At 42.7% G+C, this 144,179-nt stretch overlaps 5 protein-coding genes, 1 long non-coding RNA gene and 1 pseudogene across 38 annotated transcripts in view; 3 read left to right on the top strand and 4 right to left on the bottom strand.

The window, feature by feature from the left end:
* Positions 1-844: 844 nt before the first annotated feature.
* LOC118387766 (SH3 domain-binding protein 2-like) lies at positions 845-30,413 on the bottom strand. 6 transcript variants are annotated; one of them, XM_052525838.1, is made up of 13 exons: positions 30,037-30,413; positions 15,298-15,437; positions 14,194-14,296; positions 12,095-12,215; positions 11,933-12,000; positions 11,614-11,699; positions 11,460-11,534; positions 4,013-4,655; positions 3,764-3,884; positions 3,454-3,509; positions 3,177-3,252; positions 3,000-3,059; positions 845-1,665 (listed from the first exon to the last, which is right to left on the bottom strand). In XM_052525838.1, exons 2-13 carry the CDS (start codon positions 15,431-15,433, stop codon positions 1,528-1,530), a joined length of 1,683 nt encoding a protein of 560 aa, XP_052381798.1. In that variant the 5' UTR covers positions 15,434-15,437; positions 30,037-30,413; the 3' UTR covers positions 845-1,527. The 6 variants fall into 6 exon arrangements, with proteins under 6 accessions (XP_052381798.1, XP_035632351.1, XP_035632353.1 ...); XM_035776458.2 differs by lacking the exon at positions 30,037-30,413 and adding an exon at positions 21,519-21,690; XM_035776460.2 differs by lacking the exon at positions 30,037-30,413 and adding an exon at positions 21,608-21,687.
* On the top strand, positions 23,345-30,028 carry LOC127931851 (uncharacterized). 22 transcript variants are annotated; one of them, XR_008143281.1, is made up of 5 exons: positions 27,870-28,471; positions 28,661-28,736; positions 28,775-28,850; positions 28,927-29,268; positions 29,535-29,662. It is a non-coding gene; the product is annotated as an uncharacterized LOC127931851 (long non-coding RNA). The 22 variants fall into 22 exon arrangements; XR_008143270.1 differs by lacking the exons at positions 28,661-28,736; positions 28,775-28,850 and adding an exon at positions 23,345-27,863 and having other exon boundaries at positions 27,978-28,623; positions 28,851-29,268; XR_008143271.1 differs by lacking the exons at positions 28,661-28,736; positions 28,775-28,850 and adding an exon at positions 23,345-27,825 and having other exon boundaries at positions 28,054-28,623; positions 28,851-29,268.
* A 7,257-nt stretch (positions 30,414-37,670) lies between the features above and the next one.
* Positions 37,671-43,544, bottom strand: LOC127931610 (piggyBac transposable element-derived protein 4-like; annotated as a pseudogene).
* Positions 43,545-62,114: 18,570 nt separating this feature from the next.
* LOC118387768 (dentin sialophosphoprotein-like) lies at positions 62,115-66,326 on the top strand. The gene is made up of 7 exons (XM_035776462.2): positions 62,115-62,246; positions 63,605-63,718; positions 64,239-64,301; positions 64,432-64,485; positions 64,862-64,963; positions 65,175-65,480; positions 65,593-66,326. The coding sequence occupies exons 2-7, from the start codon at positions 63,620-63,622 to the stop codon at positions 66,031-66,033; spliced, it is 1,065 nt and encodes a 354-aa protein (XP_035632355.1). The 5' UTR covers positions 62,115-62,246; positions 63,605-63,619; the 3' UTR covers positions 66,034-66,326.
* A 9,713-nt stretch (positions 66,327-76,039) lies between these two features.
* On the bottom strand, positions 76,040-77,681 carry LOC118387769 (uncharacterized). The gene is made up of 2 exons (XM_052525840.1): positions 77,513-77,681; positions 76,040-77,250 (listed from the first exon to the last, which is right to left on the bottom strand). Exons 1-2 carry the CDS (start codon positions 77,570-77,572, stop codon positions 76,783-76,785), a joined length of 528 nt encoding a protein of 175 aa, XP_052381800.1. The 5' UTR covers positions 77,573-77,681; the 3' UTR covers positions 76,040-76,782.
* A 15,662-nt stretch (positions 77,682-93,343) lies between these two features.
* LOC118387772 (protein phosphatase 3 catalytic subunit alpha) lies at positions 93,344-124,856 on the top strand. Of its 3 annotated transcripts, none has more exons than XM_035776468.2 (13): positions 93,344-93,984; positions 98,847-99,044; positions 99,115-99,239; positions 101,571-101,682; positions 101,810-101,955; positions 102,122-102,339; positions 102,446-102,540; positions 102,677-102,802; positions 102,908-102,985; positions 116,251-116,335; positions 117,627-117,724; positions 119,594-119,620; positions 123,323-124,856. In XM_035776468.2, the coding sequence occupies exons 1-13, from the start codon at positions 93,924-93,926 to the stop codon at positions 123,487-123,489; spliced, it is 1,536 nt and encodes a 511-aa protein (XP_035632361.1). In that variant the 5' UTR covers positions 93,344-93,923; the 3' UTR covers positions 123,490-124,856. The 3 variants fall into 3 exon arrangements, with proteins under 3 accessions (XP_035632361.1, XP_035632362.1, XP_035632363.1); XM_035776469.2 differs by having other exon boundaries at positions 123,332-124,856; XM_035776470.2 differs by lacking the exon at positions 119,594-119,620.
* Positions 124,857-124,935: 79 nt separating this feature from the next.
* Positions 124,936-144,179, bottom strand: part of dmtn (dematin actin binding protein) — a 19,267-nt gene continuing 23 nt past the window's right edge. The window contains exons 2-17 of one of the 5 annotated variants that reach the window (XM_052525847.1): positions 134,854-134,991; positions 130,430-130,475; positions 129,950-130,027; positions 129,803-129,874; positions 129,483-129,563; positions 129,341-129,385; positions 129,068-129,164; positions 128,940-128,984; positions 128,711-128,845; positions 128,489-128,592; positions 128,132-128,252; positions 128,010-128,050; positions 127,881-127,926; positions 127,356-127,423; positions 127,151-127,231; positions 124,936-125,659 (exon numbers count right to left, since the gene is read on the bottom strand). In XM_052525847.1, the coding sequence (XP_052381807.1) occupies positions 125,546-125,659; positions 127,151-127,231; positions 127,356-127,423; positions 127,881-127,926; positions 128,010-128,050; positions 128,132-128,252; positions 128,489-128,592; positions 128,711-128,845; positions 128,940-128,984; positions 129,068-129,164; positions 129,341-129,385; positions 129,483-129,563; positions 129,803-129,874; positions 129,950-130,027; positions 130,430-130,438 (1,137 nt within the window). In that variant the 5' untranslated portion in view covers positions 130,439-130,475; positions 134,854-134,991 and the 3' untranslated portion in view covers positions 124,936-125,545. Of the gene's footprint in view, positions 125,660-127,150; positions 127,232-127,355; positions 127,424-127,880; positions 127,927-128,009; positions 128,051-128,131; positions 128,253-128,488; positions 128,593-128,710; positions 128,846-128,939; positions 128,985-129,067; positions 129,165-129,340; positions 129,386-129,482; positions 129,564-129,802; positions 129,875-129,949; positions 130,028-130,429; positions 130,476-133,678; positions 133,845-134,853; positions 134,992-143,482; positions 143,501-144,179 lie in introns of those variants that run through there. The other 4 variants (XM_052525848.1, XM_052525846.1, XM_052525849.1 and 1 more) reach the window with 4 other exon arrangements.

Consider the following 144,179-nt stretch of genomic DNA (forward strand, 5'->3'; position numbering starts at 1 on the left):
GATAGAGACACTGTTATATAATTCTCCTCGGGGAAATATTGAATATTAGTCACGATACCATTATAATGATTTACTTAGTGTGCATGTTTTTAACGAACCAGCGTCTCTGCTGCTTGTGTTGCTGCTGTATCAAGGCATTCCTTTGGGAGGCTTTTATCTGAACCAGTGTCTGCTCATCACTATCAGTGAGTGATCTCTGTGTGATTTTGCTGCACGTGCCCTCTGGGCTGGAGAACAACACACACAACAGAAGATTACAACATAGAAATATCTAAATCAAATCTACAGTTAAAAAATAAAAGAGCTACAATAAAATAACAATAACGAGGCTATATACAAGGGGTACCGGTACCAAGTCAATGTGCAGGGGTACAGGTTATTCGAGGTAATTGAGGCAATATGTACATGTAGGTAAGGGTATAGTGATAGGAGCTATGATTTCACCTTAAATACTTTATACTGAACAAAGTATACTTGTAATTACGTGGCTGTTTATTATTGTCTGTGACTCAACATAAATCTATTTTTTCATAATTAAACAAAAACTGTAGTCGACAGTAGGGTCTATGTAATTCTTATTTTCAATGACAGCCTAGGAACAGTGGGTTCACTGCCTTGTTCAGAGGCAGAATTACTTATTTTTTTACTTGTCAGCTTGGGGATTTGATCTTGCAACCTTTTGGTTACTAGTCCAACACTAACCACTAGGCTACCTGCCACCCCATTTACATGGCACAGCACCAAACAGCGCCACCCAATGGAATCGTCACCTGCCCTCTGCTGTTATCCAGTTACACATTAAAAAAACAATATAATCAGAAAGAATTTTACCAAATATTTTTTTTACAATGCATTTAATTTACATATCACAAATGGACAGTTCTGTACAGTGCAATAGGATGTGTGGACAGTTTGATAGCATACTGTCATCATTATCTAAGCGTTTTAAAATATAACTTTTTTTCTGAAGATAATATGATACATTTCATAAACTTTATGGAATAAATAAGTGATTTACACATAATTGGTCCTCAATGCGTAATGCAAAACCAGTGTTAAATATTCCAACATTAATGTGCAGTGAACCCACAAATCTTCACATTTGCTTGTATTCTGAACACTACAACAGTGCTATCCAGTGTAATGACAGACCTTTAGAGTACTAGTCCTGCAGCAGTCCTCACATAATACATCTTTGTTCTGTATATAGAGCTCATTGTCCCCCTCACATATACCATATTTTCTTCACAACTGCAACCATGTGCACTCATTGCACCTCTGCCCAAGCGTTGTTTAGGGCTAGATCCCATGCCATGACGCTCATCAGAATCACTCCAACAAATACTCAGGCTTAGTTACAGATATGCACCAATCTGACTTGCCCTACAGGGGGCAGTGTCATTTAGTTTCTACCACAGCAGGCTTCAACTGTAGTTCATGACAGTTGCAGAACCGTATTAGATGCCCAAAAGGAGAGAGTCCGTTTGAGCGGATGAGGCAATGGCCTCAGGCAGAGTCAGGACAGGGTCATCTGGGCATGATGTAACCATATGGCTGCTGCAGACACAGAGAGTTGTGATTGGGTAGAGGGTGGATATAGTAGTGCTCCACTAGGGCCGACAGGGAGGAAAATGTCATCTCAAACTCCAGGAACACCCGGGAGTCCTAAACCATAAACACATTGAAATTCACATCAAACAAGACAGATATGGTACTGGAATCCTATCATTTATTATTGATTGAGTCAGACAATCGACATGCTAGACAGCCTTAACCAAGATTTGAGTTTTAGTGAGGTCCGGTAGCTTAATTTCTATACAATTAAAAAACTTACAAATGCTATTTGGAGAACAGCAAAAACAAGCAAAAAGTACCCCAGCCATTATCACCTTGGCTGCTGTAGGTTCATTCACCTCAGTCGATCTACAAACACATAGCCTATTAGCCACTGTAATGTTATTCCCCTGAAAGGGAGGAAATATGAGAAATGATTCACACTGACACGTGGCATCAGAGACATTTTTAGAACTGAACTGTTAGCATTTTAATGTTGGCCTATAGGGAAGATAGGCCATGTGGAGATGTTCATATTGAAACATGTCTTTTCAACTTCCTAACTTGTTTGATCAAATTAGTACCGATTGTCTCAGGGGACCCCACATGAGTGCCCGACCCCAAGTTTGGGATCCACTGTACTAACCTCTCTGCTCCTCTCTCTCCGTCTCCTCTGCTTCCTCCTGCATACATTGCAGACTGCCTCAGCCTCACCACTAAGCGCCACATCACTGTCTGTCTCAGTGGCCTACTCTCTATAAACTTATTATGAGAACTTTGTAGGCTAGCGTATTTTTTGCTCCTGCTGAAGTAGGCTCTGTTTAACGTTAGCTTCTTAATTCATCCTTCTAGCTGGCTAAGTAATACTAGCCAGAGCCTTCAACGTTACTGCAATAGAAGTGTGTGCCGGCAGTTAGCCACCTGATTGACTGACATCTATAAGTGACTATTTACCAGTTGTGCACTCATTCTCTGAGATTCATTTTCTGTTTGTTTGGGGGATGTTTGTAGACATGGCAGGAGTCGCGGGATGCTTTTAAAATGCGGATGGTTTTAACATGTTTTTTTTTCTTTCGGTATCTTGCAAACACGCTGTCTGCAGGGTCTTCAGTTGCCTACTTGAGGGTACACCGATCTGGGGTAGTTAGTTTCTCGTCTCAGGCCGTTTGAGAGAGTGGTGAATGTGCTACTAAGAAGGCTTATCCGGGAGGCAAATCCAGGGGGATGCAGGCGAACATAACGAGCCTGGATCAACGTTCTGAGCTTTGATCAACGCTGGGGCCATATTTCGATGTTGACCCGTAATTGATTTTCTTTGTTGTGTACAAAATATATATTTTTATTATCATTTTTTTTTTTCAAATTATAAAAAATGACCGGACCTCTGTGTACTCATGTGTAGTTACGGGCATGGGTAGACAGAAAGTAAAGACAGTGGTTCTGACCTCCTCAAAGAGCCTGTAGTTTCTGGCCTTGCACAGATCCACATCCCACACCACCAGCACCTGATTCAATGAGAACAAATGTACATTGTTTACTAAAGCAGTTTCTTTTTAATATTCATTGTGTGATGTGTGGTGAATCCCTAGATGTTTATGCATCACAGCATGCACATGTTGTACCTTGGATGTCTTTGATCCTGAGTTCCTGAAGCAGTAGAGACCATCCTGCGGTGAACTGGAGCTTTCCATAAATAACCTGCAATTAAAGCACAATAATGATGTATTTCAGTAAGACTGCATTCAGACGTGCTCTGCTCTTCTCCCAAGAGAAAACAGAGACATGATAGTCAGAAAGAGATTCCCCGATCGAACATTAGTGGGCGTTAAAGACTGTTACACAAAAAGGAACAAGGAGGATTTAACAAATGTTCAATACAGAAATGGTTTATTGTCTTACTTTTCAACACTGCTTGTTTCTGTTATGTCCACAAACACAGAATCCGGTAATTGAACCTGAGGTCAGAAACATGTGTCAAAAACAACAAACGACAGACATAAAGGAGGTTAGAATTGTGTCAGCAGGCCAAGACTAATCTGTAGTACACGGAACATGATTGTGCGATGAGATTATGGAATTTGCAGTGAAACAAGGGCATGCACTCACCACCGAGTAAAGACACTAAACTCAACACAAAACATAACAGATGTGTTTCTCTCGTAGCCTGTGTACACAAGAGTGATAGTTGATGGAGAATATGGCCACTTACATTCTCATAGTCTTCATCAGAGTCATTGTCGATGCCCTTGGATGGATCCCTGTTCTTTCTTAAAGAGGCAGGCACCTCGTCCACTGAGGTTCGGAAGCTTTGTCCATCTGGAGAGGATCTTCTGAGAAGAAGTGGGTGTTTTAACCTTCATCTTAAACGGTGCTATATATTTTTGCATGATTACAATATAACAACCTTGAAATCAAACTGTAGTTCAGAGCAAAAAGTAAAGCCTTTGCAGACACTTACTGTGCTGACCCTCTAGGTTGTTTAGGCATGGTTGCCGGACATGGAGATTTCGCTAGGAGGGGTGGCTTGTACTGTCCAGGCGTGTGGTTCAGTGCTGGCGAGGCCTGTGGTGGGAGATCTGGTGTTGACCTAGTGCTGTGGCAGTTGTTTCGAACACTTGGCATGTGACTGGGTGTGTTGCCATGGTAACCAGGTGGTCTAGGATTCAGCCCCATTTGCCTTTCCAGGTTGATGCAGATGGGCAGGGTGGCGGGAGACTTGAGGGTCACTGGAACATGGGGCTTCTTGTCTCTGTGGTCCCCCACAGGTAGGGTGGAGATGGACGTCTTCCCCATCATCATCTGCTTCTGAAGGCTGGCAATGGGAGTGGGAAGAGGGGTCTTAGGGCCCCTCACACTTCTCTCTGGGCTGTCCTTGTTTGGGATGTCCATGTGTCCATGTTGGTTGTGGCCGACCTCACCCAGCTTGGGTCTAGGTAATACCGGGGACATTTTCTTTGGAAGGGGGCTGGAGAGGGTCCTGTTGGGGACAGGGGCAGGGGCAGGTTGGGGGAGACCTTTGCAGAATCCTGATTTTGATTCTTGTCTAAACTGGCATGGGAGTGGAGGAGGATGGTATGATGGTGGTGGAACAGTTAGTCTTCCTTCAACAGTAAAAAAAGAAGATATTCAGTGATAGGTACTAGAAACAGTAGGAAACATGGACTTCCTAAATTGTTGACAACTTTGTTGAGAGTTGAGAGACAATGTTGTTTCAGTGGTAGTTATCGTTTAGCTATAGATACAGTGCCTTCGGAAAGTATTCAGACACCTTGACTTTTTCCATTTTTTGTTTAGTTACAGCCTTCTTCTAAAATTGATTAAATAAATACAAATTCTCATCAATCTACACACAATACCTTATAAAGACAAAGTGAAAACAGGTTTTTCGAAATGTTTGCAAATGTATTAAAAATCAAATGATTTGCATAAGTATACAAACCCTTTGCTATGAGACTCGAAACTGAGCTCAGGTGCATCCTGTTTCCATCAATCATCCTTGAGCTGTTTCTACAACTTGACTGGAGTCCACCTGTGGTAAATTCAATTGTTTGGACATGATTTGGAAAGGCACACATCTGTATATATAAGGTCCCACAGTTGACAGTGCAAGTCAGAGCAACAACCAAGCCATGAGGTCAAAGGAATTGTCTGTAGAGCTCTGAGACAGGATTGTGTGGAGGCACAAATCTGGGGAAGGGTACCAAAGAATGTCTGTAGCGTTGAAGGTCCCCAAGAACACAGTGGCCTCAATCATTCTTAAATGGAAGAAGTTTGGAACCACCAAGACTCTTCCTAGAGCTGGCCACCCGGCCAAACTAAGCAATAGGGGGAGAAGGGCCTTGGTCAGGGAGGTGACCAAGAACTCGATGGTCACTCTGACAGAGTTCCTCTGTGGAGATGGGAGAACCTCCCAGAAGGACAACCATCTCTGCAGCAATCCACCAATCAGGCCTTTATGGTAGAGTGGCCAGACGGAAGCCACTCCTCAATAAAATGCACATGACAGCCTGCTTGGAGTTTGTCAAAAGGCACCTAAAGACTGTCAGACCATGGGAAACAAGATTTTCTGGTCCGATGAAACCAAGATTGAAATATTTGGCCTGAATGCCCAGCGTCAAGTCTGGAGGAAAGTAGCAGGGACTGGGAGACTAGTCAGGATCGAGGGAAAGATGAACAGAGCAAAGTACAGAGATCCTTGATGAAAACCTGCTCCAGAGCGCTCAGGACCTCAGACTGGGGTGAAGGTTCATCTTCCAACAGGATAACGACCCTAAGCACACAACCAAGAAAACGCAGGACAGATTTCAGGACAAATCTCTGAATGTCCTTGAGTGTCCCTGACAGAGCTTGAGAGGATCTGCAGAGAATAATGGGAGAAACACCCCAAATAGCGGTGTGCCAAGCTTGTAGCGTCATACCCAAGAAGACTCGAGGCTGTAATTGCTGCCAAAGGTGCTTCAACAAAGTACTGAGTAAAGGGTCAGAATACTTATGTAAATATCATATTTCAATGTTTTCTTTTTATACATTTGCTATTGTGTTTTATAAAAACTGTTTTTACTTTGTCATTATGGGGTATATGGTGTAGATTGATGAGTGGAAAAAACAATTTAATCAATTTTAGAGTAAGGCTGTAACGTAACAAAATGTGCAAAAAGTCATGGGGTCTGAATACTTTCCGGATGCACTGTATACATGTACACACTACCGGCCAAAAGTTTTAGAACACCTACTCATTCAAGGGTTTTTCATTATTTTTTACTATTTTCTACATTGTAGAATAATAGTGAAGACATCACAACTATGAAATAACACATATGGAATCATGTAGTGACCAAAAAAGTGTTAAACAAATCAAAATATATTTGAGATATGAGATTCCTCAAATAGCCACCCTATGCCTTGATGACAGCTTTGCACACTCTTTGCATTTTCTCAACCAGCTTCATGAGGTAGTCACCTGGAATGGATTTCACTTAACAGGTGTGCCTTCATAAAAGTTAACTTGTGAAATGTCTTTATTTCTTAATGTGTCTGAGCCAGTCAGTTGCGTTGTGACAAGGAGGGGGTACAGAAAAAAAGTCCATATTATGGCAAGAACAGCTCAAATAAGCAAAGAGAAATTACAGTCCATCATTACTTTAACACATGAAGATAAGTCAATCTGGAAAATGTCAAGAACTTGAACGTTTCTTCAAGTGCAGTCGCAAAAACCATCAAGCGCTATGATGAAACTGGCTCTCATGAGGACCGCCACAGGAAAGTGTGACGACCCTCCCACTCTGTCTGCCTTATTCTCTCTTTGTTCTTGTTTCCTTATTAGGATGCCGGTGGGCGGAGTTGGGAGGGTCGTCAGCTACATGGGAAACACCTGGGCCGGGTGTGTCCCAGGATAAATACACCACTTCCCCATTCATAGAGGAGACTCTCTCCATGCAGACACCTTTCTAGATTTTGTTGTGTTTCTTGGTGGTTTCTTGGTGGTTTCTTGGTGGTTTCTTGGTGGTTTCTTGGTGGTTTCTTGGTGGTTTCTTGGTGGTTTTTTGGTGGTTTGCTTTGGCACCTTTCAACACCCTGCATTGTCACATTCATGCATGCAAAACACTCACTTACACTACTGATCACACACACCATTGTATATTATATTTAGTTACTTATTTAATAAATATATATTTTTGTTACTCCTTATCTCCACGTTGTCTCCCTTTTGTTACGGGCTTTGAGCCGGTTCGTGACAAGTGGGGGCTCTGGGATTTTTGAACATATTGATTTGGGAGAACGTGGAGGTACGTGTTTGGTTTGCATATTTTGTTTGTTTGAGTTTGATAGGCCCAGTATTGGTTGCCTTTGTTTGGTTTGTGTGCTGCGTTGAAGAGAGATAATGGTTAGTTTCCAGGCCTTGCCTAGCCTGGAAACTCTTGTTCTACTTTCTGTTGGGACATCAGTCTGAGGTGAGTAATCGGCTGTGTACCTCAGTGGGAGATTTGGGTAGGGTAGTGGAACTTACTACTCGGAGCTATAGCTTTTTTCACCTCATAGGCTTAGCGACGTGTTTCATTTTTGGAATATGTTGGGCATGGTTAAATGTTTGTTATTTTTGTGTGCTGTCTGTGGACTGGAATTTGCCAGCATGCTGGGGAGTTTTTCCTTGCCAGGGGGCTACAGGGCGTAAATTCCCACCATAAATCCGCACGAAGACTAGGGTTGAGTTATTGTAGGAAGCTCCGTATCTCATCTCTCTTCTGTGGTGCTCAGGGTAATTGTCATTTCTCGGGTTGTGGTCTGGTGTGCTCAGCAGAGGGGAAGAGCGAGAATTTTGTTTAACTATGGCGTCTTATGCAGATGAGTTCATTCGCTTTCCATCAGAGGAATTGTTAAATTAGGTACTAAAGAATAGCTGTTGAAGGTCGTTGAACACAAGGTTGAAATTAGTGTTAAACGTCTAAAGAATTCTATTAGGTTAATATTGAAGGCCAATCTGATGGAGAGTGGTATTCTTGAAGATACCACTGGGCCAGCCTCTGCTGAGGACTCGTCTCCCCGTATCGTTACAATGGCCATTCCATCGGTTAGTCCTAGTAGTCTTCTTTTTGAACAGCAGAAAGAACTGCTTCTGTTACAGCTAGAGCATGATCGGGAGCATGATCGTGTAAAGTATGAAAAGGAATTGGCATTTAAAGAAGATATGGAGCGTGCTAAAATCAAGTTGCAACAAGAACGTTTAGAGTTGGTTATTGAAGGAAAGATCTCAGGGGAGAGTTTGTTCTGGGAAGGTGACCCAGATTTACCTAGGGGTAGTTCCTCTTTTGGTCGTGCCCCGGACACACTTGATATTGTTGGGAACTTACGGTTATTGCCACAGTTTAATGAAAAGGTCCCTGAGACATTCTTTTCGTTGTTTGAGCGTGTTGCTGACTCTAGGAATTGGCCTGATTCTGATCGCACTTTAATGTTGCAGTGTGTGCTGACTGGTAAAGCACAGGAAGCATATTCAGCTCTTAGTGTACACGACCATGGCAGTTATGATAAGGTTAAACCGGCTGTGTTACAGATTTATGATTTGGTCCCTGAGGCTTACCGCCAACGATTTAGAACTTTAAAAAGGGATGATAAACAGACTCGTGTTGAGTTTGCGCGATAATTATCTTTACAGTTTAATCGCTGGTGTTCCGTCTCTGCAGTTGTGACTTTCCAAGGGCTGTGTGATCTGATTATGTTGGAGCAATTTAAGGACACAATCCCTGATCGTATTGCCACGTAAATATAAACGAACAAAAAGTAAAGGATGTCGCTGAAGCTGCGGCTTTGGCGGACGAGTATGTGTTGACTCACAAAAGTGTCTTTGCAGAGCCCCGTATTCGGAATGAGTGGGGGTGTTAGGATAGATTTGGGCTTTGCTCACCGAGATACTTCGGTTCACAGGCAGAGTTCTATTCAAATAGGGATGAGCCTGACTCCCATGGTAAAGCTGACTTTGGTAAAGAGTGTCACTACTGTCGAGGTTCAGGTCATTGGAAAAACGAATGTCCACTTCTCAGGTCAAAGGATGCTTACGCTAAATCTAAGCCTACCGCATTAGCTGCGCCTGTTCCACATCAGTTCACTCATGACTCATTGCCTCAGGCCCAGGAGCATGTGAAAGTCCATATTGATCCAGACTATTTACCTTTCATTACGGAAGGTTTTGTGTCTATGTTAGGAAGTAAAGACCTAGTGCCAGTGAAGATCCTGAGAGACACAGGCGCCTCTGAAGAATTTGTGTTGGAGTCTGTGTTACCCTTTTCTGCTCAGACTGATTCGGAGAATAGTGTTCTAATTAGGGGAATAGGTTTGAACACTCTGTCAGTTCCATTGCATAAACTGATGTTGGATTGTGGGCTGGTGAAGTTGTTGTGGGGGTGCATCCTTCGTTGCCTATTGAGGGTATCAATGTTATCCTTGGGAATAACTTGGCTGGTGAGTGTGTATGGCCTGTCGTGTTTCCATCTCATTTGTTGTGATTCCTGATGAGTGTACATAGTTTACCAGAGGTGTGCAATGACTCGTTCTATGAGCCGTGGCGAACTGGTCACTGCGCCGATTAATGATGATGATAATAATACAAAGAAGTATGTCACTGTTTTCCCTGTTATCCCGTTATCTGTAACCGGCTCAGATCTAATCAATGCGCAACGGCATGACCCCACATTGGAAGAGTTGCGTGATCAAATTGTGCCCGTGGAACAGTTGGGAGATGTCGCCCATGGCTATTTTCTCCAAGAGGATGTCCTGATGAGAAAGTGGGTGTCTCATGGTAGTTGTTTTCTGGGGGAGGCAATTAGTCAGGTTGTTGTTCCAGTTAAGCTTTGTGAGTTGGTGTTGGCAACTTCTCACAATGACGTTGCTGGACATATGGGGGTGAGGAAAACCTACAATTGCATATTAAGACATTTCTTTTGGCCTAGATTAAAGAGGGATGTTTCTGATTTTATCAAAACCTGCCACACCTGTCAATTAACTGGAAAACCTAATCAAGCTATTAAGCCGGTACCATTGTTTCCTATTCCTGTACTTCCTCATTCATAGAGGAGACTCTCTCCATGCAGACACCTTTATGTATTTTGTTGTGTTTCTTGGTGGTTTTTTGGTTGTTTGCTTTGGCATCTTTCAACACCCTGCATTATCACGTTCATGCATGCAAAACACTCACACTACTGATTACACACACCACTGTATATTATACTTAGTTATTTAATTAATGTATATTTTGTTACTCCTTATCTCCACATTGTCTTCCTTTTGTTACGGGCTTTGAGCCGGTTTGTGACAGAAGGAAGACCCAAAGTTACCTCTGCTGCAGAGGATAAGTTCATTCGAGTTACCAGCCTCAGAAATTGCAGCCCAAATAAATGCTTCCCAGAGTTCAGGTAAAAGACACATCTCAACATCAACTGTTTAGAGACTGTGTGAATCAGGCCTTCATGTTTGAATTGCTGCAAAGAAACCACTTAAGGACACGAAGAAGAGACTTGCTTGGGCCAAGAAACACAAACAATGGACATTAGATTTTTGGAAATGTGTCCTTTGGTCTGGAGTCCAAATTGGAAATTTTGGGTTCCAACTGCTGTGTCTTTGTGAGACATGGTGTGGGTGAACAGATGATCTCTGCATGTGTATTTCCCACCGTAAAGCATAGAGATGGGGGTGCTTTGCTGGTGACACTGTCTGTGATTTATTTAGAATTCAAGGCACACTTAACCAGCATGGTTACCACAGCATTCTGCAGCGATACGCCATCCCATCTGGTTTGTGCTTAGTGGGAATATCATTTGTTTTTCAACAGGACAATGACCCAACACACCTCCAGGCTGTGTAAGGGCTATTTTACCAAGAAGGAGAGTGATGGAGTGCTGCATCAGATGACCTGGCTTCAACATTCCCCTGACCTCAACCAAATTGAGATGGTTGGGATGAGTCGGATTGCATATTTAAGAAAAAGCAGCCAACAAGTGCTCATCATATGTGGGAACTCCTTCAGACTGTTGGAAAAGCATTCCAGGTGAAGCTGGTTGAGAGAATGCAAAGAGTGTGCAAAGCTGTCATCCAGGCAAGAGGTGGCTCAAATATAAAATATATTTAGATTTGTTTAACACTTTTTGGGTTACTACATGATTCCATATGTGTCACTTCATAGATTTGATGTCTTCACTATTATTCTACAATGCAGAAAATAGTATAAATGAAGAAAAACCCTTGAATGAGTAGGTGTTGTAAAACTTCTGACCAGTAGTGTATGTACGGTCGCAAATGGAGCCAAATGGGACCATTAGTTTGAATTGTGATGACATGCCAGTCCCATCAAGGGCTGTCTATCACAGTTATAGCACCTTTCAGCACCAAACTCAAAGATATTTATTATTTAGTACCTGTATAAGTTGGTGGGCTATCTGGTTTTTCATAGTCATCTTCATCCTCATCTTCTTCATCCTCTAATATATAATCTAGGCAAGAAAACACACACAAAATGGTCAGTGCACAGAATTAATTGTATGAAACAATGTTGTGAGTGCTGTCACTTACTGTCTCCTGGGTCATCATGGGCATGTGTTATGTCCATGGGGCTCTCGATCGATCCATAGAAGCTGTCTGCATCACTTTCAGAGTCACTATGTCAACAGAGAGAGGACCACATCAATCGCCCTCTATTGAATTGATTCACTGACCATGCATTCACTGACTCCCATTCATACTTTTTGTAACACAGCAAGAGGTATCCTACAAGATCAAACCTGCATGCTCAGAAAGTTAATCGGAGCATGCAGCCAAACTGTCTACCATTTATCAGAAAGAGCAAGTGACCGCAGATGGTGTGTTTGTGTGAAGGGATGTGTTGACTTACTTTGGAATATATGACTCCATTCTGTCATTATAGTGATCAATTTCTTTTCGCAGGTTTCGCATCCATTTCTGTTAGTAGACAGAAATAACCGCGATTACATGATCTATGTATTGCTGTAATGTTACTAGGAATGTGAGAGGTTCTGTACATATCACCCCTCACCCTTCTCTCTTCCTCGTTGGCTGCTGAGAAGCAATAGGTCCGGTGCTTCTTACTACTGAAGTGGACGATTTTGAAGGGAAACACATTATTGGAGGTGGTCTCTTCTGCTGCCCTCATCACCCTGCCAACGAGAGAAATAGAAACTGAAACAGCACCTTGGAGAAGACCACATCCATTATATGGATATGCCCTCACCCGCTAGTAACTTCTGCTGATTCATTAAGCTCTGCCCACTATAGTGTTGTCCTGTCAGAACTGGATGTTAAGGCCCATATCTATACACTTTGAAACCACAAACACACGTGCGGACACATCTGCTTCCGTATGACGATGTTTATATCACAGTGGATATGTTCGATGGCTGCACAACACTTCAAGATAGAAAAACAAAATGGGAGAGTCCGTCACTACACAACTTGCATCTCCTCGAGATGGCAGGTGATCCTGCTCTGACATGAGGTGCGCAGGGCGGATCCCTGGAGAAACTCCCCAAGCTCCGTGAATGGTTGAACTTGGTTGAACGTGATAGGTGACTGTTAAGGGATTTTTAAAAATCAATAATGACTAATTATGTATACATTTCAATCAGGACTGACTAATCAGAATACTATTATGTTACTGTATATATATGAATTTTCTTTTTCATTTGGTAGAAATGAATTAACTTATTGTCAGACTGGCTAGAATGCTTATCTACACAGGAAGGCCTTGGTTCAGTCATAAATTGTCTAAATTGGTGAGAGAAGATGCGGGAAGGCTTGAGAACTATACTGCCATTGTACCAGAGTGGAGGAGAGACGGGACGTACTATGGTTTGCACAGATGAACGTGGTACCTTCAGGCATTTGGAAATTGCTCCCAAGGATGAACCAGACTTGTGGAGGTCTACAAATGTTTTTCTGAGATCTTGGCTGATTTCTTTTAACTTTCCCTTGATGTCAAGCAAAGAGGCACTGGGTTTGAAGGTAGGCCTTGAAATACAGCCACAGGTACACCTCCAATTGACTCAAATGATGTCAATTAGCCTATCAGAAGCTTCTAAAGCCATGACATAATTTTCTGGAATTTTCCAAGCTGTTTAAAGGCACAGTCAACTTAGTGTATGTAAACTTCTTACCCACTGGAATTGTGATAAGTGAAATAATTTGTCTGTAAACAATTGTTGGAAAAATTACTTGTGTCATGCACAAAGTAGATGTCCTAACCGACTTGCCAAAACTTGCCAAGACATTTGTGAAGTGGTTGAAAAATGAGTTTTAATGACTCTAACCAAAGTGTATGTAAACTTCCAACTTCAACTGTATATATATAAATTGGGGAGAAAAGGGGGTAAAAAAAATATATATATATTATTTTACCCCTTTTTCTCCCCAATTTTGTGGTATCCAATTGGTAGTTACAGTCCTTCGCATCCGAAACACAACCCAGCCAAGCTGCAATAAAGTTCCCTGTGTATGTTAACTCTCTGTGTGGTTGCTTTATTCCTTTGACTGGGAAAGGTTTTCAATGAGTCACAGACCAGTCAAATAGCTATATTAAAGCTCTATTTATGCAAGGCCAAAGTAGAGAGAAGAGACCCCAGATGTGTAATTACACAGTTACACAGTTCTAACGCTACCCCTATGGCACTGCAGCATGTGCCTTCAGGGGGAAGCAGTAGAAGGAGGAACTCAATGGACCACCACAGGCTAGGATTCCTCAGTGTCCACTTTCACTTTTCAAAATGTCAAACAGATATGGAGAAGAGGTGGTTTAACAGTGCCGTCTCTATTATTGACTTGTCACCTATGTAGGAATTAATATGACGAGTCCCCCCTGTGTTAGGTATTCGTAAGCGAAAACTCCTGACCTTTATAGAGAGGCTCTCATTTAGCAGGAAGTGGCACACCGACACTTAAGAAATGCTTTCACTGTCAGCAGACTTTCTCATCTGATCAGGATTTCTCAGCATAACAACCGATTGCAACTGACAATGGCAGCTGCATTTCAAACATTGATAATCATATGTAGGCCTATGGGAGAATGCCAACATGTTTTTGCAAAAAGTCTATTCAAATTCAGGTGCAAATGACAGCTGCATGACAATAGTGGACACTGACCTGTTGTAGCCATTGAGAGAGAAAGCTCCTTGTGGTGCAGGACTGGTGCTGCTCTTGAAATAATACAAACATCCCCTGTGGATGATTATATAGCGAAGAGGCCCTGTAAGAAAGAAAGATAACGTAAGGGAAAGTCTCACACATACAATAACCTAGGTATAATAGCAAGTATAAAGAGTTTCCTTCTAAAATGCTATGTATCCATTTTCAGACATGTTGGTAAATGTAGCCTTTATTGTTTAAAGAAATGATGAACGAGATTGGTGTGTTCTTTCAATATTTAATCATAGCATGAGGTCGTCCAATGAGAGACATCAAATTGGCCCACCGTCGTCCGGGTTTGGCCGGGGGTAGGCCGTCATTGTAAATAAGAATTTGTTCTTAAACTGACTTGCCTAGTTAAATAAAGGTTAAACAAACAAATAAAACACAACATGTATTTGTGTAAAATCTATCACTTGATGATTTCATTTCAGAGACAAATAATCAAGTTTTTTTGTTGCAAAATGCTATATATCCGCCTCTCTCTCAGATAAATAAGAAGCACTGCTACGCTTTATACAGTCAAATATAGTAAATAACTACAAGAAATGTACAAATGATAAATTTGTGACATCAATATTTGTTTATTTTTAAATCAATTAAATACAGTAATATGAGATCTGTATGTAAAACATTTACACTTGACATTTTGGTCATTTAGCAGACGCTCTTATCCAGAGCGACTTACCACATATCACATATCACATATCAAATACAGGATAAGAACATTCCATTCCAGATATAAAAAAAAATGTATATATAGCGTTAAACATTTAAAATCTATTCATGAAAAATCTGAGAACATCTAATATATTTCTGATGAAAAACAGGTGGATAAAATAGGTGGATATAGCGTTTTGGAAATAAACTCTTCATATGTTGTTCCTAATTTGACGAATCTCCAACCCCGCTCGAGGGGTGATGAACTAAACATTGTGATGAGATGAAAGTATGCAGTGCAACTCATCTCAGTCAGACCTTTGTCAGAATCCCTTGGTGCAGTGCACATTAATGTGCCATGAAAGTTATATATGTAATGTAATGTTATGTAGGGCTACTCACACTTCATAAGGCTGAACTGGCTCCCTCCCTTCTTGTGGAGGTACCCAGAGTGGCACACGCCTCCTGGCATGGTGAGTAGGTTCTGGGCCCCGATGGCCCTCATTGGAACAGGCCAGTAGATCTCTGCTGAAGCCATGTTTCTGAGGAGGACAGGGAGAGATAGAGAAATAACATGCCAAATAACACATTACACATCACAGAGCAGGCGGTGGTCTGAACGTATCTAACTTGACATTTCTGAGATGCAAACGCTAAAACAATATTTCAGCTGCTGCATTTCTCATTGAACCCAAGTCTGACAGTGAATTCTGAAACCTGATTGCATCAAAACAGCAACATCTCAATGAACAAATGGCACAAGGACTTGAGAATTCGGACCATGTCAACAAAATATCAACAGTCAAAAAGAAGTAATACTACTTCCCATCGCAGCTTTGAAACACCTCGGTCCTTGAAAGCATCTTACATCCTGACCCAATAACTTTCTCTCCACTTTGAAAGTTACAGAAGAAACACCATGACAATTCTACATACACTCTCAGGAAGAAAACGGTTCCAGAAGGGTTCTGCGGCTGTCCCCATAGGATAATCATTTTTGGTTCCAGGTAGAACTCTTTTGGGTTCCATGAAGGACCCTCTGTGGAAAGGGTTCTACATGGAACCAAAATGGGTTTTTCAAGTGAACAGAGCCAAACTGCCCTTTTCGGTTCTAGATAGCACCTTTTTAGCACCTTCAAATGAGCAAAGGGGTTCCCTTATGAGCACAGACGAAGAACCTTTTTCACTTCTAGATAACACACTTCTTTCCCTATTAGTTTAGACTTATAAACAAACAAACATCAAACAAACACCCCAGCCAACAGGTCTGCTACCCAACCTAAAACCCCAGTCATAATACCTGGGACCCCAGCAGCAGCTTACATCCTCTCCTGAGGGTCTGAACTGCTGAGCTCTTCCTGAGCATGCGGGCAGTTGAGAGAACACACTAAGGCAGACTCAGAGAGACACACACACACCACACTCTCCTCTAAATCTCTAAAACCCCAATACAGCCAAAAACCTGCAGTCTCGAGCCTTGACCCTAAACCAGACAAGCAAACAGGAAACTGGACGTTTCCTCTGTAATGTGTCTCATGCCCTTTCAGAGCTGTTGATTGCACCCTGTGTGGTATGCTTCCTGCTTGGCAGCCCTGTGTGCCTGCCTTGTCTTTCCTCGGCCTGGCGATGGCTGCCTGCCTTCTGGGAGGGACAACTGCCTCCAGACACAAAGACAAATATACTAACAAGGGAAGAAAAATAGGCAATTTTACAAATTTTTACAAATGACTGCCGAGCACCAACGGAAGGGATTGGGTTTAACATTTAGATCCAAGGGACAGGTGCAGGGGAGTAGTGTCTGACTGTTAGAGGAGAATGGAAAAGAGGAGACCGTAAGCTGCATCTCTCCCCAGAGTAAATCATAGGTCGTTGAACTTTCCAAGAGAAGAAACAGACAGGCGGGGAGGTTCAATAAGGATGCAGGAATATAGCTTAGTCTCCAGGCAGCAGGTAGCCTAGTGGTTAGAGTGTTGGGCCAGTAACCAAAAGGTTGCTAGATGAAATCCCTGAGCTGACATGGTAAAAATGTGTTCTTCTGCCCCTGAACAAAGCAGTTAACCCACTGTTTCTAGGCTGTCATTGTAAATCAGAATTTGTTGTTAGCTGACTTGCCTAGTTAAATATAACCCCAAAATTGTCTGATTAGTGGATTAGGCCGGGGAAGAAAATTATGAATTATTCCTGCAAAATGTGTTTATGCTCCTTTTCTTTAGCGTCTATATTGGCATCTGATGAGGCAAGCAGATTGGAGTGTTTAGGACGCAGCAGGCTGGCTTGGTTATTTCTGACCTATTTGTGGTGCCTGCTCCAAGTGGACTTAAAAGGACAACAGCAGCCTTTATCTGTCCTGTTCTGATGTTTGTGTAGTTGTTGTGTAGTTTCCACTGGAAAGCAATAACCACTGTTCAAAAGGCATACAGGGTGTGGGACCTATGGACGGACTCACCCTGACTGCATGCTCTGACTATTTGTGGTGTTGGATATGCGTGGTTGTAAAGAGGACTAGGAACTTGTACTCTCTTATTTACAATGGAAAAACATCAGTATCCTTAACTGTATCATAACCTTTGACGTACATGTCCCAGCCACAGTGTTACCAAATGCAACTTTATGATTACATCTCTGCTCTTGCAGACGTCTGCCCAGCTGTTGGTGAACGAAAAACGAATTGCAGGTGGATCCATCACAGTCCTATGAAGAATGTCGACGAGCATAGTCTCACAGGTGTACAACACTCACAACTGTTGGACATGTCTTTAAAGGAGAAGTCCACTAAAAAACTATCTGTTGGTATTTGTTTAATTAGTCCACTGTTGATACAGTCCCAGAATGTTGCATGTCAGCAAGTTTTCAAGATATAGAACTTTCAAAATACAGAAAGTGTCACGGTATGATACATTTTGGGAATGTATTAACAGTGGAATAATGAAACAAATAACAAAATATAGTTTTTGAGTGGTATTTTCCTTAAAGGAGTCGGCCTACTCCACAGGCCATATAGGGGAACGTGATGAGTTTCCGACAACACATAGTACTTTCATTTCTTTCAGCCTTCCCTCATGGCATTCCATGCTGTAGCAGCAACCATTTCATTTAGCTTTTGTGGGGAGCTTGGCTTTCTCCCGCATCACTTCCTGTCTCCCAATATGAGCATGTTCTCCACACAGGGAGGCAGTGTGTGTGCCCAGAAAACAAATACTGTAAAAAAGCATCAACATGACAAAACAAGAACCAGCTCCTCTCTTTGGAGATTCAGGACTAAGTTTTAGTTTAGGGGATGTGTTCCTTTTACTTTCCTGAACATGTAAATCACAATCAGAGAGTAAGAAAGTGATCAAGTGAAAGTGCACGTTCCTATATAGGAGTGCCCAGTGCTTCATTTGAGTACCTCTCCGTTTTTGTCCACATGAGCCTGCAACTCTCATCTCGCCAGCATTGCACTTCATCATTTATTTCCTTATAGAATCATAGCCACGCGAAGGGTTCGAAGCTGCAGCACGCCTGATAAATGTAAATACATTTAAATAAAGTTACTGCAGTCTGTTCAGAAATAAATGAAATAATTCAGAATAGCCTACTACACCATGAGGGAGCCTCAAATTTGACCACAGAGGATAAATAGCTTATTTTAAAAATAGCCTAGTGGAGTGTAGCCCAATAACAAGGCATAGCCTACGCTTGAGAAATCTGTCAATGAACAAACAGCATGCAGACAAAACTTGCCTTTCGCAATATTTCAAATAGCCTACAATCGCGGCAAAATAAAGGTTGGAAAACAAATCGCTCCTGCTGAAAAGAAAATACTATAACCTGTCAGCTGTAGGCTACCAAAATATTTGATAAACTTCCAAATATTGTTTTACAAGTAAAACGAGAGAGAGGTGAGTCAGTGAAACTGGAACGCATTTTTAGGACTATCATTTCCTCCTCATATTGTAGCATACAACAGGGGCGCAACATTGTTTTAAGAAGTTAGGGGGCATAATTACTATTATATATTTGTTTTATCCACTCGGATAAACACTCCAAACAGCCTACCCGAATGCTCAGAGGTGTCTGCATGGTCCTAAAGCACAACATTGTTTTGTATCACATTCCATGATAAAACTGGCACATTTTACAATTTGTCCCCAGTGAAAGTTGCGCTCCTGGCATACAATATGTATCTCCACATACCTAGGCCTAGGCTATTGATGGATTCAAGACGAAGTCGTTTTCATTGATCTCAGATTCTCAGTTTGTCAGTGTCAAAGTAGTCTGTCATTTCGATCACTTGTGCGGTATTATGGTGCTTTCAAGCCTGGGAACCCTTTAGAAATCCAGAGTTGGATGACCGTTCAAAGCTAATTTTCCCAGTCGGAGCTTGTTTTTTCCCCGATTTCCCAGTTGTCTTGAATGCACTGAAGTCGGAAGTCGGAGATTTCCCAGCTCCGAGCTCCCAATTGTTTTGAACTCAGCATTAAAAAAAGATTATGCCAAAGTCTCCAGTCATGTAAAAGAAGGTAGAATTGCATGAAATGGGTTTATTTTCACAGACCCCAGGCCACATTTATTTTGCCCCATGTGTGCAACTTCTGTAAGTGCCATTAAGCAAATGTGATAATATTCATGCAATGCTCCCCAGGTCACCCACCTCTCATGCTCACTTTTTGTTTCCCGACACCTTCCAATTTACAAATTAAGCACTGTGAGAATGTGATCTTGTTTCGTGTAAACAGGACTCATTATGACTAGCACACCAATGGTTGGATGTAAACAGTTGAACACACAAAATAACCGTTGCTTCATAAGTCCCAATAAAATAAGCTGTCCAGCAGTTAAATTGATTACATATCAGTGTGTTTGTTGCCTCATAAAGTCATTGTTAGGAGAGGTTGATAGTTGAAACAATCCTAGCCATCCTCTTCCACACCAGTAGGGGTATTTTTCATCAATACCAGGTGCTTGAGATCAACCGGACCTCAATGGCACCTTAATAATACAGTCTTCTTTCTCTTTCACTGCATCACCAAATACTCAGAAACTGAGTAGGTAGGAAAGTAGGTAGGAAAAAAGGTAAGAAATTCGGTAGGAAAGTAGGTAGGAAAGTCAGAAAGATTTACGCCACTTACATGCTATTCCGTTCCCAACACATTCTCACACGGCTCGCTTGCAAGGAGAAACAACCTATTTTGTCTTACTGACACATCCATTGATGGTGCAGGGCACTTCTCGCTACCATGTTCTCTCTGGCAGGTCGCGGAGACAGACGGAAGACAAGGACAGACGGACAGACCGCCAGAGTGTGCTGCTGTACAGATATATAGATTGATACTCCAGACAGACAGAGCCTGGAGGGGCCGTCTGTCTGTGGTCTGAGGAACTGCCTGCCTGCTCAGACGCATCGACTAATTTCCGGAGGGCCTCGTCTCAGAGCCCACACTCCACATTGGCCGACGTGCCTGAGCAGCTACTTCCTGCCCGTAGCTCATCAGCCAACAGTGCCACAGAGCTGAGTGTTGGGGGGACTTTCCACCTCCATGCACCATGGAACAATGAAATGGACACAAACAAAATATCCTGAGTGCCACTATGACCTATAGACAGAACACCATGTGTCCTGTATTCTACAGTGTGTATCCAAATCACACGCATTGGCGAGTAATACACTGTATCAACCATGTGTAATAAGATCAAATAAACATATATTACACACTAATAGCACTAACTACTTTTTGACTTTCTAGTGTCGTTTGAGCCACATCCTGTGTAGTCCCAAGACCAATAGCCAAATAAAAGACATAGCTGGTTGAACAGGTGGTTCGTTTCTGGTATTAGCATGGCCTATTTAGGAGTGATCCATGAGTTTCCAAGGAAATACCTAACAGATTTGAAAGATGTTGCACAAGGAAAAACACTGTGTTCCATAGATCTTTCCACAAAACAGACTATTAATATAACCGGCTGCTAAATTCCGTTTACTTGACCGGAATATGGTGCTTACCCATTGAGACCTGCAGAAGAAGACTGCTCTCTCTTCTGAAGATCCGTGGTTTGCAGTGAACACTAGGCCACTTCCTGCACGCCTTTAATGCCATAAAGTGCGGTGACACCCTCCAAATGTAGAGCTCCAAGGCGACATATGTGCACACTCTGAACACTAAGAGCAGCTTGTCACACCCCCGTGTCTTTAGACCATTGAAGAGAAATATGCGCTGCTCCATATTTGGATACAATGATTCCAAGTAGTACAATGGAGTGACACGCCTACACTTTGATATAATGAAGTTCACTTCGCATGTTTGTTCCACTGTCAGTACACTAAACTTCACAAACAATTATGACCTTTGAAGTCGATAATCTCGTTTGACACAGTATCAAAGCCGTTGTAATAGTACAATCCTTTATGGGCCCATGTTACCTATGGACTTCTTTCATGTTCGAGAAAATATACAGTAAGTGAGTATCCCCCTGAATGCAATCAAAACTACAGACAAGCTGAGCGACAGAATAACAGACCACAGCCAGTTGTAACCCGTACTGTACATGTCCGTAGCCTAACTATTACAATTTCTCCCGTGTTGCTTATAGTAGTCATCTGGGTCAAGGCTGAGCGAGAGCTTGTGAAAGAAAGTGAGACTCACCATGGTGATTCCGGCTAGAACAGAACAGGCTATTAGAGTAATGTGCCGTCATGTCATCGGACAGACCACAGAGGAAGTACTTGGACTACCTTGTCAGTTTGCGTAGAGGATGGGTTCGCTCTCACAACAGATGGGCATTCTAGTGTAGTTTGTGTATCACTGACTGACTGACTGACTGTCTTCTCCCGCTGTCACAGAGGAGGCTGGTGGGAGGAGCTATAGGAGGATGGGCTCATTGTAATGGCTAGAATGGAATCAATGTAATGGTACCAAACACATGGAAACAAAGCTTTTTAACAAAACAGGGGTGGAGAGAACGCTTCGTTATTGTTTCAACTGCTGATTCCCTCTTTAAAATGCTTCTCAAAAGACATCTTCTTAACTGTCATATAGGAAAAGAAAGTAACTTGCATTGCTCTTTAGTAAGGGGTAGCACATGCACACACTGTACGGCGCGATAGAGCTGTGAGAATGGAGAAGTTGGATATAGTCTAAAAGGAATGTTTCTTACTTGTTGCACAATGTCTCATGTCATGCCATCGCCGAGTAAAAACTAATTGCAATGTCTCCAACTCTGCATTTATTTACAGTACTGAATCCACAAAGTACACTTCATAGTGTATAACAATGGGAGATCCACAAAGTACACTATGGTGTATAACAATGGGAGATGACATCATTCTGAGATTTTTTTGTGGTTTGTTCCTAGGTTGTGGCCTTTCTAGGGAGTTTTTCCTAGCCACCGTGCTTCCACACCTGCATTGCTTGTTGTTTGGGGGATTTAGGCTGGGTTTCTATACAGCACTTTGTGATACCAGCTGATGTAAGACGGACTTTATAAATACATTTAATTGATTGATTGATTGTTTTTCATGACTATTATGCTTCCCGGTCTCAATCAGAATATCACATGGAAGCAGGAAAGTATCTGCAGTTCCTTTTGATTACCTCAATAAATTGCTCCCGCATGTCATTTTATTATCGTTAGCGCATTCTATGCTAAAAAATGAATGAGCCAATCACGGCAAAGCATTGCCTGTCCCTTCACAATCCCATGTCAGAAATGCTCCCATGTCTGAAATGCTCCCATGACTGAAATGCTCTGTGTGTGGGCAGTGTAGGCGTACTGTGGCATTTAAAGAGTAGGTTTAAGTTGGTCATGTAGAACGCTGGAACATCATTGGACTGTAGAGAGTGCAGAGGTGGTGGCCCAAAATAACACGCTTCAGCCTCTAAGCAGCTCATTTGCATAAGTATTTCAACCACAGTCTTGAAGTAGTATCTGAGAATAGGAATTCTCAATTTAAGTTGTTAGGTTATGACAGAATAGTTGTGTCTGTTCATCAAATAAACACCCACGATCTCGCTAATGTATTAGGTTAAGCAAGCTTTTTTTCACCTAAATTCTAAGGCTATTGTTTTGTGTTTAAATCTCTTTTCTCCTTCTTGTGAGATTGACTTATATGGCCCAACTTAATTGCGTTTCTTTTTATTGTGAGTTTTTAATTAAAACAATATCTACCCTTCTGCTATTGTTATTCCATGAGCTTTAATTCATTTTGATTGCCCTTCCTGAGGATGATACAAGATGAGCGAAGAGTTTGCTTTTGTGGTGGTCATTCCACTCAGCCACTTTAACTCTGTTAAAGGCTTAGTTTTTAGGAGAGAGTTATGCTGGTGTTATACTGAATTATGCTATTTTTCTACTGAATTAGACCGAATGAAGGTCATTCTGGCAGGTGTTAGGTGGTCCTTTGCATGGGGTGATGATAGTTTCCTTTAACAATCAGTCTTCCAGATAGATGACACGGACACAGGAACCTTGGTATAAAACTCTTTAGTAATACAATGCAATTGCAGACAGAGATTCACATACAGAATACCTCAGTAGTCTAGAGTAAAGATCTGTGTGGCGAAACAGGAGACAACCCTCCTTATACTAGTTGGTGTGGACAACCTACCGTCAATCATTCCATAACTTTGTGGCATTGGATTAGATACAAAGTATGTCAATTGAGAAAAACATGTCTAGATTGTGGTTTCTCACTCTACTATCTCGACCTTGAGCCCGAGTGACTATCAGCAGGTGCAGAGAAATCTCAGCCTGAGAACTAAAGCAGTACAACTCCATTTACCCAGTACTTTTCCATCATTGCGCATTGCAAGTATACAAAGGTTATCACATATATACAGTAATCATGGCATTGGGGTAGCCCCACACCTGACCCCCAGGGTAACCCCCAACATTCCCCCCTTTGAGACTACCTAGTCTCATATAACCATGTACAGAAATCGACGTTAGACATCTGGAACTTTAACCATTCACATATAGGTAGTATAGGAATCATCCTCTAGGTCAGTTGGGCAAGCAAGAGGGTCATGGTTGGGGTCAACACCAGTGGCATCATAGTATTCATCATAGGAGGCAGGTAAAGCCAATACCATTAAACCAGGCATGGTCTTCTTCACTGCCCATTTACCAAGACAACAACAAATCTAAACACAACAAAAGTGTATCAACACAAGAACTACAAATGATAAGATAACCATTAAAATTTGGCCCTTAACATTTCCAAATATCCCAGTGAGCCATTCACCCATCGTGGACAGAACACTCGTCACTAGGGCTGAGAGTATTAGAGAGCTTGGACATGTCAAGCAGGATTTTGGTCCACAGGCCTGATCTGTCTTTGCCATTTCTCTACTCATTGAACCAAACAACTCACTCATGGATTTGGGTTTAGACTAAATTAACACCGCAGTCCCGTTTGGGGACACTTTTCCACCTAAGTCTCGAACAAACTTTACCCAAGTGTTGACAGGGCCGGCTTCACCCACACCAACAAGTAATGTGGATAGAGCCAACACAGTCAACCACCAATGACCACATGCTGTCATCTTCCCTCTCTTAAACCCCCTAAGGGTTTGTTTATTTACAACATAACCTTGCTGATCATGTAAAACAGTTGGTTCTTCAGGGCTTTGGTCTTGCCCTTCATCTTTTTCAAGTCTTTGGTCTCGACTCACATCTGCTTCTGCATCTTGTTTCAGGCTGTCTGGCTCCATCATCTCCTGTGGGCTGAGCACCTTCTGGCAGTGGGACAGGTGAAACAGCCGGAACTTTCTTGAACTCTGACCACCGTTGGTGTTGCCATGGCTACCTTGAATGGCCCCATCCATCTTGGCTGGTCTCATTTTCTCTTGTGGACCCGGATTTTGACTCAGTCTCCAACCTCCACAGGCAGGTAGTCTGGGTCCTCACCTGGTACCTCCTCCTGAGTTTTCCTAGTGTGACAGTGGAGAGATCTGACAATAGTAGTTAGCTCTTTCATGTACTCCAAGTGTTCTACTTCAGCTAGAGTGAGGTCTATTTGTCTGTCAGTCATGGGTCTGTGTGCGGAAACATTCATGCGTCTTCCTGTCAACATTTAGCCATTATTAACACTACTGTGCATTTTCATTAATACTAGTGGTAAACAATCCACCCAAGATTTCTTGGTGGAGTGGTATGCCTTAGCTAACCCTTGTTTAATGGATTGGTTAGCTCTCTCGGTAACCCCATTACTCTGGCGGTGGTAGAGGGACACAAACTTCTGGTCCACTCCCATCATTATGGCTACCTGGCTTCACTACATCACCAGTGAATTGAGTACCATTGTCTGCACATAAAACCTCAGGAACACCAATTCTAGGTATTATCTCCCTCACAGGTAGCTTTGCTACTGTCTTAGCATCACAGTGTGTGGTGGGAAATGCCTCCACCCACCTGGCGAACCTGTCAGTAAGGACTAAACAGTACCTTTTCCTTTCTTTTCTTCCTACAATATCTATGAAATCCATTGCAAGATGGACAAATGGTCCTCTTGGCGTAGGGAAATTACCTGGTTTCAGAGGTGTTCCTTTGGCAATGTTAAATTGTACGTAGCACATCGAAACAGAAACTGTTTCACATGCTGAATAAAATTTGGGCAAAACCAATCCAAAGAAATTGCCTCTATCATATCCTTCCTTGACAAATGGGCCATACCGTGGGCCACTTGGCAAACAGAGGCGATAAGACAAGCTGGCGGACACGGTCTGTCTCCAAATTTTAGAAACGGGGTCAAGTTTTACAACCCTGCTGTTGAGAACAAATGAGAACCAACATCCAAAGCCTGTTTAGATGACAAATCATCAGTGTCTTTCCCAACAGTAGCAGAGAAGAACGTGAGTGGCTATGCCACTTTGAGGCAGCCAATTTAGCAGCCTCATCTGGCATAGTGTTACCCATACTCAAAAAATCTTCCAACCCAATGTGAGCAGCAACCTTCACAATAGCCAAAGCAGAGGGCAGCATCATAGCCTCCAAGAGATCTAAAGCCAAAGTTCTATTACAAATAGGACTTCCACAAGCATTGTGAAAACCCCTACTCCTCCAGACACCACACCAGGAGAGACAAACCACTATTGCATAAGCAGAATCAGAGAAAATTGTAACCCTTTTCCCTTCTCCCATTTTACAGGCAGTGGTTAGCGCCAAAAGTTCAGCCTGTTGAGCTGAGAAAGCATCTGGTAATGGTTGTTGTATGTGTGTGGTTCTATCAATGGTCACAAAACTAAACCCTGCATGTTTCTTCCCTGTAGTTTGATCTATATATGCAGAAGCGTCAATGAAAAGCTCCAAGTCAGCATCAGTCAGGTTAGTGACAGAGAGGTCAGGCCCAGCCTTCATTGGTTTGGGACAAACTGTCTCTGCACTGCCTTTGGTTGAATTTGTCATGGTGCCCCGTGATTTTGTTTGAATCAGGTTCTATGTAATGTGGACTGAGTGACTTATCTGTATGGTACTGTAGAAAAACTCAGTTCTATCCCCGTATACGGGTAGTAGAACCTAACATAGGATGATCTACCCAAAGCAGTTCTATTTTCTCTAACCCCTCTTCTTCTTCAGCTTAACAACGTTTATTCATTTACCACATATGTGTGGTAAATAACCACAGTTGGTTTCAATTGTATTTTAACTTCAGTACGGGGGTCTCCCTGTCTCCTCTCTTGTGGATGTAATGGAAGAGTAAACTCACAACATGTCTTTCCCAATACGCAATTCACAAATGTATCCCTTTCTTGTACTAGTAATCCTACCCCCTACTTTTTCGAACATTCTGTTAAAAATCGCACAACATTTCAGCGTCCTGCTACTCATGCCAGGAATATAGTATATGCATATGATTAGTATGTGTGGATAGAAAACACTCTGACGTTTCTAAAACTGGTTAAATCACGGCTGTGACTATAACAGAGCCTGCGTTTCATCGAAAAGCGGAAGAAAAACGGATCACTGAAAACTGGAAAAAGTATCAATGCGCCACTTGCATGTATTGTTGAATGGAAACCAAATTACCTGGAGCCGAGATTGCAATACCTACAGCTTCCACACGATGTCACCATTCTTGTCAATTGCCTAGGTTTTGTTTCTTGGTCAAACGAACAAGAGACAGCCCATTTCCTCAGGTCTCCGACAGGATGTTTTGGAGTAGAAATTTCTGAACATGATTTGAAGACGTGGAGCTATTGAATATACATCGCCCGTGATCAATTTGATAGATTATTAACGTTTACTAATACCTAAAGTTGCATTACAAAAGTATTTCAAAGTGTTTTGTGAAAGTTTATCGTCGACTTTTTTAATTTAAAAAAATGACGTTGCGTTATAAAACACTGTTTTTTCCTTGATCACACAGTCTTCATAGATCGATATCTAGGCTATATATGGACCGATTTAATCATCCTAGATGTTTATGGGACATCTAGGAGTGCCAACAAAGAAGATCGTCAAAGGTAATGAATGTTTTATATTTTATTTCTGCGTTTTGTGTAGCGCCGACTATGCTAATTATTTTGTTTACGTCCCCTGCGGGTCTTTTGGGGTGTTGCATGCTATCAGATAATTGCTTCTCATGCTTTCGCCGAAAAGCATTTTAAAAATCTGACTTGTTGGCTGGATTCACAACGAGTGTAGCTTTAATTCAGTACCCTGCATGTGTGTTTTAATGAACGTTTGAGTTTTAACGAGTGCTATTAGCATTTAGGTAGCGCATTTGCATTTCCAGATGTCTAGATGGGACGCATGCGTCCCGGGTCGACCCAAGAGGTTAAAGACTTGTTGTCTATACCAGTCTAGATTTATTTCAGTACATAGAAATTCTTGATATTGACGAGCATATTATCTGTTATCAATACACTCAACTCATACAACAATTGTCCCACACCAAATATATAACCCCACCAATTATACATATATCAAAACAATACCAATGTCTTCCCTCAGGTAAGAACACCAGACATAAAACCAGTGTATTCCCTCAGGTAAGAACACCATACATAAAACCAGTGTATTCCCTCAGGAAAGAACACCAGACATAAAACCAGTGTCCTCCCTCAGGTAAGAACACCATACATAAAACCAGTGTCCTCCCTCAGGTAAGAACAGCATACATAAAACCAGTGTATTCCCTCAGGTAAGAACACCATACATAAAACCAGTGTCTTCCCTCAGGTAAGAACACCATACATAAAACCAGTGTCTTCCCTCAGGTAAGAACACCATACATAAAACCAGTGTCCTCCCTCAGGTAAGAACACCATACATAAAACCAGTGTCCTCCCTCAGGTAAGAACACCATACATAAAACCAGTGTCCTCCCTCAGGTAAGAACACCATACATAAAACCAGTGTCCTCAATCAGGTAAGAACACCATACATAAAACCAGTGTCCTCCCTCAGGTAAGAACACCATACATAAAACCAGTGTCCTCCCTCAGGTAAGAACATCATACGTAAAACCAGTGTCTTCCCTCAGGTAAGAACACCATACATAAAACCAGTGTCTTCCCTCAGGTAAGAACACCATACATAAAACCAGTGTCCTCCCTCAGGTAAGAACACCATACATAAAACCAGTGTCTTCCCTCAGGTAAGAACACCATACATAAAACCAGTGTCTTCCCTCAGGTAAGAACACCATACATAAAACCAGTGTCCTCCCTCAGGTAAGAACACCATACATAAAACCAGTGTCCTCCCTCAGGTAAGAACATCATACGTAAAACCAGTGTCTTCCCTCAGGTAAGAACACCATACATAAAACCAGTGTTTTCCTCAGGTAAGAACACCATACATAAAACCAGTGTCCTCCCTCAGGTAAGAACACCATACATAAAACCAGTGTCCTCACCCAGGTAAGAACATCATACGTAAAACCAGTGTCTTCCCTCAGGTAAGAACACCATACATAAAACCAGTGTCTTCCCTCAGGTAAGAACACCAGACATAAAACCAGTGTCCTCCCTCAGGTAAGAACACCATACATAAAACCAGTGTCTTCCCTCAGGTAAGAACACCATACATAAAACCAGTGTCCTCCCTCAGGTAAGAACACCATACATAAAACTAGTGTCTTCCCTCAGGTAAGAACACCACACATAAAACAAGTGTCCTCCCTCAGGTAAGAACACCATACATAAAACCAGTGTCCTCCCTCAGGTAAGAACACCATACATAAAACCAGTGTCCTCACCCAGGTAAGAACACCATACATAAAACTAGTGTCCTCCCTCAGGTAAGAACACCATACATAAAACCAGTGTCTTCCCTCAGGTAAGAACACCATACATAAAACCAGTGTCCTCCCTCAGGTAAGAACACCATACATAAAACCAGTGTCCTCCCTCAGGTAAGAACACCATACATAAAACCAGTGTCCTCACCCAGGTAAGAACACCATACATAAAACTAGTGTCCTCCCTCAGGTAAGAACACCATACATAAAACCAGTGTCCTCCCTCAGGTAAGAACACCATACATAAAACCAGTGTCCTCCCTCAGGTAAGAACACCATACATAAAACTACTGTCCTCCCTCAGGTAAGAACACCATACATAAAACCAGTGTCCTCCCTCAGGTAAGAACACCATACATAAAACCAGTGTCCTCCCTCAGGTAAGAACACCATACATAAAACCAGTGTCCTCCCCCAGGTAAGAACACCATACATAAAACTAGTGTCCTCCCTCAGGTAAGAACACCATACATAAAACCAGTGTCCTCACCCAGGTAAGAACACCATACATAAAACTAGTGTCCTCCCTCAGGTAAGAACACCATACATAAAACCAGTGTCCTCCCTCAGGTAAGAACACCATACATAAAACCAGTGTCCTCCCTCAGGTAAGAACATCATGTGCATAAAACACTTTCAATCACTTGTCAACCAGTACCTCAGCACGGACTAATAATCTATAACCAAGTTCCTCACACAAGGTTCCATTAGACCCTCAGGAATTTCTGACTATTACACCTGGGGTTCTGGGACATTTATCATATTCATCTTATTATGGGCTTCTACATAAATGTAGGCATCGACTGTTCCTGTAATTATCAACCCCATGAGTGAGGTGCCACTTACGTACTGAAATGAGTCATCAACCACACGGTGCTATTTCTCATTTCAGACTTTTGGTTTAACAGGCGTCTGCTTACCTTATAATTTGATGCGCTGCACAGCGGGACGAAGATCATCCAGACGCAGTGGTCACTCACTCCTGGCGAGCTTGCCAAATGTTGGGTGGTCCTTTGCATGGGGTGATGATAGTTTCCTTTAACAATCAGTCTTCCAGATAGATGACACAGACACAGGAACCTTGGTATGAAACTCTTTAGTCATACAATGCAATTGCAGACAGAGATTCACATACAGAATACCTCAGTAGTCTAGAGTAAAGATCTGTGTGGCGAAACAGGAGACAACCCTCCTTATACGAGTTGGTGTGGACAACCTACCGTCAATCATTCCTTAAGATTGTTGCATTGGATTAGATACAAAGTATGTCAAATGAGAAAAACATGTCTAGACTGTGGTTTCTCACTCTACTATCTCGACCTTGAGCCCGAGTGACTATCAGCAGGTGCAGACAATTCTAGAGTAGTACCTCTCCATTTACCCAGTACTTTTCCATCATTGCACATAGCAAGCATACAAAGGTTAACACATACAGTTGAAGTCAGAAGTTTACATACACCTTAGCCAAATATATTTAAACTCAGTTTCACAATTCCTGACATTTAATCCAATACAAATTCCCAGTTTTGTGTCAGTTAGGATCACCACTTTATTTTAAGAACGTGAAATATCAGAATAATAGTCGAGAGAATTGCTTATTTCAGCTATTATTTCTTTCATCACATTCCCAGTGGGTCAGAAATTAACATACACACAATTCGTATTTGGTTGCATTGCCTTTAAATTGCTTAACTTGGGTCAAATGTTTCAGATAGCCTTCCACAAGCTTCCCACAATAAGTTGGGTGAATTTTGGATCCATTCCTCCTGACAGAGCTGGTGTAACTGAGTCTGGTTTGTAGGCCTCCTTGCTCGCACACGCTTTTTCAGTTCTGCCCACATATTTTCTATAGAATTGAGGTCAGGGCTTTTGATGGCCACTCCAATACATTGACTTTGTTGTCCTTAAGGCCATTTTGCCACAACTTTGGAAGTATGCTTGGGGTCATTATCCATTTGGAAGACCCATTTGCGACCAATCTTTAACTTCCTGACTGATGTCTTGAGATGTTGCTTCAATATATCCACATAATTGTCCCTCCTCATGATGCCATCTATTTTGTGAAGTGCACCAGTCCCTCCTGCAGCAAAGCACCCCCACAACATGATGCTGCCACCCCCGTGATTCACGGTTGGGATGGTGTTCTTCGGCTTGCAAGCCTCCCCATTTTTCCTCCAAATATAACGTTGTTCTGGGATTGATTTGCACTTTTCGCACCAAAGTATGTTCATCAGAACGCGTCAGAATGCGTCTCCTTCCTGAGCGGTATGACGGCTGCGTGGTCCCATGGTGTTTATACTTGCGTACTATTGTTTGTACAGATGAAAGTGGTACCTTCAGGTGTTTGGAAATTGCTCCCAGACTTGCTCCCGTAATTTTTTTGATTTTCCCATGATGTCAAGCAAAGTGGCACTGAGTTTGAAGGTAGGCCTTGAAATACATCCACAGGTACCCCTCCAATTGACTCAGATGATGTCAATTAGCCAGTCAGAAGCTTCTAAAGCCATGATGTAATTTTCTGGGATTGTACAAGTTGTTTAAAGGCACAGTCATTTAGTGTATGCACACTTCTGACCCGCTGGAATTGGGAGACAATGAAATATAAGTGAAATAATCTGTCTGTAAACAATTGTTGGAAAAATTACTTGTGTCATGCACAAAGTAGATGTCTTAACCGACTTGCCAAAATTATTGCTTGTTAACAAGACATTTGTGAAGTGGTTGAAAAATGAGTTTTAATGACTCCAACCAAAGTGTATGTAAACTTCCAACTTCAATTGCTTTATACAGTAATCATGGCACAGACAGACATAATTCCACCTCGGCAGTTGAGACATCCACCCTTTACACTTCTTCTAATACATACTGTGACCCTGAGCCCAAGCATGCTGGTGTCTTTAGGGTAATTTACCCTGTGGTTAGTTTGTGCATGCAAACATACAGACGCTTGCACATTGTGCAAACAAAGGTCAAATTCAATCTTTCAAGATGTACAAGTTTTTCTTATGCATTGCTAATGGTAGTAACACAAAGGATTCATTATGAACAAGTCACAAACTTAACCACTGCAGGATGTGAAGTGCCACTGGGCCATCTCTCTGCTATGTACTGTACGTTATACCAACCTCTATGGTTAAGTGAGAGCCTGAGAAACTAAACACAAGTGTAGTTACTGGCAAACCTGTGATGACTAATTCATGACCAGAGCATATGCTAACTGTTCAAGATGCTCTGTACTACAGTATTCAGTCTGCTGTACTTCCAATTGTCTAGAAATGCATAGATAGCCACTTCTGCCTTAAACAGTAGACTCTGTGTTCTGTTTCAACTGCAGTAGCTGTCTTCCCTCAACAACAATCACTAGACGATTGGCTAGTCCTTTTTCAGCTCTACAGTAGTTCAGTCTCAAAGATGTTCAACACATTTACGACCAACATTTCTCACGTATCTGTCTAAGAATAGCACCGGCGGAAATTGCTCTTTGACCCTCTTTCTTCTCGTTGCATTGCAACTTTTTTTTCTGCATTTCTAATTGAAATGACTGAAGTTAAAACATGGTCAACTTATCAAGCTTTACAGAAAGCGGAGCTATATTTACATTCCGTTAATAGAGGTAAGGAAGAAGAAGGTGTGTGGTATGGGGAGGGGATGTGATGCTTCCCTAACAGTGGGAAAACTGAATCCAGCACTTAAAGAAAAAGAAAATTAGGGATATATGTATAATTATTTAACTACAGGAACCGTAGCTGTAAGTAGAAGTACTGTCTATTAGTTTACTGCAATCAGTGTAGGGGTTGAAATGATAAATATCTTTAAAAAATATGGGGATTGGAAATGATGCAAACAATTAAACGGAACAAATGGAATGGTGGTAACTTCGATCAGCCCCCGCATCTCACAGAGCCGAGACTTTACTCAGTCTCTCAGAGCTACTGTATGGCTGACACAGCACCGTCCTCAGTTAGCATTTGGTGTGAAAGTAACAAAGAGTGGGGAAATGCAACTGCAGCTACCATGAAAAAGCCACACTGAAATTTGCATTATACAAAACAACAAAATAACCAGACTGTCATTTTTTTTTTAAGAGTCTATTCTCTCCAACAGCAATGTATAACCTGCTTAGCAATTAGTATCTATGAGTCCTGTTGGTGTGCGCTGGTCTGGCACATATCATGCCTAGCCACCGATGGGGCTATGAGATCAGTCTGGAATATGATTACCTCTGAGGCAGTCAGGCAGATAAGAGGGCTACAAGGGCAATGGTGAAGGTTATAGGACACTGAGCCCACAACATGGACAAACACTGCTCTCTAGTGGGCCTAAACAACCCCAAGGCACACACGAGTGAGCACTGTCCTCTGGTGGTCCTACATCCCTACGGCACCCGGCCTTATTAGTAAACAGTCTACTGTGCACATTGTAGGCAACAGGGAAGAACATTGACATCTGGTGGTACAAGACCAGTAACTGCTAAAAAAATCCATGTCTAAGTTTGCAATCAGCATGCATGTACTGTATACTGTAGGTTAGGAAGCTACTGTGACCCTGACCCGTCCCCACATAGATACAGACCACGTCCAATGTTCTAGCATCCTTTTGCTTGGTGATACTGTATTATGAATATAATTGTTATGGTTCTTTGGGGACATTGTAGGACATAACCTTCAGAACAAAAAAAATACATTGACGAGGGTATGGCCAGGGGCTTGCAACTGCATTTGATTTAGTTTTTGGCCTGCGATAAAGGATCACCAGGACCCTCACTCTACAGTCTACAAGAAAACAAGATGGAGCGTATTGAATAGGGAAGGAAGCTATATTGTAGCTTTCCTCCCACTCTCAACTTTAATCAACACTCTGAAACAGATGTTTTATGAGATCCGCAAAACTTGTCAGGAAATGAAGAAAAAAAACCACTGTTACAAACCAGAGCCCATTGAAAGTAGTCACTTTGTGAAACAAGTATAGCATCAAATAAAATCTAAAACCCCTTTAAATCGCAAAGAAAGGACAGAGGTTCCTATACTTAAACTTTAACATGCTAAGTTGACTTTTATTGCTGGAACAGCACACCAGAAAACATATCTGTGAATTGCATATTGTATTTATTAGGATATTCGCTCTCCGAAGTCTTGCAATGCTCTGGGTCATGACTTTAGGATGACACGATATTATTAGAATCAAATCATTTACCTGTAGAACAGTCAGGTACATGTGACAATAGGCAATGAAGACTCAATCCATAAGACGAATAAAAGACGCACATATACATCAATTAAACATTACCGCTTTAACATTGGTACGGTTTATTCAAAATCATATCAGTAGTCATGGTCACATGTAATATTCCCTCTGTAAACATTTCCATGGATATATTCACAGATCAAACCTCCAGAGACTCTGTATGAGGTACTATATGACTACACAGGTCAGAAAGCTGAAATCAAGTCCAATCTAATCACTTGTTTACATACAAATGAAATATCTCTGCCAACTCCACCATTTTAGCATTTCAACTTTCAAAATGTTATGGTTAGCAGTTGACTTTTGGACGTTTGAAGGGACCATTTGAAAACAAGTTTGGTGGGGAGGAAAACAGTTGGGTGAGAGTCACGTCCTCTGGCACAGTAGGGTATACAGAAAGACAGATATAGCTGAGTACGTGGCAAGGGCTGAAAGCATTTTCAACTTCTGGGATCTATTCAAACATGACATTTAGCTGTCGCTATTTAGGGACTCACTCAGTTAACCTCCATAATGTACAGTGGCCTACTATCAAAAGCCATTAGGCAGTGGGTAAGATGAACGCAAAGATAAAGATAAGCACCTGCTTATGGGGAAGTATCACACAAATACACTACTGTTCACTGCAGTCCACGGTAAAGGGCAAAACAAAAAGGAAGTCAAAAAGGAAGTCCTGAAATAGACAGAATTGCTGTCCAGGACAAGACTCAAAACAACATGTTTCGAAAAGCAAAATACTGACAGGCATCAACATTTCCCACCACATTTTTCTGCCATTCCTAGGTTGGGACAGGTCACTGTTATGGGCGTTCTCCCGGGTTGCCCATATAAGGGCATTTCCTTGTTCTTCCTTCCCAGGGTGAGGGCCTCTGTGCTGGGCTTGGCTGCTCTCAGGCTCTGCCCCCTCTGGGACTCACCCCTGTAATTGCCCCTGTGGCGGCAGAAGCACATAGCACCGGCGCTAGGACACACACACACACACACACACACACACACACACACACACACACACACACACACACACACACACACACACACACACACACACACACACACACACACACACACACACACACGACACACACACCAGAACCACATGGAACTGCTTTCCTGGACCTCCTTTCTGCCTCTCAAACCGGGGACAAATACTGAACATAGTCAGTGTATGCCAAATACTGTATTCAATGTGTGCTTGATTTAGCTTGGAGTTTGCTCTTCGGGCAGATCCATTGGTTTTATTCAGCATTATGTATTTGACCCTGGTCTGCTGCCCATATTGCAACACTGGAAGGGAGAGGACAACAGGGACCACAGTGTGGGCGTTCTGAAGTAACCAAATGATTTGAATCATTGTGTTACAGTTACAGTAAGCTTTTGCCAGTCAGCACAGACAGCCCAGCAGCAGTTCAGGGTCAGGGACACCACATACAAGTTACAGTGTAATTGATAAGTGGTTCACATGCAGTCTCATCTGCAGTCTCATCAGGGTTGTGGTGAAGGGACCGAGGTCATGCATCTCACCACTCCCACATTGGTCAATCACCCTCCAGTGACAATATAGATCCAGACCACAGGTTGAGGGAGAGGAGAACGCAACAAAGTAAAAACAGTAGCCTTAGCTAGACGGCCACATCCTGTAGATAGGTTACTTGACTTCCTTGTTTGCATTTCAACAGACTTGCTTGTCCCTGTCTTCTCATTTGTGTTTGAGATGCTTAAGACCAAACCGCCTTGTCAATGTCAACCTAATGATAGAAACTGTTAGTAGTTGATGTTATTCTTTAATAACGCAGATCCCAAAGCAAATCAGGGGGAGGAAAATTGGTTTATTCAAAGCAGACGAATCATGCTTGGAAGTAGATGGTAGATGTTCATGCTCCCCTGTCCTCAGTGATTCTCTCTCAGTGATTCTCTCCTGTGAACAAATGGACCGGATGTAGTTTATAACCCAGCCCTAGCCTGTGGTTGACCAATTAGAATTCCTTGCAATAAAACTGGGCCAATGGCCAAATAACAAGTATACTATTTCAGACTCAATATTTAGGCAAATTCCTCCCATGTCTCTGCATTAATCCCTTATTACAGAAAAAAAACACTATTTCCCTTGATCGTTTAATGACCTATTATTATTGACCTCTTGTCCTATATCTCTGCATTGTGTATTTATCTTCAAAATATTCTTATAAAACCTTTTGATTTGATTTCAAAATCAAATCAAATCAAATGTTATTTGTCACATACACATGGTAAGCAGATGTTAATGCGAGTGTTGAGAAATGCTTGTGCTTCTAGTTCTGACAATGCAGTAATAACCAACAAGTAATCTATCTAACAATTCCAAAACTACTACCTTATACACACAAGTGTAAAGGGATAAAGAATATGTACATAAAGATATATGAATGAGTGATGGTACAGAGCGGCATAGGCAAGATGCAGTAGATGGTATCGAGTACAGTATATACATATGAGATGAGTATGTAAACAAAGTGGCATAGTTTAAAGTGGCTAGTGATACATGTATTACATAAAGATGCAGTAGATGATATAGAGTACAGTATGTACGTATGCAGATGAGATAAATAATGTAGGGTATGTAAACATTATATTAAGTAGCATTGTTTAAAGTGGCTAGTGATATATTTTACATCAATTCACACGACACCCATTCATTTGGACTTGTTCTTTATGTCTTCCTGTCAAAACACATCTTGGTATATAAACATTTAAATAGACTAAAAGCAATCCCAGCCATGGAGTCTCTCTCTATAAAAGGATGTAGTAGTAGTAGTAGTCCTGTGGCAGTTGTTGGCCAGAGACAGCAGTGGCCACATGGCATACCACACACATAAATATACATGTTCTTCAGCCATGAGGAATGATTATTAAAGATACATGCAAACCCTCCCAAATGTGTCCCATCTGTTCAGTATTAAGGGAAGAGCTTTGAGAGAATGTGGGGGTAGCTTATTGTGGACATGCAAAAGGTACAGCACAGTAGCTGTGTATGTTTTTTTTCTAATCAGCAGAGTCCTTAGGAGAAAAAAACACTTCAGCCTCTAGTGATGTTGACCTTTTATGTAATACACACACACATGCATGCATGCACACACAAACACATAAACAACATAATGTATGCACTACTTTCACAAAAACCTCAAATACTTTTTTGAGACAGCAAAATTGCTTTATAGTTCATCTTCTTACATCCCAGGCCTTGAACACATTAGAGTTTCTCCTCTGTCTCAGTAAACATTTTCAGAGTCAGCAGCAGAGTGAAGCCCTTAGCGGAGTCAGCTACAGTAGGTCTCTATGGAGTTGGCTACCAATGGAGATCACAGGAGGTTTGATGTCACCTTAATTGCGGGAGGACGGGCTTATGGCTAATGGCTGGAGCGGAATAGGTGGAATGGTATCAAATACATCGAACACATGGTTTCCATGTGTTTGATGCCATTCCATTCGCTCCGTTCCAGACGTTATTATGAGCCGTCCTCCCCTCAGCATTCCCTGATGAACAACCCTCTGAAGCCCAATCCCCAACCCATTCATCCAGACTCCGTCTGAGCTTCACGGACCACTGTGATTCCACCACTGCACAGTGCACACACACTGGCCCTAATCCTACAACCACTGGAGACTATGGTGATTCACCCAGGCCTCTACACATATACTTTTTTCATTGGTATCACTGGTGCTCCCAACTTTTAAAAGTTAGGAGCACCAAACAGTATTTAGCACTAGAAAAAGAGATTGAATACATTTCATTTAGCTACAGGCTACATTAGGCCTTTATTATTCCTACTTTTGGAGGCATTTGTGGCACAAATCCCATTCAAGTCATGGTACCTATATTAGCATTTTTCCTGCTTCATGTTCAAATCATCTATAAGTGACTTTGTTGAGCTTCACAATCAATTTTAGTTATTTTCAAATTATTTGGACATGATGCGCGAACATTGCTAATATCGGTACCATGACTTGAATGGGATTTGTTTCACAAATGCTAAAACATTAGCATTTAGGAACAGTGCCAGGGAAATAAAACCAAAGCACTGATTGCTGTCATACTTTGTCCATAGACTGCTTCCAGGGTAAAGAAACCATTTTGTAATTTGAGTGAGCTATCCCTTTAATATCTTTATCTGTAACACAATGATGAGAGAGCTGATGCTCCAAGAGTTGCTGAATTTCCTCAGGTAAATATTAACAGGTGAGGTGAAATTATACAATGTTTGGACTATGCTTGCGATGTGCGCTGCTCAAATGGAGCCTTATAACAGTGTTACGGATACAGTTATCCTGTGTCTGTGTGTATCCTGTGTGTGTGTTTCTTTTCTCTCCTTCTCCCCTCACAGGTGAAAATCATCACTCCCCAATCAATCAATCAGAATACACACCTCCTCCTATTTCCTGACCTATCACAGTTCCTTCCCCATGGTTTAAAAACCCCATCATTTGTTTGTTCTAAAGCTCAGCTCAGCTCAGCTCAGCTCAGCTCAATCAATCAATCAATCAATCTCTCTCTCTCTCTCTCTCTCTCTCTCTGTAATGCCATGTCTGTAGGTCTCTGTGTTTCACTCTCGCTTTGTGTCTTAACCTCTCTTTTGTTTAAAGCACTTCATAGCACTTTGTCATCACCTGTGAGTATTATTTTTGGTTATGGTATTTGTTTGTTGCTGGTGGGAAAAGGGGGAAACCAAGACAAGTCGCCCATGGGCATACACTACCCGTAGGTGAACTTTGTTAAATACACTAGTTAGAACTGGGCGGACCACCCACTGTATTTTTGGTTAGTTAGTTAGCTGTTGTTAAAGTAGGCTAGTCTAGCTTAGGGGTGTGTTTTTGTATACTTATTGTTTCTTTCCTTGGGTCCAGCTCAGCCCCTTTTCCTGCTCCCCCCATTACCGTGTGTTTATAAATAAACCTAGAGTTTGACGGTAGATTTCTGTTGTCGTGGTTATTTCGTTCACACTTTTACTTTGTCACAATAATAATTTGCATGAGTTATGTTACGGGTCTCATTACCATCCCCCCTAGACCGTCGGGCCAAAAGGGATTCGTAACAAACAGATAAGCTCACATGATACAAATATAGCTTTGCAACAGATGAGCTCAGATTATACATATGTAGCCTTACAACAGATGAGCTCAGATGATACAAATGTAGCCTTGCAACAGATGAGCTCAGATGATACATATGTAGCCTTACAACAGATGAGCTCAGGTGATACAAATATAGCCTTGCAACAGATGAGCTCAGATGATACAAATATAGCATTACAACAGATGAGCTCAGATGATACAAATGTAGCCTTACAACAGATGAGCTCAGATGATACAAATATAGCCTTACTACAGATGAGCTCAGATGATACAAATATAGCCTGACAACCGATGAGCTCAGATGATACAAATGGAGCCTTACAACAGATGAGCTCACATGATACAAATATAGCCTTACAACAGATGAGCTCAGATGATACAAATGTAGCCTTACTACAGATGAACTCAGATGATACAAATATAGCCTTACTACAGATGAGCTCAGATGATACAAATATAGCCTTACAACAGATGACACAAAACAACAATACAAAAGTAACGACTTTGCTCGCTAGATCCCAAGCCTGTTAGCAACGTACGCTCGGCAGACAGGCGCCCCTCCAAAGCACCAGGCCGCTTTTAGTCAGGCGGCAGCCATGGTCTTCCTGCCAGTGAGCCGTTTTTACTCACACACCAAGCCGCAATTTAGAGCCCTATATGTATACATTGCAGCCACTGGTCGAGGCTAACATTGCTTTGTTTCCACAAAATGTTTATGAATGAATGTTTCCATCTCATGTTTATGAATGATCATATTATCATAGACATATGTGATGGATTTTTTGAGAAATAGAGGTACTTCTATGTACATAACCAATACATTAACATCCAGGTGTGTGCTTGGTCATTCGGTTCCTCTCAAAACATCTGAATAGTCTGATGATAACCAGATTATATCTGTTTACAATTTATTTGGCACTCTCTAGGACCCCAAGGATTTTATGAGCACGTAACCAGTTGTGCTATTGCGTATGTTTTGTTGCTTTATATGTAACTTATTTTGTACATAATGTTTCTGCCACCATGTCTTATGACCGAAAATAGCTTCTAGATATCAGGACAGCGATTACTCACCCCGTACTGGAGGAATACTTTTTCTTCAACGAGTCGGATGGGAAGGATTTACTTCAGACGCCCGACAAGGCTCTCATCCCCGCCATTCGCAGGAGAAAGAGACGGAGGTATCGGGAAACGAAGGTCCGGGTGCCTTGTAAGGATCCGATGCCGAGAGGGTAATCTACCTTTTCCATCAGTCCTATTAGCAAACGTACAATGAATCAATAATAAAATAGACGAACTACGAATATGTATATCCTACCTTTGTAAACAACAGCTGGTACACAAAATCTAAGGAAGTCTCAAGGTTTTGCCTGCCTGAGGTAGAGTATCTCATGATAAGCTGTAGACCACACAATTTATCAAGAGAGTTTTCGTCTGTATTCTTTGTAGCTGTCTATATAACAACATAAACCAATGCTAGGAGTGACCGCACTCAATGAGCTGTATACGGCCGTAAGCAAACCGAAAAATGCTCATCCAGATGCGTCACTCCCAGTGGCAGTGGACTCCCTTGTGTAGTAGGGGTAAAAAATGACCCGCCTTCACTAAACTCCTAAAATAAAGCAGCTTAATTGAATTTTAAACCCCAAATCTATTTTTCATGAAGAAATAACCTGTCATTCATCACACACTTTGTGAATATCTGGGTTTTCCCTCTTCAAAATGCAGAAAGACTGCATTTAATCAGTGGACACCACTCATTTTTATTACAACACACCTGTCATAATTGTTTTCTTTTCTATAGTAGATGTTTATTGCTAAAGGTACTGCATAGGTGTACACATACATTTCTTTAGCAAGAGATAGCATTTGTATAGCCTAAGAAAGTAGCACAAATGTGCAGAAAGTATTTGTATTTTTTATTACATTTAAAAATAAAAAAAATTACCCCTTTTTCTCCCCAATTTCGTGGTATCCAATTGTTTAGTAGCTACTATCTTGTCTCATCGCTACAATTCCAGTACGGGCTCGGTAGAGACGAATGTTGAAAGTCATGCGTCCTCCGGTACACAACCCAACCAAGCCGCACTGCTTCTTAACACAGCGCGCATCCAACCCGGAAGCCAGCCGCACCAATGTGTCGGAGGAAACACTGTGCACCTGGCAACCTTGGTTAGCGTGCACTGCGCCCGGCCCGCCACAGGAGTCGCTGGTGTGCGATGAGACAAGGATATCCCTTACCGGCCAAACCCTCCCTAACCCGGACAACGCTAGGCCAATTGTGCGTCACCCCACGGACCTCCCGGTCGCGGCCGGTTACGACAGAGCCTGGGCGCGAACCCAGAGTCTCTGGTGGCACAGCTGAGAAAGTATTTTTGAATGCTTTCTATTAGAGGGAAACAGTAACAGTCTTGTAAACAGTATTTTTTTTGGCAACATAGTGATATATTCTTATATACTGTACAATGAGGAATTCAACTACAAAATACCATTGCCCCCACCCACAAGGTGTATAAACAACAACAATAAATAAGAATAAAATAAGATAATAGATACAAAACAAAAATGTGAAGAACATAAATCAATCAACTCTAATTAGCACATGTAGGACAGTATGCAAGTGCGTGTGTGTGTGCATGGACTTTGCAGATATATTTCTAAGCACATATTAGTTGTTTTACAGTTCTTCTTTGGGGGAAAGAATTGGCATCTCCTCCTCTTGCCTGCCCCAGCTGCAGCCTCAGGTGGATCAGGACAAGATTCAGCCCCCCGAACAGCTTTCACAAGCGCTGCAGAGGCTGCTGTGCGGGGGAGGCGCTCCCTTCTTTGAATGTGTGGGGTTACAAGTGCCTTTCCCAGCTGCTTCAGGAACACCCTCCTCTTGTTCCACTTATCAGGCATCCAGGTAGGGTTGATCTTGTTCCATATCATGAAGGCATTGTATGAGGACACATCAATGATGTTATGGAAGATGACCAGGTTGTCCACGCCTCCTTTGTTGTGGTTGTAGTTCAGGATGATGGCTGGCTTCCTGTTCTCACGATCACTGATCTCATCTGTTTTGGGCAGTGTGCTCAGGAAGACCACATTCTTGTTCCTCTTTGGGAGGTAAGAAACTAGAGTGGTGGTGGGGGTGAAGGCAAACTTTTATGAGAAGGCCTCTCTCCCCCTTGTTGTGAGGAGTGCAGGAGGGAGCTCATCAGGCTTGTTCTTTCTAACTGTGCCAACCATGGTGATCTTCCCCTTCAGGAGCTGCTGGCTGAGTTCATAAGAGGTGAAGAAATTGTCACACGTGACATTGTGCCCCCTTAGTCCATCTGTCACATTAAGCACAACCCTCATCCCCTGGTTCATCTCCGGGCCTCCACTGGTCGGCTTCCCTGTGTAGACTTGCATCTTTCAATTATAGCTGGATTGTGAGTCACAGGCCATCCATATCTTGATGCCATACTTTGCTGGCTTGCTGGGCATATACTGCCAGGAAAGGATAGCGACCTTTTGACAAGAGATTACTACCAGTAATTAGTATCAGTGTCACTGAAAACAATCACATAAATCAATGATATTACAGCAATACATAATACAATGAACAGTGAAAATCACTGACATTGCAGGTGTGAACCAGTTGCTCATCCACTGTTGCCTCAGGCCCAGGGTTGTAGAGGTATGGTAGATGCTCCACCCACTTCTCCCACACCTCTCTTATGGCCGCCAGTTTGTCTCTCACACGTCTTGCAGGTCTTGACTCAGGGTTATCAAATCGTAGAATTCTTGAGAAAGTGTGAAAGACTTTCAGTGGCATCATGGCATGGAAACTTGCCTTTCCACTCTCTGCATCCCAGAGACCACATGTAACCTCACCTCGGGACCAATACACACCCGCTAAGATTAGCAGCCCTATGTAGGCACGCAGGTCAATCTCATACATCCTTTTCTAGTTGTCTCCATATTTACGGAAACCCTCCAAATTTGTCATCTCCAGGATGATTTTTTCGATGGCTGGTGTGATGAACATGTAGAATGTTGAGGCGATGTCCTGGGCAACTGCATGTCTTGTGGGCCCTGGGGTCATCCTTATGACATGTTGACTGCATGTCTTGTGGCCCTGGGGTCATCCTTATGACATGTTGTGCTGCCATCCTGCCCTGGCTGTCATATGGTGACAAGGACCATGTTATTTAGCTGTTCTTTGATAAAAATGTCTCTCTTTCAGCTTTGGGGATTTCTTCTTCATCTGAAGATGATGCATCGTGCTCTGGGTTGTATTCTTCCCCATCTTCTTCTTCAGATACATCCTCCTCTTCTGAATCATTGTTCTCTTGCTCCTCCTTGACATCTGAAAAAATCGGATCTACGACCCATTGGGCACTGAAACGCGCACTCATGGCTTCAGCAAAGAGAGAACTGAGGGGACTGTCATCTGCAGCACCTTTATAGCCTCTAACTGCATTCCCCATTAGTAAACAATGCTTTCAAGAAATGTTGATTTTTGTCTGAAATGTTGTTTATTTTGGCTGAAATTGTTTTTATTTTGTCTGTGAACTTGAGTCATGTGTGGGGTCGTGGAGGGGAGATGCTGCATATGCACAAGAAAGTTTTAGTTTTGTCTGAGTTCAATCAGTAGCACACATAACCTGAGTGTGTTTGTGTGTGTGTGTGTGTGTGTGTGTGTGTGTGTGTGTGTGTGTGTGTGTGTGTGTGTGTGTGTGTGTGTGTGTGTGTGTGTGTGTGTGTGTGTGTGTGTGTGTGTGTGTGTGTGTGTGTGTGTGTGTGTGCGTTTTTGTGGTGTGTAAATGATTTTATAACTGTTGGATCTTTGTACCCTGGTGGTGTACAGCTTTCATAGAAATATGAACAAAGGCAATGTTTCACTTTTTCTAATGTTGGGGTCACTCTAGGAAAAGTCATGAAATTTCAGGTTGAAAAAATATAATTTAGGGGGTTTTCTCTGCTGTTAAACATAGTGTGGCGGGTCATTTTTGACAACACAAGGGTTAATACAGGGAAACTCAAATCCGTTTTACCACATTTTTACCAGCATGTTAAATGTGCAACCAGAGGGAAAAAACTCTAGACCACCTGTACTCCACACACATAGATGCGTACAAAGCTCTCCAGGTTCCAGGATTCTTCAGATAGCATTGAGGAGTACACCACATCAGTCACTGGCTTCATCAATAAGTGCATCGATGACGTCCACTCCACAGTGACCGTACGTACATACCCCAACCAGAAGCCATGGATTACAGGCAACTTCCGCACTGAGCTAAAGGATAGAGCTGCCGCTTTCAAGGAGCGGGATTCGGAAGCTTATAAGAAATGCCCTTATGCCCTCTGACGAGCCATCAAACAGGCAAAACGTCAATACAGAACTAAGATTGAATCGTACTACACTGGCTCCAACACTCGTCGGATGTGGCAGGGCTTGCAAACTATTACAGACTACAAAGGGAAGCACAGTGACACGAGCCTACCAGACGAGCTAAATTACTTCTATGCTCGCTTCGGGTCAAGTAACACTGAAGCATACATGAGAGCATCAGCTGTTCCAGACAACTGTGTGACCACACTCTCCGTCTCCAATGTGATTAATACCTTTAAACAGGTCACTATTCACAAGGCCGCAGGGCCAGACGGATTACTAGGACGTGTACTCCGAGCATGCGCTGACCAACTGACAAGTGTCTTCACTGATATTTTCAACCTGTCCCTGACTCAGTCTGTAATACCAACATGTTTCAAGCAGACAGCCATAGTCCCTGTGCCCAAGGACACTAAGGTAGCCTGCCTAAATGACTTCTGACCCTTAGCACTTACGTCTGTAGCCATGAAGTGTTTTGAAAGGCTGGTCATGGCTCACATCAACACCATTATCCCAGAAACCCTAGACCCACTCCAATTTGCATACCGCCCAAACAGATCCACAGATGATGAAATCTCTATTGCACTCCACACTGCCCATTCCCACCTGGACAAAAGGAACACCTATGTGAGAATACTGTTCATTGACTACAGCTCAGCATTCAACACCATAGTACCCTCAAAGCTCATCACTAAGCCAAGGAACCTGAGACTAAACACCTCCCTCTGCAACTGGATCCTGGACTTCCTGATGGGCCACCCCCAGGTGGTGAGGGTAGGTAGCAACGCATCTGCCACGCTGATCCTCAACACTGGAGCTCCCCAGGGGTGTGTGCTCAGTCTCCTCCTGTACTTCCTGTTCACCCACGACTGCATGACCAGGCACGTCTCCAACACCATCATTAAGTTTGCAGACGACACAACAGTGGTAGGCCTGATCACCGACAACGATGAGACAGCCTATAGGGAGGAGGTCAGAGACCTGGCAGTGTGGTGCCAGAATAACAACCTATCCCTCAACATAACCAAGACTAAGGAGATGATTGTGGACTACAGGAAAAGGAGCACCGAGCACACCCCCATTGTCATTGACGGGGCTGTAGTGGAGCAGGTTGAGAGCTTCAAATTCCTTGGTGTCCACATCAACAACCAACTAGAATGGTCTAAATACACCAAGACAGTCATGAAAAAGACACGACAAAGCCTATTCCCCCTCAGGAAACTAAAAAGATTTGGCATGGGTCCTGAGATCCTTAAAAGGTTCTACAGCTGCAATATCGAGAGCATCCTGACCGGTTGCATCACTGCCTGGTACGGCAATTGCTCAGCCTCTGACAGCAAGACACTTCAGAAGGTAGTGCGTACGGCCCTGTACATCACTGGGGCAAAGCTGCCTGCCATCCAGGACCTCTACACCAGGCGGTGTCAGAGGAAGGCCCTAAAAATTGTCAAAGACCCCAGCCACACCAGTCAAATACTGTTCTCTCTACTACCGCATGGCAAGCGGTACCGGAGTGCCAAGTCTAGGACAAAAAGGCTTCTCAACAGTTTTTACCCCCAAACCATAAGACTCCTGAACAGGTGAACAAATGGTTACCCGGACTATTTGCATTGTGTGCCCCCCCCAACCCCTCTTTTACACTGCTGCTACTCTCTGTTTATCATATATGCATAGTCACTTTAACTATACATTCATGTACATACTACCTCAATTGGCCCGACCAACCAGTGCTCCCGCACATTGACTAACCGGGCTATCTGCATTGTGTCCCTCCACCTGCCAACCCCTCTTTTTACGCTACTGCTACTCTCTGTTCATCATATATGCACAGTCACTTTAACCATACCTACATGTACATATTACCCCAATAAGCCTGACTAACCGGTGTCTGTATATAGCCTTGCTACTCTTATTTTCAAATGTCTTTTTACTGTTGTTTTATTTATTTATTTACTTACCTACACACACACACACACACACTTTTTTTTCGCACTATTGGTTAGAGCCTGTAAGTAAGCATTTCACTGTAAGGTCTACACCTGAATTATTCGACACGTGACCAATCACATTTGATTTGATTTGACAACCACCCATAAAGGCCACTCGAGTGCATCAGTGTTCAGAGATGGCATTTGATGCATCCACTCCGATACCAAGATTGCCCTTTACTTCAGCATCCTGTTTTGAGCACTCTGTGTTCCTTGTGTGTAGGCCTAGGTCTGTGTTGGTCAGTGGAAGTGGCCCCTGAGTGTCTCCTTACGGTCTGTTTAGGCTGCAGCTCATGCATGGACACACAACAGCTAGACGCCCTACTCTGGACCCAGGCCTGTCCCTGTCCCTGTTTACTCTCATAAAACCCCATGCTGCCTGTGTGGGAGTCAATTTAATCCTGTTTACATCTCCTTCCTCAATTCCTTGAAAAAATACTAGATTTCCAACTAAACTGCTGCGAGCCCACTTTTATATATAGGCTAATTTGTTTTTAGACAGTCTGAGACCAAGAGGCCCTTTGACAGACAGAAACACACATATTTAAAAAAAATAAAAAAATGTTTTATAAGGGAGGGTTTTTCCATACAGACACATACCGTGCGGCCACTGCAGCGGTGTCAAGAAGACAGTTGAATTCTGCCACAGGAGTCGAGAGTTGTCCCGCTATGACACAGTGTTGCTATTTCTAACTGTCATTAATAAAGAGATGCTCCAGTCAGTCACGACTTGTCGTAGTGTAGTGTACAGCTCTATACACAACAGCACGGAGTCTGCTGGGTCTGTTTTCCATGTTTAAGACTGTGTTAATTAGTCACATGTAAAGAGACAGCTGACTAATGACCCTGTGAGACCGCATTGTGACATTTCAAAGTGACTAAATGAAGCAAGCGGCCCACTCAGTCAGTCAGTCAGTCAATAACTCACACTGTCAATGGCACATGTCTGAGCCTGCCGACAATGCAAACCCTTGCAGACAGATTAGACGCTGTTGATGATACATTAACGTTGCTCTGATTTAAAACATTTAGGCTTAATTTGTGTATGCATGTACACCAGAACCCCTATCTACTGACATGATGTGACACACTGCTGTCAAAATAACACAACAGCTGCCAAGTTTCACTGGATATCTTCCCATTTTTACATGCACTTGTAGAACGATGTGAAATGGCTTTGCACTAGCGGTGTTCAGTCGGGTCCGTCACCTACTCTGAGACACTGAAGTAGTTGTTTCCCTTGCTTCCCAAGGGCCACGTCTTTCGTGGATTGACAGTTAACGATGCTTCATAAATGACAGATGTCCTGGTTGGAGAGGGACGAAAGCGACACTGTTACACATTTACACGAAAGACCCCAAACATATTTTGAGATGCAGTTATTAATCATGCTGTGGTAGTCATCTGTAATATATATATATATATATATATATATATATATATATATATATATATATATATATATATACATATGCAATATTTCAAATAACAATAAAAAACATCTTAATTTTCAATCATATACTGAAGACTTCCTGCTTCGGTTCGTCAGTTGTTCCACTGGCGGAGAGTTGTATAATCCAGACCTGCTAGTAATGTCTATTACTGGCCAGTGTTTCTCAGGATGCAGGCCTATCTGGTGGTCACAGAGCTAGCCAGGATCTCCTATTCTGATCAGTTTTCCCCTAATGAAAATCCACATTTACTGCTTAATGGAATGCTTTTTATTGCATGGTCACATAAACCGTGTTCATTAAAAACGTATGAATTAGTTGGAGTAAAATAGTAGAACATGTTGTATGGATAAATGTATTAGCTACTGCTTAGAAATGTGCAACTGTTCATGTCACAGCAGTGAACGTAACTTTATTCAAATTGGATTTGTTACGTGCGCCAAATACAACAGGTGTAGACTTCATTGTGAAATGCTTACTTTACGAGCCCTTTCCCAACAATGCAGAGTTAAAAACTATGAAAACATGTTAATAAAAATAGAAAATAGAAACACAATAAATGACAATAACACGGCTCTATACAAGGAGTACCAGTAACGAGTCAATGTGCAGGGGTACGAGGTAGTGGAGGTATTCAGACCACTTGACTTTTTACACATTTTGTTACGTTAGAGCCTTATTCTAAAATGGAATAAATATATATATTTTTTCTCAGCAATCTAAACACAATACCCCATAATGACAAAGTAAAAACAGTTTTTTTGAAATGTTTGCACATTTATTAAGAATAAAAAACATAAATAGCCTATTTACATAAGTATACAGACCCTTTGCTATGAGACTCGAAATTGAACTCAGGTGCATTCTGTTTCCATTGATCATCCTTGAGATGTTTCTACAACGTGATTGGAGATTAAGAAAGGCACACACCTGTCTATATAAGGTCCCACAGTTGACAGTGCATGTCAGAGCAAAAACCAGGCCATGAGGTTGAAGGAATTGTCCGTAGAGCTCTGAGACAGGATTGTGTCGAGGCATAGATCTGGGGAAGGGTACCAAAACAGCACAGTAGGTCTCCAAGGACACAGTGGCCTCTATTGTTGTTAAATAGATGAAGTTTGGGACCACCAAGACTCCTGTAACTGGCCACCCGGCCAAACTGAGCAATCGGGGGAGAAGGGCCTTGGTCAGGGAGATGACCAAGAACCCAATGTTAACTCTGACAGAGCTCCAGAGTTCCTCTGTGCAGATGGGAGAACCTTCCAGAAGGACAACCAGGCCAGAAGGAAGCCACTCCTCGGTAAAAGGCACATGACAGCCCACTTGGAGTTTGCCAAAAGGCACCTAAAGCCTCTCTGACCATGAGAAACAAGATTCTCTGGTCTGATGAAACCAAGATTCAACTCTCTGGCCTGAATGCCAAGCGTCACGTCTGGTGGAAACCTGACACCATCCCTACAGTGAAGCATGGTGGTGGCAGCATTATGCTGTGGGGATGTATTTCAGCGGCAAGGACTGGGAGACTGGTCAAGATCGAGGCAAAGATGAACAGAGCAAAGTACAGAGAGAGCCTTGATGAAAACCTGCTCCAGAGCATTCAGGGCCTCAGACTGGGGCAAAGGTTCACCTTCCAACAGGACAACGACCCTAAGCACACAGCGGCTTCGGGACAAGTCTCTGAATGTCCTTGAGTGGCCCAGCCAGGGCCCAGACTTGAACCAGATCAAACACCTCTGGAGAGACCTGAAAATAGCTGTGCAGCGACACTCCCCATCCAATCTGACAGAGCTTGAGAGGATCTGCAGAGAAGAATGGGTGAAAATCCCCAAATACATACCCAAAAAGATTCAAGGCTGTAATCATTGCAAAGGTGCTTCAACAAGTACTGAGTAAAGGGTCTGAATACTTATGTAAATGTCATGTTTCAGGCTTTTATTTCTAATAAATTAGCAAAAATGTAAAACTGTTTTTGCTTTGTCTTTATGGGGTATTGTGTGTAGATTGATGAGGAACAAAAACAATTTAATCAATTTGAGAATAAGGCTGTAATGTAACAAAATGTGTAAAAAGTCAAGGGGTTTGAATACTTTCCGAATGCACTGTATGTGGAGAGTGTGTGTGAGTGTGTGTGTGTTGGTAGAGTCCAAAGAGTCAGTGCAATAAATGGTAAATGTCATAGTCTGGTTAGCCATTTGATTAACTATTCACTCCTATGGCTTGGGGGCAGAAGCTGTTCAGGTGCCTTTTGGTCCCAGACTTGGCATTCCGTTAATGCTTGACGTGCGGTAGCAGAGTGAACAGTCTATGGTTTGGGTGGCTAGGGTCTTTGAGAATTTTCCAGGCATTCCTCTTGCACCGCCTGTAGCGCCTTGCGAACAAGGGCGGTGTAGTTGCCATACCAAGCGGTGATGCAAATAGCTTTCAATGGTGCAGCTGTATAACTTTTCGAGGATCTGATGGGCAGTACCAAATCTTTTTAACCTCCTAAGGGGGAAGAGGCGCTGCCATGCCTTCTTTACAACTCTGCTGCTGTGAGAGGGCCATGTTAAGTCCTTAGTGTTATGGACACCGAGGAACTTGAAGTTCTATTCCCACTTCACTACAGCCTGTCTATGGATGGGGGCGTGCTAGCCCCTCCTTTTCCTGTAGACCATGATCAGCTGACGTTGAGGTAGAGATTGTTGTTCTGTCACCATACTGCGAGGTCTCGGACCTCCTCCCTGTAGGCTCCAGTTGGAGGGGGAGGTGTTCAGTCACAGGGCAGTTCCAGGGTCCCGAGCTTGGTGATGAGCTTTGAGGGGACAATGGTGTTGAATGCTGAGCTATAGTCAATGAACAGCATTCTCACATACAGTAGGTATTCCTCTTCTCCAGGTGGGATAGAGCAGTGCAGAGTGCAATAGAGATTGCATCATCTGTGGCTCTGTTGGGGCAATATGCGAATTGGAGTGGGTACATGGTGTCTGTGATGATGGTGTTTGATGTGTGCCATGGCCAGCCTTTCAAAACATTTCATTGTTACAGATGTGACCTTGTGACCTTGGAGTTCTTAGGAACAGGGACAATGGTGGTCTACTTGAAGCATGTTGGGATTACAGACTGGGACAAGGAGATGCTGAAAATGTCTGTGAAGACGCATGCCAGCTGGTCTGTGCATGCTCTGAGAATGCACCCTGGTATAGCTCTGACTGTGCTGATACATACTTTGTTGAGGGAAAATGTACTTGATATGATTGTGATGTGTTGTTGTCTCACCTAGATATCTTAAGAAGAAAGCACTAATTGCAAGTCTGGATAAGTGTGTCTGCTAAATGACTGAAATGTAAACATTTTAAAATGTATTCTGTCTGGCCCAGCGGCCATGCCAATGTTAGCCTGTTTTAAAATCTTACTCATATCTGTCACGAAGTGCGAGATCATACTTTAGTCTAGGACAGCAGGGGCTCTCATGCCTGGCTCACTGTTGTTTGCCTCGAAGCGAGCATATTAGGCATTCAGCTCGTCTGGGAGGTTTATGTCACAGGGCAACCCACGGCTGGGTTTCAATTTATAATCTGAAAATCCTGCCACATCCGATGAGTGTCCAAGCCTGTGTAGTAAGATTCTATCTTAGTCCTATATTGACCTTTTCCATGTTTGATGGCTCGTCGGAAGTCGTAGCGGGTTTTAGACTACGCCTATTTCAGTGTCCCATTCCTTGACAGCGGTAGCTATAGCTCTTAGCCCGGTGTGGATACTGCCTGTAATCCATTGCTTTAGGTCATGGTACGTGCGTACGGTCAATGTCGGGATGATGTCGTCGATGCAATATTGATGAAACCCATGAGTGATGTGGTAATCTCTTCAATGTTATCGGATGAATCCCTGAACATATTCCAGTCTGTGCTTGCGTCCGCTTCGTCGGACAACTTCCGTATCGAGCACACCCTGGTTGAGCTCTTTCTTGTAAACAGAAAGCAGGGGGATGGAGCCATGGTCTGATTCGCCGAAACGTGAGGGAGGGCCTTGTATGAATTTCTGCGAGTGGAGTGCAAGTGGTCCAGAGGGTTAACACCGCTTGTGGAGATGTGTTGGTAAAAAGCATTTCAGTCTCCCTATGTTAAATTCTCAGGCAACTGGAAAAGCTTCCTCTGGGGGAGCGTTTTCTTGTTTGTTTATGGCTCTGTATACCTTGTTGAGTGCATGCTTAGTGCCATTCTCATTTTGTGGTGGAACGTAGACAGCATTGATGAGTACAGATGAAAACGCTCTTAGTAAATAAAAAGGTCTGCAATTTATCATGAGGTGTTCTGGTTGAGGTGAGCAAAAGCTTGAGACTTCCTTCACAATTGAAACAGCTCACCAATTGTTGTTTACAAAGAGGCACACCCCTCCTTTGGTTTTACCTGTCTGGTTGCAACAAAGCATGACGAAAACCTTGAGTATTATGTCCATATTGCCCGTCAGCCAAGTTTCTGAAAAGCGTAGAATATTAAAGTTTTTCACGTTTCGTTGGTAGAAAATTCACGAACAGAGTTCATCCATCTTGTTCTCAAGTGACTGGACATTTTCCAATAGAACGGAGGGGAGTGCCGAATGATTTTCCCTGACAACGAGTCCAGCCCTCCTCCTGCGTCTTTGCTTGCGGAGCCCGAACAATGGATTAGGGTCACGTGTTTAACAAGGGAACAGCTGAGTCGCAGATGAAGTAGGAGCAGAAATCAAGGTTGAAGTCGAGGTTAGTAGCTGTCGATTCATAAGGACTTGGCGGGTCATAGGTGACAACGGTGGGAGCTTTCTGTACAAAAATAAGTAAGGACAAACACAAAAAAAAGTCACAAAATAGCAAAGTCGGGTTCGAGCACGTATGATGTCGACCATCTCTGTCGGCGCCATCTTATTCTGAGAACCAAACATTTATTGGAAGCGTATAAGACATCTGAAAAGCTATCTGGACAACAAGTTGTTAAAATAATTGTATTGTTGTTCTAAAAGTAATGATCAATAATTAAAGTGCATGACAGTAAAGACTTTGAATGACCTTTTTCCTGGTAAGGTTTCCTCCCAGCAGCCCCAGTCCCTTACAGTAAACCAAAATAATATAACCCCACAGAGGTGGAGTTCCCCAGCAGCAGTGGTGACCAACATCTTGTCTGTCTGTCTGTCTGTCTGTCTGCAGACAGTCTTGTGGCTGAGAGTCTGACTATGTGTCTCAGTCATAATGGTACATGTGAGGGATGTATTGGTCATGAGGGATTTGGTGTACAGAACTAGGCAACATTTACCCAAACAAACAAACCGACCTTACTGTTGCAGAATCACTGTGATGCTGCTTAGACAAACATCGGTCTCTTTACAGTTGGAATCTTGCTGAAGCAAAAAACTCTCTGGCAATTGGCAAAGACAAGTGAGGTAACTGAATGATGATATTCACATGATGGCGCTTTCTCTCCTCTCCACAGCACGGGTCCACTAAGGCCACAAAGCATCTTACCACTAGTGTCTGCCTGGCACCTGGCCCTCCTGGGAGGCAGAAATACCCGATGGATGTCTTCTACAATTACGCCTTACTTGAATGTGGAGACATGACAGTAGTGTCTTCCCGAATGTTTTTTCATCACAAAAATATGATCGTTTTTTTTATTGCGTGATCAAATACGTTTGTTAGAGTACACAGAACCTCCACAAACAATGTGTAAAAACAAGATTACATAACAGGCACATTTTACTACAATTTTACCACTCTTTCCCTCTACATAGTTTTTTTGTCCAAGTGAACAATGTCGGAGCAAACTTTACAACTTGTTTTACCAGGGAGCTTGTTAAATATTATTGGAATACCCCAACATAGTATCACACCCATTAACCCAATACCCAACCACTGTATTCTCTCTACAAGAAAACACTGAGTACATAGTAGAGTGGTTCCTAAAACCCATAATGACATACCGTATGCCATACATGCATTTGTATAGCATTAACATGTTTGGGTAACAAGTCAGTCTCTAACCTGAAACCAGGTGACATTGAGATCATGAAGGCAGCAGGTATATGGCCTGTGTTGTCGACACTTACAGCTGACTCATCACAATCTCTCCCAGTGTTATAAGTGAGGCATGACCTTAGATAATTGCGCTTGTTTTTCCTGCACCCACACATTTCTTATTATGTTAGTGGCAAAATAAATGAGTTTGTTTTAATGACAGTGTTGACTTAAAATTGGAGTGCTTTCAGCTCCACATGAGCTGGATTATCAGTTGGACTTGAGCCTGGTTTGATCTAATCCTTCACCCGTCAGTCTTAACAAACCATACTGCACTCAAACTGTCATCGTGTACTGTAAGACCATGAAACGTGTCTCTAAACCGCCCGAGAAGTGAAAAAATACACGGTAGCAGCGTGTAGGTGTTATTACTATAGTATACATGTTTTATCTTGTCAAATATAATAATATATGCCATTGAGCAGACGCTTTTATCTAAAGTGACTTACAGTCATGTGTGCATGCATTTTACGTACAGTGGCCCCAGAAATCAAACTCACAATCCTGTTGTTGCAAGCACCATGCTCTACCAACTGAGCCATACAGGACTAATAACTGCTGTGCTTAGCAAGATGTCACAATTCTGATTTAGTCATGTTCTTTTCACCCATCAACTTCTTTTGAATGAGTTGTGACAACGTTTCTTTCTCGTAGCACCTTATACACCATGCTATGTAGCGACGAATCTTAGCATGTAACGCTATGTTCCCATTTCCACGTGTTTCGTGGCCATATGAATGTAATCTCACAGTGCCCATGTGGTTTGAGGAAAGTGTAGAGTTGCCGTGCTAGTGCATAGCCAACTGTAGTAGAACTGTGTCCAAATGAATAGCTATACAACTGGGCCTCACCCTGAATGAGCTAGAATAATATGAATTATATACCCAGACTAAAGTAAACAATAGACCTAATCCATAGCCTGAGAAACAGCCCAAACTAAACATATTACACGTGTTTTTCTCACTTGTGTATAACCATTGTGGACATGAGAACAAACTTATTCATCACCCAAATCAAATTTTACAAACGTATTCATCAACTTCAATTAGAACAAGAATGTCTCAACAAGATTTTTCGGGATCCACCCTGAGCTCCGTCCCAGACAGGAAATGTAAGGTCCTATTGCAGTCTATTTTCATACTGCATGGTGGTTAGTACTGTAAAAGAGTGGGTGAGATTTATTTCTCTCTGCTGGTAAGGTGGCAACAATATTCTTAAGAGTTGTTGCACAAAGGAGACAATACAACTACTGTAACAATAACACGGACAGTTGAAGGTCAAATAAGTGTCTTTCTAATTGAAATATAAAGTCCGCAAATACATCCAAGCAATTGGCTGGTAAGGTGGGCTGTTGGTGGTGTGTCTGTCTGCAGATCAGTGGACCCATGGAATTACATCCTGGGTTCCAGGAAGTGAAGCATGCAGTAGAGGTCAAATAAGAGACAGGAAGAATGGCAGTCCAGTCACTGTGGAAACTGGGGGTGGAAACCATGAATATTGCATACACCTCAGCCAGCACCTATGTGGGATCAGAGAAAACAATGACCTAAGATCGACTACTTCAGACGAGTACAGTACTTGGGTGACCTTCACAATAACAGACCTCGCACTGGGAGGAGATTTCAGTTCAACATCTAGTTTTGATTTACATTTGGTTGGATTTGTCAACTAACGTGAATTCAACATGAAATCAACTAAATAATTCACCTTGTCACCTCCACATTGGATTAAGGTTAAAAGTTGGGTGAAAAAAAGACTAAATTCCCTTAGGTTGATGACTTTTTAAAAACCAATCAGTATTCCACGTGGAATTTTTTGTTGTTGGAATGACCTGGAAACAACATTGATTCAGCCAGTTTTTGCTGTTGTTTTTTCATGAAAATATTGTTATTTTTCTGTGAAGATTTACAGATTTCCTTGCAGAGGCCGAAGAACAACAAGATTCAACATTCTAGACACTTTCAGGTTCTAGGGTGTCTAGGCTATTAACACAATTTCTATTGTTTTTCTCCAATACAAAATCATTCATTTTATTGTTTTTCAAAGTACTTTTCAGTAGCTGTATGTCCTGTTCCGAGTATAAAAATACCATTTATATAGACAAATGTCTGAAAGTATTTGTTTTGTGGTGTCGGTTCTGTCCCATACAACGTCAAATTGGCCCACATAGTTTCCTCAAGGCAAGAAGCACGGCTCCTCTGTTTTACAGGGTTTCCACATGATTAATTGTATTATTCTTATTGTGCTTTCGGTTTATATTTCAACAGTAAAACCATTGGGTGTTTTACATTGTGACAACATCTGAGAGGGACACCAAACATATAAAGCTGGATTCCCATATACCGCACAATATATTTCTCTGGTTATTTACTTAAATAATTGTACACGGACTTTGTAGAATAATCCCAGCAATCCATATGCTATACAACAGTTATGTGCCAATGTATGTGACAGGGCTTGTCCTCGAATCAGTACAGAGCGGGTATGCTGCTCGTACTTGTTTCATTCAACTTCTTTATCCCAGACGTACTTTGACATGAAATGGTTTGGGATACACACTATATATGCAAAAGTATGTGGACGCCCCTTCAAATGAGTGGATTTGGCACAGAGCCCTGACCTCAACCCCATCGAACACCTTTGGGATGAATTGGAACGCTGACTACGAGCCAGGCCTAATCCCCCAACATCAGTGCCCGACCTCAATAACGCTCTTGTTTGTGGCTGAATGGAAGCAAGTCCCTGCAACAATGTTCCTGCATCAATGTTCCAACGTCTTGGGGAAAGCCTTCCCAGAAGAGTGGAGGCTGTTATAGCAGCAAAGAGGTGACCAACTCCATATTAATGCACATGCTTTTGGAATGGGATATTCGTCGAGCAGGTGTCCACATATTATAGTCTAGGTTTTGGCAAATTGCTCAATCTCAGACAAATTGCTTTTGACTTCATTCATACTGTCCCACTTGCAAAAATAAACTGAGAACCGACTTAGTGTATAAATCTAAAGAGATGGTCCACGTCTGTTTATTTCTCCATGTCCTGTTCATTTTGAGTAGGGCTCTTGATTTTGTCATATAAAGAAACGTCCCTTTTTCAGGACCCTGTCATTCAAAGATAATTTGTAAAAATCCAAATAACTTCACAGATTTTCATTGTAAAGGGTTTAACACTGTTTCCCATACTTCAATGAACCATAAACAATTAATGAACATGCACCTGTGGAACAGTCGTTAAGACATTAACTACTTTCAGACGGTAGGCAATTAAGGTCACAGTTATGAAAACTTAGGACACTAAAGAGGCCTTTCTACTGACTGAAAAACACCAAAAGAAAGCTGCCCAGGGTCCCTGCTCATCTGTGTGAACGTGCCTTAGGCATGCTGCAAGGAGGCATGAGGACTGCAGATGTGGCCAATAAATTGCGATGTCCGTACTGTGAGACAGCGCTACAGGGAGACAGGACGGACAGCTGATCGTCCTCGCAGTGGCAGACCACGTGTAACAACACCTGCACAGGATCGGTACATCCTGCCCGAGTTACACCAGGAAAGCACCATCCCTCCATCAGTGCTCACACTGTCTGCAATATGCTGAGAGAGGCTGGACTGGAGGCTTGTAGGCCTGTTGTAAGGCAGGTCCTCACCAGACCTGACCGGCAACAATCTCGCCTATACGCAGAAACCCACCGTCGTTGATCCAGACATGACTGGCAAAAAGTGTTCTTTTCTGACGAGTCGCGGTTTTGTCTCACCAGGGGTGATGGTCGGATTCGCGTTTATCGTCAAAGGAATGATCGTTACACCGAGGCCTGTACTCTGGAGCGGGATCGATTTGGAGGTGGAGGGTCAGTCATGGTCTGGGGCGGTGTGTCACAGCATCATCGGACTGAGCTTGTCGTCCTCCCGCATGTGGTACCCTTCTTGTAGGCTCATCCTAACATGACCCTCCATCATGACATTGCCACCAGCCATACTGCTCATTCTGTGTGTGATTTCCTGCAAGACAGGAATGTCAGTATTCTGCCATGGCCAGCGCAGAGCCCGGATCTCAATCCCATTGAACCTGAAAATTAACGCAGTTGACAGTGAGAGGAGGTTTCTTTTTTTGCTGAGTTTAGCTTGCAGTATGTTACATTTTTGACCATTTATAAAATAGATGATTTATTGACTTTCTCTTGGTGCAGTCCCACAGACTAGTTCGTCACAACTGCAGTAACATGTCAAGTAACGTCACGACTTCCGCCGAAATCGGCCCCTCTCCTTGTTCAAGCGGTGTTCGGCGGTCGACGTCACCGATCTTCTAGCCATCACTGATCCATTTTTCATTTTCCATTGGTTTTGTCTTGTCTTCCATCACACCTGGTTCCAATCCCATCAATTACATGTTGTGTATTTAACCCTCTGTTTCCCCTCATGTCCTTGTCGGTGATTGTTTGATTGTAATGTTTATGCAAGTTATGTGTTGGTGTGCGACGGGTTTTGTACCCACTTTGATTATTTGATGTATTTTGGTTTTTGGAGTTTCATTAACTTTTATTAAACGACTTCGTTTATACCAAGTTCGTTCTCCTGCGCCTGACTTCCCTGCCACCAACACGCACCCATTACAAGTAATATGATCTCCTGTCTTTCAGTATGTCACACTGACTGTACATGTATGAATTTGTGAAAACTCCACCACCCAAACACTTATGTAAACCTATGGGGGTTTATGGAGACATTATGAAGACATTATGCGGTTAACACAGGCTGATGTATAGTAACACACACACACTGTTAATGACTGCATTGAAAATGGGGTTGTCTGGGAGAGTTCTTGTCGTAGTGGATATTCAACTCCCTTCCACCACTTGGCCACCTGTACCGGGTTCAGTAGCATTCTATTTGGATAGTCCATCTGTAGATGCTCTACAGACTATCATTTTCAATTTACTTACCCTAACCTTAATCATTATCCTAACCCAAACCTTAACCCTTATCCTAACCCTAAACGTAATCTTTACCCTAACCCTACAGTAGCCCTAACACTAACCTTAGCAAGCAGTTGCTTATCAACAGATTCTCGATAGTCCATCTGTAGATGCTCTACATACTATCTGGACTATCCAGATCTAGTCGGACCCTTGGTTCTTTCACTGTATGATAGTTAAGATAATACCACATTTACAGGCTTTGGGTCAACAGCAGGAAATTCCTCACTGTGAATCAGCCTGATAGAGACCACATCTGATCGCAGCTTACTATTAACACTCTTGTATATTTTTTTATGATAACAAAAGTTGATGGCTTAATTAAATATTCCAGTTAAACACTACACAATCTGCAATGACTTTAAATAATATTTCCAAACTAAATGACCACAGAGCGGGATGGCCCGGGCCTAAGATGCATTTAACGACATAGCTGCATGTCATTGAACACGGGTTCCACTTTAATGAATGACATCAGCTTCATAAACTAATCCTGTGCATTATGGCTCACTTTCCCTGATTTCAGCTTTGCTTTAAGGCAGCCAAACCTGCCAGCTCTGCATTGACCAGACTAGGATTACAGTAAGGTCCTCAACATGCTCTATGGAGATCGTAAAAGTGGTTCTCCTAATTCTACTGCAGACTTTCCACAATGCAAAGTATATCAAGAATACGGGCCCTGTGATCAAGTGATGTGATATCCACATTGATAATGAATTGTGTGTTTCATGCCTGGTCTGGGACTGGTCCAAACACACTTTCTTTCTTTCTTTATTTTCTTTCTTTCTTTTTTTATTTTCTTTCTTTCTTTCTTTCTTTCTTTCTTTCTTTCTTTCTTTCTTTCTTTCTTTCTTTCTTTCTTTCTTTCTTTCTTTCTTTCTTTCTTTCTTTCTTTCTCTCTCTCTCTCTCTCTCTCTCTCTCTCTCTCTCTCTCTCTCTCTCTCTCTCTCACACACACACACACACACACACACACACACACACACACACACACACACACACACAGCTTTTTCTATACTGTGTAGTAAATCAGATAATGATTGGCCTCGGGTGTCACGTAATGGGAAGTTCTAAAATGTTCATGTCGTTATTTGTGGTGTTGGTTGGGATCACTTCATTTGAATGGCATTGTTTGTTGATACGAACGTTGAAGTACACGCTCCAGGGACTGTAGGTGTTGGGGTAATGATTGACTGGGAGAAAGTGTCTCATCTTGGGGTGGTGTTAGAGGTGTCTTGGTGTTCAGCTCCTAGTGAACCACTGGTTGATTTGACAGCTCGGGAATATCAGACATCTCAGTGAGAATTCCAGACACAACCTGAAGAAGTTGGAACTGTTGTGACTTGACATCAAACCAGATGAAAACGTAGCAAATGCAACATGTTTCAACTTGACGCGTCCACTCTCAAGCTTTCCAGACATCTGTCTGGGAGTTTCACTGTACATGTCTGATGTTGTGTCTTGTCTTCCTTTTTACAACATTTAGTTATACACGAATACACCCTAAATCATTCCACTGAACACCAAAGCCACTGGAGGCTATTTTATTATGATCATACCGTAGGAAATCAAGCTATAATGGATTACATTCAAAGTACTAAAGCAGACTCAACATGTAGCAATGCATACTCCAGTGAGTACGTCAGACACCTGTCAAACACGAACACAGGAATCCTGACAAGTTAATTGCAGGGTTAGGAGAGATAGTTTGACAAAGAAACCAGTCAGGGGTGCTACCTTAGTCTCGTACCTACTACTTTAGTGGGTCATATTTCAATGCTCTCTAACTTTTATGAGAAGTAATCATATTCTAGAATTCAGAGAATGCATACTGTGGGTGTCTGGAAGTTCTCTTCCTCAATGTGCACACGGATTATTCCATATCCTTCCACTCTCCATACAATGTATATTTTCTATAAAATATAAAGCAACATGTAAAGTGTTGGTGCCATGCTGGGCCTGGCTCCACAATCATGTGAAATCTATAGATTAGGGCCTCGTGAATTTATTTCAGTTGACTGATTTCCTTATATGAACTGTAACTGTAACTCAGTAAAATCTTTGAAATTGTTGCATGTTGTGTTTATATTTTTGTTCAGTATATATTATTTTCTTTACAACCTTTCATTTATCAGATTAAAATGGGTATACCAGTAGTTATAGTCTAGCTTCACAGATAATGGCACTGAGTCGCAGAGTCACCCAGTAAAAATAAGACGATTGGTCAAAATGAGTCCAAACTTACCTTCCCAAGAAACATGCTGAGTGGGGTGTAGAATCGTGATGTTAACGCTGGCTAATGATGTCTTGCATTGAGGCCAATGGAGATGGGAGAATATGTCTTCTCTCTACACTGTTAACTGTACATGAATGTATTGATTCACTTAACACTTCCACCTCCACTTTGACTTTGGCTCTTCTTTGACCGTGGCTTAAGGACGAAGTGATGTTAGTGTGTATTACCTTACAGACCCACATGAATGTTTTTGTACTTCAACCCTGGTTCAGATGCTGAAACATCCTTAACTAGTAATAAAGCCCGTATCTCCACATTTAGTGTTTTCTAACGTCATGTGACTGTAAGCACTGTCATGTAATTTGATCTCAATTTCACAGGGCTTGTGTCCTCAGTTTATTTCTGTAACAATACAGGATATGTGTTTTTTTTCCCTTCCTCTGCCTTGTCGATTGGTGAATGTTTGCATTGAGTGGCCACACTAACCACAGGAAGAGTGGGAGAGGATAGGTGGGACAGAAGTGGTAAACCTCATGACATCACAAGGCACAAGCCCTGCTTCCATTGGCTGGAGCTGGAGGCAGCTGGGTTTATAAGCCAACCAGCAGCCTCTGTTCAGCAGCATCCATCCACATCCAAACTGAACTGTGCTGTTCCTCCTCTGGCATCCAAGAGAATACTGAGCAGCTCTCCACTCATCCTGACTGACTAGTGTAGTGCTATCCTGTGGATTCTCTGACGAACACATCCAGGTAAAAACAACATGGCTTATCACTGATATTGGTGCTCAGGTGCATAGATGTTATTGATTATTTTTGGGAAACCGAAGGAGGTATCACATAGACAATGTAACTATAGCGGAGTAAATTCTGACATTGACATGTTATGCTTTGTGCGCATTATGAAATGAAGTTTAGCCCTTCTACATGCATAATCCTCTCCCGTAAAAAGCTCAAAGAAAATTGTGGGGAATGTTATTACATTTTGTGCAAAGATTGAAAAAGCTAGTTAATTTTAGCACTTAGATAGTAAAATAATACCCTTTCAATGCCTAAATGCTTTGTACATTTGGGGCTTTTTATGTAAATGAGAATAAATGCATTATGTTTAGTGGCAAATTCATAATTGACCAGGAAAGAGAGCTTGGTGATCTGTTGTAATAATAAATATTTCTGGTAACCTGATAGAGTCAGCTCAATCATAAACTAGGTTGTATAGTGTCGGAATGATGAACGTGACAGCAGGAAGAGGAAGCTCTGGGCTCAGCTCTCAAACCCACAGCTAATTTATTGTCAACTAGTTGACTCCTATGTTCCAAGACTAAACCACAGCATTTAAGTGCTGCTGTGAGAACAAATAATAATAGCAGCAAAACTGAAAGTCTGGATTAGTTACTTCTGAAGTCAGATGTCATCTACACACAACATCTTCTGGGCATCCCTAGTAGTATCTCTCGCCTCCGTCACACTTCCATCTGTCGACACCACAAATTTAAGGGCTCTTCATTCTGGAACCCAAAGATCAAATGACAAAGTAGAGTTGGCTTCCAAAATAAAGCTGCGGGGCGTTCATCATGTTCCCCGCCTCCCTGGACCGACTGTGGTCTTCCAGACTTCCACTTTTAACTTAGGGAATTATACACTATGCAGAGATCATTATAGGTATAGCTAAAACACTGCCTACTTGATGTAATGTTGTTCTAGCTGAGAGTAGCTCAGCTGGAAAACAAGGGAGACGTTCATGCATGGGGGTAGGATAGCTAGGCTAGGCTGGATGTCATTAGCTGGGAGCGAAGCCCACGTTGTCTGCCAACGGTTAGGCACTGACTTTAACATGAGTGCACTTCCGCCAGAGTTCCTCCACTTAACCATGGTGGAGACTCATCATGGCCCATGGTTAATTCTCCCTGTATACTAATCAAGTCTTTAATGGTTTAACCATTACAAAGCAGGACTTCACAGGCAATTTGCAGTCTAACTGCCTCCCATCCAGGCATTTCTGCTGTAATTGAAAAGAATGGATCACATTTTCAGTTTAAAAGGGAGTACAGCTTTCAACACAGTTTGTATCTTCAGTTCACATCATTTTGCTGGATTCTCTCTCGTTTCAGATACACATTGTGACAATGAAGGCTGCAATTGTTTTCGCCCTGCTCTTTGCAACGGTCCTCTGTCGCCCGGTGAAACGCTCATCCAGCAGCAGTTCAGAGAGCTCAGAGGAAGTGGTGAGTGTTCCTCCCATATGAGAACGGACAGACAGAGACGTGTGCTTGGTATCAACTTAAATGTATGTTCATGGGCCTCCCGAGTGGTGCAGCGGTCTAAGGTGTGTTGCAGTGCTTGAGGTGTCTCTACAGACCCGGGTTCAATCCCAGGCTGTGTCACAACTGGCCATAACTGGGAGTCCCATAGGGACCGTGCACAATTGGCCCAGCTTCGTCCGGATTAGGGGAAGGTTTGGCGGGGGGGGGGGTGCTTTACTTGGCTCATCACACTCTAGCGACTCCTTGTGGCAGGCCGGACACCTGCAGGCGGACTTCGGTGGTCAGTTGGTGCAGCTGGCTTCTGGGTTAAGCGGACGGGTGTTAAGAAGCGCGGTTTGGCGGGTTATGTTTCGGAGGACGCATGGCTCGACCTTCCCTCTCCCAAGCCCGTTGGAGAGTTGCAGCGATGAGACAGGGGAGAAATTGGGGAGAAAAAGGGGGTAAAAATAGTGAATAAATAAATGAATATTCATGTTGGCAGGTTAAACCAGCTCCGGTGCTTCGGAAAGCCCTAGTAGATCTCACCCAGGTTGCATCTGTACAGGTAAGAGCATGTTCACCTTCTTTCAGGGTACATTACTTTATAATATGTATGTGGATTGAAATGTATACATTTGTCCTGTAGGGAAAACTGCAATAAATATGACAGTTGTTATTTAACTCTTTTCTTGTAGAATGTGGGTGCTGGTACAGCATCAGACGAGAGCTCCGACGAAGATGAAACAGAAGTAAAACATCATTCTGTTGTACCATAATTAAGCAATAAGGCCCAAGGAGGTGTTGTATATGGCCAATAAACCATGGACACAACCCTTAGCCGTGGTATATTGGCCGTATACCACAAACCCGAGGTGCCTTATTGCTATTATAAACTGGTTAACAACGTAATTAGAGCAGTAAAAATAAATGTTTTGTCATACCCATGGTATACGGTCTGATATACCACAGCTGTCAGCCAATCAGCATTCAGGGTTCGACCCAACCAGTTTATAATGTAGCTTAAGACGCTAAATCCCTCTTACACCTGATATAGTTGTATCTATCTGTACTTTTGATGGATGTTGTTGATGACATGCTGATGGGTCCTGTTTTTCTATTTTCCAGGGAGCTGATCCTACATCAGACCCAACAGTGGACAGCACATCATCGACAGACAGTGCAGACAGTGACGAAAGCAAGGACAGCACAGGCAGCACAGACAGTGATGTAATACACCAAGTATAAAACTATTCATATGTAGGATATATTGAGTCACATTGTCACGTGTAGTTACGGCTCCAGTAAGTCTAAAGGACAACACAGACTGTAGTTTATAGTTCAATGAAGACGTCTAGGTAACCTTGACAGACAGGAGCGTTCACAAAGCTCTTATTTTAACTTCAAATCTTATAAAGGTGTTGTTGTGATGTGTTTTCAGGACACAGAGGAGTCAGAGTCCGGGGAGGCAGACACCACCGCTGCCCCTCCCACCGCGGAGCCCACTGTTGAGCCCACCCTGGCTCCCACAGAGGCCCCCATCTACGACGACGGACGCGGGGACAGCATGGGCTACCCCGGTGACTACAAGAAGTCCATCTATGTAGATACCAACAACATCGAGAAGGGACCCTCCCCATACAAATATTATGGAAAGATGGACGAGGGCATGTATGCTGGCAAGAAGGTGTCCGTCTATGACACCGGGCTCGGAAACGAGATTGAGAAGACGCTGACCGTGTTCAAGGTACATTTGTCTCTCCTCTGTTAGAATTCTCCATCTAAAACTCACAGGCATTATTTCCTTCCATTTAATTGTAAGAATTGTCTCTAAACATCCTTCCATCACCTCTCTCTAGGCCCTGCAGGTGCATGATTTGATGGAAGAGGACACCAGCACCCCCGAGGTGGAGAGCCAGGGTTTGGATGTCTCCAGCGGCACAGCCGAGGAGCCCAGCCTGCGCCAAGTGCATGTCGATGAAGCCAGCCAGGACACTGGTCCCTCTGAGAGCCCCGAGAGCCAAGGAGCTGAGAGCCTGGAGGAGGAAGAGGCAGAGAGTGCCAGCGCTAGCGCCAGTGATGTGACTAGTGAGAGCACCAGTAGCGCTAGCAGCGACGGCACCAGCGAGAGCACTAGCGCCAGTGATGAGACTGACAGCAGCAACAGCAGTGAGGAGGCTACAGCCACGCCCGGGGCGGCAGACAGCGACGAGAGCCAGGAGAGTGACAGCAACTCGGCTGAGGAGGCGGCCACAGAGGCTACCATAGATACCGACGCTCCCGTTGTCATAGTTGCCTAGTAAAGGCCTGTCTCTCTCATCCTGCTGCTGTCGACAGTGAAGAATGCTACCAGGACCAGGACGGTGCTCTATGACCTTACATTAGGAGGTCAGAACAGAGAGAATAACAAACAGACGGCCCTTAAGGTCTAATACAGTACGTCAATAATACCTGATAAGAGCAATACTAGCCAACACATCAGGACATACAGAACAGTCCATTTTTTCAATTGCACAATTATTTACACTACATGTTGTTTGTCCCATTTTTACTGTATGTATAATGTATCGTTTCTAAATAATTTCCTTTTTTTTCATAAAACACATGGTGGGTCTGTTATTTCACATTTGTATACTTTGTTGTATCTACTGAGCCATTGATCTCTGTGTATAGTACTATAGTACTACATTACGAGCTAAATTACAGACTCGGCATTCACAGTTGTGTTCACCAGAGAAAGAGACTAGACACACAGTATTCTTTATGATATGAGGGCCCTCCTAAACCACACTCCATCACACACCATCATTCAGTTCATTCTGAGCTGAAATATGAACAAAAGGCCCTGTCACGGTCAACGTCTCATTCCGTACCCGAATGTCTCATCTGATGAGCTGTTGCCTCAGTCAGGAGGAAGACAAGAGTTCATAAGAAGCTATGAACTCTTAGCAGTGTAGCACAGCAGATAACCACACGAGAGTGGAATGGATAACACCACCGTCAAATCAAATCACATCAAATTTGATTTGTCACATACACATAGTTAGCAGATGTTAATGCGAGTGTAGCGAAATGCTTGTGCTTCTAGTTCCGACCATGCAGTAATATCTAACAAGTAATGTAACCTAACAATTTCACAACAACTACCTTATACACACACAAGTGTAAAGGAATTAATAAGAATATGTACATAAAAATATATATATGAGCGATGGCCGAACGGCATAGGCAAGATGCAGTAGATGATATAGAGTACAGTATATACATATGATATGAGTAATGTAGGGTATGTAGTAAACATTGTATAAAGTGGCACTGTTTAAAGTGGCTAGTGATACATTTATTACATCAATGTTTCATTATTAAAGTGACTAGAGATGAGTCAGTATGTTGGCAGCAGCCACTCAATGTTAGTGGTGGCTGTTTAACAGTCTGATGGCCTTGAGATAGAAGTTGTTTTTCAGTCTCTCGGTCCCAGCTTTGATGCACCTGTACTGACCTCGCCTTCTGGATGATAGCGGGGTGAACAGGCAGTGACTTGGGTGGTTGTTGTCCTTGATGATCTTTTTGGCCTTCCTGTGACATCAGGTGGTGTAGGTGTCCTGGAGGGCAGGTAGTTTGCCCCCGGTGATGCGTGGTGCAGACCTCACTACCCTCTGGAGAGCCTTATGGTTGTGGGCGGAGCAGTTGCCCTACCAGGCGGTGATACTCAGATTGTTCATCTGTGAAAGTTTGTGAGTGTTTTTGATGACAAGCCAAATTTCTTAAGCCTCCTGAGGTTGAAGAGGCGCTGCTGATGTTGTAGAGGTGTTTTGTTGACATTGAGTGTGAGGTTATTTTCCTGACACCACACTCCGAGGGCCCTCACCTCCTCCCTGTAGACCGTCTCGTCGTTGTTGGTAATCAAGCCTCTGACCACTGTAGTGTCGTCTGCAAACTTAATGATTGAGTTGGAGGCGTGCATGGCCACGCAGTCATGGGTGAACAGAGAATACAGGAGAGGGCTGAGAATGCACCCTTGTGGGGACCCAGTGTTGAGAATCAGCGGGTGGAGATGTTGTTACCTACCCACACCACCTGGGAGTGGCCCGTCAGGAAGTCCAGGACCCAGTTGCACAAGGCGGGGTTGAGACCCAGGGTCTCGAGCTTAATGACGAGTTTGACTGGGATAAGGATTGTTTGAATATGTCCGTAAACACACTAGCCAGCTGGTCTGCACATTATCTGAGGACGCGGCTGGGCGATGCCGTTTGGGCCGGCAGTCTTGCGAGGGTTAACACGTTTAAATGTTTTACTCAGGTTGGCTGCAGTGTAGGAGAGCCCACAGGTTTTGGTAGTGGGCCATGTCAGTGGCACTGTGTTGTCCTCAAAGTGAGCAAAGAAGTTGTTTAGTATCTTGACTAATAAAAACACTGTGAAACCAAAAAGTAAAACATTTATTTTGTAGAAATTACATTGTCCGAACATAACACTTTTACTCATAATTCATATACAGTGGGGAGAACAAGTCTTTGATACACTGTCGATTTTGCAGGTTTTCCTACTTACAAAGCATGTAGAGGTCTGTAATTTTTATCATAGGTACACTTCAACTGTGAGAGACGGAATGTAAAACAAAAATCTAGAAAATCACATTGTATGATTTTTAAGTAATTAATTTGCATTTTATTGCATGACATAAGTATTTGATACATCAGAAAAGCAGAACTTAATTTTTGGTACAGAAACCTCTGTTTGCAATTACAGAGATCATACGTTTCCTGTAGTTCTTGACCAGGTTTGCACACACTGCAGCAGGGATTTTGGCCCACTCCTCCATACAGACCTTCTCCAGATCCTTCAGGTTTCGGGGCTGTCGCTGGGCAATACGGACTTTCAGCTCCCTCCAAAGATTTTCTATTGGGTTCGGGTCTGGAGACTGGCTAGGCCACTCCAGGACCTTGAGATGCTTCTTACGGAGCCACTCCTTAGGTGACCTGGCTGTGTGTTTCGGGTCGTTGTCGTGCTGGAAGACCCAGCCACGACCCATCTTCAATGCTCTTACTGAGGGAAGGAGGTTGTTGGACAAGATCTCGTGATACATGGCCCCATCCATCCTCCCCGCAATACGGTGCAGTCGTCCTGTCCCCTTTGCAGAAAAGCATCCCCGAAGAATGATGTTTCCACCTCCATGCTTCACGGTTGGGATGGTGTTCTTGGGATTGTACTCATCCTTCTTCTTCCTCCAAACACGGCGAGTGGAGTTTAGACCAAAAAGCTCTATTTTTGTCTCATCAGACCACATTACCTTCTCCCATTCCTCATCTGGATCATCCAGATGGTCATTGGCAAACTTCAGACGGGCCTGGACATGCGCTGGCTTGAGCAGGGGGACCTTGCGTGCTCTGCAGGATTTTAATCCATGACGGCGTAGTGTGTTACTAATGGTTTTCTTTGAGACTGTGGTCCCAGCTCTCTTCAGGTCATTGACCAGGTCCTGCCGTGTAGTTCTGGGCTGATCCCTCACCTTCCTCAGGGTCATTGATGCCCCACAAGGTGAGATCTTGCATGGAGCCCCAGACCGAGAGTGATTGACCGTCATCTTGAACTTCTTCCATTTTCTAATAATTGCGCCAACAGTTGTTGCCTTCTCACCAAGCTGCTTGCTTATTGTCTTGTAGCCCATCCCAGCCTTGTGCAGGTCTACAATTTAGCCCTGATGTCCTTACACAGCTCTCTGTTCTTGGCCATTGTGGAGAGGTTGGAGTCTGTTTGATTGAGTGTGTGGACAGGTGTCTTTTATACAGGTAACGAGTTCAAACAGGTGCAGTTAATACAGGTAATGAGTGGAGAACAGGAGGGCTTCTTAAAGAAAAACGAACAGGTCTGTGAGAGCCGGAATTCTTACTGGTTGGTAGGTGATCAAATACTTATGTCATGCAATAAAATGCAAATGAATTACTTAAAAATCATACAATGTGATTTTCTGGATCTTTGTTTTAGATTCCGTCTCTCACAGTTGAAGTGTACCAGTGTATTTGCCTCAAATATGTCATACCATATCTATGTAGGACAGCTGGTCTCCAACAAGTGGATTGTGAGCTAGCAATAGCTTACAGCCCACCTATGAGTATTCCACCGATCAATTCTGAAAGTACATGCATTTTTTTATGTGTTCCATCACAAACTGTCATAAACATAAAGCTCCCTGCTACTAAACAATCAAAGCCACTTTGACATTATCCCATTGCTGGTTTGCCACTATTGCCTTCAAAAGCCAAACGTAAAACAATACACATTGCCTTGTCTCTTGCCCTTCGGCACACTTCTCACACCTAGGAACCTCCCTCAAACACACTGCTGCCACGTGCCCTTATGCCTGACACCTGTAACAACGTAATATATTCGGCACAAAAGCTTGTATGGGATAACTTACACAGTATATCCTAACATCACATTGTAGGGCAAACACTCAACAACAAAACTCAAGAGAACAGACATCGACTCTTCTGTTCCACCACTCACGCCACCCTGTCTCCGACGAGCATCACAAACACTGTAAATCTTCCCCTTCAGTTGGTCAACTTTCACATGTTCTGCTAGACCAGCAATCACTCAAATCAAATGTATTTATAAAGCCCTTCTTACATCAGCTGATATCTCAAAGTCTGTACAGAAACCAAGCCTATAACCCCAAACAGCAAGCAATGCAAATGTAAAAGCACGATGGCGAGGAAAAACTCCCTAGAAATGCCAAAACTTAGGAATTAACCTAGAGAGGAACCAGGCTGTGAGGGGTGGCCAGTCCTCTTCTGGCCGTGCCGGGTGGAGAATATAACAGAACATGGCCAAGATTTTTAAATGTTCATAGATGACCAGCAGGGTCAAATAATAATAATCACAGTGGTTGTCGAGAGTGCAACAGGTCAGTACCTCAGGAGTAAATGTCAGTTGATTTTTCATAGGCGATCATTCAGAGTCTCTAGAGAGTTGAAAACAGCAGGTCTGGGACAGGTAGCACGTCCGGTGAACAGGTCCGGGTTCCATAGCCGCAGGCAGAACAGTTGAAACTGGAGCAGCAGCACGGCCAGGTGGACTGGGAACAGCAAGGAGTCATCAGACCAGGTAGTCCTGAGGCATGGTCCTAGGGCTCAGGTCCTCCTCTGAGAGAGAGAGAAAGAAAGAAAATACTTAAATTCACACAAGACACCGGATAAGACAGGAGAAATACTCCATATATAACAGACTGACCCTAGCACCCCAACATACAAACTACTGCAGCATAAATACTGGAGATTAAGACAGGAGGGGTCGGGAGACACTGTGGCACCATCCGACAATACCCCCAGACAGGGCCAAACAGGCAGGATATAACCCCACCCACTTTGCCAAAGCACAGTCCCCACACCACTAGAGGGATGACTTCAACCACCAACTTACCATCCTGAGACGAGGCCGAGTATAGCCCACAAAGATCTCCGCCACGGCACAACCAAAGGGGGTGCGCCAACCCAGACAGGAAGATCACGTCAGTGACTCAACCCACTCAAGTGACGTACCCCACCTAGGGACGGCATGGAAAAGCACCAGTAAGCCAGTGACTCAGCCCCTGTAATAGGGTTAGAGGCAGCGAATCCCAGTGGAGAAAGGGGAACTGGCCAAGCAGAGACAGCAAGGGCGGTTCTTTGCTCCAGTGCCTTTCCATTCACCTTCACACTACTGGGCCAGAATACACTCAATCACAGGACTCACTGAAGAGATGAGTCTTCAATAAAGACATAAAGGTTGAGACCGAGTCTGCATCTCTCACATTGTTAGGCAGACAATTCCATAAAAATTGAGCTCTATAGGAGAAAGCCCTGCCTCCAGCTGTTTGCTTCGAGATTCTAGGGACAGTTAGGAGGCCTGCGTCTTGTGACTGTAGCGTACGTGTAGGTAGGTACGGCAGGACCAAATCGGAAAGATAGGTAGGAGCAAGCCCATGTAATGCTTTCTAGGTTAACAGTAACACCTTGAAATCAGACCTTGCCTTAACAGGAAGCCAGTGTATAGAGGCTAGCACTGGAGTAATATGATCAAATTTTGGGGTTCTAGCCAAGATTCTAGCAGCCGTGTTTAGCACTAACTGTCACGACTTCCACCGAAGGTGGTTCCTCTCCTTGTTCGGGTGTTGCTCGGCGGTCGGCTAGGCCGGCCTACTAGCCATCACCGATCCATTTTCCTTTTTCCTTTTGTTTTGTCTTTGGTTCATTCACACCTGGTTTTCATTTGCTTACATTTCTGTGTGTTTCTTTACCTAAATTTCCATGATTAGGTTTGTGCGGGACTATTTTCATGTTGCTTGTGGAGGCTTTCCTCAGTTTATTCACGTGTGTTTATTATAGTGAGGAGCATTCGTTTTTTTCTCCTTCCATGAGTAACTGTGAGTTCCCATTGTCTTGGGCGTTTTTTTGGTGATTGTACCTGTACAGTTCCCGAAGCGGATCCGGTGTTTTGCCTTCCACTCCAGAGACTGTAACGTTCTTTGCTTCACGAGAACCATGGCTCACTCGAGATACACCAACGGAGTCGGTGCAGCCAGCTGGTTTCTTCACGTATCGCGCAGACAGAAACAAGCATCTTTCTGGTAAGAAGAGGGGCGAGGGGGTATGCCTTATGATTAACGAGATGTGGTGTGATCATAACAACATACAGGAACTCAAGTCCTTCTGTTCACCTGACTTAGAATTCCTCACAATCAAATGTCGACCGCATTATCTACCAAGGGAATTCTCTTCGATTATAATCACAGCCGTATATATTCCTCCCCAAGCAGACACATCGATGGCCCTGAACGAACTTTATTTGACTCTTTGTAAACTGGAAACCACATATCCTGAGGCTGCATTCATTGTAGTTGGGGATTTTAACAAGGCTAATCTGAAAACAAGACTCCCTAAATTCTAACGGCATATCGATTGCGCAACCAGGGCTGGTAAAACCCTGGATCATTGTTATTCTAACTTCCGCGACACATATAAGGCCCTCCCCCGCCCTCCTTTCAGAAAATCTGACCACGACTCCATTTTGTTGCTTCCAGCCTACAGACAGAAACTAAAACAAGAATCTCCCGCGCTCAGGTCTGTTCAACGCTGGTCCGACCAATCTGATTCCACGCTTCAAGACGTGGATTGGGATATGTTCCGCATTGCGTCCCACAACAACATTGACGAATACGCTGATGAGCGAGTTCATTAGAAAGTGCATCTGTGATGTCGTACCCACAGCAACTATTAAAACATTCCCAAACCAGAAACCGTGGATTGATGGCAGCATTCGCTCGAAACTAAAAGCGCAAACCACTGCTTTTAACCAGAGCAAGGTGATCGGAAACATGACCGAATACAAACAGTGTAGCTATTCCGTCCGCAAGGCACTCAAACAAGCTAAGCGTCAGGATAGACACAAATTAGAGTTGCAATTCAACGGCTCAGACACAAGATGTATGTGGCAGGGTCTACAGTCAATCATGGATTACAAAAAGAAAACCAGCCCCGTCACGGACCAGGATGTCTTGCTCCCAGACAGACTAAATAACTTCTTTGCTCGCTTTGAGGACAATACAGTGCCACTGACACGGCCCGCTACCAAAACCTGCGGACTCTCCTTCACTGCAGCCGATGTGAGTAAAATATTTAAACATGTTAACCCTCGCAAGGCTGCAGGCCCAGACGGCATCCCCAGCCGCGTCCTCAGAGCATGCGCAGACCAGCTGGCTGGTGTGTTTACGGACATATTCAATCAATCCCTATCCCAGTCTGCCGTTCCCACATGCTTCAAGAGGGACACCATTGTTCCTGTTCCCAAGAAAGCTAAGGTAACTGAGCTAAACGACTACCGTAGCACTCACCTCTGTCATCAAGTTTGCAGACGACACTACAGTGGTAGGCTTGATTACCAACAACGACGACACGGCCTACAGGGAGGAGGTGAGGGCCTTCGGAGTGTGGTGTCAGGAAAGTAAACTCACACTCAAAGTCAACTAAACTAAGGAGATGATTGTGGACTTCATGAAACATCAGAGGGAGCACCCCCCTATCCACATCGACAGGACAGTAGTGGCGAGGGTAGTAAGTTTTAAGTTCCTCGGCGTACACATCACGGACAAACTGAATTGGTCCACCCACACAGACAGCATTGTGAAGAAGGTGCAGCAACGCCTCATCAACCTCAGGAGGCTGAAGAAATTTGGCTTGTCACCAAAAGCACTCACAAACTTCTACAGATGCACAATCGAGAGCATCCTGTCGGGCTGTATCACCGCCTGGTACGGCAACTGCTCCGCCCACAATCGTAAGGCTCTCCAGAGGGTAGTGAGGTCTGCACAACGCATCACCGGGGGAAAACTACTTGCCCTCCAGGACACCTACACCACCCGATGTCACAGGAAGGCCATAAAGATCATCAAGGACAACAACCACCCGAGCCACTGCTTGTTCACCCCGCTATCATCCAGAAGGCGAGGTCAGTACAGGTGCATCAAAGCAGGGACCGAGAGACTGAAAAACAGCTTCTATCTCAAGGCCATCAGACTGTTAAACAGCCACCATTAACAGTGGCTGCTGTCACGTACTGACTCAACTCCAGCTCATTTTAATAATGGAAATTGATGGAAAAAATGTATCACTAGCCGCTTTAAACAATGCCACTTAATATAATGTTTACATACCCTACATTACTCATCTCATATGTATATGTATATACTGTACTCTATCATCTACTGCATCTTGCCATCTTTATGTAATACATATATCACCAAGAGGTAAAATATATAGTGAAAACAATAGTGGTCCTAAAATGGAAACTTGAGGACAAACCATCCACAGAGACAAACTGATATCTTTCCGACAGATAAGATCTAAACCAGGCCAGAACTTGTCCGTGTAGACCAATTTGTGTTTCCAATCTCTCCAAAAGAATGTGGTGATCGATGGTATCAAAAGCAGCACTAAGGTCTAGGAGCACGAGGACAGATGCAGAGCCTCCGTCTGACGCCATTAAAAGGTAATTTACCACCTTCACAAGTGCAGTCTCGGTGCTATGATGGGGTCTAAAACAATCATTCCTTTCAATGGCGCCCTTTTCTTGAGAGCAAAACAGTTCACATCTCTTGTCCCCATTCGTTTGATGTGGAGTGCCTGTCTGCTCCCTCTGACCAGCAGAAACACAAACAATAATCACAAGACCACTTCTGGTTACCTTCTGTTAAGGCTGGGAGCTGCTGGTGAAGAAGTCATGTGCAGGAGAGCAGAGAGTTGTGAAACAAGCGCACACTTTATTTGGCAGGCAAAGTGTACAGAGTGAGAAATCACAACCTGATATATAGTTTTAAACAAACAAACCATCTACGCGAACAACATACACGGAACAAACCAGCTATACGCAAAACACCACGTAACACAAAACAATTTCACACAAAGACATGGAGGGGAACAGAGGAATAAATACATGCAGTGTGATTAGGGAATACAAACCAGGTGTGAAGCAAACAAGTCAAAACAAATGGAATGATGAAAATGAAGCGGCTATGTCTAGAAGACCGGTGACGTCAACCGCAGAACACCGCCCCCGAACAAGTCTTGACACCTTCACCGATTCTACAGCACCCAACTCTGTTTTCACCCACCCTGAAACCACAAATGGATCAGCCAAAAGGCAAGGGTCCACTTTTTCAAAAAATGTCACTCCTACCGTCACAGACTCATCTTTATCCTGACCCTCGGTACAAGCCTCGGGCTCCAAGAACTTCACCACTCCTACCACCTCCGATAATTCGCCCTCACTTCCATTTCTCCTCCTGTCTTCGATCCGGCGTACAGCTCACTCTGCTAACACTTTCTACCATTCTTCTTTAACAAACCAGCTCCCTTTTATCCGCCATTCTTAACAGATTCAATCTCACCCTCTACGACCTCCTCTGCCTCTGTTTTTCCCTCCATTCCTCCTCTGTATTCGAAGTATACCTCTCCTTATGATAATATTGTACTTCCCCTAACATGCATCTCGTTCTTGCCCTCTCAAGGGACGCCATTCCCCTCGCTACCTGGGGAACCCTGATAGCAAAGTTAAATCGTCTCCTGGTTTAATATTTGTTGATTAACTTCGGAGACCTGTAAAAAGAACTGTGCGTCTATGATCTCGTGAGAGTAGCCTGGCTCAAAATGTTCCTCTGCCCAGAGTACCTTAGGCCCGTTCTTTTCTGGGTCTCCCAATATCCCAACTCAACACATTCATCTCTTGCTAGTTGCGAATTTATAGGGGAATTATACAACAACAAAAAAACTAAAAAACATTTAATGTAATTTTTTATTTTTTTGGTACTAAAAAATGATCTTCTGTTGTGATTTAAGAATTGGTATGGACTCAGAACATCCACAGACGAGGACGAGAATCGCTACACATTCGTTGTTTCTCTATAAGTAATTGTAATAGTGAGAGTACATGTTTTTTTAAAGAAATCCCAAACCAGGAAAAAACTAATAGAGAAAACAGAATTCAGGAAAATACCAAATAACATTTTAGGGGGGGCCCCTTAGAGTTGTTTATTAACCATCATTTTACCAAGTATATTGAGAGAAAACATGTTGTACAGCAAGGACCTAGGGAAGACTTGCAAGGATGAAGGAAAAGATAAGAATGTGCCTATTTGAAAGTTAAAAGAATGCTCTCATGCTGGAATAGGTTAGAGACCCCTGATGTGGAAAATCCACCACAATTGTGTATGTCATAGTAGTCATATAAGTCAAGACATATTCAAATACACTACTGACATAAGGCAAAACATACAAAATCTTACCAGATACTCATTAGATTTTTGTATAAAAAAAATATTCTTATGCCATACAAGATTCTTATTTGTTTTTCATTACTATTTTCCATTTGGGAATGTACCTATAATACTATTCTGAAGCTGACAACAAAAGCTATAAATCCATTCAAAACTGTAAATACATTTAAGTACATTTTCCATACAACAAATAATGATAAACTGGAAAAATGTAGCTTGAATTCTGACTAGTATTTATAAACATTTAAAAACGGTCTCCTCTGCTCTCTGTGACTGGAGGGGGAGTTGCTGGAGCAGGAGTTGGCGGAGCTGGAGTTAGAATGTCCTCAGTGACACATGCAGTAACGTCCCCTGGTGAAGGTGTCGTTTCATTGATGACTGGCCCATTTGTGGACATTTCTATCACCGGTGGGATAGTTGACCTGGCAGCAGTGGGTGGGTTCACTGTGGCTGGAGCAATTGGTCCAGGTGTCGTCCTCTCAGGGAAGATCTCCTCTGAACTTGATGCATCAGATTCTGAGGACTGGTTGGATTCTGAAGATTCTGAGGAAGACTCCATTGACACTGAAGAATCAAAGAACTTTGGTGATCCCGGGCCTCTTCCCTTGCTGTGTCTGAAGACATCCTCAGAAGAGTGACCCCGCTCGTACCATTTCAACCATTCCAATGGATTTGATGCTTTATGGCCATTATGGTGTCCAGGCCTGCCAAACTGTGGAGTGAACAAAACACAAGACAACAGCACCTGAAAAATACTGTAACGATAGCCACTACCAGGGGAGCAACTTTGGTTTTAGAAGTGGGGGGGACATAATTTTTTATAATTTTTTTAAAATCCAGTCGGATAAACACTCAAAACAGCCTACCCGACAGGGGGGACAATTAGCAATTTCCCAGTGAAAGTTGCGCCTCTGGCCACAACTACTACTAATTATGGAAAAGGAAGGAAAATACCAAAATGTTCACCCACTTACCGGTCTTGTGAATGCTGTTGTGATAAACACAACAAAAAGTGCAGTCCTCAGTAGCTCCATCTTTTACAATTATTTTCTGATTTAAAAAAAAATCAGAAATCAAATATAGATTACTCTGAGTAGAGGTCCTGTATGAGCCTACTGTGGAGGAGAACATAAAATGGACAGACATCCAAAGCTGGAGTTAATATAGCCAGTGTCAATGAGTAAACCAAGGGTTGGGCAGCCATCTAATCCTTGGAATGTTGCAGGAGGATGACTTGGCCGGATATTTCCCACTACAGTAGAATAGGCTTTCTGACTGTGTGTAACACCCATCTGCCATTTCATCACTGAAAATGTGCCTCTCTGAACTCCAAAACTGAAATAACTCCAGTGTAAACAAAATAGTAAATCATCTAGGCAGCCCCTCCTTTGTTGAAGAGATCCATTGTGTTGAAACATCTGAAAATGATTCTAGCTGCTACGATATCTGTCACTAGAAGGATTTATATATTTGCCAGAAGCAACACTGTGGTTTTATTTGACATAGTTTGAACTATTTGATTCGTCAGGTTCTAGCCTCACTAGCTCAAACTAGTGACGATAATCATTTAAACCACAAGCTTAGCCAACAATATATCATGGAAATTCCCTGAAACCAACTAATTTATGATTCAAAATGTGTAGACATGCCTTGCGGCAGGTAGCCTAGCGGGTAGTGCATTGGGCTGGTAACTGAAAGGTTGGTGGTTCAATTACACGAGCCGATAAGGAAAAACCTCTGTTGATGTGCCTTTGAGCAAGGCACTTAATCCTAATTTTCTCCAGGGGCATCATACTACTATGGCTGACCCTGTAAAACCACAGATTTCCCTGGATCCTGGTATGTGGCAATATGTTACTCATTGACACTGGCTATATTAGCACCAGCTTTGGATGTCTGTTCATTTTATGTTCTCCTCCACAGTAGGTTCATACAGGACCTCTACTCAGAGTAAACGATATTTAGATTTTTTTTTTTTATCAGAAAATAATTGTAAAAGATGGAGCTACTGAGGCCTGCACTTCTTGTTGTGTTTATCACAACAGCATTCACAAAACCTGTAAGGGTTTTCGTCTTCCTCCTCTGATGAAGAGGGGTAGTAGGAAGGATCGGAGGACCAATGTGCAGCGTGGTAAGTGTCCATTTTAATATAAAAAACTGAACACTACAAAAATACAAAATAACAACGTGAATGCACAAACGAAAATCGAAACAGTCCCGTATGGTGCAAACACAGACACAGAAAACAATCACCCACAACTCAAAAGAGATACCAGGCTACCTAAGTATGGTTCTCAATCAGGGACAACGATTGACAGTTGCCTCTGATTGAGAACCATACCAGGCCAAACACAGAAATCCCAAAACATAGAAAAAGGAACATAGACAGCCCACCCAACTCACGCCCTGACCATACTAAAACAAAGACTTAACAAATGAGCTAAGGTCAGAACGTGACAAAACCGGTAAGGTGGTGAACATTTTGATATTTTCCTTCCTTTTCCATAATTAGTAGTAGTAGTGGCCAGGGGCGCAACTTTCACCGGGAAATTGTTAATTGTCCCCCCTGTCGGGTAGGCTGTTTTGAGTGTTTATCCACTGGATTAAAAAATATAAGAATAATTATGTCCCCCCCACTTCTAAAACCAAAGTTGCTCATTGGGTTGATCCAATATGGGTTGGGGCTAGGAAAACATAATACAGGGTTATGCTGTGGATGTTAAATACATTTTAAAATTGAAGATAATGTTTGGTGGCTCCTCAGACCCTCTCACTACACACACAAAATCAACCACTCAAATGATGCTGATATACACTGAGTGTACAAAACATTAGGACCAACATCCTAATATTGAGTTGGACCCCCTTTTGCCCTCAGAACAGACTCAATTCGTTGGGTCATGGACCTCTACAAGGTTTCGAAAGCGTACCACATAGAAGCTGACCCATGTTGACGCCGATGCTTCCCACAGTTGTGTCAAGTTGGTTGTATGTCCTTAGGGTGGTGGACCATTCTTGATACACACAGGAAACTGTTGAGTGTCAAAAACCCAGCAGCATTGCAGTCATTGACACACTCAAACTAGTGTGTCTGGCACCTACTAACATATCCGGTTCAAAGGCACATTCACCCTCTGAATGGCACACATACATACACAAGCCATGTCTCAAGGCTTAAAAATCCTTCTTTAACCCGTCTCCTCCCCTTCATCTAGACGTATTCAAGTGGATTTAACAGGTGACATCAATAAAAGATTCACCTGGTCAGCCTATGTCATGTAAAGAGCAGGTGTTCTTAATGTTTTGTATACTCAGTGTATCTTGATACCTTGCCTTAGAGATCTTACAACACAACAAAAACAGTTGAGTATCAACAGCTAGTGTAAACTAAACAGCGCCCACTAAAACAGATAACACTACAAAGTAGATACATTTCCTGGGACATTCCCTGTGATTGTTTCACTGAACCATCATCATCATCATCATCATCCTTTAGGAAAGTTTCTTCCCAGAACCAAGGTTGATGACAAATGGGGGAATTTTGGTGCCACTGAGTCAGAGAATAGGGATAATGTGTTTGCATGTCTAATGGAAATTCCCTGTTAGAAACAACTCATTGTTAATTACTGTCGAAGTGTAAACCTACTGGGCAAAAACTGGTTGAACCAACGTTGTTTCTGTGGAAAACTGATTGGATTTGAAAACGTAAAGGAATTTAGCTTCCCCCTCACCCAATTTAACCTAAATCCAATGACAGTGACATTTTTGGTTGATTTCACGTTAGTTGAAAACTCAGATCTTAAATCAAAACTAGACGTTGAACTGACATTCCTTGTCAGTACCCTGTCAACCATTTTGAAAAATGTACTATATTGAGACTGATGACAATGACAAAAAGTCAATTAAGTCCAGTCATAGCTGCTGTAATCTCATGCAAGGAGCTGTCAAAAAGGTAGCTGTCAGCATCAGTGGTGTATAGGTGAGGACAGAGTCAAGCGCAGGAAACAGAACTGAGTAAAAATAACGTACTTTACTCTGGGAAAATAAACAGTACAATAAATTCACATTGGGATAACAAACACTAACACACAAGACTAACAAATAACAGGAACAATCACACACAAAATATAATGACAACCAGAGGGTTAAATAGAGAAATAATAATAACGTAATGGGAACCAGGTGTGTACAATCAAGACATGACAAATGGGAAAAGAAATGTGGATCAGTGGCAGCTAGAAAACCGGTGACGAAGACCTCCAAACGCCGCCCGAACAAGGAGAGGCACAAACTTCGGCGGAAGTCGTGACAGTAGCATGAAGTACCAATGAAGAATCATGGTTTGTTAAGCAATTTCCTTTTATAACGTCAGAAATATTGACTAACAAGTTCAATCTTGCCCAACCTGTTGCATCCAGGGTGGTTCCTCCATGTCATCCTCGACCATGAGATGGTGGGGTTATGGCGTTGAAGCCAAGGGAGGCAGAGGATGATCTTGTGAGCTGGTGATGAAGGCAGTGTTCTCCTGCTGGATGGACTCCACAGTGAGGGTGAGTGGTTTGGTGATGTGCGTGATGGTCCCGGAACCTAGTGACCGATTATCGAGGGCTTGAACTGGAAAAGGAGAGGAGAGCGGGGATGAGGTGATGTTAAGAGAGGAAGCAAGGGTCTGGTCAATGAAGTTCCCCGCGACACCGGAATACACTAACGCTGTAGAAACAATACATGAGGGACAGTCAACTAGTGTGATTGACACCAAAAAGGGTTTGGCGGAAGGTGATGAAGAGGGGATACTCACTCCTGCCATAGTAGTTGGAAGATCACGTGATCTTCCCTCTGCTCTCGTGGATCCCGAGTTGGGATGTACCGGACACTGCTGGAGCTGGAACCCTCCTTGACCACAATAGAGACAGAGCCCCAGCTGTCTTCATCTGCATCGCTCCGCCACGGAGAGGCGTGTGACCCCTACCTACATGGGTTCAGGATCTGATCCGAAGTGTTCACTGGGGGAGGGGGGTAAGTGAGGAGAGCACCGACACTACTGAAGTAGGTTATCGCGAGGAGTGTGTCCACGGAGTGGTTGTCATCTCGACAGGACAGTGCCGGCTGGGCCTCCTCGCACAGTCCTCTTCAGAATAGCGTATGAAGCTCTGGCTCATTCCATGCAGTGAATGCTGATACTATCCGGAAGGTGAGCGCGTACTCGGCAGCCGTCTGGTCTTCCTGCCAAAGTTGGAGTAGGCACTCACGTCCCTCTCTGCCCTCCGGTGGAGGATCGAAGACAGCCATGAACCCCCTCATTCAGATAAAGCTCCTCCTCTCTAGGAAGCCACGGCATTTAGATGGGGTGCCGTCATATTTATCCGGGGTCGTGGTGTTGATGAAGTAGGTATCCATTCTCGTCGACCGACTGGGAGATGTTCTGATTTCCTGCTGCTTCCATTTGTAGAGGCAGTTTTCTATAACGTAGACGCTGGGAGTCGAGAAGCAGGTGCAGGTGGTAAGATTAATACAACAAAGAACATGGAACAATACAACATAGGAGTAGTGTCTTGACATGAACACAGAAACAATACTGACTAGGGAATGAACCTAAGGGGGTGCCAGATAAAGTAATGGAGTCCTGGTGTGCCTCGTGATGAAGCACAGGTGCGAGTAATGATTGATGCCAGGTGCGCTTAATGATGCTGGGCACACCTGTATTTGGGGAGATTCTCCCATTATTTTCTGCAGATCCTTTATCAGGTTGGATGGGGAGCGCTGATGCACAGCTATTTTCAGGTCTCTCCAGAGATGTTAGATCGGGTTCATGTCCAGGCTCTGGCTGGGCCACTCAAGGACATTCAGGGTCGTGGTCGTGTTGGAAGGTGAACCTTCACCCCAGTCTGAGGCCCTGAGTGCATCAAGGTTTCTGTACTTTGCTCCGTTCATCTTTGCTTCCATCTTCCATCTCCCAGTCTGCTGAAAAACATCCCCACAGCATGATGCTGCCACCATGTTTCACCGTAGGCATGGTACCAGGTTTCCTCCAGATGTGATGCTTGACATTCAGGCCAAAGAGTTCAATCTTGGTTTCATCAGCCAAGAGAATCTTGTTTCTCATGGTCTGAGAGTCTTTAGGTGCCTTTTGGCAAACTCCAAGTGGGCTGTCTGAGGAGTGGCTTCCATCTGGCCACTCTACCATAAATGCCTGATTGGTGTAGTGCTGCAGAGATGGTTGTCCTTCTGAAAGTTTCTCCTGTCTCCACAGAGGAACTCTAGAGCTCTGTCAGAGTGATCATCCGGATCTTGATCACCTCCCTGACCAAGACTCTTCTCCCCTGATTTCTCAGTTTGGCCGGGCGGCCAGCTCTAGGAAGACTCTTGGTGGTTCCAAACTTCTTCCATTTAAGAATGTTGGAGGCCACTGTGTTCTTGGGGACCTTCAATTCTGCAGAGATGTTTTTGGTGCCTTGACACAATCCTATCTCCGAGCTCTACAGAAAATTCCTTCAACCTCATGGTTTGGGCTTTTCTCTGACATGCACTGTCAACTGTGAGACCTTATAAAGACAGTTGTGTGCCTTTCCAAATCATTTTCAATCAATTGAATTTACAACAGGTGGACTCCAATCATGTTGTAAAAACATCTCAGGAATGATCAATGGAAACAGGATGCACCTGAGCTCAATTTTGAGTTTCACAGCCAAGTGTCTGAATACTTATGGAAATAAGGTATCCGTTTTTTATTTTTAATACATTTGCAAAAAATGTTTTTAAAAATCTGTTTTCTCTTCGTCATTATGGGGTATTGCGTGTAGAATACAAGGATTTTTATAGTAAGGCTGTAACATAACAAAATGTGGAAAATGTGAATGAGTCTGAATACTTTCCGAAGGCATTGTACAGTACATGTAGGTAGAAGTAAAGTGACTATGCATAGATAATAAACAGAGATGCAAAAAGTCCTGGTAGCCATTTGATTAGCTGTTCAGAAGTCTTATAGCTTGGGATTAGAAGCTGTTAAGAAGTCTTTTGGACCTAGACTTGGCACTCCAGTACCGCTTGCCGTGTGGTAGCAGAGAGAACAGTCTATGACTAGGGTGGCTGGAGCCTTTGGCAATTTTTATGGTCTTCCTCTGACACTGCCTGGTATAGAGGGCCTGGATGCCAGGAAGCTTGGCCCCAGTGATGTACTGGGCCGTACGCACTACCCTTTATTTTGCCTTGCGGTCGGAGGCCGAGCAGTTTCCATACCAGTCGGTGATGGAACCATGCTCTCGATGGTGCAGTTGTAGAACTTTTTATGGATCTGAGGACCATTCCAAAACTTTTCAGTCTCCTGGGGGGGAACAATCGTTGTCGTGTCTTCTTCACAACTGTCTTGGTGTGGTTGGACCATGATAGTTTATTGGTGACACCAAGGAACTCTCAACCTTCTCCACTGTGTGCTCGGTGCTCCTTTTCCTGTAGTCCATAATCATCTCCTTTGTCTTGATCATGTTGAGGCAGGGGCTGTTGTCCTGGCACCACACTGACAGGTCTCTGACCTCCTCTGGCTGTCTCATCGTTGTCGGTGATCGGGCCTACCACTGTTGTGTCGTCGGAAAACTTAATGATGGTGCTGGAGTCGTGCCTGGCCGTGCAGTAATTGGTGAACAGGGAGTACAGGAGGGGACTGAGCACGGACCCCTTGTTGAGGGTTAGCGTGGCAGATGTGTTGTTACCTACCCTTACCACCTGGAAGTGTCCCATCAGGAAGTCCAGGATCCAGTTGCAGAGGGAGGTGTTTAGTCCCAGGGTTCTTAGCTTAGTGATGAGCATTAAGGTCACTATGGTGTTGAACGCTGAGCTGTAGTCAATTAATAGCATTCCCACACAGGTGCTCCTTTTGTCCAGGTGGGAAAGGGCAGTGTGGAGTGCAATAGAGATTACGTCATCTGTGGGTCTAGTGTTTCTAGAGATAATGGTGTTGATTTGAGCCATGACCAGCCTTTCAAAGCACATCATGGCTACAGATGTGAGTGCTACGGGTTGGTAGTCATTTAGGCATGCTATCTTAGTGTTCTTGGGCAGAGAGACTATGGTGGTCTGCTTGAAACATGTTGGCATTACAGACTCAGTCAGGGACTCGATGAAGTGTAAGTGAAAACACGTGCCAGTTGGTCAGCGCATGCTCGGAGTACACTCCTTGGTAATCCGTCTGGCCCTGTGGCCTTGTGAATGTTGATCAATATCAGAAGCACACATTCTTTACAATCACAGACACTCATCCCAAAATTGACTGGTTATTCCACTCCCCTTGTTTCTCCACCTATGTTGAGAGAAAGTAATCTAATATATCAGAACTGATGTTCATGTGACGTACCATTTTGATAAATGTGTTACATTATTTTAATCACGCACTTACTGGGGCAGCAAGACAGAAGCTCACAAGTAGCTCACAAGTCATTATAATTATTATTACCTGTAGGAAGGATAATCAGAATTGTATAGATCAGAATTACCTGACAGAATTACCTGACATGCCATTTACAATGAATAAAGTGAATCTACAAAATGTTCAAAGAGTATGAATCCAGTTAGATGACTGTGTATCCTACAATTCCAATTTGACATCTTAGTGGGCTTATATAAATGGTTCACCTATTCTGAGCTATCCAATCAGATCACTGCCCTGTTATTTGTTTAATTAGTTTCACCACAAAAACAAAGTCCCACCATAACTTAATTCAATATGAATCACTGATCAGTTATTATGAAATGAAAGATGTCTCCCCTTGATTGTTTAAAAAAAAAAAAAAGCTTTTTTGGGGGTGGGGGGGGGTGTTCCAATACTGCTGGACAGGAAATAACACACAGTATTGATGTATTTTCTGAGGTGAGCATATTATAGAAAGGGTGAAGCAATGCTGTGATGGTAAAGTCTAGACTTGATTCTGGTGGGTTCAATTGTAATTTGGGATTGTGGAAAAAATAAATGAGCTTGGTTTGAAGTCCAATTCACTTTCATAATGTTTAGGTAGTTGTCACATTTACTCCCACTCCCCCTGTCTCCTGGGGTGGCAGGGTAGCCTAGTGGTTAGAGTGTTGGTTAGAGTTTATTAACCGGAAGGTTGCATGTTCAAACCCCCGAGCTGACATCTATTGTTCTGCCCCTGAACAGGCAGTTAACCCACTGCTCCTAGGCCGTCATTGAAAATAAGAATTTGTTCTTGCCTAGTTAAATGAAGGTAAAAATAAATCTCCTGTGCTCGATGTTGTACCATTGTTATGCACACCTGTGCCTCATGACACTCACCTGGACTCCATCACCTTCCTGTAGCTCCCTTCAGTACCTGATTACCTCCCCTATATCTGTCACTCCCCTTGGTTCTTTCCTCAGGGGTTATTGACTCTGGTTCATGTCTGCACCCCCCTTTTTGTGTGTGTCTGCGTCTTGTTTTCGGCGAGAAATTATTAAATTTGCACTCCCTATACTTGCTTCCTGACTCAGTGTACATGTTACAGTAGTGGCTTTAGGTGTTTCATTATAAATGTTGACAATTGGATTGGTTCATATGGATCATGTTGGTGAATTTCATAGTGATTTCTATTTTTCATTATAAACTGGTTGGTTTGAGCCCAGAATGCTGATTGGCTGACAGCTGTGGGATATCAGACCATACACCACGGGTGTGACAAAACATGTATTTTTATTGCTCTAATTAATTATTGGTAACCAGTTTATAATAGCAATAAGGTAGCTCACGGGTTTGATATTTGGCCAGTATACCACAGCTAATTGCTGTATCCAGTCACTCCGTGTTGCATCGAGCATAAGAACAGGCCTTAGCTGTGGTATATTGGCCATATACCCCACCCCCTCTGGCATTATTGATTTTATATTGTACAAGTATACTATTCTGCTTTTATCGAACCCCTAATCATACCCCTCAAAGGCCTCATAATCCTTGACCAAGCGTTTTATGCTAAAAGGATGTAGCTAATCCTATAGAGTAGACACCATTGGATTCCCAGTAGAGCAGTGTTTCCCAATCAGGGGTACAAGGACACAGGGGCTCCTTGAGAAGACTCATGAGACCACAGGGGTATTCTGGGCAGAGCAATATGTACTTGGTGCAGTAACCAAAAAAGGTTGGGAACCACTGATATAGAGGAATAACTGTAGCCCACATTAACTCCAGTCTGTATGTCATTGTCCTTCTCACATAACAAACTTTTCAGTGTATGTCTTACTGCTCTGGCAAGTCTAATGGATCCTGAATAATAGCTAAGCACTTGAGTATTGCTATCTGGGCTCTAACTCCTCTAGCTCCACAATGAAATAGGGTGCAGGCCAGGCAGCAGGCTGTTAGCCAGCCTGCCAGCATAGTGGAGTCTGCCACTAGTACAGTCAGTGTAGTCAGCTCAGCTATCACCATTGAGACCGTGTCTGTGCCTCGACCTAGGTTGGGCAAAACTAAACATGGCGTTGTGTTCGCCTTAGCAATCGCACTAGGATAAAGACCACCTCCATTCCTGTCATTATTGAAAGAGATACCTCACATCTCAAAATAGGGCTACTTAATGTTAGATCCCTTACTTCAAAGGCAATTATAGTCAATGAACTAATCACTGATCATAATCTTGATGTGATTGGCCTGACTGAAACATGGCTTAAGCCTGATGAATTTACTGTGTTAAATGAGGCCTCACCTCCTGGCTACACTAATCAAATCAAATCAAATCGAATCCAATTTTATTTGTCACATACACATGGTTAGCAGATGTTAATGCGAGTGTAGCGAAATGCTTGTGCTTCTAGTTCCGACAATGCAGTGATAACCAACAAGTAATCTAACTAACAATTCCAAAACTACTGTCTTATACACAGTGTAAGGGGATAAAGAATATGTACATAAGGATATATGAATGAGTGATGGTACAGAGCAGCATACAGTAGATGGTATCGAGTACAGTATATACATATGAGATGAGTATGTAGACAAAGTAAACAAAGTGGCATAGTTAAAGTGGCTAGTGATACATGTATTACATAAGCATGCAGTCGATGATGTAGAGTACAGTATATACGTATGCATATGACATGAATAATGTAGGGTAAGTAACATTTACATTTACATTACATTTAAGGATATACGTATGCATATGACATGAATAATGTAGGGTAAGTAACATTATATAAGGTAGCATTGTTTAAAGTGGCTAGTGATATATTTACATCATTTCCCATCAATTCCCATTATTAAAGTGGCTGGAGTTGGGTCAGTGTCAATGACAGTGTGTTGGCAGCAGCCACTCAATGTTAGTGGTGGCTGTTTAACAGTCTGATGGCCTTGAGATAGAAGCTGTTTTTCAGTCTCTCGGTCCCAGCTTTGATGCACCTGTACTGACCTCGCCTTCTGGATGATAGCGGGGTGAACAGGCAGTGGTTCCTTCCTGTAACATCGGGTGGTGTAGGTGTCCTGGAGGGCAGGTAGTTTGCCCCCGGTGATGCATTGTGCAGACCTCACTACCCTCTGGAGAGCCTTACGGTTGAGGGCGGAGCAGTTGCCGTACCAGGCGGTGATACAGCCCGCCAGGATGCTCTCGATTGTGCATCTGTAGAAGGTTGTGAGTGACTATATCCCCCGTGCATCCCGCAAAGGCGGAGGTGTTGCTAACATTTACGATAGCAAATTTCAATTTACAAAAAAAATAATGACGTTTTCGTCTTTTGAGCTTCTAGTCATGAAATCTATGCAGCCTACTCAATCACTTTTTATAGCTACTGTTTACAGGCCTCCTGGGCCATATACAGCGTTTCTCACCGAGTTCCCTGAATTCCTATCGGACCTTGTAGTCATAGCAGATAATATTCTAATCTTTGGTGACTTTAATATTCACATGGAAAAGTCCACAGACCCACTCCAAAAGGCTTTCGGAGCCATCATCGACTCAGTGGGTTTTGTCCAACATGTCTCTGGACCCACTCACTGTCACAGTCATATGCTGGACCTAGTTTTGTCCCATGGAATAAATGTTGTGGATCTTAATGTTTTTCCTCATAATCCTGGACTATCGGACCACCATTTTATTACGTTTGCAATTGCAACAAATAATCTGCTCAGACCCCAACCAAGGAACATCAAAAGTTGTGCTATAAATTCACAGACAACACAAAGATTCCTTGATGTCCTTCCAGATTCCCTCTGTCTACCCAAGGACGCCAGAGGACAAAAATCAGTTAACCACCTAACTGAGGAACTCAATTTAACCTTGCGCAATACCCTAGATGCAGTTGCACCCCTAAAAACTAAAAACATTTCTCATAAGAAACTAGCTCCCTGGTACACAGAAAATACCCGAGCTCTGAAGCAAGCTTCCAGAAAATTGGGACGGAAATGGCGCCACACCAAACTGGAAGTCTTCCGACTAGCTTGGAAAGACAGTACCGTGCAGTACCGATGAGCCCTTACTGCTGCTCCATCATCCTATTTTTCTAACTTAATTGAGGAAAATAAGAACAATCCGAAATTCCTTTTTGATACTGTCGCAAAGCTAACTAAAAAGCACCATTCCCCAAGAGAGGATGACTTTCACTTTAGCAGTGATAAATTCATGAACTTATTTGAGGAAAAGATTATGATTATTAGAAAGAAAATTACGGACTCCTCTTTAAATCTGCGTATTCCTTCAAAGCTCAGTTGTCCTGAGTCTGCACAACTCTGCCAGGACCTAGGATCAAGAGACACGCTCAAGTGTTTTAGTACTATATCTCTTGACACAATGATGAAAATAATCATGGCCTCTAAACCTTCAAGCTGCATACTGGACCCTATTCCAACTAAACTACTGAAAGAGCTGCTTCCTGTGCTTGGCCCTCCTATGTTGAACATAATAAACGGCTCTCTATCCACCGGATGTGTACCAAACTCACTAAAAGTGGCAGTAATAAAGCCTCTCTTGAAAAAGCCAAACCTTGACCCAGAAAATATAAAAAACTATCAGCCTATATCGAATCTTCCATTCCTCTCAAACAATTTTGAGAAGGCTGTGCAACTCACTGCCTTCCTGAAGACAAACAATGTATACGAAATGCTTCAGTCTGGTTTTAGACCCCATCATAGCTCTGAGACGGCACTTGTGAAGGTGGTAAATTACATTATAATGGCATCGGACCGATGCTCTGCATCTGTCCTCGTGCTCCTAGACCTTAGTGCTGCTTTTGATACCATCGATCACCACATTCTTTTGGAGAGATTGGAAACCCAAATTGGTCTACACGGACAAGTTCTGGCCTGGTTTAGATCTTATCTGTCGGAAAGATATCAATTTGTCTCTGTGAATGGTTTGTCCTCTGACAAATCAACTGTAAATTTCGGTGTTCCTCAAGGTTCCGTTTTAGGACCACTATTGTTTTCACTATATATTTTACCTCTTGGGGATGTTATTCGATAACATAATGTTAACTTTCACTGCTATGCGGATGACACACAGCTGTACATTTCAATGAAACATGGTGAAGCCCCAAAATTGCCCTTGCTAGAAGCATGTGTTTCAGACATAAGGAAGTGGAAGGCTGCAAACTTTCTACTTTTAAACTCGGACAAAACAGAGATGCTTGTTCTTGGTCCCAAGAAACAAAGAGATCTTCTGTTGAATCTGACAATTAATCTTAATGGTTGTACAGTCGTCTCAAATAAAACTGTGAAGGACCTCAACGTTACTCTGGACCCTGATCTCTCTTTTGAAGAACATATCAAGACCATTTCAAGGACAGCTTTTTTCCATCTACGTGTCATTGCAAAAATCAGAAACTTTCTGTCCAAAAATGATGCAGAAAAATTCATCCATGCTTTTGTCACTTCTAGGTTAGACTACTGCAATGCTCTACTTTTCGGCTACCCGGATAAAGCACTAAATAAACTTCAGTTAGTGCTAAATACGGCTGCTAGAATCTTGACGAGAACCAAAAGATTTGATCATATTACTCCAGTGCTAGCCTCTCTACACTGGCTTCCTGTCAAAGCAAGGGCTGAGTTCAAGGTTTTACTGCTAACCTACAAAGCACTACATGGGCTTGCTCCTACCTATCTCTCTGATTTGGTCCTGCCGTACATACCTACACGTACGCTACGGTCACAAGACGCAGGCCTCCTAATTGTCCCTAGAATTTCTAAGCAAACAGCTGGAGGCAGGGCTTTCTCCTATAGAGCTCCACTTTTATGGAACGGTCTGCCTACCCATGTCAGAGACGCAAACTCGGTCTCAACCTTTAAGTCTTTTCTGAAGACTCATCTCTTCAGTGGGTCATATGATTGAGTGTAGTCTGGCCCAGGAGCGGGAAGGTGAACGGAAAGGCTCTGGAGTAACGAACCGCCCTTGCTGTCTCTGCCTGGCCGGTTCCCCTCTTTCCACTGGGATTCTCTGCCTCTAACCCTATTACAGGGGCTGAGTCACTGGCTTACTGGGGCTCTCTCATGCCGTCCTTGGAAGGGGTGCGTCACCTGAGTGGGTTGATTCACTGATGTGGTCATCCTGTCTGGGTTGGCGCCCCCCTTGGGTTGTGCCGTGGCGGAGATCTTTGTGGGCTATACTCAGCCTTGTCTCAGGATGGTAAGTTGGTGGTTGAAGATATCCCTCTAGTGGTGTGGGGGCTGTGCTTTGGCAATGTGGGTGGGGTTATAGGGTTATATCCTTCCTGTTTGACCCTGTCCGGGGGTGTCCTCGGATGGGGCCACAGTGTCTCCTGACCCCTCCTGTTTCAGCCTCCAGTATTTATGCTGCAGTAGTTTATGTGTCGGGGGGCTACGGTCAGTTTGTTATATCTGGAGTACTTCTCCTGTCCTATTCGGTGTCCTGTGTGAATCTAAGTGTGCGTTCTCTAATTCTCTCCTTCTCTCTTCCTTTCTCTCTCTCGGAGGACCTGAGCCCTAGGACCATGCCCCAGGACTACCTGACATGATGACTCCTTGCTGTCCCCAGTCCACCTGGCCGTGCTGCTGCTCCAGTTTCAACTGTTCTGCCTTATTATTACTCGACCATGCTGGTCATTTATGAACATTTGAACATCTTGGCCATGTTCTGTTATAATCTCCACCCGGCACAGCCAGAAGAGGACTGGCCACCCCACATAGCCTGGTTCCTCTCTAGGTTTCTTCCTAGGTTTAGGCCTTTCTAGGGAGTTTTTCCTAGCCACCGTGCTTCTACACCTGCATTGCTTGCTGTTTGGGGTTTTAGGCTGGGTTTCTGTACAGCACTTTGAGATATCAGCTGATGTACGAAGGGCTATATAAATACATTTGATTTGATTTTGATTTGATACCAGGGGACACAAGTGTATAAAATACATTTTCTGTTTATAATACTATAATATAGGTGGATCAACAAGAACCTGAAAAGAGTGGAAATGTTGAGGTAAGAGAACATTACCATGTCTTCTTCACACTTTAAAGCATGTCTGTACTTACACGGCCATAGTGACGTTGTATTATCTTTTAGGAGGAGGTGGTGTTGGGAAAAGTCTCGCTCGTGATTTATTTCTTCTCTCCCAGAGTCCAAGCCTTATTGGAGCTCCATTGGTCCAACCCACTGGCACTACAGCTACCACCCGGACCATCACCAATCAACCCCTACAACCCTTACTACACATACCCCAACTACTACAACCCTCAGAACGTGTTCAACATGTATAACTACGGCTTGAACCCTACTATAAACAACCCTCTCAGTGCCTGCACTTCATTGTGACCAGTCTGCCCAAGCTAACCCGCTGAGGGGAGAGGAATAGGCCTACTCATCATCATGTGTACATAGCCCACCTATAATTTAGCCCAAACAACTACCTCTTTCCCTACTGTATTTTATTTATTTATTTATTTAGCTCCTTTGCACCCCATTATTTTTATTTCTACTTTGCACATTCTTCCACTGCAAATCTACCATTCCAGTGTTTTACTTGCTATATTGTATTTACTTTGCCACCATGGCCTTTTTTTTGCCTTCACCTCCCTTATCTCACCTCATTTGCTCACATCGTATATAGACTTGTTTATACTGTATTATTGACTGTATGTTTGTTTTACTCCATGTGTAACTCTGTCGTTGTATGTGTCGAACTGCTTTGCTTTATCTTGGCCAGGTCGCAATTGTAAATGAGAACTTGTTCTCAACTTGCCTACCTGGTTAAATAAAGGTGAAATAAATAAATAAATAAATAAATGTGGAGGTCTCATGAGCTGTGCAGTAATTTGAGCCATTTCTCAATAAAATAAAGACTTCAATCAACATCAGACATATCGTTTTTTTTTCGTTGTAGGGGCAAGGTGGATTTCAATTGTTTTTTAAATAGTCAAAAACTGAAAGGAGAAAGCAATTTCTTGCATGAGTCAGGTTAACGTCATTGTAATGAAGCCTCCATCACTAGTGGCTAGCGACATCTAGTGTCCGATGAGTATATTGACTAAACTGTTCTGAGAGGTGAATTGTCTGTTGAACCAGAAGTGAAGAAAAGCAGCGAAGGGACGGTGACACAGCAGGTTAGGTATGTAGGTGCGGTATGTCCAATAGCATGTCCCCCACTATGCATAAAAACGAGTTTACACATGCAAAATGTCCAAACAGCCTTAACAGCGTGCACGAAGGTACATTTTCAAGACACTTGAACAATAATATGTTGGTATTGAAAGAAAACCAGTGTGTGTGTGGCCTACAAGCAGACAGCTGTGTCCTGTGTCCCATAAGTGTATGTCCCATAGTGTGTGTCCCATAAGTGTGTGTCCCATAGGTGTGTGCCGGCATGACAATAATACTACACTACCCACAACACCATGCGTTAGACAGACACAGCCATGTTGTAGGAAATCCGTTTGTGGTGGATTACAGTAATCCGACAGCAGAGTCTGGACGATACATTTGATCACGACCAAAACCCAAACCGAGAGGCCTGGACCAAATGAGGTACAGCCAAGAACAAACAGATGAAATTAAGACATGAACTGATGCGCGGTGTGTAAACCTGAGCAAAGTGACAGTGAGATTGGCTGGAAATCGTTTCCTGGACCGGAGCGGTCGATTCATCTGACAGAAATTGACAGCAGCTGGCTCGCTAACGTTACCTCCGCAGCGCAGGGCAGAGAGACAAGGCAGGAAAAAAGCTTTAATTTAGTGGTTAAGGTGATCTTCCCCTTTCCCTCCCCCTCACATCTATAGCTAGCTAACTAACTTACGCTCCTGCCTAGTTGATCTGCACTGCCCTCGTCTACAAGCCCGCTGCCGTAGAGGAAGGCTGCGGATCCAGAGGTGCTGTTCCAGCTAGCTAGCTAGCAGCACGGCTAGCTCATTTTACCAGCTAGCCTGCTAGCTACGCCGAGGAATTCACACCATTAGCTAGCTGTTTCCTGCTGGGGAAGACACACCGAGATGTCGGTGACGAAAGACCAAACGCCAACCAAACTGTCCACCACCGAGCGGCCCATTAAAGGTATACAGTCGTATCTCTATTAATTCAGCAAGTGGTTGCAGAGAATTTAACGTTAGCTAGCTAGTTACACGATTATTACAGCTAGTTAGTTAACTAGCAATCAAGCTAACTAGCTAGTTAGGTCATTGTTGTTCACTGTTTGGCGCAAGTGGGATAATATGGCATCTGTTTATTTCCTAGCATCCCTTGCTAGCTTGTTAGCCTGCAGTACTAGTAGGAGGACATGACATGTCATGATAGAATGTCAAGCAGCTAGCTAGTAAATATTTGACACCGTCAATCTTGGACTAACAAACTAGGTAGTCAACTGTTTTTGAGCCTCCTCATTGATTCTATTTTTGTTGAATCTGACTGAACTGAAATAAATGTGTGTGTGTCTGTTTGATGTATGTCTGGTTCAGTAGACCTGTGTGTGTGTGTGTGTGTGTGTGTGTGTGTGTGTGTGTGTGTGAGAGAGAGAAAAAGAGAGGGTGTGTGTGGGTCTACACACACACACACACGGTTCCTGCGGCATATGCTGAATGACTGTCAGTGGATTGAGTGCCATAGAGCGGGTCTTTTTGATTTACAGCCAGGGTGGCCTATTAGGAGGGGGGGGGGGATTTGCCTTGCTACCAAATTGCAACATTTGCTTTTGAAGAATCTGCTTCTATTTGTAATGGACTTGAATGGTACAGCATGCAGATGGCAGGCCTAACAGTGCATAGCTACTGCTCTGTCTCAACTGTAACAGGTAGCAGGTACTGCGTGTAGCCTGATCTAACCCAGATCTATATTATGAAAATAACAACAGGACTCATGGACTTTGGGTTTGGCCACAGGGATTGACGAGGAGTAAGTAGTGACCTCTGGCTTTATGACAATGTACTTTGTTGTGGACCCAAAAAGAGTGTGAGTGAGTGATAGGCTCAGTGGGTAAGTGGTGCTTAGGAGCATGAAAATGATGTCATTATACCTGCATCTCTCTGACGCTGCCAGGCTAACCATCATCCTACAGAAAGCACTAGGCTATATACGATCACATTGCTAGCCCTCACACACTCATACATAGGTCTATAGCATGACTCTGACATGACCACTGGCTGTGACTGACGAAGATGCTCCCCCCTCCCTCCACCGCTCAGACTGTTCTACCTCCATTCTTGCTTCTTGCTCCCTTATCTTTTGATTTTGTTGTATTTCATCTTATTAATTGAAATGTTTTTCTTGTATATGTTAGTGTACTCTAATTCAGCTTGTAGCTGGCATAGTACACATTCAATTACATTTAAAAAATAATCTTTAAATTATATACACACACGATGTAACTTGTGTAAATCCAAATCTGCTTAATCTGATGTTACCTGTAGTTTTAAATGTATTTTTTATAGCATTTAAAATCAAATAGAAAGTTGGAAGAACACATCTCTCATGCTAATATTTTGATTAGTGGGGGACCGTTTTTTTGTCAAAAATAATGCGGCCTATGCCTTTAAATGTTTCTAGTGCGACAGCGAGCATGCTTTTTAAAAGAATTGGCTGCGATCAATAATCCGTTTTTGGTCAGAGGTGTGTGTGTGTGTGTGGGTGTGTGGGTGCCTGTGTGAGTGGATTGTCAATGCTCTGTGAGGGTTGACGTTTTGACCTTTTGGCTTATTTACCGATGGTAACCTGATCAGGCCAGCCAGCTGCATCACTCTGCCTGTGTAACGACTATGTCACACATGCATGTATGGATATGGGCCCTGATGCAGGTCCCAGGGAAGAACTCTATGGATATGGGCCCGGGACTAGAGTGTGTTTAGTGTGGAGTCACTCTGGATAAGATGAACCAGTATTCAGTGTATGGGTTTGATATGATGAACTAGTTTAGTGTGACATGATTGGCTCAGTCTGTCTGTGTGACCTGCTTCTGTTTTGAAGTTTTACACTAACTAGATCACTCGGCCGAGAAAGCCAATCGAGATATAGCGAGACCGAAGAGAATAAATATTTTTGCTATTTTCATAGCGGGAATTATGGATGCAATACCTGGCGCCACGCCGACGATAACATAAAAGACCGGGTTCTAATGAATAAATGAGTGGTAGATTAATAATGTGGCTAGGACTTAACATTTAATATAGCCTGGAGACAGACAGAAGAGAGAGAGACACAGATAGAGATGGTTATTTGCCAGTCAAACCTGCTCTTCCTGATAGAAGTAACTAGTCCTAATGCAAATGTGACGCTCTATTCTTACCCACTCACTCAGCCATGCAGTACACCCATAAAGGCTCTCTGTCTTTCTTTAGAGCCAACACCTCTTTGTGAAAGGATGGGCACCCTGAGGTCTCCAGAGGGTGTGTCCTGGGGTTCAATTGACCAATAGATACATTAGGGGGTGGGTCCTGGGGTTCAATTGAACAATAGATGCTAGAGGGTGTTTTAATGCACCAATTATTTACAGCGGTTAGTGTTAGTAGTAGACCGATTATGATTTTTCAATGCCTAAAATGATTATTGGAGGACCAAAAAAAGCCGATACCGACTACTCGAGCCAGACAGCCCAAGCGGTTGCATATACCCTGACTCTGCTTGCACTGAACGCAAGAGAAGTGACACAATTTCCCTAGTTAATATTGCCTGCTAACATGAATTTCTTTTAACTAAATATACAGGTTTAAAAAATATATACTTCTGTCTATTGATTTTAAGAAAGGCACTGATGTTTATGGTTAGGTACATTTGTGCAAAGATTGTGCTTTTATCAGCAATGCACTTTTGTTAAATCATAACCTGTTTGGTGAAGTTGAAGTAGGCTGTGATTCGATGATAAATTAACAGGCACCGCATTGATTACAGTTAAAGTCGGAAGTTTACATACACTTAGGTTGGGGTCATTAAAACTTGTTTTTCAACCACTCCACAAATTTCTTGTTAACGAACTGTCGTTTTGGTAAGTCGGTTAGGACATCTAATTTTTCCAACAATTGTTTACAGACAGTTTATTTCACTTATAATTCACAGTATCACAATTCCAGTGGGTCAGAAGTTTACATACACTTAGTTGACTGTGCCTTTAAACAGCTTGGAAAATTCCAGAAAATGTCATGGCTTTAGAAGCTTCTAATAGGCTAATTGACATCATTTGAGTCAATTGGAGGTGTACCTGTGGATGTATTTCAAGGCCTACCTTCAAATGCAGTGCCTCTTTGCTTGACATCATGGGAAAATCAAAAGACATCAGTCAAGACCTCATAAACAAAATTGTAGGCCTCCACAAGTGTGGTTCATCCTTGGGAGCAATTTCCAAACGCCTGAAGGTACCACGTTCATCTGTACAAACAATAGTACGCAAGTATAAACACCATGGAACCACGCAGCCGTCATACCGCTCAGGAAGGAGACGCGTTCTGTCTCCTAGAGATGAATGTACTTTGGTGCGAAAAGTGCAAATCAATCCCAGAACAACAGCAAAGGACCTTGTGAAGATGCTGGAGGAAACAGGTACACAAGTATCTATATCCACAGTAAAATGAGTCCTATATCGACATAACCTGAAAGTCCGCTCAGCGTGGAAGAAGCCACTGCTCCAAAACCACCATAAAAAAGCCAGACTACAGTTTGTAACTGCACATGGGGACAAAGATCATACTTGAGAAATGTCCTCTGGTCTGATGAAACAAAAATAGAACTGTGGGGCCATAATGACCATTGATATGTTTGGAGGAAAGGGGGGGGGTTTGCAAGCCGAAGAATACCATCCCAACCGTGAAGCACAGGGGTGGCAGCATCATGTTGTGGGGGTGCTTTGCTGCAGGAGGGACTGGTGCACTTCACAAAATAGATGGCATCACGAGGGAGGACAATTATGTGGATATTTTGAAGCAACATCTCAAGACATCAGTCAGGAAGTTAAAGCTTGGTCGCAAATGGGTCTTCCAAATGGACAATGACCCCAAACATACTTCCAAAGTTGTGGCAAAATGGCTTAAGGACAACAAAGTCAAGGTATTGGAGTGGCCATCACAAAGCCTCGACCTCATCCTATAGAAAATTTGTGGGCAGAACTGAAAAGGCGTGTGCGAGCAAGGAGGCCTACAAACCTGACTCAGTTACACCAGCTCTGTCAGGAGGAATGGGCCACAATTCACCCAACTTATTGTGGGAAGCTTGTGGAAGGCTACCCAAAACGTTTGACCCAAGTTAAACAATTTAAAGGCAATGCTACCAAATACTAATTGAGTGTATGTAAACTTCTGACCCACTGGGAATGTGATGAAATCTGAAATAAATCAGACATTTCACATTCTTAAAATAAAGTGGGGATCCAAACTGACCTAAGACAGGCAATTTTTACTGTGATTAAATGTCAGGAATTGTGAAAAACTGAGTTTAAATGTGTTTGGCTAAGGTGTATGTAAACTGTCAACTTCAACTGTGTATGCAATACAGGACAAGCTAGTTAACGATACATGGTTGATGATATTACTAGGTTAACTAGTGAATATGTGAAGATTGATTGTTTTTTGTAAGAAGTTTAATGCGAGCAACTTACCTTGGCTCCTTGCAGCCACAAGATCCTTTTGACTCTGCACTCGCGTTACAGATGGTCAGCCTGCCATTGCAATGTAATCGGCCATAATCGGCATCCAAAAAGTTCGATTTACCAATTTGTTATGAAAACTTGAAATCGGCCCTAATTAATCGGCCATGCCAATTAACCTCTAGTTAGTAGTGTGTATTCCGTTAATCCAGGCTGCATCACATCCGGCCGTGATTGGGACTCCCATAGGGCAGCGCACATTGGCCGGGTGTGGCCGGGGTAAATAAGAATTTGTTCTTAACTGACTTGCCTAGTTAAATAAAAAATTACAAATGTTGTTTTTATTGTGTTGTAGCGGTGCCCTACCCCCCTGGTTCCAGGCTGACTGTAAAGGACCTGTATGTAGATGGGAAGCCCAGTGTTGAGGTACTGAAGAGCCATCTGGTTAAGGAGGGCCGCCTTGAGGAGGAAGCAGCTCTACGCATCATCACTGATGGAGCCAACATCCTGCGACAAGAGAAATGCATGCTGGAGGTGGAAGCACCTATTACAGGTAACCTCTGACCTCTAATTAACCCCTAACATATTCCGACAGACAGACCTCTAACGTGTGTGTGTTGCAGTGTGTGGGGATGTCCATGGCCAGTTCTTTGACCTGATGAAGCTGTTTGAGGTGGGTGGCTCGCCCAGCAGCACCCGCTACCTGTTCCTGGGGGACTATGTCGATCGAGGGTACTTCAGCATCGAGGTCAGTGTGTGTTTCAGCATCTGCTGTTTCATCTGACATTTGGAGTCATGGCCTGTTACACAGCCTTGAGTCGCAGGGCTTAGGAGCACATCTTTAAATAGACAGGAAGCACACTACCCAGTACCACCGCCCTCCCCCACACAGACGAACAGAAACGTACACTACCCTCCCTAACCCAACACACACTGTTGGCTTTAAAAATATTGTGGGAAGGCTGTGAATAGCATGTATTCTAATGAATTAAAGAGATTCTCCGGTACTTTTGTAGTTGTGAAAGTAGAGCTGTAGAGCCAGTAGTTGTGAAAGTAGCGCTGTAGAGCCAGTAGTTGTGAAAGTAGCGCTGTGGAGACAGTAGTTGTGAAAGTAGCGCCGTGGAGACAGTAGTTGTGAAAGTAGCGCTGTAGAGACAGCAGTTGTGAAAGTAGCGCTGTAGAGACAGCAGTTGTGAAAGTAGCGCTGTAGAGACAGCAGTTGTGAAAGTAGCGCTGTAGAGACAGCAGTTGTGAAAGTAGCGCTGTAGAGACAGCAGTTGTGAAAGTAGCGCTGTAGAGACAGCAGTTGTGAAAGTAGCGCCGTAGAGACAGTAGTTGTGAAAGTAGCGCTGTAGAGACAGCAGTTGTGAAAGTAGCGCTGTAGAGACAGCAGTTGTGAAAGTAGCGCTGTAGAGACAGCAGTTGTGAAAGTAGCGCTGTAGAGACAGCAGTTGTGAAAGTAGCGCTGTAGAGACAGCAGTTGTGAAAGTAGCGCTGTAGAGACAGCAGTTGTGAAAGTAGCGCTGTAGAGACAGCAGTTTTGAAAGTAGCGCTGTGGAGACAGCAGTTGTGAAAGTAGCGCTGTGGAGACAGCAGTTGTGAAAGTAGCGCTGTGGAGACAGCAGTTGTGAAAGTAGCGCTGTGGAGACAGCAGTTGTGAAAGTAGCGCTGTGGAGACAGCAGTTGTGAAAGTAGCGCTGTGGAGACAGCAGTTGTGAAAGTAGCGCTGTGGAGACAGCAGTTGTGAAAGTAGCGCTGTGGAGACAGCAGTTGTGAAAGTAGCGCTGTGGAGACAGCAGTTGTGAAAGTAGCGCTGTGGAGACAGCAGTTGTGAAAGTAGCGCTGTGGAGACAGCAGTTGTGAAAGTAGCGCTGTGGAGACAGCAGTTGTGAAAGTAGCGCTGTGGAGACAGCAGTTGTGAAAGTAGCGCTGTGGAGACAGCAGTTGTGAAAGTAGCGCTTTAGAGCTAAAATTCCGTACTACGTTACATAGTGTATGTGAAGATATGTGCCTCACGTCATTGCTCTCTTTCTTTCTGCTGTGTGTGCGTCTTGCTAGCCCTTAATCAAATGGCAAGGAACTGAATCTCATTGTCTTGAACTTGATTTGCTAGGTGGTTGGTGCATGGGAGGAAATGTGAGAGAAGTTGGCCTTTATTCTAGCTGTGGTGATCGTAGCTAACGCTAGCATCATGATAGGAATCGTAGCTAACGCTAGCATCATGATAGGAATCGTAGCTAATGCTAGCATCATGATAGGAATCGTAGCTAACGCTAGCATCATGATAGGAATCTTAGCTAACACTAGCCACATGATAAGAATCGTAGCTAACGCTAGCATCATGATAGGAATCGTAGCCAACGCTAGCGTCATGATAGGAATCGTAACAAACGCTAGCGCCATGATAGGAATCGTAGCCAACGTTAGGGTCATGATAGGAATCGTAGCCAGCGCTAGCGTCATGATAGGAATCGTAAAAACGCTAGCGTCATGATAGGAATCGTAGCCAGCTTTGGGGTCATGATAGGAATCGTTGCCAACGTTCGCACCATGATAGGAATCGTAGCCAACGTTAGCGTCATGGTAGGAATCGTAGCCAACGTTAGCGTCATGGTAGGAATCGTAGCCAACGTTAGCGTCATGGTAGGAATCGTAGCCAACGTTAGCGTCGTGGTAGGAATCGTAGCCAACGTTAGCGCCATGGTAGGAATCGTAGCCAACGTTAGTGTCATGGTAGGAATCGTAGCCAACGTTAGCGTCTTGGTAGGAATCGTAGCCAACGTTAGCGTCTTGGTAGGAATCGTAGCCAACGTTAGCGTCGTGGTAGGAATCGTAGCCAACGTTAGCGTCGTGGTAGGAATCGTAGCCAACGTTAGCGTCGTGGTAGGAATCGTAGCCAACGTTAGCGTCGTGGTAGGAATCGTAGCCAACGTTAGCGTCGTGGTAGGAATCGTAGCCAACGTTAGCGTCTTGGTAGGAATCGTAGCTAGCTATCGTTAGCATCTTAGCTATGATTCTTATTATGATACTAACGTTAGCATCATGAGAGGGATCTCACATACACTCTTTCTATCTTCAGTGCGTGTTGTTCCTGTGGACTCTGAAGATCAACCACCCCACCACTCTGTTCCTACTCAGAGGAAACCATGAGTGCCGACATCTCACAGAGTACTTCACCTTTAAACAAGAGTGTGAGTGGTCCTTGTGTATTTAGTGTGAGTGGCCCTTGTGTATTTAGTGTGTGCACCTGTGGGTGTGCCTATGTGTGGGTGGGTGCATGGGTGTAATAGCAATAATGTCCTCTTTGTTGTGTTCTAGGTAAGATAAAGTACTCTGAGCGTGTGTATGATGCGTGTATGGAGGCGTTTGACTGCCTTCCCTTGGCTGCGCTCCTCAACCAGCAGTTCCTATGTGTCCACGGAGGCCTGAGCCCTGAAATCACCTGCCTGGATGACATACGCAAGGTATGACCCCTGACCTCTATCCCCTGACCTGCTCTGGGTTAACTTAATCATTTGAATTGGTTTAGCTGGCTATGTTAAGTGTTTTGACTGGTCTAATGAGTTATTTAACTGTTTTTTAATTGGGAAACCCTGTAGATCAACTTTGTTTAACTCTTGTGTTGACCAGCTGGATCGGTTTAAGGAGCCCCCTGCATTCGGACCCATGTGTGACCTGTTGTGGTCAGACCCTGGAGAAGACTACGGCTCTGAGAAGACCCAGGAACACTTTGCTCATAACTCTGTTAGAGGCTGCTCCTACTTCTACAGTTACCCAGCAGTATGTGACTTTCTGATGAACAATAATCTGCTGTCAGTAATAAGAGCACATGAAGCCCAAGACGCTGGGTGAGTATTATCCATAATATGACGCATTAATAATAATAATATTAGTAGTAGTATAATACTGTTTCGTGATTATAACAGTGTATTTCCTGTTTAATGTGCATTTCAGGTATAGAATGTACAGGAAAAGCCAGACGACAGGTTTTCCTTCTCTGATCACGATCTTCTCTGCTCCGAATTACCTGGACGTGTACAACAACAAAGGTAAAGAATGACCAAGGCCACACTTCATTTCAAACCATGACAACAGGGAAGAAACCATGACGACAGGATAGAAACCATGGCAACACAGGGTAGATAGATTATGTATATATGTGTGTGTGTGTGTGTGGCCTTGTAGCGGCGGTGCTGAAGTATGAGAACAACGTGATGAACATCCGTCAGTTCAACTGCTCCCCCCACCCCTACTGGCTGCCCAACTTCATGGACGTCTTCACCTGGTCTCTGCCCTTTGTAGGCGAGAAAGGTGAGTGTGTGTGATAACTATTGGGCTCCGTGTTACCTTTGCAAAACTGACCTGTGAGATAACGTTGTGTGTTCGTGTGGTAACCCTGTGTATGTGTTCCTACAGTGACAGAGATGCTGGTTAACGTGCTCAACATCTGCTCTGACGACGAGCTCATGTCTGAAGGAGACGACACCTGCGAGGGTAAAAACAAAAACATGCCCTGTTAAGAACTCTTTTTATTTTTAAAAATATTTTTTATATATATATATTGACTTTCAATGTAAGCAAATGATGAGAAGAGGCTGAAATAGCAGCATTTTGTTTCTTCAAGGAGGAACTGAAACTTAAGAAAGTGAAGTTGTTTTTGACTGAAGTGCGTTATTGCTCATCACAGAGCAATGGTAGATGTGAAGGTAAATAGACAGATCTAAAGGGTTGTTAGAACAAAGATCTGTATATAATGACTAGGGATGGGGGTTTGAAATCATTTCACTATTGGAATAGTATCATGCATTTTTTTTGCCGGATATTCGAAATACATGTGACTCTTCTAACCTGAGCACTGCTGCGTGAGGGATAAAGGCTGCCGCGCTATTGCTGCAGCTGCAGATGGGCCAGTTTGTCATTTATGAGATGGGAACGAGCAGACGGGGGAAGAGAGAGCAACTCTACTACAGCCTAGACTATCTCACTTGTAGCAGCCACAATGTTATTTATGATCCCATATAACAGTGCCTGTCTTGACTGGAGTAGCCTAGCTAGAGAAGCTAGCTCCGCTAGTCAGCTAGTTGAGGCCACATGCTGCACTTTCTCCCAAACCCCCATTCAGATAAAACAACAGCATACCTGTTGGTTGCCTACCTGTTGGTTGCCCTACTCCTTCTCATTTCTGTAACTTTTAATTCTGTCATTTCATCCATTTTGCATTGCTTTAGTAAACTCTCACTCCACTTGCTACACGCTGAGCCTCTTTGCCACCTTGATTGGCCAACAAAAACAGCAAGTTACACATATGAAGGCTACCGGTCATCTGTCAGTATTTGTATGGGGCGCACCGTGCACATTGTAAAATCTAAATTGAAAAGTTTTATGAAATTAATCATTTGAAAATCATGGCATATTCTTGTATGCAACTATGACACATGAATATTACATTTTTTAAATTAGAAAAAGCCTTTTCAGTTATAAAATAGGCCTATTATTGTTTTCTCGCTAAAATGTATTCGAATACTAGCATCCGTTCAAATATTCAAAGAACTGTACACATCCCTAAAATTGACGCGATGCTCATCTGCTGCCCTTGAGTCCTTGTCTCAAAGGCAGGAAGGCAGGCGACAAGCTTAGGTGCAAGATAAGCCCATAGAAACGCATTGGGGTATTTATGGACAGATTTTGGCAAAAGTGAAACCTCTTGCGTCGCCTCTTCCTCTGGTTAAAAGCATCAATTATAAGTTTGAGACTGAAGGTCTGCTTTTAAAGAGCAACTGCCCCTAAAAACCAACTTCTCATTTAGAAAATAGCCTATGTGGCGTTAATATTAGTCAGAATATGAGTCAGAAATATTTATTCTACTCTCAAAATGTACTATTAAGTGTAAATAAGAACATTTTAGTCTTAAAGTCCATCTCATCCAAAACAGAGTGTTGTGAGATTTGTGAACGAGACAGTGTTGTGTGATTTGTGGACGAGACAGTGTTGTGTGATTTGTGGACGAGACAGTATCACAACGTGAATGAAAGTGGGGTTTGTTTCAAATCAAGCCATATGCCCGCAGCTGACTGCACACAAGTAATTATCAATCCGGAGTGCAGCTGCACGCCACCGTATCATAATGCCTGTGGTAAATTTAGCCAAGGGACCATCGGTAAATTATGATTTATAAACCTCAAACAACTATATCTTTTTTGGAAAATCATGTACACATTTTGAAAGCATTTAATGATAACTAAAAGGTGTGCCAGCATGAAAATATGGACTAATTTACATTGTCATCTTTTGACAAACACAAACTATCCCCGGAGATAATGCCTTCAGACAGTATTCATACCCCTTGACTTATTTCACATTTTGTTGTTTGACAGCCTAAATTCCATTTTTTTTCTGTTTAAAAAAAAATAAAAAATCTCACCCATTTTACACAATCGCCATACACAGTTGAAGTCGGAAATGTACGTACACTTAAATCATTGAAACTCGTTTTTCAACCACTCCACAAATTTCTTGTTGACAAACTATAGTTTTGGCAAGTCGGTTAGGACATTTACTTTGTGCATGACACAAGTAATTATTTCACTTATAATTCATTGTATCACAATTCGAGTGGGTCAGAAGTATACAATACACTAAGTTCAACTGTTTTTCCAAGTAGATATAAGTCAAAACTGTAACTCGGCCACTCAGGAACATTCACTTTCTTCTTGGTAAGCAACTCCAGTGCAGATATGGGCTTGTGCTTTAGGTTGTTGTCCTGCTGAAAGGTGAATTCATCTCCCAGTGTCTGGTGGAAAGCAGACTGAAACAGGGTTTCAGTATTTGTATTTATTATGGATTTGCATTAGCCAAGGCAGCAGCTACTAGTCCTGGGGTACAGCAATATTAAGGCAGTCATATACAATTGAAAAAACATTACAATACATTACGCAACATATTTCACAACACATTAAGTGTAAGCCCTCAGGCCACTCTACTACCTCATATCTACAACACAAAATCCACGTGTGCGTGTGTCTTCACAGTCCCTGCTGTTCCGTAAGGTGTATTTTTGTTTTTTTAAATCAGATTTTACTGCTCGCATGAGTTATTTGATGTGGAATAGAGTTCCATTTAGTCATGGCTCTATGTAGGACTGTGCGCCTCTGGTAGCATGTCTTGTGGTGTATGCATGGGTGGCCATGCTAGTAGTTTAAATAGACAGCTTGGTGAATTCAACATGTCAATACCTCTCTCAAATACAAGTAATGATGAAGTCAATCTCTCCTCTACTTTGAGCCAAGAGAGATTGACGTGCATATCATTAATGTTAGCTCTCTGTGTACATTTAAGGGCCAGCCCTGCTGCCCTTGGCCAGTTGTAATTTTCCTAAATCCCTCTTTGTGGCACCTGACCACACAACTGGAAATTAATCCAGGTGCGACAAAACTAGGGCCTGTAAGACCTGCCTTGTAGATAGCGTTGTTAGGAAGGCAGAGCAGTGCTTTATTGTGGGAAGACCTCTCCCCATCTTAACTACTGTTGCATCAATGTGTTTTGATCATGAGTTTACATTCCAGGGTTATTCCAAGCAGTTTAGTCTCCTCAGCTTGCTCAATTTCCACATTATTCATTGCAAGTGAATGATTTGTCCCAAATGATTTGTCCCAAATACAATGCTTCTTTTTTTGAAATATTTAGGACTTATTTTTTACCACCCATTCTGAAACTGACTGCATCTCTAAGTGTTGCAGGGGTTTCACTTGCTGTGGTAGCTGATGTGTCTAGTGTTGAGTCATTAGGATACAAAGACACACATGCTTTACTCAGAGCCAGTGGCAGGTCATTAGTAAAGATTGAAAAAAGTAAGACACCGAGACAGCTGCCCAGGGGAATGCCTGACTCTACCTGGATTATGTTGGAGAGGCTTCCATTAAAGAACACACTCTGTGGTCTGTTAGACAATTCACAATATAACAGGGGGTGTAAAGCCAAAAACACAAGTTTTTCCAGCAGCAGATTATGATCGATAATGTCAAAAGCTGCACTAAAGTCTATCAAAACAGCTTGAACAATGTTTTTATTATCAATTTCTCTCAGCCAATCATCAGTCACTTATATAAGTGTTGAATGCCCTTACCTGCTTCCCTTCAGGCCTGTAGGCACACACATTCCAGTGGGCTTAGATTGAAGAGATTGCAAATAAAATTGTATCAAATTTTTTGTCACATGCTCTGAATGCAACAGGTGACCTTACAGTGAAATGCTAAATAGGACTGGCAATATCGTCCGCTATCATCCTCAGCCATTTTCTATCTGAGTTGTCAGACCCTGGTGGCTTGTTATTTTTTTCACCTCTTCCACACTTACTTTACGGAATTTAAAATTACAATGCTTATCTTTCATACTTTGGTCAGTTATGCATGGGTGTGTAGGTTCCGAATATGTTATTGGCATGACATGCCTAAGTTTCCTAACCTTGCCAATGAAAAAATAATTTAAGTAGTTTGCAATATTAGTGGGTTTTGTGATGAATAAGCCATCTGATTCAATGAATGATGGAGCAGAGTTTGCCTTTTTGGCCTAAATTTAATTGAAGGTGCTCCACAGATTTTTTACTATCATTCTTTATATCATTTATCTTTGTTTCATAGTACAGTCTTCTTCTTTTTGTTCAGTTTTGTCACATGATTTCTCAATGTACAGTGTGTTTGCCAATCGGCTGTGCAGCCAGATCTATTTGTCATTCCCTCTGCCTCATCCATCTCAACCCTACAATTTTTCAATTCCACATCAATCCACACTGATTCAAATGTTTTTACATTAATTCTCTTAATAGGTGTATGCTTATTTAGTAACTGGAATAAGCAATTTCATAAATGTGTGAAGTGCAGCGTCTGGTTGCTCCTCATTATCCAGGCTGCATCACAATCGGCCGTGATTGGGAGTCCCATAGGGCGGCGCACAATTGGCCCAGCGTCATCCTGGCTTGGCCAGTGTAGGCCGTCATTGTAAATAAGACGAACTTGCCTGGTTAAATAAATAAAATTACAACACCACATTTTCAACATAGGAATCACTAGAAAACAATTTGTAAAACGTCTTGTATCTTATACACACTATATTAGGCCCAAGTTTTGGAACTTTGGTTTTCCTGGGTATGGCTGCTATGTTATGATCACTACATCTGTTGGATTTGGATACTGCTTTAGAGCAGATTTCTGCAGCATTAGTAAAGATATGATCAATACATGTTTAGGATTTAATTCCTGTGCTGTTTGTAACTACCCTGGTAGGTTGACTGAACCATGTTGCATGCACTGGTTACAGTTTGAAGCTTTTTCTTGAGTGGGCAGCTTGATGAAAGCCAGTCAATATGTAGGTCACCCAGAAAAATACCTCTCTGTTGATAGCACATACATTATCAAACATTTCACACATTATCCAGATACTGACTGTGTGCACTTGGTGGTCTATAGCAGCTTCCCACGAGAATGGGCTTTAGGGGAGGCAAATGAATCATCTGTAGCCATATTACATCAACAGCATTTCCTCTCTAAGCTTTACAGGAATATGACTGTGAACATACACGGCAACACGTCCACCATTTGGCATTCCTGTCTCTTCTGAAGATGTTGAAGCCATGTATTGCTACCACTGTATCATCAAAAGGCATTATCTCAGTGACTTTCAGAGAAAGTTAGTATATGAATGTTATCGGTTACTCGCAAGTTCTTTTTAGCACTTTTTGGTGTTTCTTTTTTTATTGCTTTACATGACAAGCTTATTAGAGGTAGACATGGCAGTGATATTTATGTTTGAGCTGATGATGCAGGGAGAGCTGCACACAGTGGACTTCCTTCTAAGGTAAACCGGCTCAGTGCTAGCAGTGTAACTCAGGTTCATAGGCCCATGATTACTGCATACAAAAGATGTAGGATTGGCAGGGGCATTCAGAGGAGTTAGAGGGACAAAAATGAGGTTACTTACATTATGACTGCCAACGCCCCTGGGACAATGTACATTTGCAGCAGCACTACGACAACTCGGCGACTCAAGGGTAGGGATTATCTGAGCTGGGCTTGGGTCACTGATAAATCATTTTCTCAAAGCAGCCTTAAAATGCATGGACAGGGTTAGGGCTGGGCGATATGGCCAAAATATCATATTGAGCTATTTCAACGAAAAAAAAAGATATTACGATTTGCCTGTATTTTATGTTTTTAAATAGCCTAGGGATCATCGGTAAATTACATGTCCACACTGCCACGAAGGGATGCACGATATGGGCAAACAATCTAGGCCATATTTTTCAGCAAATGTTGCAATTGCAATTTGACTTGCAATTTAGAGGAAAGCACTTGTGTGACCTGTTGTAATCATCTAATTATATAGGTAGAATATAATAGTGTGCACTTTTAATACAGTGTTTGACATGATAACAAATTAAAATGCAAGGGAGTTATTGTGGCAGGGGAGGATCCAAAGTGTTGATAAGTGTTTCCTCGGGGATGCTATAATCTTTGGCTACAATGTTTTCTCTTAGCTAGTTCATGTAGCTAACATATTAATTCTTTGCATATTCCTCTTTGATTTAGAAGGTACTGTTGCACAAACAACATGCTGATTTAGGTCTATATCACTGGTATTATCAGGCTGTATAGCTAATTATGTTTGCTCTGACTCAGTACATTTATTAGCTAGCCAGCCAGCCAGCCAGCTAAAACGATTTAGGCCCAACTTGCTAAGAAAATACAAACTAGCTGTTTGCAGATGTAACAGACACAAACTACTAGTGAATTATGGATTTATACTAAGTTGCAAAGTGAAAACAGCATTGTCATCAACAATGACCTCATCTGGCTTAACTGGAGCCTCCAGAGATGAAACCTCTCTCATCGTCACTCAACGCCTAGGTTTACCTCCACTGTACTCACATCCTTCCATACCATTGTCTGTACATTATGCCCTGAATCTATGCTGCCACGCCCAGAAATCTGCTCCTTTTATTCTGTCCCAACGCACTAGACGACCAGTTCTTATAGCCTTTAGCTGTACCTTTATCTTACTCCTCCTCTGTTCCTCTGGTGATGTAGAGGTTAACCCAGGCATGTAGCCCCCAGTTCCACTCCTATTCCCCAGGCGCTATCATTTGTTGACTTCTGTAACCGTAAAAGCCTTGGTTTCATGCATGTTAACATCAGAAGCCTCCTCCCTAAGTTTGTATTATTCACTGCTTCAGCACACTCCGCCAACCCTGATGTCCTAGCCATGTCTGAGCCCTGGCTTAGGAAGTCCACCAAAAATTCAGAAATGTCCATCTCCAACCACAACATTTTCCGCCAAGATGGAACTGCCAAAGGGGGTGGAGTTGCAATCTACTGCAGAGAGAGCCTGCAGAGTTCTGTCATGCTATCCAGGTCTGTGCCCAAACAGTTCGAGCTTCTACTTTTAAAAATCTACCTTTCCAGAAATAAGTCTCTCACTGTTGCCACTTGTTATAGACCCCCCTCAGCCCCCAGCTGTGCCCTGGACACCATATGTGAATTAATTGCCCCCAATTTATCTTCATTGTTTGTACTGTTAGGTGACCTAAACTGGGATATGCTTAACACCCCGGCCGTCCTACAATCTAAGCTAGATGCCCTCAATCGCACACAAATTATCAAGGAACCTACCAGGTACAACCCTAAATCCCTAAACATGGGCACCCTCATAGATATCATCCTGACCAACTTGCCTTCTAAATACACCTCTGCTGTCTTCAACCAGGATCTCAGTGATCACTGCCTCATTGCCTGCGTCCATAATGGATCCGCTGTCAAATGACCACCCCTCATCACTGTCAAACGCTCCCTAAAACACTTCAGTGAGCAGGCCTTTCTAATCGACCTGGCCCGGGTATCCTGGAACGATATTGACCTCATTCCGTCAGTAGAGGATGCCTGGTTATCCTTTAAAAGTGCTTTCCTCACCATCTTAAATAAGCATTCCCCTTTCAAAAATTGTAGAACTAGGAACAGATATAGCCCTTGGTTCACTCCAGACTTAACTGTCCTTGACCAGCACAAAAATATCCTGTGGCATACTTCATTAGCATCGAATAGCCCCCGCGATATGCAACTTTTCAGGGAAGTTAGGAACCAATATACACAGGTAGTTAGGAAGCAAAGGATATCTTTTTCAAACGGACATTTGCATCCTGTAGCACAAACTCCAAAAGGTTCTGGGGCACTGTAAAGTCCATGGAGAATAAGAGCACCTCCTCCCAGCTGCCCACTTCACTGAGGCTTGGAAACACTGTCACCACTAATAAATCTACGATAATCGAGAATTGCAATAAGCATTTTTCTCTGGTTGTCCATGCTTACCACCTGGCTACCCCTACCCCGGTCAACAGCTCTGCACCCCCCACAGCAACTTGCCCAAGCCTCCCCATTTCTCCTTCACCCAAATCCATATAGCTGATGTTCTGAAAGAGCTGCTAAATCTGGACCCCTACAAATCAGCTGGGCTAGACAATCTGGACCCTCTCTAAAATTGAGGCAATTGTTGCAACCCCTATTACTAGCCTGTTCAACCTCTGTTTCGTATCGTCTGAGATCCCTAAAGATTGGAAAGCTGCCGCGGTTATCCCCCTCTTCAAAGGGGGAGACACTCAAGATCCAAACTGTTACAGACCTATAATATATCCTACCTTGCCTTACTAAAGTCTTCGAAAGCCAAGTTAACAAACAGATCACCGACCATTTTGAATCCCACTGTACCTTCTCCGCTATGCAATCTGGTTTCCGAGCTGGTAATGGGTACACCTCAGCCACGCTCAAGGTCCTAAACGATATAACCCCCATCGATAAAAGACCGTTCTGTGCAGCCATTTTCATCGATCTGTCAATCACCACATTCTTATTGGCACACTCGGCAGCCTTGGTTTCTAAAATGACTGCAACTAGAGTTCAGTGTGTCAAATCGGAGGGCCTGTTGTCCAAACCTCTGGCAGTTTCTATGTGGGTGCCACAGGGTTCAATTCTCAGGTTGACTCTTTTCTCTGTATACATCAATGATGTTGCTTTTGCTGCTGGTGATTCTCAGATCCACCTCTAGGCAGATGACACCATTCTGTATACTTCTGGCCCTTCTATGGACACTGTGTTAACAAACCTCCAGACGAGCTTCAATGCCATACAACACTCCTTCTGTGGCCTCCAACTGCTCTTAAATTCAAGTAAAACTAAATGCATGCTTTTCAATCGATTGCTGCCCGCACCCGCCCGCCCATCTACCATCACTACTCTGGATGGTTCTGTCTTAGAATATGTGGACAACTACAACTACCTATGTGTCTGGTTAGACTGTAAACTCTCCTTCCAGACTCACATTAAGCATCTCCGATCCAAAATTAAATCTAGATTTGGCTTCCTATTTCGCAACAAAGCATCCTTCACTCATGCTGCCAAACACCCTCGTAAAACTGACTATCCTACCGATCCTTGACTTCGGCGATGTAATTTGCAAAATAGCCTCCAACAATCTACTCAGCAAACTGGATGTAGTCTATCACAGTGCCATCCATTTTGTCACCAAATCCCCATATACTACCCATCACTGTGACCTCTATGCTCTTGTTGGCTGGCCCTCGCTTCATATTCGTCACAAAACCCACTGGCTCCAGGTCATCTATAAGTCCTTGCTAGGTAAAGCCCCGCCTTATCTCAGCTCACTGGTCACCATAGCAGCACCCACCCGTAGCACGCGCTCCAGCAGGTATATTTCACTGGTTATCCCCAAAGCCAACTCCTCCTTTGGCCGCCCTTTCATTTACATTTAAGTCATTTAGCTTTCCTTCCAGTTCTCTGACTGGAACAAATTGCACAAATAACTGAAGCTGGAGTCTTATCTCCCTCACTAACTTTAAGCATCAGCTGTCAGAGCAGCTTACCGAACATTGCACCTGTCACAGCCTATCGGGAAATAGCCCACCCAACTACCTCATCCCCATATTGTTATTTTTTTTCTTCTTCTCCTTTGCACCCCAGTATCTCTACTTGCACATTCATCTTCTGCACATCTATCACTCCAGTGTTAATGCAACATTTTCATTATTTCGCCACTATGGCCTATTTATTGCCTTTACCTCCCTATTCTTACTACATTTGCACACTCTATATATAGGTTTTTCTATTGTGTTATTGACTGTACGTTTGTTTATCCCATGTGTAACTCTGTGTCGCAGTTGTAAATGAGAACTTGTTCTCAACTGGCCTACCTGGTTAAATAAAGGCACAATTAAAAAAGCATTGTTAAATGTGCTGTATTGACCATGCAGACTGAAAACAAGTGTCTCATGTTCGACGAACAACACATGTGCTCCTTTAGTGAGAGGGGGCAGGGCTATGTCTGTATTGAAAGCGGCAAGGGGAGAGAGAAGGCTCAAATGGCAAAGTAAAATATAAAAATGGATGTTACACACGGCGTATCACATTTAACAAACCAAACATTCAAATACTGTTATAGAAGGTAAAGTAAAAACCCAAACCGGTCCGTGCATCAATACCGGTATATCGTAAAATATGGTATACAGCCCAGCCCTAGACAGGGTCCAGGAGCCAAGATGATTTGGATGGACTCCGTCATTCCTATAGAGCATCTTCGGTTTCCAAAAGGTATCTATGAAAGTTATGACAACAGAACTCCAGTGTTATTTTAGCCAAGTGTGTAATGCCAGCTGAATCTGTGCTTAGCTACATTGTGTTACTTTTTTTTTTTATCCTCAAAAACTCCCCAGTCCTTATTGATTACAAGCATACCCAACATGATGCAGCCACCACTATGCTTGAAAATATGGAGCGTGGTACTCAGTAATGTGTTTTGGATTTGCCGCAAAAATTACACTTTGTATTCAGGACAAAAAGTCTAATGCTTTGACACATTTTTTTGCAGTATTACTTTAGTGCCTTGTTGTAAACGATGTTGCAAGCTTTCCTTTCCTTTTTTTGACTATCAATGAGGTTAGTGTTGTGGAGTAACTACTATGTTGTTGATCCATCCTCTGTTTTCTCCTATCGCAGCCAGTAAACTGTTTTAAATTCACTATTGGCCTCATGGTGAAATCCCTGAGCGGATTCCTTCCTCTCCGGCAACAGAGTTAGGAAGGACGCCTGTATCTTTGTAGTGACTACAGTTGAAGTCGGAAGTTTACATACACCTTAGCTAAATACATTTAAGCTCCGTTTTTGACCATTCCTGACATTTAATCCTTGTAAGAATTCCCTGTCTTAGGTCAGTTTGGATCACCACGCTATTTTAAGAATGTGAAATGTCAGAATAATAGTTGAGAATTATTTATTTCAGCTTTTATTTCTTTCATCACATTCCCAGTGGGTCAGAAGTTAACACATTTAATTAGTATTTTGTACCATTGCCTTTTAAATTGCTTAACATGGGTCAAACGTGTTGGGTAGACTTCCATAAGCTTCCCACAATAAGTTGGGTAAATTTTGGCCCATTCCTCCTGACAGAGCTGGTGTAACTGAGTCAGGTTTTTAGGCCTCCTTGCTCGCAAACTCTTTTTCAGTTCTGCCCACAAATGTCCTATAGGATTGAGGCCAGGGCTTTGTGATGGCCACTCCAATACCTTGACTGTGTTGTCCTTAAGCCATTTTGCAACCAATTTGGATGTATGCTTGGGGTCATTGTCCATTTGGAAGACCCGTTTGCGACTAAGCTTTAACTTCCTGACTGATGTCTTGAGATGTTGCTTCAATATATCCACATAATTTTCCTTCCTGATGAAGCCATCTATTTTGTGAAGTGGACCAGTCCCTCCTGCCAAAAAGCACCCCCACAACATGATGCTGCCACCCCTGTGCTTCACGGTTGGGATGGTGTTCTTCGGCTTGCAAGCCTCCCCCTTTTTTGTCCAAACAAACGATGGTCATTATGGCCAAGTAGTTCCATATTTGTTTCATCAGACCAGAGGACATTTCTCCAAGAAGTACGATCTTTGTGCCCATATGCAGTTGCAAACCGTAGTCTGGCTTTTTGATGGCAGTTTTGGAGCAGTGGCTTCTCCCTTGCTGAGCGGCCTTTCAGGTTATGTCGATATAGGACTCGTTTTACTGTGGATATATATACTTCTGTACCTGTTTCCTCCAGCATCTTCACAAGGTACTTTTGCTGTTGTTCTGGGATTGATTTGTACTTTTCACACCAAAGTGCATTCATCTCTAGGAGACAGAACCCGTCCCCTTCCTGAGCAATATGACGGCTGCGTGGTCCATGGTGTTTATACTTGCGTACTATTGTTTGTACAGATGAACGTGGTACCTTCAGGCATTTGGAAATTGCTCCCAAGGATGAACCAGACTTGTTGAGGTCGAAAAAAAAGTTATTGGCTAATTTCTTCTGTTTTTCCCGTGATGTCAAGCAAAGAGGCACTGAGTTTGAAGGTACATCCACAGGTACACCTCCAATTGACTCAAATGATTTCCAATTAGCCTATCAGAAGCTTCTAAAGCAATGACATAGTTTTCTTGATTTTTCCAAGCTGTTTAAAGTCACAGTCAACTTGATGTATGTGAACTTCTGACCCACTGGAATTGTGATACAGTAAGTTATAAGTGAAATAATATTTCTGTAAACAATTGTTGGAAAAATTATTGTCATGCACAAAGTAGATGTCCTAACCGACTTGCCAAAACTACAGTTCGTTAACAAGAAATTTGTGGAGTGATTGAAAAACAAGTTTTAATGACTCCAACCTAAGTGTATATAAACTTCTCACTTCAACTGTAGGTGTATTGATCCAAAGTGTAATAACTTCACCATGCTCAAAGTGATATTCACTGTCTACTTTTTCTTATTTTTACCCATCTACGAATAGGTGCCCTTCTTTGCAAGGCATTGGCAAACCTCCCTGGTCTTTGTGGTTGAATCTGTGTTTGAAATTCACTGCTCGATTGAGGGACCTTACAGATAATTCTATGTGTGGGGTACAGAGATGAGGTAGTAATTCAAAAATCATGTTAAACACTATTATTGCACACAGAATGAGTCTATGTAACATATTCCGTAACTTGTTTATCACATTTTGTATTCCTGAACTTATTTAACAAAGGGGTTGAATACTTATTGACTCAAGACATTTTAGCAATTTTGAAAAACAATTCTACCTTGACATCATGGGGTATTGTGTGTAGGCCAGTGACAAAAATGGAATCCAAGTCAAACCACAACCTGGGGCGGCAGGGCAGCCTAGTGGTTAGAGCGTTGGCCTAGTAACCGGAAGGTTGCAAGTTCAAATCCCTGAGCTGACAAGGTACAAATCTGTTGTTCTGCCCCTGAACAGGCAGTTAACCCACTGTTCCTAGGCCATCATTGAAAGTAAGAATTTGTTCTTAACTGACTTGCATAGTTAAATGAAGGTAAAATAAAAAAATAAATAAAAAAACGTGGCCAAATCACACTTCAGTCTTTAATATCTGTTCTTGCACAATACCTTATCAAAGCTTCTATTGATGCCACATGCCAGCTGAGTATCAGCTGAGCTGTGTGCGTGTTTGTGCGGGTGTTCGACTTTAAAGGAGAGTCAAGACGGACTGATCTACTGATCTAGCATAAATAACTACTCAATAATATTTATAGATCACAATTTACCCATGAGTTTTGATGCACTGCCAGTGTGTGTCGTGATGTGCGTGACTATGATGGGTAGTTTTAGTTTCACCAGTCCCTTAACCCCCCGTCTCTCCCCATTCTGCTCTCTGTCTCTCTCTCAGCTGGAACTTCTGCTGTGAGGAAGGAGGTGATTAGGAATAAGATCCGCGCGATCGGGAAGATGGCCCGCGTCTTTTCTGTACTCCGGTAAGTGTGTGTTTGTCTCTATATGGTTTTATTGATGACGTAATCAACCTCTGTAAAGTTTTTTTTAAATTTGATTTTTACCTTTTATTTAACCAGGAAGGGCTCATTGAGATTTGAAATCTCTTTTTCAAGAGCTTCCGGGCCAAGATTGGCAGCACCAAGTCATTACACAATTACAGACAGACGACATGAAACACTACAAGTAATCTAGTAAAAACCATAGAATTCACAAGAGTATAACAAAATCACAAAACAGCCAATTAATAACATTGACAGGTCAGGGAATCAGTCTCAGGATCATTCATCAGTGATTTAAAAATACCAATCGGGACAAGTTCTTCCAGTTTAAAAGTATTTTCTAGGGCGTTCCAAGACGAGGGCGCAGAGTACATAAAAGCCCTTTTACTAAATTCAGTTGGGACATTTGGAACAGTTAGCAGGATAAAGTCCTGCGAACGAAGAGAGTACCCACCACATTTCTGAACAACAGAAATAGCCAAATAAAATGGTAGTAAAACCAAAATGGCTTTGTAAATAAAAGTATACCAGTGACAGCCTACGAGTGACTAGAGAAGGCCACCAACCCTGGTGCAGTGGTGCATAAGAGTTTTTCAGTTTAAATTAAATCTCAAAGTGCCATGGTAAAGGGTGTCAATTGATCTCAAACACTGAGCGGTGGCATTCATATATAAAATATCCCCATAGTCTAGTAAAGGCATGAATGTAGCTGATACTAGCCCCCTGGCTTCAAAAGAAAAACAGGCTTTATTCCTAAAATAAAATCCCAACTTCAATTTTAAAAGAGGCCGTCATCAATTAAAATTCCAAAATATTTATGAGGTTACAGTCTCAATCTCCTTGCCCTGACCGGTAGTAATGGGTGAAAAGTTCAGAGATTTATTTCTTGCTTTAGAAAACACCATTAGTTTAGTTTTGTCAGTATTGAGGATGAGCTTCAATTGACACAAGATATGTTGAACCGTATAAAAAGCAGTTTGCATGTTCTGGAAAGCTTTTGTGAGAGACGAGGCACAACAATAAATAACAGTATCATCAGCATAAAAGTGAAGTTGCACATTTTTGCCTTAATTATTTTATATAAATGGTGAATAAGAGAGAACCAGGTACAGAGCCCTGGGGCACACCATTACAGACTGTATTGATAAAATACCTGCATACAGATTATATCTGGCCTTGGTTAGGTTCAGCTTTCAATCCAATCTTTCTACGGTGCCTCCCTTGTAACAACCATGCTTTTGAATTTGAAAATGGAATTTGTGTGTGTTGACAGAGAGGAGAATGAGAGTGTGTTACAGCTGAAGGGGCTGACCCCGACTGGGGCCTTGCCTGTAGGAGTTCTGTCTGGAGGACGGCAGACCCTGGAGAGTGGTACGTATACACACCTAAACCTACACACAAACATACACCTACACTCATACACTCTAACCTGAATTACTATGGCATCATGCTTTCTCTTTTGCCTGCACTCAAACCCACCAACAGACAAAATCTTCATCACCCCCCCTCTCTCGTTCTCTCTGACTCACACACTTATACACCCACACTACTAAATCACTCTCTCCCTTTCTCTCCCAGAACGCACACCACCTCTCACTCACACACACCAATCCCTAACCCACATTCTCCGTTAACCGACAAAAAATATATTTCAACCTCGATCAAGCTCTTAAACCAAAAACATTCCTGCACTCCTTCTGCACTAACCACTGTGACTGGGTGTATGTGTGACTGTCACTGTAAATCCTAGTACTCCTGTGTCGGGGTTGAGAGGGCAGGGGGAGGTTGGGGATGTGGTTGAATGATCATTGACTGACTGACTGGATTGATAACAAGTCACTGACTATAGATGTTTAACACTCTCTAAATGCATTGATAACATACACTGCATGGCCAGTATGTGGACACCTGCTCATCGAACATCTCATTCCATAATCATGGGCATTAATATGGAGTTGGTCCCCTTTTGTCGCTATAACAGCCTCCACTCTTCTGGGAAGGCTTTCCACTAGATGTTGAAACATTGCTATGGGGACTTTCTTCCATTCAGCCACAAGCGTTAGTGAGGTCGGACACTGATTGGGCGATTAGGGTTGGCTCGCTGTTTGTGTTCCAAATCATCAAAAAAGGTGTTTGATGGGGTTGAGGTCGGGGCTCTGTGCAGCCCAGTCAAGTTCTTCCACACCGATCTCGACAAACCATTTCTGTATGGACCTCGCTTTGTACCCGGGGGCATTGTCACGCTGAACAGGAAAGGGCCTTCCACAAACTGTTGCCAAAAAGTTGGAAGCACTGAATCGTATAGAATGTCATATCCTGTAGCGTTGAGATTTCCTGTCACTGGAAGGGGCCTAGCCCAAACCATGGAAAAACAGCCCCAGACTATTATTCCTCCTCCACCAACCTTTACAGTTGGCACTATGTATTGGGGCAGGTAGCGTTCTCCTGGCATCCCCTAAATCCAGATTCGTCGATCGGACTTCCAGATGGTGAAGCGTGATTCATCACTCCAGAAAGCGTGTTTCACTGCTCAAGAGTCCAATGGCGGCAAGGTTTACACCACTCCAGCCGATACTTGGCATTGTGCATGGTGATCTTAGGCTTGTGTGCAGCTGCTCGGCCAAGGAACCCATTTCATGAAACTCCCGACGAACAGTTGTTGTGCTGAGGCCGTTTGGAACTTGGTAGTGTGTTTCAACCGATGACAAGACCATTTTTACACGCTTCAGCATTCGGTGGTCACGTTCTGTGCGTTTGTGTCACCTTCCACTTTGCGTCTGAGCCATTGTTGCTCCTAGACGTTTCCACTTCACAATAACAGCACTTACAGTTGACCAGGGCACAAATTTGACAAACTGACTTGTTGGAAAGGTGGCATTCTATGACGGTGCCATGTTGAAAGTCACTAAGCTCTTCAGTACGGGCAATTCTACTGCCAATGTTTGTCTATGGGGATTGCATAGCTGTGTGCTCGATTTTATACACCTGTCAGCAAGGGGTGTGCCTGAAATAGCCGAATCTACTCATTTGAGGGTGTGTCCATATACCTTTGACCATGTAGTGTAACTCACTATAGATTATGTTTAACACTGAATGCATTGAAAACATAATTCACTGACTATATATGATGTTTAACACTCTCTGAATGCATTGATTACTCACTGATCTGGTTCTGTTGGTAATGTTTACACTCTCTCTCTGTATGTTTTGGGCATGGCTCTACTACTCACGCTTACACAGCTACCGTAGAGGCAGAAGAGGCACGAGGTACGCAAGTCATTTGTCATCTCTCTTTCTCTCTTTCTCTCTCTCCCCTCCTCAAAGTTTGAGCTTATTGTTGTTTATGTACATATTACCAACTCTACCTTCAACCCATCAGAGACTAAGGGGGGTTCTACTAAGATATATGGAATTGGTTAAGTGATTTGAAATTTTAAGACCCGTTGAAGTAACCCCCAAAAATATGTAAAACGTTTTTTTATTAATTATTATTTTGGGCCTTACTGCTATTAGCCCATACAAAAACATTGAATAACAGATAGTTCCAACAAAAAGATCAAGTTTGTTTTGAAGCGTCTCCCCTATATCGGAGCGATATTAGAAAGATCAGGAAGTGTTTTGTTTTCTTAAATGTAATGTTTACATGTATTTAACCCCAAATTATTGCCATTAAATAGTCTCTATATATACTGTACTTCCATTAATTTTTGTCAACTGGTACCAGGGACCTACAGACGAATCTTGTGAGGCCAGTGGGCATCCCGGGCAAAACAACCGACATGTACATGTTTGTAAGAGTCATCTTTGCACAGAGGGGTCATATTAGTTTGTCGACCAAACAGTTCGGACCTTACAGACAGAAGTTGGCAGATCAGCTGTACCAACTTCAGCCGAGTCTGACACTTGTGGAGGTCGTAGAGCAAAATAGAGAACGCCATCGTGAGAGTCTCATCTTTCCATAATAGTTTGTAGGCCATTCGGACTAGAGAAGACCAATTTTCGGGATGTCTCATGGTCTGACAAACACTGCTCTAGCTCTGTCACCTTTCACCTCAGATGCGGAAGTGCGACATAGGCAGATGCGGTGGATTGAGTTGCATCCATTTAAAAAGAATTAACGTCTCTAGCTTATTTATTATGCTAATTTGATTTCCCCGGGGGCGCGGACATCAACCTTAGGGGGTTTAAGGTATTTTTTTAACAGGGTTAAGTGCAGTTTTGTGGACAAAATGTTGCCCATTAGTCAGTATTGATCTACATAACCACCATGTAAACAGTGTTTCTCATTTTTTTTGTTAGCTTAACTAGCAACACAAAATATCAAGCTATTGACCTTAAAGTATCAGACTGTTTATGCCAGTTTGCTCCCCTCCACTCCTTCTTTCTCTACCCTCCACTCCCTCGTTCTCTCCCCTGCACTCCCTATTTTTCTCTTCCACCTGGTCTCAATCTCTCTCGTTTGTTTGCCCATGCTGCCTTGATGTTCTTGAAGTAAGTGTCTTACCTCTAACCACCAAGTCTAACAACTAAACCTCTCTCGTCTGAGAAAAAAAGAAGAAACCCACACACTGCTCTTTCTAGTATCACAGTGATACTAGCAAGAGCAGTGTGCAGGTTTCTTCTTTTTTCTCATGTTACCATGCACCTGCAACAAAGAGCTCAGATTGGGGAGTGCCATTTGAATAAAATATCAGACTACTTTACCATGTATTAGCGACTAAACATTACCATATTAAACTACTTTACCATGTATTAGTGACTAAACATGAACCATATTAGACTATACTAGTTTACCATGTATTAGCGACTAAACATTACCATATTAAACTACTTTACCATGTATTAGCGACTAAACATTACCATATTAAACTACTTTACCATGTATTAGTGACTAAACATGAACCATATTAGACTATACTAGTTTACCATGTATTAGCGACTAAACATTACCATATTAAACTACTTTACCATGTATTAGCGACTAAACATTACCATATTAAACTACTTTACCATGTATTAGTGACTAAACATGAACCATATTAGACTATACTAGTTTACCATGTATTAGTGACTAAACATTACCATATTAAACTACTTTACCATGTATTAGTGACTAAACATGAACCATATTAGACTATACTAGTTTACCATGTATTAGTGACTAAACATTACCATATTAAACTAGTTTACCATGTATTAGTGACTAAACATGAACCATATTAGACTACTTTACCATGTATTAGTGACTAAACATGAACCATATTAGACTATACTAGTTTACCATGTATTAGTGACTAAACATTACCATATTAAACTACTTTACCATGTATTAGTGACTAAACATGAACCATATTAGACTATACTAGTTTACCATGTATTAGTGACTAAACATGAACCATATTAGACTATACTACTTTACCATGTATTAGTGACTAAACATGAACCATATTAGACTATACTAGTTTACCATGTATTAGTGACTAAACATGAACCATATTAGACTATACTACTTTACCATGTATTAGTGACTAAACATGAACCATATTAGACTATACTACTTTACCATGTATTAGTGACTAAACATGAACCATATTAAACTATACTAGTTTAACATGTATTAGTGACTAAACATTACCATATTAAACTACTTTACCATGTATTAGTGACTAAACATGAACCATATTAGACTATACTAGTTTACCATGTATTAGTGACTAAACATGAACCATATTAGACTATACTAGTTTACCATGTATTAGTGACTAAACATTACCATATTAAACTACTTTACCATGTATTAGTGACTAAACATGAACCATATTAGACTATACTAGTTTACCATGTATTAGTGACTAAACATTACCATATTAAACTACTTTACCATGTATTAGTGACTAAACATGAACCATATTAGACTATACTAGTTTACCATGTATTAGTGACTAAACATGAACCATATTAGACTACTTTACCATGTATTAGTGACTAAACATTACCATATTAAACTACTTTACCATGTATTAGTGACTAAACATTACCATATTAAACTACTTTACCATGTATTAGCGACTAAACATTACCATATTAAACTACTTTACCATGTATTAGCGACTAAACATTACCATATTAAACTAGTTTACCATGTATTAGTGACTAAACATGAACCATATTAGACTATACTAGTTTACCATGTATTAGTGACTAAACATTACCATATTAAACTACTTTACCATGTATTAGCGACTAAACATTACCATATTAAACTACTTTACCATGTATTAGCGACTAAACATTACCATATTAAACTAGTTTACCATGTATTAGTGACTAAACATGAACCATATTAGACTATACTAGTTTACCATGTATTAGTGACTAAACATTACCATATTAAACTACTTTACCATGTATTAGCGACTAAACATTACCATATTAAACTACTTTACCATGTATTAGCGACTAAACATTACCATATTAAACTAGTTTACCATGTATTAGTGACTAAACATGAACCATATTAGACTATACTAGTTTAACATGTATTAGTGACTAAACATTACCCTATTAGACTATACTAGTTTACCATGTATTAGTGACTAAACATTACCATATTAAACTACTTTACCATGTATTAGTGACTAAACATGAACCATATTAAACTATACTAGTTTAACATGTATTAGTGACTAAACATTACCCTATTAGACTATACTAGTTTACCATGTATTAGTGACTAAATTACCATATTAAACTATACTAGTTTATCATGTATTAGCAACCTAACATTACCATATTAGACTATACATATGACCACTACCTACTACCTTATCCTTTCTCTTTACCCATATACCTCCCTTACCCAGCATCATCCCAACCTAGAGTTGTATCCCCCTTACCCGCTTTATACCCTGCAACTGTGGTGTGTATTGGGTTCCTGCACTGATGCTAAACTCTACATCTCTCCTCCAGCCATCCAAGGGTTCAACCCGCAGCATAAGATCCAGTCCTTTGAGGAGGCCCGAGGTCTTGACAGGGTCAATGAGAGGATGCCCCCCCGCCAAGATGCTCCTCCCCCTTCCAACAACCTTACAGCCAGCGCTCCACCCGACAAGAACGGGACCAACACACAGGCCTAGACACCTGGCCCACCTCCCTCACTCTCTCCCTCTGTTTTTCCCTCTTCTCCCTTTTTCTCTTGTGCCTTTCTCCCTTTCTGCTGTCCTCTCTTTTTTCACTGTCTCCCCTTCCCTCTTCTTCTCCTCTTCGTCTCCTCTCTTTTCTCCCTCTTCCTCTCCTTCTCTCCCTCTTCTCTCTGTGAGGGGCAGTAGGATGGGTCTTTCTTACTTGGCCTCCAGAGAATCAGTCCAACATCATGTTTATTTATTTCATCTAGAATGAATCTAATGTCATCAGTTTAAAAGTGGATCTGAACAAATGACACATGATGATTAAATCTACAGTGTACATTTCTATAAATGATACATAACGATTCAATATACAATGTACATTTCTATGTAGACTGGCCCTAGGCTGGGGCTTCACTGCCGTATTAAATAAAAGGCAAATCCATTTTGTAATTTTGAGTTGATATTTGGGATAATATTCAGAACACATTTTTATCTGTTACTACTTTGTGTGCTTGGCAAAAGAAGACCTGTGCTGTAACTCATATAAAGGTCTTTACTCATCTAAGATATAAAGTATCTCGGCTATGGTACCTAAAATATGAAGTACCTACGCTATGGTGCCTAAGATAAAGTTTAAAGTACATTTGCCGTGTCTGTTTGTGTCCCACCCAAAAAGAGCAAGCAAGAGCACTTGAGTAAAAAATAATAATCGATTGGAACCTCCATTGCATTAAATCCATCCTTTCTTATGCCAATGATAGTGTGACAGAGTATTGACATTTATATTATATATGTACATTATAAATGTTCCCTTCTCTCAATGTGATTTTGACTTTGTTTTTATTTTTTTTTTATTTTTACGAAAAGTAGAATTAGGCGTTATACCTAGATCAGCCGGGGGGGTGTGAAGTAAAGATGAGAGTTGTCTCTTTGCGAAGATGTCAGTTGGTTACCAGTGGAGGAGTTGAAGATTGTGTGTGTGTGTGTGTGAGAGAGAGAGCAAAATGTATGAAAGGTTTGTGTGTGGAGAGGATGGGTGTAGGTGGATGATGACTAAGTGGAGGTGAGTCGGCGAGACGAGTGGCTGTTTGGAGTGTGGGTTTTTGGTTGTGGGGGAGGGGGGCGTTAATAGAGAATGGTGTTGTGGAGGTGTACTGTATGTAAGGGGGTGGGAGAGGGGGGCCGGGGCCTCATTTTGTTTCTGACTTCTGTTCCAGCTCCTCAACATATCTCACAGAATGTACAGAGATTGTTTAATCAAGGTTTTTCTTAATAGCTGAATAAAAAAGTTTGTTTTTTTGTCAAGTACTTGTACTGCGAGGCCTCTGATTTCTGTAGATGTATCACTCCATTCAATAAAAACTGAAAATGAACAATTTTGATAACTTGTAGAATTTGTTGAAAACAAGTTTTTCTTTTATACATTTAGCATTCTACAAAAAAAATAAACACAGCTTTATTTTATTCATATTTTATTCATTTTCTAAACTCTGCATATACACTGTAGGGTTGGGAGGTAGGGGGTATGGGTCTGGTCCTTGGTTCGATGTGGGATTGGAATGTTAGTCATTTCTGATGTTCCACAGGGAAAAAAGATTGCTCTACTGTTTTGCGAGACTAAGAGATATAATCTCTCTTGGTCAACCTCAATCTTGGGTAACACATTAACATGAATTAAGAACTAATACGTTACAGAAGACAAAGATCCCAATCGATCAATCATTAGCCACATTTACAAGATCTCTGATAATGTACATGGATTTATCATGAAAATAATATTTCCTGTATTGTGTGTGTGTATGGGGGTAGGGAGGCAGTAGATACTAGGAGATTCTCAAATGTTAGGGTCAGGCTTGTCTCTATACTGATGCTCTATAGTAAAGCTAGTGGCGACTAAAGGATACGAAGGAACATACAGATAGAAGAATATGTGTACGATATGATATAGGATAAGTTAGTATGTGATATGGATAGTTAGGGAGTGATAGTTTGGTGTTGTGTGGTATTCTTCGTTAGGCAGTGTAGCGGTTCCTGTTTCCTGTCTGACGGATAAGGTCACTTCCTGCTAGAAAAGTTGAACGTTTTTCTTCAGATTATTTCGTTTCCATAGCGACAGGCGGTCGAACTCAGCAATGGGCATTCCGAACAGACGCTCAAAGTCCTCAGGAGAAAGGTGTCTCTGAGGAGAGAACACACACACACACAAAAACTAACACATTTCAGTAGTAACACACATGACATATGTATAGTTGAAGTCGGAAGTTTACATACACCTAAGCCAAATACATTTAAACTCAGTTTTTGACATTTCCTGACATTAAATCCTAGTAAGAATTCCCTGTCTTAGGTCAGTTAGGATCACCACTTTATTTTAAGAATGTGAAATGTCAGAATAATAGTAGAGAGAATGATTTATTTCAGTTGGGTGAATTTTGGCCCATTCCTCCTGACAGAGCTGGTGTAACTGAGTCAGGTTTGTAGGCCTCCTTGTTCACACACGTTTTTTCAGTTCTGCCCACAAATCTTTTATAGGATTGAGGTCAGGGCTTTGTGATGGCCACTCCAATACCTTGACTTTGTTGCCATTTTGCCACAACTTTGGAAGTATGCTCGGGTTCATTGCCAATTTGGAAGACCCATTTGTGACCAAGCTTTAACTTCCTGACTGATGTCTTGAGATGTTGCTTCAATATATCCACATCATTTTCCTCCCTCATGATGCCATCTATTTTGCGAAGTGCAGCAGTCCCTCCTGCAGCAAAGCACCCCCACAACATGATGCTGCCACCCCCGCTCTTCACAGTTGGGATGGTATTCTTCGGCTTGCAAGCCTCCCCCTTTTTCCTCCAAACATAACGTTGGTCATTATGGCCAAACAGTTCTATTTTGTTTCATCAGACCAGAGGACATTTCTCCAAAAAGTACGATCTTTGTCCCCATGTGCAGTTGCAAACTGTAGTCTGCTCGATATAGAACTCGTTTTACTGTGGATATAGATACTTTTGTTCCTGTTTCCTCCAGCATCTTCACAAGGTCCTTTGCTGTTGTTCTGGGATTGATTTGCACTTTTCGGACCAAAGTACGTTCATCTCTAGGAGACAGAACGTATCTACTTCCTGAGTGGTCCCAGAACGTGTCTACTTCCAGCTGTGTGGTTCCATGGTGTTTATACTTGCGTACTATTGTTTGTACAGATGAACGTGGTACCTTCAGGCGTTTGGAAATTGCCCCCCAAGGATGAACCAGACTTGTGGAGGTCTACCATTTTTTGCTGAGGTCTTGGCTGATTTCTTTTGATTTTCCCATGATGTCAAGCAACGAGGCACTGAGTTTGAAGGTAGGCCTTAAAATACATCCACAGGTACACCTCCAATTGACTCAAATGATGTCAATTAGCCTATCAGAAACTTCTAAAGCCATGTCAACCTAGTGTATGTAAACGTCTGACCCACTGGAATTGTGATACAGTGAATTATAAGTGAAATAATCTGTCTGTAAACAATTGTTGGAAAAATTACTTGTGTCATGCACAAAGTAGATGTCCTAACCGACTTGCCAAAACTATAGTTTGTTAACAAGGAATTTGTGGAGGGGTTGAAAAACGCGTTTTAATGACTCCAACCTAATCGTATGTAAACTTCCGACTTCAACTGTACATGCACACACAAACCTCCAGCCTGGTACGGTCCACGCCCGGCGGAAGCTTGCGGCGCCCTCTATGGGTGACTATGAGCATTTCATATGGGTAGATCTGAGGAGAAAACACAGTGTTGGCTGGGTCTTTTTTTTATGGAAAAGAATTTAGTATCTTAAAGAAATTTCACTGTGATTTTAGTGGGGTTTTGTCTGTGTGCATAGTGCGTGTTAGTGCTCACCGTCTGTTCCAGCATACTTGGCAGTGAGTTTCCTCTGTCCATCCTTTCCCGCGGTGCCTCTCCATTCTACACACACACACACACACACACACACACACACACACACACACACACACACACACACACACACACACACACACACACACACACACTTAGTAAAATCCAAAATGCACTATAGGTAGATAGATATGACTTGAGCAGAGGGAAGAGTCGCTTTGAAAACACGTCCGGGATTCAATCGGATCGTGCTTGCAGACAATGAAGACATCGGTTCAATTAGAAATTGCCTTTAAAGGTCAAGCATGCTATTACGCAGATCTAGCGCATATCAAAATTAATCTCGGCCTAACCTCTTACCTCTTCAGTTGCACAACACGACAGGGAGAGACAAAAAAAAGGAGAGTGAAATAGTTATATTCATACATAAATATAGACTTAAATATATATATATATATTGGCGAACTTGCTTGTATGGGCCCAACTTCACTACCACAAGTGCTTTTGTAACACATGCTAATAGCCTACCTGCTCTGCCCTGATCCCCCTCTATAGCGAACTCTGCTGACTGCATCTGCATAGAGGTAACACGTGTAAGTTACCAACCACAAACACACACACATACACCTACTGCAACGCACGCACACACACACTCACCCTGGTCAGACCTGAGCGGGAGGAGGACTTCAAGGAGGAACCTGTAGTAATCAGAGCAACCAATCAGAATCAGGTTCTTACACACGCACACACACACACACACACACTGGACTGTAACTTACTGGTGTGCATGTGCGTTCTGTCTGGCAGTGACTGAGTCTTCCTGCGTCCAATGCCAAGTAGAGCCTTCTCCTTCTCCTCCTTCTCCTCCTTCAGGATCAGCCTGCCCAGGTTAGACTTGATCTGACACACCCACGTCGCACGCACGCACACACACACACACACACACACACACACACACACACACACACACACACACACACACACACACACACACACACACACACACACACACACATATTGACTAGTGAAGACGGTTACATTTCCTATGATAATATGTTTTGCATTATAATGCATTATACATAGCTGAAAAGGCGTTATGAAAGCACTTATAAGACGGTCTCCGTGGGATGGGTTACCTTGTGGAGCTCCTGCTCCTGCAGTGTCTTGGCGTCATCAGTCAGGTCTTCAAATTCATCCTTCCCCTCTTCCTCTTCCTCCTTCTTCCTCCTCCACTCGATCTCTGTGGCAACAACAGGAGAGATTAGACCACACACTACCAGTACCTCTCCAATCACACACGTGCGTGTGTGCGTGTCTGTGTGTGTCTGTGTGTGCGTGTGTGTGTGTGCGCGCGTTACCCATAGTAGCCAGTGAAGGAGGACAAGGCCAGTACTCTGTTTCTATCTTTGAGGGCAGGTTGGGGTCTGGTTTCTGAGCTGCTGGGAACATAGACGACTGGATGATGCTGGCCATCACGTGGTGCTTGCTGACCTCTACAGACAGTCAGAGAAATAATTAGACACGCAAAGATACACACACACTCTTAGAATTATCAGACACACACAATCTCAAACAAATATACTGTACCCTGTTTAAAATTTGGCAGCTTCTTGTAGATGTTGGCACCATTATCTAAAATAAAACACAGAATTAGAAAAGTAGATATGTGTGTGTGTGTGTTTGTGTGTGCAAGTGTGTGTGTTGTTTGTGTGTACCTGGCGTGTGGAAGTGTTGCTGTACAGGGGTGGCTGTCTTTCGGAGCTGCAATGTGGAGCCTCCTGGAGACCCTCCCCCCTCTCTATACTCCTTCAGCTGAGAGAGAGAAGAGAGAGAGAGAAAGAGATACGGAAAGAGAGAGAGAGTTACTACTGCTGGTTAACTGGATTAAAAGAAAGACCCACCCAACACAGAGAAGTAAAGGGAGGAAGAAAGGGGGAGAGAAGAAGGGGAGAGAAGGAGAGGGAGAGAGGGTCACAGAAGTATCTTACCTCAGGAGAGGGAGGAGGAGAGATGGAGGAAGGAGAGAGGGATCTCTGGAGAAGGAAGAGGAGAACACCGTCACATCCCACTCTCCCCCCTTTTTATACAGCCGTTATGAGTTACTTACTCTAACACGAAGTGTGTGTGTACCTCTCTACGGGGCGTACGCGGCGCGTCTAGCGGTGAGAAGGTGAGGTGGGGTTGGTAGGTCATCAAATCTGGTCTCTCCACCTACAGAATAGCACAGACAGCATTGAATCACAAACACGCACGTACACATGCAGCAATAAACCACACACACATAACCCCCACAAAAACCATGCACACACACTCAGACCCCCCACAGAAACCATGCACACACACACATACCCCCCACAGAAACCATGCACACACACACAGACCCCCCACAAAAACCATGCACACACACACATACCCCCCACAGACACCATGCACATACACACAGACCCTACCTGTAGAATACTTTTATCTCTGGGCAGAGCAGCAAGATCCCTGTACTCCACCACTTCGTCATTCACACGGGCCTGGAGGAAGAGCAAGAAAGTGTGTGTTGGTGCTGTGTGTGTGTGTGTGTGTGTGTGTGTGTCTCTCTCTCTTACCATGATGCTGGGTGAGCCAGGAGCACTTGGACCCCGCAAGGAGGAGGATATGCTGCCCGGGGCTGGCCGTCCCTCCACCTACACACAAACATTATAAATCATACCTAACCCCTCCCTCCACCTACACAGAGGAAGACGTGTGTGTGTGTGTGTGTGTGTGTGTGTGTGTGTGTGTGTGTGTGTGTGTGTGTGTGTGTGTGTGTGTGTGTGTGTGTGTGTGTGTGTGTGTGTGTGTGTGTGTGTGTGTGTGTGTGTGTGTGTGTGTGTGTGTGTGTGTGTGTGTGTGTGTGTGTGTGTGTGTGTGTGTGTGTGTGTGTGTGTGTGTGTGTGTGTGTGTGTGTGTGTGTGTGTGTGTGTGTGTGTGTGTGTGTGTGTGTGTGTGTGTGTGTGTGTGTGTGTGTGTGTGTGTGTGTGTGTGTGTGTGTGTGTGTGTGTGTGTGTGTGTGTGTGTGTGTGTGTGTGTGTGTGTGTGTGTGTTACCTTCTGCATGATGGTGAAAATCTCTCCTGTGGTTTAAACCAGATGGCTTTGAGAGAGAAAATAGAGGGAGGTTAGGAGGAGCGGAACAACTCAGTGATATAGATAAGGATCAAGATTCATAAAGCTCTTCTTTCTGATGGAGGATATTGTTGCCACTGTGAACTGCATCCACAATCTCCTCACAACAACATCCCACTCACACTGTCTCACACACACACAGCCCAAAACCACTGCCCTCAATAGTCACTCGACATAGTGTGACACACGCTCCCTCTGGCTGTATGTGATGAAAACAAAGATTCTCTTCAGTGGCGGTGCGTGGGTAAAATCACTGGGGAAGTCGAGCCAGAAAAAACAAAAAGCCATATTACAACCTATGTGTTGTGATAATTGCGTTGTTTGCTCTATAACCTGTTAGTTCATATGCCTATCGACCGTGATACATAGGCCTAAGGCCGAGACAATAAGAAGACACCAAATCCAAAATGGCTTCCCTTGACACTTTTTTTTTTTGGTGCGCCATGACCATTCACAGTTGAGCTCATTCAGTTTAGCTCAACGCTGATTGGCTGTTATTTCATACTTTGTTTTACTAAGGGAGGCCAAATGCTCGCTGACTTCCCTTGCATTCAATGCTACCGACAGCAACAATGTCATACTCAGATAGAATCGCCTACACATACAGAGACAGTGATGTTTCGCTCGCTTCAGATGCTTTCTTCGATGCGATACATTCAGCCTCCTGCGAATTAAAGTAAAATTATGGAACACATGGAGACGAAAGATCAATTATTTTATGTTTTTTTTATACACATATTTTGCTCTGTCAATTTTTGTTTGTGCATGATGACTCTCTTGGCATGCTAAGTTAACTTATGGAATTATTTTAAGACGGTCATATCAAGGATCATTTAGCTATGTGATTTTTTATTTTAAGACCCCTTAATGTATAAAAAAATATATATACAAAAAAATATTTGATGAAACATTGAATTTGGCCTTACTGCTATTAGCCCATCGAAACCTATTGAATAACAGATTCACTACATAGAACAACAGATAGTCTAGAAAAAATGTAAAGGAAGTTTGTTGTTAAGTGTCTGTCCTATATATCTGAGAGAAAAACCTTTTTTCTCTACACCTTTTTAACCCTTTATTCTAAGCAATAAACTACTTCCATATATATTCCATTCATTTTTTCAACTTGTACCGGGGTATCTTCAGATGAGGCTTGTGTTTGTCCTAGAGCAAAGCAACCAACGTGTACGTCTTCGTGAGACACTCCATTAGACGGGGTCATACTATTTTGTAGGCCAAACCGTTCGGCCGCTACAGACGTTTTCGTGAGAAGACCAATTTTCTGGAAGTCTCGTGGTCTGAAAAACACCGCTGTAGCTCTGCCACCTTTCACCGCAGATACGGAAGGGGGACATCGGCGGATGCGGTGGATTGATGCATCTAATACAACAAAATAGATATCTCTAATTTAAACCAACGGATTTTGATGGGGACTTTTGTATTTTGCTCATTAGATTTGCACTGTGGATCGGACATTGGCTCTAGGGGTTAAAGAAAGAGAGAAATGTTGAGAGAGAGAGAGAGAGAGCGAGTGAAGGAGGAGAGTGGGGGTAGAGGGATGAATTCCTCTGCTGAAGGATCTATTCATCCTCTTACCCTCCTTTCCCATCGATCTCTTTACTCCCCTTTCTCTCCATTTCCCCTCTCCCTGGCTAGGTTCTGGTTGGCCTCACCTTCTCTCTGAAGTGCACTTGTTTGTCAGATTTTTTTAAACCATTCCTTAAAGATTCAGGCACCCACCTCCATCCTTCCCCCTCCCCCTCTCCTGCCTCCTCCCGCTCTCTCTAACTGAACTGTTTATCAGTCCTGCCAGTCAGGCCGACGCCCAGCCAGCCATCACCACGGTTACACTCCCCACACTGGGGATCATCACTTTGGAGAGGCCTCCTCTCTTTTGCTTTCTCTCTCCCTCTGGCTTTCTATGTCCCTCTCCCCTTCTGTCTTCCCCTCTTTCTCTCCCAGTTCCTCCTTCTGCCTATCTCACACAAACACACATACACACACACACACACACATTGGTACAGTGTGTAGACAGCAGTGTGGGGCAGCTCTGTGCTCTCTGTCAACTGTGTTAGCAGATTAATATTGATCTATTGGGATCTGGCCTGGGATCTGTTGCTCTGAGAATGGATCCGGCTTAGGAGATCTATAGGGAGCAGGCAGGCCGCAGACGCCACAGTAAAATATAGATGGGGTCTAGTCTACAGGGTAATAGAAGAGCTAATAGCTCCACCTTGCCCTCTTATAGGCATTGCTTATAAGAGGTTATAAATCTGTTCAGATTTGCATAAGTGCTTACGGGTTGGGGGGGTTAAGGGTTGTTTGTCTGTGGACAGTGCCCTTGAGGACAGACTCAAGTTCCCAACCCTGCTCACAGAGGAATTTCCTTTAGAACCACATCCTGCATGGCCGCTGCCCCAAAAAAACACACACTTTCTCCTCTCTCTCTTTCATTCTCTCTCTGTCTCAATTCCATGGGCTTTATTGGCATGGGAACAATATATTTACATTGCCAAAGCAGGTGAAATAGATCATAAACAAAAGTGAAATAACCCATCAGAAATTAACAGTAAACTCTCTCTCTCACACAACCACCCACAAGGTCTAATTAAGCACAGTCAGATGGCTGGCCTGGTTTGAACGCGTAGGGCTCGCAATAGAGGGGCCGCGTAAACATGCGCAAGCATGCAACATCACCGAGTGGGCTGGCTGGTGCCCTTGTCTGATTAAAGATACAGTTTGGAGTCGCTTTCAATGAGTCATATTTGCTATGATAGAGATGTATAACAATATAGCCTCAAAATAGATAAACATGTTCAACGCACCAGATGAACATAGGCTCATTTAGGTTATAGCAGCCTATTAGTAATATATCATGTAAGCCTATCATATTATAGGCTCTCTATCCAATAAGACTATAATAATCACGTCATACGGCTTTCCGTCGATAAATGCGCACGAGGGGGAATGAGACAAAGAGCTGCCCGTAGCAAAACAATATGCTTGAATTATTTACATGAAATGTGCTTATCAGCCCCTGTGATAATAGGATATAGGTCATTATTTATCCTTCCCGGACGCCCTCGGGCCAATAGCCCTAGTTGATTTTCAAATGCAATGTTTTTATAAACGTGCTTAATAATAAAATGAAATCAAATAATCCGATTTTACCTGACAATCAAACCGATCGATCCGCCGTCATCAACAAAATAACACGAACTATAATGATGGGAACAGATCAAGCATGCCAGAATCCCATCAGTCGTGTGCCATGGGCGAGAGGCTTTCGGTTTAACGGCGCTCCTAGACACGGAGGACAGTGGAGGAAGGGAGGATGTACGCGTGCGTGAGTGCGTGTATTAAAACGGGGCTTGGGCTGCATCTCAATCTAGTAGCTTCCTCCTCTCTTCTCTTCTTCTATTCTCTAGTCTTCCACCATCCCCACCCAACCAGTGGCGGTTGGTGCCATTTCAGATGAGGGAGGATGATTCAGTTTTTTTATGAGCATGGCCTTATTTCTATTACATCAAATTGGATGAATGTCATTCATATTCCATTAACCCAGCTCAATGCAACATCAACAGGTTTAGTCTGCGACATGATTCTCGAATTTCCCCTGTGCCCATCATGAGGTTTCTACAACCTAGCCTATGAATGTAAGTTTACAACATAGAGGATTTTGAGTACCTAAAGTGACAGACAGTGACACATTCAATACCACCTTGCACACTCTTGCCTGCATCTAGCTGATCCAGACAGTAATCATTAGTTCAACAGTTGCAAATGTACATTTCTATTGGATAAATTCAGGTCTTTTCTTATCTCAGTTTCGTTTCGTTTGCTTCCGTTGAAGCATTTGTTTTCAACAGAATCGGCGGAATGAATACACCCCTTATCACACACAAACACAGTTCACGTTCACAGCAGCCACATAAAAACAGTGTCATCACGTTGCTCGTTGTATATAGAATTCCTTCTCGCAACTATCTACGCAATCTCCTCCTCTCACCTTTTCCCATGGCTTGACTGTGACCAGCCGAAAAAAACTTTCCAAGCCAAGCCTTCATATCATGACCATTATAATCACTACACACAGCCTAAATCATTGTCAAGTCATAGTCAACATAGCTACTAGAACTAATGCGTCAGTAAACCCATTAGCTACAATTACGCATTACAGTCTACAGCCAGATTATTTAGCCAAATCAAAGTAAAAGTTTTTTTTTTTTAAATATAACCAAATATAGCTAGCTCTCTTTCTCTCTCGCTTCTTTTTTATTTCGGAATAAATTAATTTGTTCAAAACTGTTCATCTATAGTCTTTCTCTCTCTGAGTCATTACTCACCACATTATATGCACTGTAGCTGTAGATTATGCGTTCAGTGTTCATTCTCTGATATTTTGATTGGGTGGACAACACGTCAGTTCATGCTGCATGAGCTCTGATAGGTTGGAGGACGTCCTCTGGAAGTTGCCATAATTACTGTGAAAGGGGGTGAGAACCATGAAGCCATTACTAAAGGACACCAATAAGATGAAGAGACTTGCTTGGGCAAATAAACACGAGCAATGGACATTAGACCTGTGGAAATCTGTCCTTTGGCCTGATGAGTCTAAATTTGAGCTTTTTGGTTCCAATCGCCGTGTCTTTGTGAGACGCAGAGTAGGTGAACGGATGATCTCTGCATGTGTGGTTCCCACCATGAAGCATGGAGGGGGGGGCATGGAGGGGGGTGTGATGATGTGGGTTGCTTTTCTGGCTTTTCTGGTCATTTATAATTCAAGGCACACTTAACCAGCATGGCTACCACCACATTCTGTAGCTTAACCCATCCCATCTGGTTTGCGATTAGTAGGACTATCATTCCTCATGATGCTGGTTGAAGAATGCCAAGAGTGTGTAAAGCTGTCATCTATTGTACTTAACACTATCAAGTCATTCTCTTCAGCTTCTGATCTGGAACTTAACGTACATTTACATTTTAGTAATTTAGCAGACATTTTTATCCAAAGCGACTTACATGAGTGCATACATTTTCAAACTTAAATACAGTAAATGTGAAGTATTGTTCCTGCATAATTCAAATGACCAATCCATTGAGAATATTCCAGTGAAAGATCATGTTAAATATTTAGGGGTGTACATGGTGGGAAAAAAAACATATTGTTACTGCATCCATAGCTCTGTCTATGAATTTTCCCAGTACGAAAAAATATTACAAATGTATGCACTCACTACTGTAAGTCACTCTGGATAAGAGTGTCTACTAAATTACTAAAATGTAAAACATAAAATTCCTATTCCCAAGAAATCTAAGACTTCATGCCACAATAACTATCACCCCATAGCACTCACATTTGTAATCATTAAGTGCTTTGAGAGGCTGATTATGGCACACATCATCTCCATTATCCCAGACACCCTAGGCCCATTCAAATTTACATACCACCCTAACAGATCACTAGACGACGTAATCTCAATTGCACTGCCCTCAACCACCTAGAAAAGAGGAATACCTATGTGAAAATGCTGTTCATTGACTACAGCTCAGCGTTCAACACCATTGTCTCCTCCAACCTCGTCACCAAGCTTAGGACCCCCGGACTAAACACCTCCCTCTGCAACTGGATCCTGGACTTCCTGACGGGCCGCCCCCAGGAGGTGAGGATAGGCAACATCATCTCCGCCACACTGACCCTCAACACGGGGGCCCCACAGGGGTGTGTGCTTAGTCCCCTCCTGTACTCCCTGTTCACCCACGACTGCGTGGCCATGCACGATTCCAACACCATCATCAAGTTTGCTGACGACACGGCGGTGATAGGCCTGATCAACAACCTCTCCCTCATCATGCCTCTTCCCCCTCAGGAGGTTGAAAAGGTTTGGCATGGGCCCCCAAATTGTCAAAAAGGTCTACAGCTGTACCATTGAGAGCATTTTGACTGGCTGCATCACTGCTTGGTATGACAATAGCACCACCCTCGATCGCATTGGTGCTACAGAGGGTGGTGCGGACCGCCCTGTACATCACTGGGGCCGAGCTCCCTGCCATGCAGGATCTCTATATCAGCCGTTCTGAAAGAAGGCCCAAAAAATCTTTAAAGACTCCAACAACCCAAGCCATAGACTGTCCTCTCTGCTTCCTCACGGCAAGTGGTACCAGTGCATCAAGTCTGACACCAACAGGCTCCTGAACAGCTTCTATCTCCATGTCATAATACTGCTAAATAGGTAACTATATAGCTAACAAAATGGCTACACAGACTATCTGTATTTTATTGCTATTTTTGCCCCAGCTTCATGCACACTCACAGAGCCCTTACACACTACGGACACTCATACTCCAACACACATACAAACACTCACTCCATCACTTGCTCACGGACACATAATATGCACATACAATCGTCCTATATGCTGCTGCTGCTACTCTGTTTATCATATACAGTTGAAGTCGGAAGTTTACATACACTTAGGTTGGAGTCATTAAAACTAGTTTTTCAACCACTCCACAAATTCCTTGTAAACAAACTATAGTTTTGGCAAGTCGGTTAGGACATCTACTTTGTGCAAGACACATGTCATTTTCCAACAATTGTTCATAGACAGATTATTTCACTTATAATTCACTGTATCACAATTCCAGTGGACCAGAAGTTTACATACACTAAGTTGACTGTGCCTTTAAACAGCTTGGACAATGACAGAAAATGATGTCATGGCTTTAGAAGCTTCTGATAGGCTAATTGACATCATTTGAGTCAATTGGAGGTGTACCTGTGGATGTATTACAAGGCCTACCTTCAAACTCAGTGCCTCGTTGCTTGACATCATGGGAAAATCTAAATAAATGAGCTAAGACCTCACAAGTCTGGTTCGTCCTTGGGAGCAATTTCCAAATGCACCACGTTCATCTGTACAAACAATAGTACGCAAGTATAAACACCATGGAACCACGCAGCCGTCATACCGCTCAGGAAGTAGACGCGTTCTGTCTATTAGAGATGACTGTACTTTAGTATGAAAAGTGCAAATCAATCCCAGAACAACAGCAAAGGACCTTGTGAAGATGCTGGAGGAAACAGGCACAAACGTATCTATATCCAAAGTAAAAACGAGTCCTATACCGACATAACCTGAAAGGCCGCTCACCAAGGAGGAAGCCACTGCTCCAAAACTGCCCTAAAAAAAGCCAGACTACGGTTTGCAACTGCACATGGGGACAAAGATGGTACTTTTTGGAGAAATGTCCTCTGGTCTGATGAACCAAAAATAGAACTGTTTGGCCATAATGACCCTCGTTATGTTTGGAGGAAAAAGGGGGAAGCTTGCAAACCCAAGAACACCATCCGAACCATGAATCACAGGGGTGTCAGCATCATGTTGTGGGGGTGCTTTGCAGCAGGACGGACTGGTGCACTTCACAAAATAGATGGCATGATGAGAAGGAACGTTATGTGGATATATTGAAGCAACATCTCAAGACATCAGTCAGGAAGTTAAAGCTTGGTCGCAAATGGGTCTTCCAAATGGACAATGACCCCAAGCATACATCAAAAGTTGTGGCAAAATGGCTTAAGGACAACACGGTCAAGGTATTGGAGTGGCCATCACATCCCATATAAAATTTGTGGGCTTGAACTGAAAAAGTGTGTGTGAGCAAGGAAGCCTACAACCCTCACTCAGTTACACCAGCTCTGTCAGGAGGAATGGTCCAAAATTCACCCAACTTATTGTGGGAAGTTTGTGGAAGGCTACCTGAAACATTTGACCCAAGTTAAACAATTTAAAGGCAATGCTACCAAATACTGATCGAATGTATGTAAACTTCTGACCCACTGGGAATGTGATGAAAGAAATAAAAGCTGAAATAAATAATTCTCTGTACTATTATTCTTACTTTTCACATTCTTAAAATAAAGTGGTGATCCTAACTGACCTAAGACAGGGGATTTTTACTAGGATTAAATGTCAGGAATTGTGAAAAATTGAGTTTAAATGTGTTTGGCTAAGATTTATGTCAACTTCCGGCTTCAACTGTATCCTCAACTCTAGCCACCTTATTACTGTACAGTTGTAAGGGAAATGTTAATGTTTACGATTTTCTTATAACTAATTTCTGTCTTCTATTCATGTGCTGTTCTAATAACCAATAACCAATAACCAATTTCTGTGTTCATGCAAGTGGCTGACTGGAACAAATCCTCACTTGCAGCAGTGGCTGCAATTTGGCAGTACGCCCAGACCTTGTATTGAGAACGAACAAAAAATATCTCCGTTTCAAGGTCTCAGTTTACAGAGAAAGAAGCCTCGTGAGGTGTTGGTCTCTCACATGTTATGAAACAGTATTGGTCGGTCACATGAATTAAACAAAATGGTAATGAATAATAAATTATGCTAAATCATGCAAATATTACTTGTCTATGTATAGCCGTATATAAGACAACTGCTGGGTCTACAGGGAGAGCTCCTTCTTGACATGTGTACTATGGTGCATTGAGTTGGTTGGAACCTCTCCAATGCGCTGACAGTAAACAATGATTAATTTAAGATTGACTTCGAGTGTCCCCGTGTAAGAATTTCCACGACACAGTGCCTTCGGAAAGTTTCAAGACCACTTGACTTTTTCCACATTTTGTTACGTTACAGCCTTATTCTAAAATATATATTTTTTTAAATAAAAACTCAGCAATCTACACACACAACCCCATAATGACAAAGAAAAAAAAACCTTTGCTATGAGACTCGAAATTGAGCTCAGGTGCATCCTGTTTCCATTGGTAATCCTTGAGATGTTTCTACAACTTGATTGGAATCCACTTGTTGTAAATTCAATTGATTGGACATGATTTGGAAAGGCACACACCTGTCTATATAAGGTCCCATGGTTGAAAGTGCATGTCAGAGCAACAACCACTCCATGAGATCAAAGGAATTTTCTGTAGAGCTCTGAGACAGGATTGTGTCGAGGCACAGATCTGGGGAAGGGTACCAAAAAATGGCTGCAGCATTGAAGGTCCCCAATAACGCAGTGGCCTCCATCGTTCTTAAATGGATGAAGTTTGGAACCAACAAGACTCTTCCTAGAGCTGGCCACCCAGCCAAACTGAGCAATCAGAGAAGGGCCTTGGTCAGGGAGGTGACCAAGAACCCAATGGTCACTCCGAAGGAGCTCCAGAGTTCCTCTGTGGAGATGGGAGAATCTTCCAGAAGGACAACCATCTCTGCAGCACTCCACCAATCAGCCCTTTATGGTAGAATGGCCAGACGGAAGCCACTCCTCAGTAAAAGGCACATGACAGCCCACTTGGAGTTTGCCAAAAGGCACCTAAAGTACTCTCAGACCATGAGAAACAAGATTCTCTGGTCTGATGAAACCAAGATTGAACTCTTTGGCCTGAATACCAAGCGTCATGTCTGGAGGAAACCTGATACAGTCCCTACGGTGAAGCATGTTGTTGGCAGAATCATGTAGTGGGGATGTTTTTCAGGATCAAGGGAAGGATGAACGGAGCAAAGTACAGAGAGATCCTTGATAAAAACCTGCTCCAGAGCGATCAGGACCTCAGACTTGGGGGAAGGTTCTCCTTCCAACACAACAATGTCCCAAAGCACACAGCCAAGACAACACAGAAGGGGCTTCGGGACAAGTCCCTGAATGTCCTTGAGTGACCCAGCCAGAGTCCGGACTTGAACCAGATCGAACATCTCTGGAGAGACTTGAATATAGCTGTGCAGCGACGCTCCACATCCAAACTGACAGAACTTGAGAGGATCTGCAGAGAAGAATGGGAGAAACTCCCCAAATAGAGGTGTGCCAAGCTTATAGAATCATACCCAAGAATAAAGTACTAAGTAAAGGGTCTGAATGCTTACAGTGGCAAGAAAAACTATGTGAATCCTTTGGAATTATCTGTATTTCTGCATAAATTGGTCATAAAATTAGATCTGATCTTCATCTAAGTCACAACAACAGACAAACACAGTCTGCTTAAACTAATAACACACACATTATTGTATTTTTATTGTCTATATTGAATACATTGTTTAAACAATCACAGTGTAGGTTGGGAAAAGTATGTGGACCCCTAGGCTAATGACTTCTCCAAAAGCTAATTGGAGTCAGGAGTCAGCTAACCTGGAGTACAATCATTGAGACGGGATTGGCGATGTTGGTTAGAGCTGCCCTGCCCTATAAAAAACATTTACAAAATTTGAGTTTGCTATTCACAAGACACATTGCCTGATGTGAACCATGCCTCAAACAAAAGAGATCTCAGAAGACCCAAGATTAAGAATAGTTGACTTGCAAAAAGCTGGAAAGGGTTACAAAGGTATCTCTAAAAGCCTTTATGTTCATCAATCCATGGTAAGACAAATTGTCTCTAAATGGACTAAACTTCAGCACTGTTGCTACTCTGGCCGTGCTGCAAAGATGACTGCAAGTGCACAGCACAGAATGCTCAATGAGATTAAGAAGAATCATAGATTGTCAGCTAAAGATTTACAGAAATCTCTGGAACATGCTAACATCTCTGCTGACGAGTCTACGATAGGTAAAACACTAAACAAGAATGGTGTTGATGGGAGGACACTACGGAAGAAGTCACTGCTGTCCAAAAAAAACATTGATGCACGCCTGAAGTTCGCAAAAGAGCATATGGATGTTTCACAGCACTACTGGCAAAATATTCTGTGGAGAGATTAAACTAAAGTTGAGTTGTTTGGAAGGAAGGAACATACAACACTATGTGTGGAGGAAATAAAGGCACAACACACCAACATCAAAACCTAATCCCAACTGTAAAGTATGCTGGAGGGAGCATCATGGTTTGGAGCTGCTTTGTTGCCTCAGGGCCTGGACAGCTTGCTATCATCAACGGAAAAATGTATTCCCAAGTTTATCAAGACATTTTGCAGGAGAATGTAAGGCTATCTGTCCGCTAATTGAAGCTCAACAGAAGTTGGGTGATGCAACAGGACAACGACCCAAAACGCTGAAGTAAATCAACAACAGAATGGCTTCAACAGAAGAAAATAAGCCTTCTGGAGTGGCCCAGTCAGAGTCCTGACCTCAACCCGATTGAGATGCTGTGGCATGACCTCAAGAGAGCGGTTCACACCAGACATCCCAAGAATATTGCTAAACTGAAAAGTGTTTTGTAAAGAGGAATGGCCCAAAATTCCTCCTGACTGTTGTGCAGGTCTGATCTGCAACTACAGAAAACATTTGGTTGAGATTGGTGCTGCCAGAGGAGGGTCAACCAGTTATTAAATCCAAGGTTTCACATACTTTTAGTATGCACTATAGCCTTTTTCACACTGCTCAAATAAGTTTTACTTTTCATATCCGTTTTGGAATACTGACTGTCCACAAGTGACAAGTGACAAAATCGGATTTGTGTGTTCAGACAGCAATCATTTGCTGACATGGCTACACTAGTTGTCATAGTAACAACCCGTGTGTGCGCAGTGGTGTAGGCTGATTGGTAGAAGTTCTTGCTATCACTCAGAAGTTATGTAGCAGGGGTAAGGTGACAATGCCTGCCATGTACGTTCCCCAGTTGTTTTAAATGTTCAAAATCACAGTGTAAGAACACTTAAAGCCTCAATGGATAAGACGGTCCAACTTTCAAAACGAGTCATTTTTGGCTAGCCACAGCAGTCAACTATACTGAGCAAAAATATATACTGAACAAAAACATAAACGCAACATGTAAAGTGTTAAAAGATCCCAGAATTTTTACATTATGCACAGAAATCTTATTTCTCTCCAATCTTGTGCACAAATTTGTTTACATCCCCGTTAGTCAGCATTTCTCCTGTACCAAGATAATACATCCACCTAACAGGTGTGGCATATAAAGCTGATCATTACACAGGTGCACCTTGTGCTGGGGACAATAAAAGGCCACTCTAAAATGTGCAGTTATGTCACACAACACAATGCCATAGATGTCTCAAGTTTTGAGGGAGCATGCAATTGGTATGCTGACTGCAGGAATGTCCACTAGAGCTGTTGCCAGAGAATGTAATGTTCATTTCTCTACCACAAGCCGCCTCCAATGTCATTTTAGAGAATTTTTCAGGAAGTCCAAACTGCCTCACAACTGCAGACCACGTGAAACCACGCCAACCCAGGAACTCCACATCCGGCTTCTTGACCTTCGGGATTGTCTGAGACGAGCCACCTGGATAGTGGATGAAACTGTGGCTTTGTACAATCAAATAATTTCTGCAAAAACTGTCAGAATACATCTCAGGGAAGCTAATCTGTGTGCTCATCGTCCTCACCAGGGTCTGGACCTAAATGCAGTTCAGCGTGGTAACTGACTTCAGTGGGCAAATGGCAGCCGTAGTTAGGGCGAGCGGTTTGCTGATTTAAACTTTGTGAACAGAGTGCCCCATGGTGGCAGTGGGGTTATGGTATGATAAGGCATAAGCTATGGATAATGAACCCAATTGCATTTTATCGAAGGCAATTTCGAATACACAGAGATACCGTGACAAGATCCTGAGGTTATTCATCTGCCACCATCATCTCATGATTTAGCATGATAATACACAGCCCCATTGTCAAGGCCCAGATGAAGATTAAAAGCTTATTTCACACGTCAAATAGTGTTGTTTTTTTTACATGCAAAGACCCAAATGGCATTCAATGTGCCTCACTCTAACAATTTAGTCTATTTTCATCTCTTAATTTCGCCTACTGTTCTAACTTGGTGGTGCACATGTAGCCTATAACCTGTTTTAGAGAAATGTAATCATTGAATATTATAAGAGCTTTCATTGTCTGTTTATATGCCCCCTGTATTTATCCTACGGTTCTGACTTGTACACTGTAAGAACCGCCCATGTTCTGAATTCTGTCGCTGTACATTTCAAAAGTACTGAACAAATAGTTATATTGATTTTGTCCGTCATCGCTTGCTCATTAATGTCTTAATTGAAATTACAGATTGCCTCTTACCCGGTTGTCCTCCCCTTATGCCATAGTTTGTACATCTCAATTGGCAGTATAAACCACAATTGTTTAAGCAAGACTGCCATATCAGCTGTGTTTTTTTAAAGGCAGTAAATGAGACTGAATTAACTGTTTCGCTGCCAGACAAGGCTCCGCTGATAGCCAGGTGTAGCAGTGGTAACTCATGAATCAATAGAATAACAAGGACCGTAATCTTCAATGCAAACGTTTTCAATGTTACCGAACAAATATGGCTAACATTAAATGACTAACCTCATTGTTGGGGCAGCTTTATGTAGGCCCTAATAGTTTGTGTGCACCGTTTGACACCGTTATAGTGCAATTAATGTATTGTTTGGTGTTGTGTTGTGTAAGTCGCTCTGGATAAGAGCGTATGCTAAATGACTTAAATGTAAATGTAATATGTAGTGTAGTGGCTTTGCTGGCATGTGTCGCACATTTTTTTTGTTTGCCCCACCAAGATTTACATGCTAAAATCGCCACTGGACCTACACAGTTTCTTCACTGTATACAGCTCTCTAATAATCACCAAAATTAAAGCTAAACAGTCGGAGAGTATCAAACATTACAAAAACAATGGATAGAGGAATATCTTTCCAAACATTGAAAAATGTGATTGACACCTCTGCTCTAAAAGTGTAACGCGTCGACAGTGTCTGCATTTTGGTACACCAGAAATACA

Source organism: Oncorhynchus keta, chromosome 9 (assembly GCF_023373465.1).
Source record: "Oncorhynchus keta strain PuntledgeMale-10-30-2019 chromosome 9, Oket_V2, whole genome shotgun sequence".
In the NCBI taxonomy this organism is placed as follows: domain Eukaryota; kingdom Metazoa; phylum Chordata; class Actinopteri; order Salmoniformes; family Salmonidae; genus Oncorhynchus; species Oncorhynchus keta.

Excerpts from the sequence above, each read along its gene's own strand:
- LOC118387766 (XM_035776456.2), bottom strand. The coding sequence starts at position 20,029 with ATGTGTTGGGAACGGAATAGCAT. Across the intron at positions 3,885-4,012 it reads CAACCTAGAGGGTCAGCACA|AAGATCCTCTCCAGATGGAC; the intron begins GTAAGTGTCTGC and ends ACTTCTTCTCAG. Across the intron at positions 3,510-3,763 it reads CTGATGAAGACTATGAGAAT|GTTCAATTACCGGATTCTGT; the intron begins GTAAGTGGCCAT and ends TTCTGACCTCAG.
- LOC118387768 (XM_035776462.2), top strand. The coding sequence starts at position 63,620 with ATGAAGGCTGCAATTGTTTTCGCCCTGCTCTTTGCAACGGTCCTCTGT. Across the intron at positions 63,719-64,238 it reads CAGAGAGCTCAGAGGAAGTG|GTTAAACCAGCTCCGGTGCT; the intron begins GTGAGTGTTCCT and ends TCATGTTGGCAG. Across the intron at positions 64,964-65,174 it reads CAGGCAGCACAGACAGTGAT|GACACAGAGGAGTCAGAGTC; the intron begins GTAATACACCAA and ends ATGTGTTTTCAG.
- LOC118387769 (XM_052525840.1), bottom strand. The coding sequence starts at position 77,572 with ATGGAGCTACTGAGGACTGCACTTTTTGTTGTGTTTATCACAACAGCA. Across the intron at positions 77,251-77,512 it reads CAACAGCATTCACAAGACCG|TTTGGCAGGCCTGGACACCA; the intron begins GTAAGTGGGTGA and ends TTCACTCCACAG.
- LOC118387772 (XM_035776468.2), top strand. The coding sequence starts at position 93,924 with ATGTCGGTGACGAAAGACCAAACGCCAACCAAACTGTCCACCACCGAG. Across the intron at positions 99,045-99,114 it reads GGTGGAAGCACCTATTACAG|TGTGTGGGGATGTCCATGGC; the intron begins GTAACCTCTGAC and ends TGTGTGTTGCAG. Across the intron at positions 102,986-116,250 it reads AGGAGACGACACCTGCGAGG|CTGGAACTTCTGCTGTGAGG; the intron begins GTAAAAACAAAA and ends TCTCTCTCTCAG.